Raw genomic sequence first — 144,179 nt, forward strand, 5'->3', positions numbered from 1 at the left:
ATGCATATACATCCAAACAGTCTAGTAGCATATGATCATGATTTGGAGAGACAGCAAATGCAAATAAAGATAATGATAATAAAAAGTGAAACCGACAAAAGAAACAGTAACAATACAAAATATTTATGTCTTTTATTGAACTTTTACACGACACTATTCCGACAACATTTATGCATAAGTGGATAGTTAAAGCCTCTCTGGCGTTTTGTCTATTTATATAAAAACAATTGTAGGGGTCTACCCCTGTATATAATTTATTTTCTTACAATCCTCTAGTACGATTTTAAGCAATAAAATAAAGTAAGGCTTTTTGTCTCAAATTATCGCAAAATAAATATTTTAAATAAAATGAAGCAAATTATATAAATTTCAGTGGCATTTTGAACAGCTATCTTATGACTTTTTATTTTTTACAAACATTAGGTTTTGAGGCTTTTGTCGTCGTCACTCATCCTTTTCTTGTGTTTAGATGTGGTGACTTAGTCTTAGTTTTTTTAGCCTTCCTCTTATAATAAAAAAAAAGTTGTACGTTTTGAGCTGAGATCCAACCACATGGCTGAAAGCCACCGGGTCGACACCAAAGGATGGTCAAACTCAACTCTACAATCAAGTCAGATGTCAGACAAATAGAAGAGAAAACTTTTATTGTTTTAACCAGTTGGCTTAACCATAAATGTTAAGTTATTAAAACCATAGTCAAGTAGTTATAACTAGGGTTAAGCCGTTATATATACCACGTGTTACTCAGTTATATCATGTAGAGAAACAGTTAACTCCTAAAAGTTGAACGTACAGACGTGGATAAAAATGCATAAAAGGATTGCACACACTATAAACTAATAAACTACATTATTCTTTTGTTCTCTTAATGTTCTTTTTTAACTAAAATTCTGTCTTATTTTGGTATAATTTAAACGTTAGAGAGTGTCTTTTGTATATACATCGCCTATCGTGCCCCTCGCGCCAATAACTTTCATCACACCATCATAGTATCATACATCCAATCGAGCACCACTCAACCAGTTCGTAGATCGTCATGTTGATTAAATCTCAGGCCCAAAGGAGATCAAAGTAGTTAAGTAAACATAAGTAAACATGCTCGAATCAACTTTTAAAATTTCTAGAATCACTTTTCTTCCATGAAAATTACTTTTAATGGTTTCTTTTAGAATAATTTCTATCCAAGCATGAATAGCTAACAATTTTTCAAATTGTTTCGTATTCTTGCCTAATTGTCTTTTCAATTAAAGTAGCATATGTGATTTTCACATTCTTTTTAATTATCTCATTTCAATTAGTTGGGGCGATTGTAGAAAGAGTTGCTATTGATGTCTATGTTGTGACAACACCATTGACACATGTAACGGTTGTGAAAAATCGCCACAAACCACCGTTGTCAATGAGTGACTTGTTTTATATTAAATATAGTTACAAGAATTTTTGTACTTTTTTATATTGATCAATTAAATTTTATATTCCTGTGCCATGTGATCATCTTAAAAAGTAAGTGATTTGTTTTGGTAAATACTCTCAATGGTACTAAAACCCTCCAAAGTAAAATAGTGGAGAAATGCCCTTATAAATGTCCATATCAATAAGAAATAATTTGTCAAAATTTAATTTATTCTTGCTTATTTATTAACAAGAGGAAAATTCCTTTTTCTTTTTCATTAATTTTTTGGTGCTGATTGACTGAATAGTTGAAAAAACATAAGGATTAAACATATCTTATGTTTTGTAATGAGCTAATGATATGATCCCAATCTTAATTAGGCTCTAATTAGAGTTTTGGCAGACATGAGTTTGGCTCCATATATAGCATGAAAGAAAGTCATAATTATGCTTAGACCCATCAAACCTTTCCACCCACAACCTTCTATTTCACGTCGAGTGTAATAAAAAAAGCTTCATGTATATATTCTCAAGATGTGGCTTTTGTTGACCAGTCATGTCCTTTTACTTTTGTACTTATGTTGATAATGATATTTGTCAGCTTCCTTTATACGTGTCACAAGTGGATGTTTTCATCTTATACATGAAAGCAGAACAAGTTTGACTTGGACAAAGGTTAAGACAAACGTGAATACTATTTTATAAAGAATTTGCATAATAGTGAAGAGTGACAAACAATGAAACCGTTGATTCACATGGGCACGGGAGTGAGAAGTACTACATGAACAGCATCATAGTGTTTGGGAACATAATTAACATTCAATAGAACTTCCAAGAACTAGCTAGCTAGACAAAACTAGGTAGTTGTTTACTCACAAATTTACGTAACTACAATTTCGGGTCGAATAATTATTTATTCACACCTCATTTTTAAGGTGTGGAGAGGTGGAAGAAGAGAAAGATAGGAAAAAAGGAGAGAGAAAGTAAAGATGTGATAAATGATTTGATTAACAGAGAAAAGAGAAATAAAGGAGAGAGAGAAGATGAAAAAGGAGTGAATATGTGTGTATATATCATAACTCTTTAGGGTCCTCTTAGAATTAATTAAGTTTAATAACATTCTCTTCGCGAGTAGCAACCATCACATTGAAAGAGATAAAGATTTTGCAGGGCTACCATCACATACATTGGAATTGGAAGAGACAAGGGTTATTTTGTTAAGGTAGCTCCTGTTTTAAACCCTATTGAGATATGTGACAAAGGGAATTGAAGCCGGAGTAAGAAGAAAGTTTAATAGCTATAAAGTGTTCATAAGCTATAGATGATGCAATCCATGATGAGTAAAAATTAAGTGTAGCGTGAGGTTTTTTGTATACTGGTTGTTAAAGTTTGTATTTTCTGCAAATGCATTTGAGATCACTTTTCAGGAGTATTTTCTCTATTATCATACGTCTAGAGCATTTTTGATAACCTCTTCAATGGTTAGTTTGACATCCATATTGTGCGTTTATTTGATTTTCTTTTACATGATATCAGTTCTATGACCGAAGCCTTTTATAGTAAATTCGTTTTGGTTGATATGGTTAGAATTTTTGGTAATTGTCTTGTATCTCGATCGATTATGTTAATTGAGCAGGTGAGATCCCTATCACAAAGAGAATAATGAACATTAATGATGCTGAAATGTGATGAAGATAATGTTGAGCATTGCAATCAGACTTTCACGAGCATACTAGGACCATTTAAAAAAAAAAGGCAAAAAAATATGTTTAGTTACATCATGTTCGGATTATAAATTACAATTATGTTCCTTTAGTTGAAAGAACTGATCTTGAATCTCCTTGCTTAATAGCTAATTCGTGTGAGATTAGAGATAAAAATATCGTCCAGGCAATTGCTAACCAAATTGAACTAGTGAAATGCGCTCCACCAAGCAAATATCTTATTATGCTTGGTAAATTAATTTTTATAGTATACAAGAATCTGATAGTCATGAACTTCTCCCTACTCATTGAGTAAAGAATTGAAGGATTAAGAAGCGGTAGGAGCGTCTAGTTTTGACAAGAGTGATATGTTTGTCACTGCAACGTAACTAAGGTGGAGAAGATTTGTTTTAAGTTTGAAACAATCATGAGTTCTATTCCAAATACATATGTAGGTTATTGATGGTTACAATGCTAACCCACTGAATGGTAGCTTCTTCAGGGCGTTATTTTGTGTAAAAAAAATGCAGAAAATAAGCCTTATTTTGGGGTAATGTTTCATCCACACCTCTCTTTTGAGGTGAAGAGGTGGAATGATGAGAGAGATATGAAGAAAAGAAAAAGTAAGAGAGAGAAAATATGAGATGTGATAGATGATAAGATGAGAGAGATAGAAATAAAAAGAGGTAAAAATTAAGTGTTTAAAAAATGAGGTGTGTATATATCATTACTCGGACTCCTTATTTTGTTGTCAAAGGGACAACATTGTAAAAAGGCATATGTCCCACAGGCTCAAAGAAATGGTGAGTACCAACTCCACATAAAAAGGAGAGCACGCTACACGAGGAAAAACTCCATAAGCGGCACAGTACCGCCATCTCAGACCATGAGCAATGGTTCAACAAAAAATGTTTTGTTTACCCCTTTCCTACCCCACTTTTTCTCTTCCCAACACTCCACATCATCTTCTCTCTCCAATTGAACACTCTCTCAACAATTACACACTCCAATGATTTTACTTAACTCTCAACACCCTACCCCACCACTCACCACTCACCCTACCCCACCACTTTTTTATTTCACGTTTTTATTTAATTTTATATTTTTGTTTTTATGATTACATAAAATTACAATGTTGAATTAAATTAAATTAAAACAATAAACACTTAACAATTTTTTTTTAAATATAGACTATAATTTATTTATTTTTCTTAACTTAAAATGCAAGACAACAAACTAAACATACAAGAATTTATTTTATTTTCTTAAAATAAAATGCAAGACAACAAACAAAGCACACAATAACTTAAAATGCAAGACAACAAACTAAGCACACAACACACAAATAACGTAATTAGTACGATACAAATCATCTTCAATCCTGAGACATTCCAAACTTTGGCCAGATGTGCTTCACTAGAACTGCTTGCAGTTCGTGATGAACATTTGAATCACGCAACTCGGATCTAGCACGCACATGATTTGCAAAAGCGGGAAACACCTCGGTCGAGTATGGTTGCTATGTACTAGATCCACCTTCCCTAGATTGCTCAAAATCGGTCCAACGTTGAGCATATGAATCTCGTTCATCCTCAATAATCATATTATGTAATATGATGCATGACCTCATAATGATACTCAAATTATCTATGCCCCACAAGCGAGCTGGTTCACGGATGATTTTAAAACGAGCTTGAAGAACTCCAAATGCACGTTCGATGTCCTTCCGACATCCCTCCTGAACTTTTGCAAATAACTTATCGGGTTCACTTTGAGGAAGTCTAATCGTTTTGACGAAAGTTGGATAAGAAGGATAGATACCATCGGCTAGATAGTATGTCATATTATAGAGACGTTGATTCACAAAGAAATTCACAGCTGGAGCCTTTCCCTGTTCCACGTCATCAAACACTGGTGACCGATCTAGAACGCTTATGTCGTTCAACGTTCCAGGACATCCAAAAAAGGCATGCCAGATCCATAGATCATGAGATGCAACTGCTTCAAGAATAGCTGTTGTGGTTCCCTTATCCTCTCTAGTAAATTGACCTTCCCATGCTTTAGGACAATTTTTCCACTCCCAATGCATGCAGTCAATACTCCCGATCATGCCTGGGAACCCCCGCATGTCACTAGCATGTAGTATTCTTTGCAGGTCTTCTTGGGTTGGTGCTCTCAGGTACTGTTGCTCATACAATCGTATGATTCCTTTACAGAATCTACGTAAACACTCCAATGCTGTAGTACCTCCAATTTTGATGTACTCATCGACCGCATCTGCTGCCACGCCATAAGCTAACATTCGCATTGCTGTGGTACATTTTGCTAAGGGTGATATACCTTGTTTATTGGCTGCATCAACGCGTTGGGTGAAGTAGTTATCACTACTTGAAAGGTCATCAACGATTCGAAGGAAAATATGTTTTTGCATCCGGTACCAACGACGAAACATTGCATCGTCATATGTAGGCTCATTGGCAAAGTAGTCGCCAATTAGCCTCTGGTTTGCCGCTGTATGATCTCTACCGAGATATTTTCTACTACGAGGTGCAGTATCTTCTCGAATTTTTCTTCGATGCTCTCTAAATTGGTTGAGTACATAAGCTTCTTCAATTTGACTATTTTGAATGTATGCTGCAAGATCAAAAGGACAATCAGATGGATCCATTTTTTGTGAAATTTGAAGTAGATTGGAAGAGATTTGGGATATTGGTACATCAATGGATCTATGAGTCCATATATATAAGTACATTGAATGGTGGTTGAGTGCCGGATTTGAAATAAGTTATCAACCAGAGTTAATTATCGGAAAAGGACAAGATTCGAATTGAGTGGTACATATTCAAACCCAGTTACCCGAGAATTATTAAAGCCAAACACTACTGACTTGACACCACGGGCAAATTATTAAAGCAAACACTACAGACTTGACACCACTGGTGGATTTGAAATAAGTTATCAACCAGAGTTAATTATCGGAAAAGAACAAGATTCGAATTGAGTGGTACATATTCAAACCCAGTTACCCGAGAATTATTGAAGCCAAACACTACTGACTTGACACCACGGGCAAATTATTAAAGCAAACACTACAGACTTGACACCACTGGTGGATTTGAAATAAGTTATCAACCAGAGTTAATTATCGGAAAAGGACAAGATTCGAATTGAGTGGTACATATTCAAACACAGTTACCCGAAAATTATTAAAGCCAAACACTACTGACTTGACACCACTGGCAAATTATTAAAGCAAACACTACAGACTTGACACCACTGGAGGATTTGAAATAAGTTATCAACCAGAGTTAATTATCGGAAAAGGACAAGATTCGAATTGAGTGGTACATATTCAAACACAGTTACCCATACATTAAAGCAAACATTACATACTTGTCACCACTTGAAAATTATTAAAGCAAACATTAAAGCAAACACTACAGACTTCACACCACTGACAAATTTGACCGAGTACAGACAAAGACTCGTTTGAAATTAATTTCCAAATAGCTCTTTGGACAACTGCTCTAACAGCTCTTTCTTACGGTCATTGAGATGCTCTTCCGAAGTTAGCCTTAGATACATACTAATTTTCTTAGCATTAGTCTTCTCTTTCATCGCATTAGTCTTCTCTTTAATCAATTCGTTAGTCTCTGCTTGCACCGATGCTATCTTGTCCAATCGTTCAAGCTCTTTCTCCTTGAATTGGATGTAAGAATCCCACTCTTTCTCCACCTCCTCGTAGGCATCTTCTCTAATTTTCTTTTTACTCTTTTTTTTAGCTGCCTCCCTACCCATTGGACGAGGAATTGATCCTATAGAGTTTGAGCCACTTGCATCACTGTCATGTGATCTTAGATCCACTACTTCTCGAGCCAGTATTTCCTCCTACCTGACTACAAAAACGTGGTTGATCACGGAGAGCGCGCCATTCTTCCATCAAAGTAAATTGACCAATCTTCCCACTTGCGAATAATTCCTGCGCTCTTGCGATAACATCATCCTCCGACCAACCGCTTCGTTGCTCACGCTTAGCGCTATCATAAGCGCCAATCCATTTACCCAATCTTGTGTTCATATAATTCCAACGGTTTCGGCAGGCAACCCAATCGCGCGGAGGATCGAATGAGCAATGCTCATTACAATACTCAGCAATATCTCTCCAAAATGTTTCTCCTTTCTGGTTTCTTCCAACAACACTGCTTGTTCCACAATTAATCCACCCACTAATTAGCACTAGATTTTGTGCAGTGTTCAATGCGGGTGAAGGGGCTTTTTTGCTCTTAGAAGTGACTTCATTGACTTCATTATCAGCTGACCCGCCACCAAGATTGACTTGTGTTGAAAATTCCGGAAATTCCGGTACAACAACACTCGGAAAAATTTCAGGAACCACTTGGATTTCGAGGACGTTGGTTGGAGATTTGAGGTGAGACTTGATAATAGTTTGGATTTTGAGGACGTTGGTTGAAGAATTGATGTGAGACTTGATAATTGGTGGAATTTTGAGGACGTTGGTAAGAAATTTGATTTGGATCTTCATAGTTGTTGTGATTTTGGTTGTAAAATGAGTTGTTTGAAGAATTCTGGGTGTTGAAATGGTGATTGTTGGGATCCATTTCAAAACAAATGCTAATAGATAGATAAATAAGATGGTGAGAGAGATAATAAGAGAGTGAAAAAACTTGGTTTTTTTTTCTGTGTTCAAATCAAACGAACCAAGTCTCTATTTATAGAGAAAAAAAATCATGAATTTTGGTATAAATTTTTTTTCCAGAAAATATTTTTTTTGATAAAATAATTGAGTTCAAAAGATAAGGGAAAACGAAATCCGAAGCCACCAATCAGAGGACGCCACGTGGCAGGGGAGGAGAAAAAACAGTTTCTCTCTCCTGAGACAAGGCGCGTCACGCGCCTTGTTTGCGCGTGTAGTGCACGCGCCTGTTTTGGCCTTTCAGAGGGCGCCACGTGGCGTCCCTCTCTCCTCTCAACAATCCTCAACAACCATTAAACTCTCTCAACAATTCTCAACATCATTTTCCAACAACCATTGTATATGGTCTCACAATGGAGAATCAACAACGAACTAACGAAGTACAGTATCACACTCTATCCAAATAAAGCTCGCAAAAATACAAAATAAGAAATGAAAACTCTACAGTGACTATCCATGATCAAATCCATATATCACAAGTCTATTGCGACGACTCTTCTCTTCCAGTGACTAGTGGCGATGGCTGAATTCAAGTATTCATGCCAGACCGTTTCCGAGACTCTGACATGGATCAACGACATCCTCGATTTTCTCAAACCTTACTCTTTCTTAATCAACGCTCACGTTGTCAATTTCTTCAAGGTTCTCCATTCTTCTCAAATTAATTTGCATTTGCTTCATTGTTCCTCAGAAAACTGATTCCTTTCCTTTCGAAATGGTTATGATTGAATTTCAGGACAGACTATGGGAGAATGTTAACGCGGAATGGATCGATTGCCTGCGCCGGGAACCTGTTCAAAATCTTCTCTTGATACCTTCTGGAGTTGTGCAGGTTACTTTGCTCTAACTGTCTTATTGGATTTCAATAGTTTAACTTCTTTGGAGTATGCAGTTAGTGTTTAGTTAGTCACTTTACTGTCATTTTAATCAGGCAGGCTTGTTAATAGCGCGCCATAGCGTAGAGCCCTGGGAGTTAACTGCTACTCCACTATTCACCGTCATTTGCCGCAATAGCGCTCGAAATAGCGTTTTTTGGGCTTGCTGCTACGATGCGCTATCCGCCATTAACAACCCTGATTTTAAAAGGATGAAATGTGAATTGATCAATGGGATATATGGGGCATTTGTTTTATATCCTTGCTTTTACTATCTTCTGAAGAGCTAGGGTTTTGTTGTATCGGTTTAGCGATCCCATGTGCTGCAAGAGCTAAATAAAAAGACTTTTTGATGGGATTTTGTGATTTCATAGTTGGAGTGGCAAAAAAGAGTGTAGGGGCTTGCATTTTTCATTGTCATACATGATGGCAGAAAATTTTCTGATTGGTTAGTGAGTGGGTGATGATGACCTTATGAAATGCTGGCACCATTTATATGACATTCTTGGACACAGTCGTACTTCACTATGGTGAACATGGGTTTTTGTTATTGTTGATTTGTTGTATGATTTCCCCCCTTAATGGTATGATCATCTCATGGGGTGTGCTTCCTTTTATCATTTGGCTTTTTGCAATCAGCCTTGCGAGGATTTTGTTCCAATTTACTTAATTGGATTATTACTTGTTATTTGTGTGTTCTGTGTTTTTTAGTTCTGAGAGTGGCTGTCATTTATTGTTAAACTGCTTAGTAGCTTGGACTTGTGTGTTTTGATGTAATCTCTTGCAATCTTTCAGTCAATCTAGGTTGTTTCTTGCAACTTTGAATTAGGTTTTGGTCCTGCCAAGGTGGGAAAAGGCTCCATTTTGGATGTCATAAATTGTTAAATTGCTTACTAGCTTGGTCTTGGTGTCTTTTGATGTAACCTCTTGCGTTCTTTCAGTCATTCTTGGTTGTTTCTTTCAACTTTGAAATAGGTTCTGGTCTTGCCAAGCTGGAAAAAAAAAGGCTCCATTTTGTTGTGCTTTTGTTGTTTCTTTTGGTGTATTTAAATTTTAAGCTGAAGTTCTTTACTTTGTCACTGATTGGGGACAGAATAATTTATTTGGCCTTTATGCTGTCAGTCGACCGTTATTTCTCAGGGTTTTCTTATTACCATATGAATCAGAATTCGAAGCATTTTCTATATTAAAGTTTTCCTCTTTAATCTTTATGTTTGTCCTATATCTCCGCTTTGCTTTTTTCAGACTTTGGGGATACCTTAATGTCTTCTTGTATATGCTTATGTTCTGATTTGTATATAACAATATATTTTCTCCTTACTTTTCAAAAACTTGGTTGCAGGATCAGTGGCCAGCTTCTCTGAAGGAGTTCATCCAAAAATTAAGGTCTATGGTATTTTCTCAAGAACAAGCAGATGTTAACATGGTACATAATCTTTGCCTAGTGAAATCTGTGCAAGATCTTGTTCACTGAAATTTAAATATTTAATGAATATTTAGCGTAGTTTATTGATAGTGAGATAAAAAAGGCTTTTTCTCAGAATTTTTGAAGAATATGAGAGAAATGAGACTCATTTCACTCTGAATGAATGGTGCAACGAATGGGATGTATAAATTCCTCTAAGAGATAAATGCAAACCTACATTTTAAAAAAATCAGTTAAGATAATTCCTTGCAGAAATAATGTGAGCTATTTCCTAATAGAGGAATTCCAATACACATGAATACATTTTCTGTTTCCAGTACACTATTTCCTAGGGTAATTAATTGAAGACAATCTCCCAACTTTTAAATTTGGTATGTTCTTTCTAATTTCCTGGGTGATACATTGTTTTTTTGGGTTCTATTACTCGGGCAATGGAATCCAACGATGACAGTTTAGGGTGTATACTGTATCTGACAGGGCATATTGTCCATTTATCTTGTCCATTGATCTAACTTGGAATAGCTTGCTCTGAATTTTCTTGCCCTTTCTTTTGGGCTAACAAAAACTTGATGACAACCAAATATTCTTAATCTTTCATTTGGTGGGATATATCAATCCCTGATATGCATGCAATCCTTCATGATATTAATCTCCTGATATTTTTCTTTGGTTAACTGATTTAATACGACTAGTGTTTGGCCTTTATTTTTGCTATATGGCAATTTATGCTAGTTCAAAAATAAATTAGAAGATTTTTTCTGAACTTGTGATTTGAAGACTCAATATACTTTTTGTTTTCAAGCTATATTTATCTGAAACTTCTTTTGAGAGGGTTTTGGATTGGACAGACTTGATTAATTTATATGTTTTGTACTTGCAGGCATTACCTGGCCTGCATATAACCTCGCTTAACAGTGTTCTTTCCCAGGGCATGAATGTAAAGAAAAAACATGAAGTGAGTTCTTCATTATGAAATTTTTGTAATTGCCTTCTTTATAAAATTACAACATGTCATCTTGGACCTGTTGTTTTAGACAAGAAAATTTTGAGCCCAAGATTTCAGTCTCTTTTGTATCAAGAAATTTATTGGTCTTCAATATCTCAAATAAAAACAATTTCATGTTTGCAGGTAGAAGTTCTTTCTGCTGTTGTGAATACAGTTGCAGAGAGTGTGAGAGCTCAGGGCATTGTTGATGTTGGTGCTGGTCAGGTATAGCTTCCTTTTCTTTTTGCTTAAAGGTCTTTAGGCATGCTGAGTATATTGCATAGTCTTTAGTAATTGTCTTCTTTTGATTCCTAAGGGTGTAGTGGTAGTTGCCTCGTTGTCCAAAATTAAGAACTTAATATTGGTTGGACATGAGCACAAGTTATGCGATCACTTAGAGGCTCCTTTACTTGATGCATTTACTTCTTTATTATTTGGATTTGATACCTAAGTGTCATAAATGAAAGTCTTTATGTTGACTGAGCAACAAACTTAATTTGGCATTTGGGTGCGCTTTACTGCTTTGTTGTTTCTTTTATGTCCATCAATGTAAGAGAGGAAATTTTACATATTGGTTAAGAAGTGAACATGAAGTTTTCCTTCATTAGTGAAAATGTTATGGTCTGAATTTACTTCTTTTTGTTTGCTTGATTCAAGTAATGTATTTTGTCTATTTTTATCTCTATATGTTAAGTATCATTTTATGCTATATTTTTAGGGTTATCTTGCACAAGTACTTGCCTTTCAATACCAGCATCCTGTCATTGCAATCGATGCATGTTCTCATCATGGGAGTGTTACCGATGCACGGGCAGGACGAATTAAAAAGCACTATGCATCAAAGATGGTAAAATCTGGGTATGTTCTTTAATCTTTATCTTAGGGATTAACGTGTTATCTTCTTAATGGCGTGTTTGGATTTCCATTCCCATGGCTTAAAAGTTCTTTGAATGGAAATCCATCTCTCACAGAAGATTGAAAAAAAGCTGGTTTTGGTCACTCGAAATAAAAAACACACAGATCATATAAGGCAAAAGTGAACATTGTGCAGGTTAGGAATTCCAAGCACACTATTTATTATTTAAAATAAAAACAATTAATGTAAGGATCTAATCGGTATTTGTTTCAAAGAATAATTGCAATTCAAATATCAAGGTATTCAGTAATTGTTCAAAGTTGACCTTATTGTGATTTTGATCTCTACAGTTTCTTATATGAGAATTCATATGCGTTCATTTAATTTGCTCTAGATCAGGTATGCAGAGTTTGAACGTTCCAAAGACAATCACATGTTGTGTGTTGTCCATTGACGCATTAAAAACCTTGGTTGAAACGTCTTTGCCAGGAGATGTTGAGCAATCTATGTTGAACGGGGAAAAACAAGAAGGTCAAGGAAAGCTACATTGGCCTAGTGTTGCAAACAAAAGACCTTCGACTGTTCTTGCTGGGCTTCATGCTTGTGGTGATCTTTCTGTGATTATGCTGAAGTGAGTTTCAGAATATGGTTGAGCCACTTCTTCTCTCATGTGCTTTTCAATTCATATATCAATTGTTTTTAATTTCTTTAAATCTGGTTGAGATTGTGCTGGGAGTCTGGGACATGTGTCCAAATAAGGTATAGGTATTACGCCTCAATCACTTAAAAAAATCAAAGGGTTGAGGCATATTCAACTCAGTTCTATGGTATTATGCCTCACCTAATAAATTTCTTTCGAAATGAACAAACAATTGACCAAGTTGAGAGCCGTGATTTGAAATCTTACATCTGTACAATTATAAATATGATGTCATAGTTAAAGGACATCTGATTCATGACATTGTTCCTTACTTCAAAGCATCATCTTTTCAGCGCAGTTAATTACACTACTAACTCTATTGGTGGTTTTTCAGTGTATGCTACTTTGTTATATATAGTCTACCTTCTATAGACTTGTAATTCTTATAATCCTTTTCTTTTAGGACTTTCTTAGACTGCAAAGATGTTAAAGCTATTGTTAGCATTGGTTGTTGTTACAATCTACTATCTGAAGAAAGCATTAGGGGTGGTGACTCTCAATGTGGATTTCCAATGAGTCATGCTTTAAGGTCCACTGGCTTATCACTTGGAAAAAGTGCACGCGATCTTGCTTGCCAGGTACATATTTTTGGGGTCCCTCCCCGCTCCCCACTGTACTAACTGGCATGCGAAAGGGAGGGTAATTTATTTTGATAATATATCAGCTATTTTATCCATCGAGTGTTCATTGTTCAGGTTTTAAGATTAAATTCTTGGGAGAGAAATTTACTGCATTATGTGCATTTATGTTGTTAGAGTGCAGAGAGATGGAGGAGCCTGGATATGCATGCTGCCATTCAGAACTTTGAATTGCATGCTTTTCGTGCTGCTTTTCAAATGGTACCGATTACCAAATTATATCTTAGTTTTATTGGATGATATTTGTAACTTCCTTTGTCTCCTTGTTATATTTTGCTTTTCTTTCCTGTCCTCCTTTACACAAGAAGATAAATTAATGGACCTCACACTCACACACACACACACGCATATATCATAGTTTCTATTTGGTTAGACATCAATGTTCCAGTTTGAACAATTGGATTCAATGAACTTTCATATCATAATTTGGCTTTTATGAATTAACACTCAGACACATACAACTATACAAACTTGCTGATAAGGGCTAAGCCATCTTGATAAAAGTGTTTATGTTTGTATCCCACGTCGTTCATTATTTTCATGTGAAAGAACATGTCTGTTCCATTTTATTTATAAATGGGGCTATCTTGTGACAAACTGACAATATATGGTTATCAACTTGGCAAATGGGAGAATAACAAATCATGAAAATGAAGTTTGATAACACAAGGAGAAAGAATGATAGTGTTATACTTATTGACCAGGCTAGCCCTGGCTACACTACACTTGTATTATGCTTAACACCATCCTGGTCAAGGAACAAATCTTTATTGATCTGTAGTACTGAACACTGAGCACTCCCCCTCTAAAAATTTGACAATTATTTTTCTTTTCTGTTAAAAGTTAACAAAAATTAAAATATGAAATAACAATCACACAAAAATTGGTGGCAAAAAATTTCGTTGGTCAATGGGCATTTTGTGTTATATTTGCAAAACTAGACCACCAGGCTTCTTTGATTTTAGAATAGACAAATACAAGGCACACATTACAAAAGATACTCATTTTACTATTGCTCTCTGCTCTAGTAATATATATTGTTTGCACCTGCAGGTTCTTTTTAAGTATTATCCGAAAATTGCGATGCGTACTCCTTCAATTGGGCGTAAAGGGAAGGCTTTGCGTAGGCGACACCAACAGAGATCTGCAGAGTCCCAGCTGCATCTTAAAGGAAATTCTTCTGATATCAGACAGAATTTCCCTCCTGTAGTGTCTGCCGAATCAGAAACAGGTATTGTAATTCCCTTTTCTGTTTATCTTCTTTCCAACACCCAAAAAAGTGTTGAAGCAATACTGTTAACCTCTTTAGTGCTAACTAATGGCTCTTTCAATGTCGTTTCTTCAATGGATATGCAGAGTGTGGCAATCTTTGCTTACATTATTAGTTTGTCACGATTGTCTTGTTCTTATATTTTTTTTCTTTCTCTTTAGGTGTGTACCTTTTGATTTGTACTTGTGTATCTCATATCGATTAATGTCCTATCCTTTAGCCCAAAAATGTTTGGTAAAACATTTCTGTAGCTACAAAAGCAGACTGAAAAGGTTGATAGATGTGATACCCAATAGGGTATTCTTATAAATAACTTTTGATCTGGTGCCAGGTGGTAGCATTTGAATTACCTTTGTCAATGTGTTACGCAAGGGACTTTCAGCTCTGCATCATTATTATGGACCTTACCTAATGATATTCTGTTTAATGAAGGTGTTGGGTGTAAAGGGACTAAATTTGATGACAAATTTTCACATTTTGAGAACTTCTGCCAATCTGGATTGTCTTCTCTTGGAATCGAACATTCACATGATATAAACCTTCAAGGCATATGGAAGGAAGCAGAACAATTTGCTGTATGTCATTTTCAATTTATTGTATTTTTTTTTGAACTAATGTCATTATAATGCTCGTAGGTCTTATTTTTACTTTGTCTAGGACATTAATTCCTGTGATTACTTGGTTGGAAATGCCTACCTGTTGATGAGAGACAACAATTGATTTTGAATAAATTGCCTAATTTAATGACTTATTTTTTACTTATTCTACATGTTATGCATCAGTATTAAGTTGTTGAAGCTTCAAATACAATGTTTTTTTGAAAATCAAGAATTCAACTTTCATGTGTTTGATGGGATGTAGCATTGTTAGATAGAGTGGCTGGATGCATCATTATATCTTCGGCCAGATTATGTCGGATGAGTTTTCTTCTTGAAACCAATATAATTTAGTCCAAAAAATCCCACCCAATAATACTTTATATTCAGCTTTTAAAAAGTAGCATATATTTATGCTGTATAGATGGAACTATCAAAGTACTTATTATTTGTGTGACAATTTTATACAGGACTTCATAGGACCGTATTGGTCTCTAAGAGCTGCTTTAGGGCCACTTTTGGAAACTCTTATTCTGCTGGATAGGTTACTGTTTCTTCAAGAGCAAGGTAGTGAGTTGGAAGCCAAGTTGGTGCCAATATTTGACCCAAGCATATCCCCAAGAAATGTGGCCATAATTGCAAAAAAGATTGACAATGATTTATGATCCTCCTGTTACTGAAAGGTAAATAGTTTGGCTGCTCGTGTCACTTTATGTGTATTTCTTTGTCATTAATCCCCTTGCTTAATCTCATCTCCTTTAGTATCCTCTTGTTTTATGACTCTATTGTTGCCTTTATCTATAGCAGGATACATCGCAGCGTTTCCTGTTTCTGAAAACGGGTGTGAAGCATCTACTTTTATGCATAAATGGTTCCGCATGAAAAGGATTGTTATGTCTCTCACATGTTGATACCTTATGTTATTAAATCTGCTAAACCATAATAAAGCACCGGTACTGCTTCTCCCCGCTTGGTTTGATGATCAGTTGATTCTCAAGTATCAAGATTCAAGATCATCTCTGTTGAAGAGAGTAAATTCAGATGGGACAAGGCCACATTGCTGCATCATTCAATCCTACTGCTTATGTCTCTTGTTGGAAAAATGGTGTTAGTAAGTGTTACAAATTAATCTTGGACAGGCTAGAAGAGTGCAAACTTCTAGTTGAATTTGAGTTCAGAAAACCATAACCGGTTCACACATGCTTCAAAGTTCAAACAGCTCGGTTTGGTTTTATTGAACTGTTTTTTGGGTCAGTTCGGTTCAACTTGCTTGAGAACCTGAAGCATGAACTGTCCTTAAGGCTTAAACAACGATATTAATTTTCCCAGGCATGATTTATGTTGGGTACAAAAGTAACAGCAGATTTTGCAATTTCATTATTTTGTTTTTTTCCTACACGTATGCCATTTAATCTTTACTTCAATCAACAAGAATTTCAAACTAATAAAAAGATAAGCACTATTGGACATATAAACATCAGCAATATAAAAGTTATCTCCTCGATTTCTCTATAATTCTTAGACCTATCATTGTCTAAGTGGTCCTGAGACGATTGATTCAATAACCAACCTCCATTTAGCAAAAACAATGAATCTAAAAACTATACCCTTTCAAATCACTAATGTTTTATTTTAAATTTCTCTCTTTGTCGTTAGTGTTTTTTTTCTGATTCATGACCCCAAACCAAAGTAATGAGAACAAAGATTTTTCCCGAAAAAAACTCATTTTCAGAAAAAGCAAGAGTGATACCAAAAAGAAGGCTTTGGAAGATATGGTTACAAAGACTATGGTAACTTATGTTGTGCTTAGGAACTATTCTCACATTTACTTCAGTTTGGTATTGGAAGTCCTCTCATTTGCCACCTTGATGTGAGAGATTACTTATGAAGCTCCATTTTTCAGTCTGAGAGATTACTTGTGCTGTTTTAAGTCTTTGTTTGAAGGCAAACATTATTAGAAGTATTTCTAAAAAAAATTGTACAGTAGTTAAACCCTTAAAGATAGATTGTCTTTCACTAAAAGTAACATTACTTGCAGTATTCTGGTATGATCATATATTGGTCAATAAATAGTTCAGACACTTTCTACGAATTCTCTAATGATGTGCTGTTATTTATCATGTTCTGTTATTTTCACTCTTATCTAAATTTGCAGCACGCTTCCATAGCTTGTTTGTTGATATCAGAAATATTATATGTAGAGTAGTTTTACATGGAGAAATAATCTCTTCCAACCTCATTTTCACCTCTCACCTAGAGAGATATAGGAATATAAGAGAGAGAATTTAGAGATATGATGGTTGATAAAAATATGAAAAGAAGAGATAATGAGGGTGAGAGTATCAAAATACAAACAAGCCCTAACTCTTAGAAATGAACTAACTTATCAAACTTCAAAGAAAAATTCTTTACCCAAACATGAGAAAGTTTGAATGAGATATTTCAAGACTAAGTGGAACTATCAACAATTTTGTCATGTAATAATAATGATGAGATTATATGACTGCATAATGCTTATAAGACGTGGCCAAGTAGATTAGTACATTCTGCATATTCAAGATTGGGTTGGCTCTATGCCACGGGGTATATTCCCCTTAAACTGGATCTCTTAATCTGATTTGATAGTTGATAGTTAAAGTGAACAAATCCACAATTGGCTATTATAATTACTAAATATATCCTTTACAAAGTCTTAAGAATCCTAATGAATATTTGACTCATCAGTTTATGTTTTTTCATTCCACCAAGTAGTTGTCTTCATCACTTCTTTAACAACGATGCTGCAATAGACAGTCAAATTTGTTTGTGTTCGCGTGTTCATTAACTCGCGTAGTAGAATTTTAAATTGAGATTGCAATTATTGCGGAATTGTAGACAAATGCAAATTGATGTGACAGTAATCGCGGTCGTGATGCAGTTGCGAGAAGTCTAAATTCATTTACGTTGCGCCCTGCACGCTAGTTCTTCTTAATATTGATGTTTTAAGTTCTACAAACAAATTAGAAAATATTAATAACATATAATACCCGTTTTGGTTTATTGTGTGATACTCTGTCAAAAGCCGTATTTGCTAAGTTGATAAGGGATGATAACCTTTTACTTTGTCCAAAATGGTTGTAATGTTGGAAAGGCAGTTGAAGACTTAGAGTAAGAAAGCAGTGTGTTTTGTCGACATTGCACAACTCTAGCTAATTTTGATGAACTGAATCTTTGTTGCCTTTTGAATGAGTTTGGCTTTTGTTACACATGTCAATGCGATAAGGCATGCCCATGTGTTCTTTTGAAAGAAATTTGTCGTTTACGGCTTGTGGTAGTTCTCGCTTGAATTTTGATGGTGATGTACCAAGCAAAATGACATGAAAGGTTGCAATCAACAAAAAGAAGAAGGACTAAAACTAGAGTTTGGATGAGAAGCACATCTTGGTGAGAACACTATATAGAAAGGCTCCTTAGTGGTTTTCAGATAGGCACTACATCATTCTCATGAATTTGGTCAAAATTTCATCGTTTAAGTTTGAATGGAACTACAGAAAGTAACCGTATTTGCATGATGCAGACAATCTTGGGTTTAGAGCTGCATTAAGTGCATTGGACTGTTCAAAATTCATGGGAAATCACTCAAAGATTGGTTTTGGACACTTCACCATTTAATAAAATATTCTGTCTTATTCTTATTCAGTGTCCTATTTTCTTGTCCACGAACAAATTTTTGCTATGTAAATTAAAAAAGTTCGGCATATGATCGCGCAAGAGGCTTTAGACAATTTATCTTATTGTCAAAATCGTTAAGATGCTTTTGAGGGTTATCCTTGTGTAGGGCTCGATCGCAGGTGCCTTCCGGAGTTCGTCTAGTGGTCCAAATGGGACAAATAATATGTCATTAAAAGTATAAATGAAATATCTACAACTTAAAAAAAAATGTTGAGATCAACTTCTGGATCTGTCTCTAGCTTGGTCAAAACCTCTGTGCAACCATGATGCCGCTGGAACTTGTGAATCTGAGCAGCCTAGACTAAAACAATAATATATTAAGCTACAGAACTTGGAATTGAACATGGCTTTAAGCCACTCGAATCTGATTTAAAGGGATACATCTTTCATGAGGAACAAAAGTGAAGATTCTTACATTAAGATGGTCTCACACTGATCCAAAGTGAGGGACTCTATTGCGCGATATTTGGTCATCAAAATCAAGCACAATCATAGGCTACTTACTCCTATTGGGATTGGGCTCATAAGACACTAGAAAAAAGGCAGACATGTCTCAGAAGCTGAGGCTGATTATCAATATAAATATTAGTAGAATATATTAGGTTTCTTACTTTGGCTATACTTTTACTTTATTGCACTTCAACTTTTGCAATCCTTTTTTATTTTCTTAGTTTTTCTTAGTTTATATTGCTTTTTACTTTTTTTCATTATTTTCTTAGTTTTCACCCAAATCCATGAATTGCTAAACTCCTTAGTCGATCCTAAGGTGTAACCTTCTTTGTATGCAGACTTGAGATTTCTTACTTAATGAAATATTATTTCTTACTTTAGCTTTGGTTTATCCTTCTTCTCTCGTGCGTTTATGGTTTTTTATTTATCTAAGAGAGAATCAAGTGAGAGGCGATTATAATCACTAGAGATTTCATTTAAGGGAGACTTTAAAGGATGAGTGGTTGGAGGTTGAGGGCGGGCGGTTGGAGGTGGTGGTGATGGTGACACAAGCGGTGGATTGTTGGTTTGATATCAAGTATCTCCTTTGATAATTCACTTCAAGGTATAATCACTGAATTTTTTTTGAGAGAAGAAACAACGAGTGAAGAGCAAACTTGTACAATACTATAGATATATAAGTCATAAAAATTAACTAACAGTTATGAGTAATCACAAATTATTTTTTCAATGTTGGGAATGTAAAAATAACAATATATTTTATTTATCAGTTTTTTGGAAATGTAATTTTTTTAATGCAAAACACAATACGAATAACCAAAGTTGCACTTCTCATATTGCACTTTCTAATTTTCACATTGCATTGCCCATGTTACCTTTCTCATTTTTTTTGGGTCTTAGGCAATACACGGCCCTGGGTGGCATAACATGAGACTTTTTTCTTGGTGACTCTTGTTATGCAACACCAAATTAACTATAAGGGCTCATTTTGTACGACGTATTAGGATGATAGTATAAGTTTATTCATTGTTTGGTGCTAAAATTTCATTATACACTTTTATCCATCAATCAACTCTTATACATCAAATGTTAGATTATTTAATCCAACATATAGAGGTAAAATAATGCCTGATAAGATAGTAACGTATAAGTTACTTGAAAATATTTAATGCTCTTCCATAACCACCATCACCACCACTACGCTCACTACTATCATCACCACCACCCACTGTCACTACCACCCTTACCACCGCCACCACCAGATCTGCCACTGCAACTACCACCAGCACACCCATACAACACTGTCGCCGCCAACACCTGCCACTACTACTGCCACCGCCACCACCTCAACCAACTCCACCACCCTGACCACCGCCTCTGCCACCACCGCTATCGTGCCAGAACCATCACTACTACCGCCACCTCTATCACCACCACCACCCCCACCATCATCATCACCACTACCGCCACCCACCACCTATGCCGCCATCACCACTACCAGCACTTTCCACTGTCGTCATCACTGCTACCACCATTATCATTCAATTTTGTTTTGAGAGCTTATACACATTCACAATTCATTTTCTTCTTCCACTCATCTTTCTTAATCTCTATGTATTTTCTATGAGATCACATATCATATCATTCATTTATCCGTATTCTCGTTATATATCTGGATCGTTGAAGATTTAGACAGGGCGTTTGATTAGCTACTCACTAGTGGATTGGGCGGTTAAGCTCTTAACTAGTGGACTAGGCGGTTGAGCTACTCACTAGCCGACTGAGCATTTTAGCTCCTCAATAGTGGACTGGGCAGTTGTGCTCCTCAAATTGGGCCAGTCGGATGAGAATTGGGTTGTGGGCTTGGAAGACTAATGCTCGGGGCTCATTACACTTTGAGGTAAGCTGACCATCGACAAGATGGTTGGGAATCCCTCAATCACGGGCGCAACTAAGGAAAGAAATTAAGACTCCACCACTGACACATTGTGTCTCTAAGTCAACCAACTGTGTAATGAGACACTCTCATAATTGACGCGATCTTCTTGTAAGTCAACCAACAACGTAATAACGCCTCACTTAGATTTGGGGATTCACCCGCTATAAAATAGGGACTCCACCCCACCATGTATCTCCTGGTCTGCCTACTGAAATAATACTCCAAATCTTTTACTCATTCATCTTGCTCTTAAGGTTTTACTATATCAGAACAATATATCATTAAAGTGGAATTGTTTTAGGAGTGTGTGGACAATTTTTCCCTTTTGTTTTCCTGGTTTAAGTCAAGTTTTGATTAGATGTTTGACGATGGATTGAACTTGCCAACAGCTCTGGCATCCTTCTTCTAAAGACCACAATGGCCACCTCCTCGATCCCTTTCCATGAAGACATTTATGACACACACGTGAGTCCCTCACCAAATTTCAATACCTAAAACTGGAGAACCTGCATTTACCTAACCAGAAAAGGAAATATGAAATTGACAATTTTTCCACCAATTGCCTCGTCTGCCAAACCCAGTCATAAATTCCCTAATCCTCACTGTTCATTATTTTTGTATGATAATGATAGCACACACGGTTATATAAGTCCACCTCTTGCATTGCATGTGTGCCTCTTTTCAACCATTTTTATTGTATTGCGCGCTCCACCATCAATACCCCTATTTATTCCATGACTTTTTTCTATGACTTCAATCATATACCTAAACACAATTAATGGATTGAATTGGAGAGGTAGCATGAAATTGACAATGTATGAAGTTGACTTGGAGGAAAAACAGAACATCTCATTGACAATCAAATACACGTGTGCCTGTGTCCACTTGGCCTATGTGTTTATCATAATTAACTCTGAAAGTCTGAGCACATACATGAATCAAGTTATGGTTTAGTTTGAAAGATGTCACTTCTGATAGATTATAACTAAGCCCTCAGTGGTGGTATGGCCTTTTCTTTCTTGTTAACTATTCACGTACAGCTTTTGCACAACTGGAGTAACATTGGTAGGACCGAATTTATATTGAACTATATATATTGAGAAAATATAGATATTTATGTAAACTATTAAGTTTTGGATATCCCACCGTATAGCAAAGGATGATGGGGTATTTAGCATGTACGAAGGGTTAAAATAAAATAGTTGCATTTTATTTTTATTCATATTTATCCTGATCTCTTTTAATTTTTTATACAGAAGAATCTTCTTAGTTTAAATTTCTGTAACTGCACTTTGAGAGGTATTTTTGTATATGCAGAATATTCAAAGTGGAAGAAGTTTTTATCCATATATGACTAATAAATATTTTAATATTATTTGGAAGAATTTTTGTACAATTTTTTTAAATGAATAATCCCACTTCGCCTTTTATGTTTTAAATGAAAATCATGAGTTTTTTTTTTATTGAAGCAACAGTGGGTCACTATGATGTTTTTTTTTTGAACAACACTATGATGTTAATAGCATATGCAAGATTAATTGAGTAGTCAAAAATATTATTTTACATAAAACTAGAACTTCAATAAAAAATTGAGAGCAAAATATCCAAGCGAATACAAGAATAAAACAATTTGAAACATCAATAGACCAACTAAATCTGGATGGGAAACAGTAGATTTTGCCAAAGTATGAGCTACCATATTGACCTCTCTACAAATGTGGCTTACAGAAATGGAGGAAAATGAGGGTGCTAAGACCTTGATCTCATACTAGGGACAAATAAGAAGACAGATGATCGTTCCCATTGATTGCACTTACAACTTGCTAACAGTCAAGCATGTTTTTTAGTGGTAATTGACTGCAACGAAATAAGAGTTCTTTATATGAGATATCGATGGAGGTGCACAACCATGTTTTAAATTTCATTTAAAAAAAAAACTTGCAAGAGGGAATAAGGATTAACTCTTGAACACGTGAGCAACAAAGCAATAACAGCTTCGTCTCTACAGAAGTCCACATGAACACTTCCACAAGAAACCCTTGTGGCTCGAGGCAAGAGTTTAAGAGAAAACTGTCTTACTATAGGGTTTGAACATTTTAATGCTCTATTTATAAGCCCTCAATGGATTAACTCCTAATGTGGCTAACCTTAATTCAGTTCATGTCTAACCGGCTCATCCAATGAACTTGGACTAGTTCATCTCATGATTCATGAACTAGGTCTAATAGGACAATGTAATACATTCTGGCGGGTTAATATTTAGGCAGTAATAATTAAATATAATTAATATTAAGCTGCTAAATGTATAAACCAATAATCTCCTACTTATACTTGAGATTAATAAAGTATATCTAATATCACATATAGTGAGCAATATCTAGCAATACATAATTATGACCTTACAACTAAATTTCCATGCCTTGGAGGTATTGTCAATGCATTTAGAAGCACCACATACTTCAAAGAAGTTGTTCATCAAGATTAGGTGCAGTGGTTAATGGTGGTTGTGAGATGAGTGGTGGCTCGCTAGAAACAATGGTGAGGAGAGACGGTGGTGGGTGGGAGAAGGAAGAGGAAGAAGAGGAGAAATGGGAGAATGAGTAAATTTGATGAAAGAAATTTTTATGGGGACTAAAACATATATGAAAATCCACATGGACGCCTATGTGGATTGTTGCTAGGGATTTTTTTTGCCGCATAAGCTTTATGACATCATAGGAACTATTTTGTATCAAACAAAAAATTTCAAAGACAAATAAATATAATTTTTTTTAAGGAGCGTGTTAAATTCTTGTGTATAAGTCAGAGACCATAAATATATATTTAACTCAAAATAAAATATACAAATTATATTTTCAAGATATTTTGTTCTCAATAATGAGTTATTAATCCTATTATTGTATGATAATTATTTTATTAGTTGAATGTAAATATAAAAATAAATTTATATAAATATTTAATTAGACATGTGCCCATGTATCATATCTTTTTTTTTTGTTACAGGAGGAAAAGTAACTAAAAGACAGAAAAACTAGCTAATTGCATCTAGATACAAACTATCATAGACAAAAGACGGCGGTCGCGCCCAAACTTGGATCGGTGTATCACTCTTCCCCGCCTCACGAGCTAAACAATCAGCAGTATTATTCTTCTCCCGCTGGAAATGCAAGACACTGACGCTCTGAAACCTGGCCATCATGCTCCTAATACGAGTAATGTTATCCCTCGCCCAATAAGTACTAGTGTCGCTACCAGATTGTAACATCGTCACCATGTGCAGGCAATCACTATAACACTCTAAAATGCTGATTTTTAAATCCAGGGCATGTTTCAAGCCCAACTCCAACGCTGCAATTTCTGCCAAAAAAGCACTCCCAGGCCCCACGCTCGTAGAAATAGCAGATTGCCAGTCCCCATTACCAGCCCAAAGAACCGCCGCACATCCCATTTGATTAAGCAGAGGATCCCAGCTTCCATCCGCCGTAAGGCGTACAGTACCAGTAGTAATGCTAGGAGTGGAAGACGTAGCAGGGATGGAATGGTGAGCAGGTTGATGCAACATTACCTTCTTCCAAAGAGCAACATCTCGAAGGATGTTTCGCAGAATCTGATTTAGTGTCCAGTGGTTACCATCAAAGGCTCGATGATTCCGCCACCTCCACATCCACCAAAGAACAGCCACGCCCAATGTGCACTCACGGTGACGCAGCAGACCAAGAAACCAAGCATCAAACGAGATGTGATTATCCAGAGATGGTAAGGATCGGTGAAAGTGTAACCATAGGCTGCGTGAATCCGGGCACTGTCTGAAGATATGATCAACATCTTCCAGGTCCGCATCACACCTAGTACAACTAGCGTTAGCTGCTAGGTGACAATGGTTCCTCTTTGCATTCGTTGCCAGGTCCTCTTTCCCAACCAGCCATAGGAAGAAGCGGATACGTTCAGGAACTTTAAGTTTCCATATCAATCTCCAGGGTCCATGGGAATCATCAGTATGAGGGGTAAGACTATGGTACGCGAAACTAGGTGTATACCACCCATCTGCTGTGTGAATCCAACGCAGGGTATCCGCTTCTAACCTTGATGACGGAACTGAGACAGCTCGAATCTCTTCCATTACTTGTGATGGTAGAACAGTGAACAAGGAGTCCAATTGCCAAGCCCCATCTCTCCATAAATCTGAAACTTGTAGCTTAGTGTCTGTAATGTGGACAAAGGGTACTCGATCACATATTCTTCCTGTCCCAAGCCAGTTGTCATACCAAACAGAGGAGTGTCCATTCCCCAGCAGTGGTTTGAAACTTCCTCCAACACACTCTTTGGCTCTAATAATACTCCTCTAGATATACGATTCACCATTCTTACGGGTGCTGTTAAGAATGAGTTCTGATTTCAAGTATTTCTGAGCAAGAGCTTGCACCCAAGGCTTATCATGATCATGCAGCAAATTATCCACTAATTTTCCAAGCATTGCCACATTATTTTGTCGAGCACCCCTAAGACCCAAGCCTCCGTGCTCCTTCGGTTGAGTAACCTCTTGCCAAGGCACCAAATTCCAACCTCTAGAGCTGCCTTCTTTGGCCTAAATACAGCTACGAACTCTTTTATCCACCGCATCACACACTGATTGCGGAAGCCAAAGAGTTTGCATAGAGTAAATAGGAATGGACGTTAACACAGATTTTGCTAAACAGAGCCTCCTCGCTCTATTTAACAATCTCGTTTTCCACGAAGCTAAGCGAGCATTGATCCTCTCGAGCATAGGTAAGAAATGATCCCTGGTAACTCTTCCTCTCAAGAGAGGGATCCCAAGATATTTTCCAAGGTTGCTGGCCCTTTGAATATCCAAAATGGTGGACAGCTTTTGTTGGACAGTGTGAGTAACAGTTTTAGAGCAACACATCCTAGACTTCTCCAAATTAACCCTCATTCCAGATGCCTCACAAAAATCTCTGAGAGTATCAGCCACAACAAGCATTTGTTCCTCATTCGCTTGACAAAATAACAACACATCATCAGCAAAGAAAAGGTGAGAGATACCTATGCCCTCCTTGGCAATGTGAATGGGATGCCAAGCCTTCTCATTAACCCTCTTCTGGATTAGAAGCGCCAATCGTTCCATACAAAGGACGAAGAGATAAGGGGAAAGAGGGTCCCCTTGTCGAAGTCCTCGTTGGGGTGCAAAATACTCAAGCTTGGAGCCATTCCATAAGACAGACAAGGATGCTGACTGGACGCCCCACATGATTAGATCCACAATGGGTGGTGGAAAACCAAAGTCATGTAAAGTTGCTCGGAGGAAATCCCAACTCACACGATCATATGCTTTCTCTAAGTCCACTTTTAAAGCCACCAATCCACCCTTCCTCTTGTAGGAATGAATTGTATGCATTACTTCTTGAGCTAGAATGATGTTATCCTTGGTGCCCCGACCTGGAATGAAGCTCCCCTGAAGAGGGCCCACGAGATCATGAAGGAGGGGTCTAAACCTGTTGACTAACACCTTGGAGATGACCTTGTACGCGACGTTACACAAGCTGATCGGACGAAGATCTTTAAACCGGAGGGGATTCTCTATCTTGGGAATAGGTACAATAAGAGTTTCTAGGAGAGAGGCATCTCCTTTCCCTTGTCGGAAAGCATCAGCCACCAAACTATGAAGGTCTTGGCCCACAATGCTCCAATATTGTTTGTAGAAAAAGGCCTGAAACCCATCCGCTCCTGGAGCTTTGAAGGAATTCATACACATGATGGCTTGGCGAACCTCCTCCAAGGACACCGGACGGATGAGATCCTCTCTGTCATTCACAGAGATGGAGGGCGGTCTAATATCCATGATGTGATTCTTGCAAACCTGTGTATCAACAAAAAAAAGGTTAGTGAAAAAAGCTTGGGCTCCCTCCTTCAAAGTCTCTGGATCAGTGCACCACACGTCCCCAACAAACATGCCATGGATCTTGTTCCTCTTCCGTCGTATCACTGTTTGAGTATGGAAAAATTTTGTATTGCGATCCCCAAACTTTATCTATATTAATTAAGTTTACTAAATAATATATTATTTTAAGAATTAATTAATTTTTTGTTCCCTAACCTTTGCATAATGCTTGGTTTAGTCCCTCGTCGGCGTATGTGTGGGAAGTGGTCCCTAACGTTTGCATTAATGTATGATTTTAGTCATTCCGACCGTCTGGGTCAACGTCGGAGCTCTGGCGATCCCATGTGTGCATGCCACATCATTTATTGAGCCCACATGGATTTTTTTCATTTAAATTCTAAAAAAATAACTATTTCTTAACAGTATAATTAAATCCCTTAATGACTATTATGTTTTAGAATTTATTTAAATGAAAAGAAAACTCAGAAGAGGATTTAACCCTGTGCATCGAATCCCTCTTTGCTTACGCCGCCACCACCCAACAACGTTGTCCCCCACCCTCAACAAAACCGAATCCACATGGAAACAAATGTGGACCAAAAAATCAGAAGTTGAGTACCCCAAAGGGGCATGAGAATTTCAGATTTGTAGCTTATTTTTTATTTTGTGGGTCGTGTTCATAGGTCAATTGAGTTTCTTCCCTCAATCATGAAAAACCCTTGTGATGATTCAATTCTCCCATTCGAACTCCTCATGGAAATCTTGTCACGGCTACCCGTGAAGACCCTCATGCAATTCGTGAGAGTTTGCAAGTCATGGAAATCACTGATCATTAATGATCCATCCTTCGCAAAACTACACCTCAATATATCTCCCAAAAACACACACATTCTCCTCACCAAAGAAGACAACCCCTACGAATTTGAAAATCAGGACAGTTGGGTTGTTCCATGCTCTATGCGTTGCTTGATGGAGGATCCGTCGTCCATTATCGATGTTGAAGGGTGCTACCATCTGAAGGGAAATCATTTGGTGATTGGCTCTTGTAATGGATTGGTTTGTTTGGGAAACTTTTATGATGTTGGCCCAATTGAAGAATTTTGGGTTCAGCTTTGGAACCCGGCCACACACTTGATGTCTAAGAAGTCACCAACCTTTCACCTGAGCATGCGAACTTCAGTGGATGCTCCGCGGGGTAAGGTGAATTTGGGGTTCGGCTATGATAATTCACATGATACTTATAAGGTGAGTATTTTTTTTTTGAAACAACAAGGTGAGTAAAATTCAAAGTCCAATCCTTTTGAAGATAATTATTTCAGAATTCATAATAGTATATGATATCTTAATTTTAAATTAACTTGTTCTAGAGATATGTAATTAAATACAACCAATGTTTTAAGTTGTTGTTGTTCATTAGTTGTCGTATGAAGATTCTTCATATTTTGAAAAAATTGATGATATATAAGTAATTACCGCCATGATGCCCTTTAAATGATCAAGATCTTATGTTCCACAATAGTCTCTGTGGTTGAATTTCATCAATGTGACAAAAAGTGAGACATCATTTGAAAACTTAAGATCTGGCATGAAAACCTTAACATTAGTAGAAAACAAATTAAAGGATAATTAGATCGTGAACAGATTAACTTACTCAAGCAATCAGATTTACTATCCCTAACATCAAGGATAAATTTACCAGTTAAGTTAGTATTTATTGAGAAAATGACGTATTTTTGGGGTCAAGTGAATCCCTACTTTAATTTGCTTGAAGATAATTAGATGATGAACAATGAAGATGAATTTAAAGTACAAACTAGTCAATTTAATTTGGCTATTGTAAAATAAAAGACTGCACAATTTTTAAAATACATATCAATAGTATGATCATTTTGGGTTAAATTTATTTTTACTCTTTGCTAGGTGGCGGTGGTGCACTGGGATTGTACAGAGAAGAAAATGATGGCAAGAGTTTATTGCATGAACAATATTTGTTGCAGAAAGATTTTGAGTGACTCTTCTTCCCCTATTTTGCTACGTCAAATCGTGGGAAACTTTGTGGGTGGTTGTGTTAACTGGTTAGCACTTAAAAATATGAACGATCCCGAATATCAATGGGACAATGTTACTCTCGAGCAACTGGTTATTGCTTCCCTTGACATGAGTAAGGAGGTGTATACATATATGTTACTTCCTGAGGGTGTTAATGAGGTGCTTCATTTTGAGCCAGATCTCGAGGTTCTAGGAAATCACATGTGTCTTTTTCATGACCGTAGTAAAACTCATTTTGTTGTGTGGAAAATGAGAGAATTTGGAAAACGAGAGTCTTGGACTCGATGGATGAGTTTTAGTTATGAGAATCTTGGATGTGAAGGATTTTTGTATAGTCACGTGCCAATGTTCTTGTCTGAAGATGATAACATCCTTTTGCTTGCACAAACTGAGGACTTGGAGTTTGTCAAGTATATATAATATAAGAGATAATAATATAGAGTATATTGAAAATATTAACAAAGAATTTTGGCTGAAGGCTATTGGTTATGTTTAGAGTCTGGTTTCTCCTTGTCAAGACTAAGAAGATGGACAAGAATGAGAGAGAAAATGAGCTCTTAGATGCTAATTCCAAAGACCCCATAGATTTTCAGTCAATATTTTTTTCGTACCTTATTGACATTATGAAGTTCTTAAATTTGGTTAATGTTTTAAGTATCTTACATGGTGCAATGCTGATGAATGTTATATTTGTGATGAAATAGATGTTATCGTAATACTTATAAATTCTAATATTTAAATTCGTATTTTTGATTTTTTTGCATGGAATGAAGTAGATAATGTAGTTGATGGGGTAGAACTTAATGAGAAATTATTGCAAATAAGCTACTTCTAATTCAAAAAGTTGTTGTAAGTAGCATCTCGGATGCAGATAATTTTAATTTCACGAGTTCATCATTTATAGATGAACCTTTTTTGAAACCTTTTTCCAGACTTCCAGAGCTAGATTTCCATACATTACTTTTTTCAGCTGTATATATGAATTATCATCATAAAGAAATATTATTCTAGATACACTACAAAAAAAACGTTATTTAGCGGGGGTTTTTTTTTGCATTTAGTGGGGGTTTTCAACCCCCGCGAGTTATTTAGCGGGGGTTTTGAAAAATCCCGAAGTTACACTCGCCACAAATTATTAACGGCGATTTTCAGCAAACCCTGGTACCTGTATATGCATTTAGTGGCGGTTTTTAGCGGGGGTTTTAAACCTCCGTTATCTGCAAGCTTTTTTTAACGGGAGTTTTCAACCTCCCTTAAATGCAAGAGATTATTTACGGCTTTAAACCTCCCTTGGCTACTAGAATTTATTCTAGGGACATTTTAAAACTATTACATGTTTGAAAACCTAAATTTAGGGAATACATCATGAAATAAACTAATTCAAACACACAAAATTCACCACAAAAGTAATTAAACAGCCTTATTTATCCTTCAATTTTCAGAAAATGTCCTTCTAGTAGAGAGCATATAAACAAGAAATTAGAAAACATAAATACCAGAATACACATTCTCCCAAACTAGCAGCAAGGAATTATTTACGCAAACTAAATGCAGCTAAGTTTAAGCTTACACTGATTGGACCCAATGAAGAAGTTCTTTGTCTGGAGTTTATTGTATTTGATGAAGTTCACAAAGTGGCTCAATTCACTGGGATTGGCTTTCATTCCTTCTTGTTCAGCGCACTGCTAGCATCCAACAGCCCAAGTGATAAATCCAATATTTCTAGAAATAACAAAAACAAACGTCCAAATACACAACAGTAATGATTTAACAAAGCCAGCATGAAACTTAGCAGGCAACATGTAAAAAAAATTCAAAAACCTCCTCTCATATTTGTTTTTATGTACCAAATGTCCTTTCTTTCCTTCTAGAATAAACTCTCCATACTTTTAGTACATGGCTTAATTGATCCAACAAATGGTCTAGATCTTCTTCGGACATGCCTTCTTGGGCTCTATCATTTTCAAAAGCTATATCATGGAATCCCATGAGAGTGACACACATACCAAAATAATAATATATGGCATGTTACAGTGAAGAGCTTGATCTTGTCCAGGAGCTAACTGGCATAAAAATGTGAAATGCATGCTAGCTCTTTCAGCATTTGACATCTTAATGCTGTTGGTTTTATCTTGATATATGTTAAGAATCTTTTGTCTTTACACCCTCAATCAAGATATCAAAAAAGCAATAGTAATATAAGTGATTAAGTGTATCTGTATGCCTCAGTGTGGCTTCTTTATGAAAGATGGTAGAGTATAGTATATAGATATATGAGGCAATGAAACCTGAAGATCCCTTTGCTGAGCAAGAAGCTTCATTTCAACCAACTTGTACTGCTGAAGTCTGCAACAAATATATGCCCGGTTCATCATTCACACAAAAAATTATGCATAAAAGTTAAATTCCCCTGAAAGCGTGATATATATTCACACATAAGTGCATCTTAATCCTTAAAAGTAAGAATGAAATTTTGGTTTCTCAATGTCAATGCAACACAGTAAATTGTGAAACCTAGTTTCTCTGTAAAATTAACACATGATTACAATGCAAGGGGTTCCGTACGCATAAAATTACATATTAAGAATATAAACAAGAAATGACTTAATTATACATATATAGTACAACTAATGAGTCTAAAGAAGGACAACTAAAGCATGAAACTTTCCAGAGACTTAACAAAGGAATCACATCAATGGTGATCTAATAGTCACACTCAAAGCTACCCCATTCATTAATAGTTTAGGCTTATTTGCCCCTTGCTGTTCGAACAATCATAGAACAACGTCAAAGATATCAGGCATCGAAATCAAATGTACTGAAGGTTGAATTGAAAGTTCTTATTACATAATGATAAATAGAATTTTATGAGGCTGGACAATACCTTCCCTAAAGTCCAATCAGCAGAATCAAAATAAGCACGTTCATGATCCTGCCAAAAGTTAAAACTTAAAATTATTCATAAAGGAAAATCAGTTTCGGAAGAACATTTCACATTAACATATAAACAATTAGAGAATGGAGGAAATGAAGCAACAGAGCATCGAAGAAGCAAGATCAGATAGGGAAATGACCTTGGATATTAGTGGAGGCTTCTTTGGCAACATCCCTCCATACTTCTTCATCACAGCTTCTTCCTATAGAAACACATTTACAGCAAATGATACCACAACCATAACATAGTATTATATCAAGGATAGCCATAAAATTTGCAAAAATTTAAGAAACCCCCCCCCCCCCAAACCATGATGTGAATGCCTTCAAAATATGCTCAAGTGATTTCAGTAATATCTAAGCCCACTTAAAAACAACTCATTTTCACATGTAAATGAAATAGTAATGTCATGAACTGATACATGAACTTACAACTTATACTTTTCATATCAATCATACTTTTATGTAAATCAGAATATAAAGCACTCAGATTTTATTCATAAACTAGGTTTGGTGATATTCTACACCAATCACGCTAAATTAACATTCCCAAACTGCAAACTCATTCTTCTAAATGCAATTTTTCTTGTTCAAAAGCAATTCCTATTCTTACAAAATACATTCTAAATGGAGAATCAGAAAAAGCAGTTACCTCCTGCTGAGGTGAGGGCATGGGGCTTTCATCATTTTGATCTTTATCTGATTCTTTCGGATCATCCCCAGAATCATGAGAGATAGCTTCACCTTCAGGGGAATTCTTCAAATCCACAACATCTTTAGCCTCTGACATTGCTCTACACAGCAAACCAATTGCAAGGTTGAAGCAACAAAAAATAATGATACATGATCATAAGAATCTTGTTGATTTCAATCTTCATAACATGGATCAATTCAATCGCAATTCAGTATGAAATCAAACCTATTTTGTTGATGAGCGGAATCAAGAGAACAAGATATGGAATGAATCGTACCGTAACGCAAGAAGAATGAACCAACCTTTGAGCAGTGAAGCCATGAAACAGGTGAGTAGTGAATCGAACTCAATCGCTCTTCAAGAATCGATTCTGCACTCAAAAACAAAAATCCGTGAGAGAAGAGAGTGAACGATCGGTGAGAGATGAGAGTGGAGAAACAATGATCGGTTGCTAGATCTAGGGTTCCATGGAGAGATAGAGAGATGTGAGAGTGGTGAGTTGCAGAGAGATGAGAGGTGTGAGTCGTGAGAGAATTTACCAGGAAAAGGGATCTGAAATTAGAAAAATTCCGCGAGTTAATTAGGGGGTTTAGTAAAACCCCGTTAACGAGTAAAAATTAAAGACATTTGCGGGGGTTACAAAAACCCCCGCTAAAAAACCCCCACTAAATGACAGTTTTTTTGTAGTGATATTAATTTTACTTAGAAAAATAATCTATTTGTCACGTAAATGAGGAACTTAATCAAATATGTGCTAAGACAATCACCAAATATACCTTTTAGAAAGCTAACAAGGATTATGACTTGATAAACTCATTTTTGAAATCAGTAATCATTAAAGCTGAAATTTTTTAAAACATAGAGAGCAACAAAAGATGATCAGTAGGTCACTTCCATGATCAGTAGAATCGAAGTGAGAGGATGATGGGGATATTGTGGGTTTCGTGGAACGTAAGGGGAATGTGAGGCTCGAAGAAAAAGGCAGGTGGTGAAAAATGCCATTTAGAATCTCCAACTAGACATTGTTTTTTTTAGGAAACAAAACTGGAGAACCACTATTTGAAGGTGTTGTGAGGATTTGGAGAAGGATGTTGGATTAAATACTTTGGAGGTCTTTGAAATTGTATGCCGTACGAAAATAAGTCCCTGAATTTTTTTTTTTCCGATTATGAATTCCTGAAAAAAAAAATTAATCAGAATAAGTCCCTACTCGTGTTTCCAGCTTATGTGACTCAATTTTTGCTGAGTCATTTATTACACGTGACTTTTCAATTTTTTAAAATACACATAAATTAAAAAAATAAAATTAAACGTTTAAAATTAAAATTAAAATCTTATTAACCTAATAAACCTTAAATCTAATTAACCACCATTTGGGTTAATTAGAAAAGAAAGTCGTGTTTGGGTTGGGAAAACACGATTTCAGGAGCGAAGAGCGTAGTGAACACTGAAGAAGAGAAGAGCGTAGTGAACGTTGAAAGGAAGAGAGTTTTGGTTTCAGGTGAAACTTAACGATTTTCTTTCACACTTTTCTTTCGTTTCCCTCACTTTCTCAGTCGAGAATCTTTAGCGGAAAAAACAGAGCATCGCTATTCAGTTGCTCACTCGCGACAATTGCCACGGTCTCCGTCTTCTTCGCCACCACCAGCACCGGCCTCGCTCTCGTGTTGGGTGTGTCATTGTGTTCTGCTCATTTACAGAGATTTTGCACCCTAGGGTTAATTAGATTTAGGGTTAATTAGATTTAGGGTTAATTAGGTTAATAAGATTTTAATTTTAAATTTAAATGTTTAATTTTATTTTTTTAATCCATGTGTATTTAAAAAAATTAGAAAAGTCACGTGGAATAAATAACAGCAAAAATTGAGCTACATAAGCTGGAAACACGAGTAGGGACTTATTCTGATTAATTTTTTTTTCCAGGGATTCGGAAAAAAAATTTTAGGGACTTATTTTCGTACGGCAGACAATTTCAGAGACCTCCAAAGTATTTAATCCAAGGATGTTATCTCATTCTCCCCAATGTTTAAGTTAAACCAGAACATTGAGGATGTTATCTCATTCTCCCCAAAACCTCTGAAAATCTTGAGCCAAAATCTATTACTTCCTTTGACTCTTCCAATATCCAATATCTAGTGTAAAAACCTTACTCTAGGGCTATTAAATGGACTCATACCCTTCAAAGATGATGTACATGTGATAAGCTTTTTGCATGATGTGAAGGTACATGATGAAATTAAGTTCTACATTGAGAATTTGGTGGAGACATTGGTGAATATTGTTAAAGAAGAGACTTAAGTTGGGGGAGAATGGGAGACTTCAATTGAAATTGTTGGGGAAAATATAGTTTATAAAGTAGATCATCGAGTACTTAAGATTGTAAGCTCTGAGTGTTCTGGGAACCCGGAACGGACGATCTACTATTCTGGGAACCCGGAAAGAACGGTCACCTCTCTTAGCCCAAGCTCCACTCTCTGAGTGGATCAGGACTAGGGGACTACTGTTCTGGGAACCCAGAAAGGACGGTCACCTCTCTTAGTCCAAGCTCCACTCTCCGAGTGGACCAGGACTAGGGGACTACTGTTCTGGGAACCCGTAACAACGAGCACCCTTTAGGAACGGTCACCCATATAAGACAGGTCACCCATGGGGAAGGTCACCTTTATAAGAACGGTCACCCCTGGGGAATGGTCACCCATATAAGAACGACCACCCATTGGGAAGCAGTCACCGGTCGAAGGATGGTTGCTCATACTCATTGCGGAGCATCATTACCGACCGGTTGGTACGAGCAGATACCAGACCGGGCTTGTAGGAATGGGGCCAGCTAGAGGAAAGATGCTATTCACCTCTGCCATCCCATCGCTGACTCTGTTACTTAAGCCTAGGGCCAGCACTCTAGAGGTAGCCTTCACCGTAGGATGCCTGCGCCTTCCTGGAGCATCAGAGAGATCCAACGGTGGGGAAGATTCTAGATCTTAGGCACTCATGAGCCCCCTAGGGGATACCTCTGACTTTGGACTAGTATAAAAGGAAGAAGACACCCCACTACAAAGGTAACTTAAACACTTCACACTACATTGTTACATTACTCTTCTCTTGAAACCACTTCTGACTTTGGCATCAGAGTGCTTCTGCAGGACCCCCTCCTGGGACCTCGGCGACCAGACGTGTCCACTTCTCTCTGAGTCCCCTCCGCTTCCGTTCCTTGTTGATCCCCTGATCACTGAGGCTGTGAATGAGGGAGTTAAAGAATGTGACAATGTTGGTCAGGAGTTAAAGAGAGCGAGGTTTTTGGTGTGGGAGTTACTCAAGGTGAGAGAGTTGGGGAGAGAGGATTTAAGGAAAGTGAGGTAGTTGCTGAAAGTTAGGCTCTTGAGGGTAGTATAGATGAAGACTATGTGATTGATAGAGGTAAAAAGAAGAGATTGCAGTAATGTTAGTTGAGATGATAGTGGCTATGATGAAATGAGGGATCGGACCGAAGTTCTTCAAGATGCAACAAACATTGGAGATCCTTCTTCAAATACAGGACATAAGTGTGATGATGTGTAATGTTATGGAACTAGTTAATTATGATATGTTACAAGGTTATGTTTCAATTTTATCTTCTGATGCAATATGATGTGTAGTGAGCTTAAGTTTTACTCCATTTGAGGAACAAGATATGGAATGTGTAAAATTTGGGGTACATCAAACAATTTGGGGAACAATTTGTTTAGTCACATACGCAAATCAAATAGTACTTAAAACAAAATTTTGAAAATTTCAATTAAACAAATCATCTTCCATTCATTAAATATACTCGTATATTGAACATTACATTTCTTCCAGACTAAAAACCAACTAAGAAACCCAAACTTAAATGTGTTTCAACTACATATAAATCAACACTAATGAACTCATTAATTGAATCACCAATAAAAGCACCAACAGAACACAAATTCCCCAAGCAAGTAAAGAAACACTTGGTCAAAAAAATATCCTTCTTCTTCATCCCTTCAATTTTGTGGAGTAGACCAAAAATGAATTTCTTATCACGTGGATTGCCTTCCTCATCGTACCACACCAAGAAATTGCATTGCCTTCTCCCATTAACCTGGAAAAAAATTGCATGATGACAAATAATGTTTTAATTAGTATCACAATTTGGGGATTTATTTTCAATTAGTATCATGATTTCTGAAATTAGGGTGAAAAATAATGTTTTAATCATTTTAATCTCCATGACATGATGACACAATGTGTCACGTCAATTGATGAAACACACATTAACTTCTCTTATTAGTCAACTGGCGAACTAAGATAGAGTGATATTTTCTCCCATAGCAACAAGTTCTGAGATGTTGACCACACATTTTAAAAATCATGAACCACTTTTACACAATCATGTTAAATCAGAACCAAAACTGCAATTAAATATTTTTCCTCATATCATTTACCATTTCTCTCACTTTTGTTTTCTTTCTCTCTCATGCGTAGTGAATGATATATCTGTGATCAATTAATCAAACCTTCAAGTGTGTATTATTTTTCCCATTATTTAAATCTTATGACGAAATTGATCACCTAACGCCCTAACTCCCCTGCCCTCCTATCAGATCTCAGTACAAAATAATCTTTGGGCTACGTGTTTCCTTAGTTTGTCTGCATTAGAGATAAATTATTCACAATGACCCTTTTACAAAATTAATAAAATGGCTCGTGAAGTTTTGTTCTCAATAAAGGTCATTCAAGAAAATTCCTGTGCATGCCAGCTTATCAACAACCAATATGAATTCCATATGAAAAAAAAACAGAGATGTTTGTCACTAGGTTTGGGCCAAGCATTTGTACAAATTTATTAATTAATTCATGATGATAAATAATAAACAAAACAAAATTAATCAATAGAGTGGAGAGTGCTTGCACAAGTAGAGGAAAATAAAACAAATAAATTATTATATTTCAAAAGGGATTATTCTCATATTCTCAAAATGGACAAAAATAAAACTAATGACTATGTCTAATGTCATCACTTATCACCCATTGAGCCCTACTTCTGTTATTTGATTTGAGATGGCTGCTTCATGTGCCAACTCTCTGATTATTATTATTTTTCGTGGATTTTTCTCTGATTTTCTTTATCCAAATTAATGTAGTGCATATAATTAAGTATTGAACATGGAAATAAGGTCTTAAATCAAGGTCCAAGATCGTAATCACATCCGCAACGTTATGATTTTACAAATTTCGGTGACTGCATAATAATTGGGCCCATATCAGCTCAATTTAATTATCATAACACAATTTCAAAGAAGAGATACACCACCAATAGAAATAATTAATCAACATCGTATAAATCATCTAATTTTACCTCACAAACTAAAAACTAGTTTAGTCATGTAATTGTTAGTACAAGAAAACACACAATTATCGATGACTTTTAACTGACCTGAAAATCGTCGCAAAATCTAACTGATAGCAACATTAGATCATCAGTCATTTAATGGTAAATAGTGTTTTGGCAGGATTAGCTACCACTAATTTCACGGGCAGATATGTCTTTCGGTTATTTAAGAAAACTTGAATAGCCACTAGCCCATAATTTGGCGAACTTAGAAAAATTCAAATATTTATTACCGACTACTTTACCAACCGCCAAAGTCATCAGTAATTTCAAAAATTGAAATTGATGTTAGCCAATAACTTGTGGGCTTTAGCAAATTTTATTTTGGGCTACCTCTAGTCTCAAAATTGTCGGTAGGCTACAAGTTGCATGAAAAATGTTGTTAGAAACTTATGAATAGACGTTTGTGGAACCTTTACTCACACTTCCTTCTTCTTCTCACGTTCGTATAATTTGCAAATACTTATAGTTTTAAAGGTCGCAAAATGTTCATTTCCTACGAATGAGAATTCTATTTTTATGGATGAAACTCTAATAAAACTAACATTTGTATTCGCAGCAAAATGAGTTTTTTTGGGCATACCAAATTAGTTATCCATAGAAATAGTCGTAAGTATGTTGCCAATGAAAAAAGCGTAGATAAGTTACAACGAAAAAATGTATTAGTAAGTTACTAAGCCCTAGGCTGTCCGTCGGTAATTACGACGGTTTTCGAAGCCATCGGTAAAAATTACTGACAAGGCCAATACCCATGGTTTCAACTTTCGGCAAATAAGTATTACCGACAAGTTTTTTTGACTATGGACTAGGCCAGTAATTAATTTTTTTAGTGCATTTGGTTATATCTTCGGCGAATATGAAACTTCCCAACACCAACACACGCTCAAACTGCATATTTAGAACATAAAATTTGTAGGACTAAATATTTATAGAGTGACCAATATAAATAGCTCAATAAATAAAATTTATGATAAACTGTAATATCATATTATAACTTGAGTTAAACTCAACTTTACTTCAAAAGCTAATTTTTGGTTGATGGATATATATTGTTATTAATTTCATCATTTATCTCATTAATTTAAGATTTCTTAACTCAGGGATTTTTAGAAATAGAGATACCTAAGTGGCAGTGATTGGTATGTACACGTAATCAGACACATATATACAATTAAGTTAATTACATGATTACCCTCCTTCCACACAAGTAATTACACATGTTGACTTCACCCCACTTGTATTCCCTCTCCCCTTTAATATATATATACACCTTTCACCTCTTTCCTCTCTAATCTAACTCTCAAAATTTCTCACCTGGGAGTTGGGAGCTTCAACTAATTCTCTCTCCATTATTCTCTTCCTCTTAATTCTCATTTACACAAAATCTCTCAAGATGAGCAACATAAGCATGGTAGAGGCAAAACTCCCACCTGGATTCAGGTTCCATCCCAGAGATGAAGAGCTTGTGTGTGATTACTTGATGAAGAAGGTGACACACAGTGATTCCCTTCTCATGATTGATGTTGACCTTAACAAGTGTGAGCCATGGGATATTCCTGGTGAGTTTCATGTTAATCTCCCCTTCTTAATTTATCCTGCATTTTCTACTTCATAATTTCCTCCTCTGCATATTCATATGAGTAATTAAGTTGACTGTGATCAGCTCTTATGTTCTATCTTAAATTTCATATGAGTAATTAAATTGACTGTGTGGATGAGGTGATGATATCCAATGGCTATAATAGATCCCCATTCAATGTATGCACTTGCGTGTGCTTTGATAGGGAAATGATGATATATACCTCTCAACTCTGATGGATGATACATCATAAAATATCTTAAAACTTTCATGTTGAAATTAATTCATCAGAAAACTACTTGTGAGTTAAATTAATTGGTAGGCCAGAAAACCTAAAACTGATTAATAATGTCTTAGAAATATTATGTCATGTAGATCACTCCATGAAGGTTTTTGATGATTTTTTTGGTACATCAGAAATAAAGTTTTTTTTTATGATTTGATCTTGAACCCAAAGGTTAATTGCTAGCTATGATTCTGCTGTATATATGCCAATTAATGTAAAAACAAGATGGAGAACTGATTTGTTAATTCTTGCATCAAATGTTAATTTGAATATTTTTTTTTCCCTTGTGGAGTAATTAGAGAGCATATATCATTATTTCCAATCTGCATTTTCATGTGGGTCATAAGTTGACATAAGCCTATTTTCATGTGGGTCATGAGTTTTATTCCAATCCCAGCTATGCTCTCAAAAGATAGGTACAGGTGGCTGCTCCCAACCAACTACTATATAATAGAGACTAAATATATTAGAAAACATTATTATTTTTATATGAAAAAATAATTCATATTCATCCGTACTTTATATGTCATTGCTATAAAATGTTTATACACTTCCTTTATTCTAAAAATGGTTCTTGTTTTAGTATTTTACCAATTTTCTAAAACTCTTTTGTTTTTAGAAATTCGACACTATTTAGCACATATTTTTTCATATTTACCTTTATTTAATATTATATATCTCTCCTATAATTTCTGATTTTTACTTAGTATAATTTTGTTTAATTACTCAACCGATACTTATCATTCTCATTTTTCCATATAATACAACTTTAAATAAGAGTATTTTAATTAAATTATATTTTCAATTAATGCAATAATCTAATATAATAACCGTTTTGGAAGGGAGGTACACACAAGTAAGTACGCCTAAGGAAAGGATCTTGACAGTTAAGGTTAGATGCTCTGAATGGGAAGCTCTAAAAATCATGTATGGTTGAGGTTATCGTAAGATGCATATTTCACTCTCAGAGCTTTTTTTTTTGAGTTTCAATAAATTGACAAATTGAAGTTGTCCTATTATAAAGTGTATGAAAGTGATTTGTGCGCGCAATTCTTGATTTTCATTGTGACATCACGCCTACACATGTTTCATGATCGATGAACTTATAAGTTATAAGTACAACATCTCAATCTAAAGTGATTGAATTCTGAGTCCTTACCATTCATCCAACTATTTCATGTCAAAAGAAAAGATACAACGTACTGAGGGACTTATCATAACTCATGAGTCATGATCATGAGTGTGAGACCGTTAAATTTGCATCTTTTCTTTTTTAGCCTTTTTCTGCTTTCAAGCTCAATTGCTTATAGTTGTCCACAATTGGATATTTTGAAGAGATAATTTACTAAATAAAAAATATTAAATTACTAATCCCTACTATAACTTTTTGATATAGAAGACTATTTTTGTAAGTTGAAATATTTTTTAATTTATTTTTAAAGTTTAATTTGAATTTTAAAATTACTTTCACAAAAAATTAAACTTAAAATGTCCTTACATTATAATTATAATTATAATACTCAAATCGTTATTGAATTTTTTTTTTATCATCGAGAGGACCACAAAGATTCTAGGCATGATAAGATGGGTAAACATGTGTTTGATGTACGCGTGGCGTGGTAAGGTGATTTCAGATTCACAGGTGCAGAATCTGGGGAATGAATCATAGAATATCACATATAATAACTTTTTTTTACAAGAGGGAAGAATATATCACATTATAACCTTATGCTTTCTTGTATGGTTATTTTTCCATTTTCAAAAAATAAAAAATAACAATCTTTATATATGTGAGAGAGAAGTGCATGTACAGTAACACAGTATTTTTAAAAAGATTGCTAATGAACAAGTAAAAAAAATATCACTATATACGTATACATATACTATATATAATATATGCTTTGGTGTGAAGGCCATGTGTTCGATCGGAGTTTACATTAATTTGGAAAAAATTCAACTGTTTGATTGTGAAGTCTCCATAATTAGTTTTGGATTTTATACAAGCATGTCATACATGGAAAGAAACTGATAAGGATAGGCAAAGTCAGAAGAAACGAACAATTCATAGAAGAAGCTAGAACTTATAAATATATATAGGACCTACATAATAAAACCTTCAGTATTTAGTATAATTTGCATTCAAATAATAATAATACTAATCTAATCTTTCTTTCATGTGCTCTTCTCTACCACAATCAAAATTATCAATTCCGCCGACAAGAACCAGCACAGTTAGTAGATAGGAGTATATGAAAAATAGTTTATTATTAAAAATATATTCATTTAATATGATTTTTGAATCACAAAAAGATTAGTATTACGATTGTTGGATGTGGTGTTACTTAAAAAAAATATTCAATAGTTTTAGTAACTAGTAAGACAAGAAAAAAAAAAGTCATGAACATGTAATTTTAGGATTATAGTATAATCAAAAGATAATATTGTTAATATGGACAGTTGTTCTTAACTGGTGATGGTTGACTTGTAACACAATTCATTCACACCCTCATTGACTAACAGCACATGTTCCTCATCTTACTGAAATCGAGAGATTATATGCATAATTAAAAAAAAAAACTTGTTTCTATTTGATATTTGACTTTCCTCAATATACATAGCTGAATTTCGGGGGTTTGATTTTAAGAAGCCACAAACATTCGGCATTAACCAAACTGAGTTGGAACTGCAAGATTAATACAGTATTAAAGAAAAAGTTTGATATTATTGTAAAATTTCAGTAATGATACTTAGACATATAAAAAGATGAGACTACAACATATTTTTATTGCATCAATTATATATCGGTCATTCACTATTTCTTTTTTATCTTCTTTTCCTTTCATACTTTTATATTCTGGATGTCTGCACGGTACAAATGTCTATGAATCATTTTCTATTAATTGTAATAATGAATGAAATGTTTTGGTGCAGCAACAGCGTGTGTGGGAGGGAAGGAGTGGTATTTCTACACACAGAGAGATCGCAAGTATGCAACAGGGCTTCGAACAAATCGTGCCACTAGTTCAGGGTATTGGAAGGCCACTGGGAAAGACAGGGCAATACATCGCAGGGGCACTCTTGTTGGGATGAGGAAGACTTTGGTGTTCTATCAAGGAAGGGCACCCAAAGGAAGAAAAACAGAGTGGGTCATGCATGAGTTTCGCATTGAAGGACCCCATGGCCCTCCTAAAATTCCTTCTTCCAAGGTATATATGCATCATCATAATGACATTGATTTGATTTTTATGCTTCCTACTCAATTGTGTGCATTTGAAATGAAACTTAAATAAACGTTTCTCGCGAACATACAATTGATATACACTTTAGCCGTAATTTTTTACTCTCACAAACATTTACGGCTAAAAATGGTCGTTAAAGTATGTTGATTGTACATTCATCAGAAACGTATATTTAGCTATAAATAATTAGACCATAAAGTGTAGCATAGGAGTTACTTACATCATCCCTTAAACTCCATGAGGTTGGAATTTCAATTATCGTTCATGAGAATGGATCACATTTCTTAGTTAGCCATTAAATACTTAGTACGAGCATCCGGGACAAGACGATTAGTTACCTAACCTCAATAAAAATACTTCAACACTAGATGAACTAAATGTTGTTCAAGATAATTGAGTTGGGAATTGACATTTTTTAACTTGATTTTTTATAAATAACATTATTGGTCCATTTGGATAGAGCGGATAACCTCATGAGTTAAGTTAAATAACTCTTGTACAAAATCGTTTCAAAATTACAATTTGAACATAAAAAAATAAGATAGTAAAATATGGTTGGATATCCTCACACGGTTCTTTGTTTTCTTGGTTTTCTAATTTTCTCTGTTTTCTTTAATTAGTGAGGGTGAGGGTATGAATATCAAACTTTTGTTTCAATTTATGTTGGACAGAAATGGGTGGTGGGATATTTGTTTGTCCCTTTACCAGAATTGGACAAGTGTTTACAATGATCCAATATTATTTGGTAATAACCTTGGTGTTATTCTTGCACCGATGAGGGAGGCAACTTGTGATAAGCAAATGAAAATGTAAAAGCTTTTGACTTTTGGCAAAATGCTTTAGTCTGTACCAAACCAAATTTGTCCCACCTGGCTATTGGCTAGAATGTGACTACAAATGATTTTGGGTAGCTTACCTAAACAGATCCTCTTTTGATTTTTTTATCAATCACTTATGTAAACAGACCCCCCATCTGCAAAGGTTTGTTTCTATTATGTGTTGGACTTAGGTGGAAGACTTTTCTTTCACTTTTTGCTTCATCTATTGATTGAATACCTTTGATTGTAAAAATAAAATTGTCCCATGTATTAAAGCTATTATTACATTGGCAGGTCTGGAAAATGGTCCAACCACATTGTTTAATATAGGCTGTCTTACATTATTTTTAATATAATAGATTATTTTTAGCATTTGAACATGTGATTTCAGTCATGTGGCAACAATTTGTTACCGTTGTCTCAAGACTTAGATAATGACATTGAATTGTACTAACTCAAAATAATTAACATTTCAGGAAGACTGGGTTTTATGTAGGGTGTTCTACAAAAGCAGAGAGGTAGCAACCAAACCTAGCATGGGTAGCTGCTATGAAGACACAGGATCTTCATCTCTTCCTGCACTAATGGACTCTTACATCAGTTTTGACCAAGCTCCGATCCACACAGATGAACATGATGAGCAAGTGCCCTGCTTCTCCATTTTTTCTCAAAACCAAACCAACCCCATTTTCAACCACATAACCAACAACATGGACCTAAAATTACCAGCTGCCAACAACAACACAACTACTACATATGGAGGAGGAGCACCCAATTTGGGTTATAGCTTAGACCCTTTGTCCTGTGAGAGTAAAGTGTTAAAAGCTGTTTTAAGTGAGCTCACAAAGATGGAAAGAAACCCACTTAACCCAAGTCTTGGCTCACCAAGTTTAGGAGAAGGAAGTTCAGAGAGTTACTTATCTGAAGTGGGCATGCCCCACTTGTGGAATAATTATTAATGTGGGACATCACTCCTCTTAAGCTTTCTTGGTGTGGTTTTCTCCAAATTCTACTCTCTTACCCTATGTCAACAAGGGGGTAAAATCACTAAAAAATAATATGAGGGGAAGAGAGTGATGGTATTTTACTCTTGGTGTTAACTGTTAAGTACTAAAATGTATCTATCCATGATATGTCCCAATATATTAGGAGAATGGGACTTGTAATTGGAATTTATAAATGTTTGTAGTTAATTTAGTTAGTGGATCAGTGGATGATTTATTTTACTTTTGTTAAATTAGTTGGTGAACTGAGATGTGATGAGAGTTCAAATTAGATATACATGACGATGTCTTCAGTGGGACACTAGGTTTAGTGACACACCGTGTACCTGTGAAAAAATATATGTGAAAGTCCAAAATACCCTGTAATAATATTGATTTTCCATATCTATCATTTTGATTCCCTAACCTCTTCTCTTATATCCTGGACGTTCTTGGACCAGATCCGATGGCACTTTGATTCTTGTTGACTCTCTCTGCATCCTCCTCACCGGATCCAATATCCCAACGATGCTCGCCGGCCAGTCACTGACAGTCACCACCTTCTCTCCGACCGCGCTACCTCCTTCAACAACGTCAGGATCACAGGGACGCCAAAACCCCCTTACATCTCTAGTTTTAGAATTGAGGAATTTTGAAAAGACAACACCAATCAAAATTAATCTATAAATCATGCTCCCCGGCCCTTCCTCCCAAAAAAAAAATTGCAAATCTTGTTGAAGAGTAGCTCTCATCAATCAGATAAGCCACATTAATGGACAAAAAGTCCACATTCTTTAAAATCTTCTCCTCAACAAACACAATAATTGACTAATAAAATCAATACTAAAGAGTAGGCTTAATATTCAATGTATATACTAAATCTTTGATCTAATTATCTATACATAACAGTACTAAGAAAACTAATAAATAGCAGATTAGGTTGTCCTGATGACTTTCATAAAATGGTCTTCATCAGTATAACAATGTGATTCAATAGACAAATGATTTTGTTCCGGGCCAATCTGATGCATTACAATTAGGTTTTAAATATACTTTATTAATTTGGATAAAAAAGGAAAGATCAAATTTGAATAATGAATTTTAGGGTTGCCCATATAATAATAAATTAACATACTATATGGCTATATGCTTGAACCATGAACTCAACGTCAATTTACATTTGAGTTAACATAGTAAAATCTTTTCTTCTTTCATAAATATGCTAAGATGTGTGATTTTCTGTTTGCTTAAATTCAAGCTGGGAACCAAACCGATGTATCTCTAACAAATGCATATCCTTTGAATGCAATAATTATATTTTATTTTGGTGAAAATTTTGTATAAAGTCCAATAGCAAGAACTTTATTTAATTTTTAAAGAAAAATGAAAATTTTATCATCTTGAAACTGTCACATTCGTGGGGGTAGAATAACTGGAAGAGACAAATTCACTGAGATGAGACTAAATCTGTATGACCTCATCCTAAGGATTCGCTGACTTGTTTGGTATTTTCCCTCTTTAATTTTTCTCTTTGCTCTATTTATTAGGTAACTCAAACATATAATCTCACTTGTGATACCATCGGTACTCTCTTTACCTGCTTAGCAGGTCTCTGTTTATATGATTTTTAAATGTTATTATAACAATCTCTCCATTCATTTTAGTGTTCTTCATTCATCCATTCATCTTGGATATATTCTTCACAAGAATGTATATATTCTCTCTATTTCTATTTATGTTTCTTCATCTATTTTTCTCAAAAAATGTTGCAGTGGGAGGTAACTCAAACATATCCCCTCTCTTATGATACTGCTCGTTAATTCTTTTAACTACTTAGCAGGTTTCCGTTGTATCCTGACAGTCATGCGATTAATCTTTACGATTCTCGAAGATCACATTAAGTGAGTAGGCCTGACCCAACAAATCCTTTCGAGTCTTTATTCTCATATGAACTGGGCGTTGTCGATTTTGAGCCAAAACATGGGCTATCATTTTATTCCATAATAGTTCCCTCCCCTCCCCCCTCCCCCCCAATCCAAGTATCAAGGACATTAGGATGCTTGGAGTGTGTCAAGATTCGAGATAGACTCTGGCTCAAAGCAACAACATGATTAAGAGCTTCAAGGTGTGTTTGGGGTGATGTGAGCCAAACTCATGCATCCATAAGGTTTTACCTTTTGTATCAACGCCTTTTTTTATGTCCCCAAAATTGGGAGAGATGTGTTTTGTCACGGTTTGACAGTTGATGGAGTGAGTAAACATGTTCGGCCTTTGGATTGGTGATGATTGCTTCGATGTGATTCTTTAAAGGTGTCATGATGATGGGGTGCAAAGTGCGAAAGCTCGTCTTAGCCCTCGCTTGGGAAGTGAAAGATCGCATTTCCCTGTATTTATTTGCTTCTAAACTTAAAATATGGGTGCCATTTAACCTTATCCTATCAAGCTTCTACCTTTAGAGACCTCTTATGCAAGACAAGTCAGTCACTTCTTGTTGAAATCTTCAACTCTCCTTTGTTTTGGTAAGTTCTTCCCTCTTCTCATTTTTTTCTTTTTCCATTGTGCAGTTTCATGTTAGGAGTCTGATGGCTTAGAACAATGACTATGAGTACTCCTCCTGCTAAAGCTAGGTCTAGCTCGCTCTTTCGACGGTTTTGCTGAACGATGAGGAGCTCTTGTATTCTATTTTGCTTTCTCCTCACCAAAGTCTGCACTTAAACCAGATATTCATGTGATGGAATCTCCAAAATGGAAAAGAGGTTAGACACGTGAAAACTTAGGAACTTAAAGTTATGCCTCTTGAGTTGTTTCACTATTGCACCGATGGTAGACAATTGTTGTCTCCTTTTCTTCTGTTGTTGTGTACTGTTTAGGTTGTTGGAGACATCCAATCATTGAGTGTTGCCGCAATGATCACTTGGAAAAAGTGTCACTTTTGACATCCATTGTGTCTAGAGTCTTTTCAGGTTGGGAGTTGTACTCTTAATTGGTTTGAAGATTCTATATTGTTGACAAGTTTCACTTTCTTCTTACCTGATTCGGGTATCACTCCTTCAGGGGTCCCAAACGTTCCTCGGCAACGTCTTCTCAAATCCATTCAACAGCTCATGACCCCCCTCTCATGGGTCACCCTCTTACTTCATCATGGGTGAAGCCATAAGTTTTGTCAATTGTGTGGGCGGAGATTCGATGACCTTGAGGAAGTTCTTTGAACTAACAGAAGGAGGGTGGAGGGAAAATAAAGGTTTCCTTGAGGGACAATACCCCAAAAATCCAGGTTATCTCCCCTTATACTAATCTTTTTAAGATAAAGGGTAAGTCCTTTAAGTATGAGTTCTTCATAGTCGTAGAAATCAAGTGAAATTTCCATTATGGTAAAACCTATCAAGTGATCAGCCACCTGCCCCAATTTATTGGGTTAAGGTCCGCTACAGATCGAGGATCCAGGTCTCATTGTGGAGGACAAAGAACTCCAAGACATCCTGATTGCAATTTTTGCGAGATAGATGGTAGTTTCTTAGAAAAGGGATATTATTAGCATCCCTTCTTTTGATGTTATGATTCTTATCAGCAGAGGTTCCTTTTATTTGACTCTGTTTTGGTCCATTTACCTTTGATGCCTATAACCTTACTTTTATGAAAATGTGCAACGAGTATGTCGAGCTCTATGTTAAGGAGCTTATGTCTTCGACAACTAGAAAGGAACAGTTCATCCCTCATCCTTGACTCTTCTATTATTGAGATTCCTCCGACTATTGTGCCCAGCCTTCCCAAAAAGGAGGAAGCGAGATGTAGCTCGTGGGCCTATTTTCAAGAGGAGTCGGATGTTGTTTGGGGTATAAGAGACTCTGCCCCAATTGGTGATTATGGATATGCGTAGACTCTATGGGACCCTAAGCTTGAAACCCTTTCCATCGATCTTGTTGACTTCCCGTGGACTCAGGTTGATGAGGAACGCCTTAGGGGTATGTCCACCAAAGCTGCTCATGCTTGAGGGGGCTAGTGGGTGTTGGTACCTTCATGACCACACAGAGTAAAGGGTCTTCCTTAAGAGGCCAAACCTCTTGAGGGCCTTATTGACTCTTGGGTGTTACTAATGAGTAACTCCGAGGGGAGAAGCATCGAATCAAAGGGTTGATAGAGTCTGAGGAAGCCGACTTCAAGAAAGAATTTGAGTCTTTGAATTCAACCATCTCCCAATTTGAAGCCCATTTGAAACCACTTGAGCTTGACATTTCTTCGACCATGGATAAGGAAAATGGGGATATCGATTTGGAGGCTCAAGCAATGGTTAAGGAGGGTAAGGCAACAACTTAGAAAAACTTGGAGGACTTGAACTGCTCTCAACAAGCGAAGTTGATCACACTCTAAAAGAAGTTGGATGTAGCAGGCAAGTGTAAGATCTGAATAATTATTAATATCTAGGTATTTTCACAATGAAAAAAAATTAATTAAAATTAAAGTTTTTAAAGCTCAAGTGATAGGAGCTAGGGGACATATGGGTTGGGTAGGGGAGGTCCATGGAACGATTCATGTCTTTCTGATGTATAAAAAAAATTGATTTTTTTAGAGTAAAATATGTAGCACCGCAAAAAAAAAAAAAAAAAGAAGAAAATGCAGGACGGCGAGAATGATAATACCACAACAACAATATTCAACCATATTTTAACCCATAAATATATTATATATGTGCATGCGCATGCGTGCGTGCATTTGCGGATGTTATGGGGACCTTGGTTGGTTGAGATTGCCAAGTCAGTGGCGGACGCTGAATTGGCCTCTTATTTGAGTGGCGTAGTGGCATTGAGCGGGCACCAAATTAAGATCAAGGATCAAGGTTCAAGTGACTCACCTTTCAAGTTGTAGTTCTGGATCTTTTCCTCTGTTTTTCTGTTTGCAGCTTCGTTGTGCTTTCTTCCTTTTCTTTCTGTTTATGTTTTCTCTTTGATCCTTACTTGTAATCTATGGGATGGCACCCTTGTGCCTATTTAATATATCATTGGCTTACCCAAAAGAAAATAATGTAATTAATAAAAGAACAAATTCAGAAAGATTAATAATTTTTAAGTGATTTTCATTGTTTTATTATTTTTATTAAGAGAGGAGAAGTAAGATATATTATTTTATTTTATTTTAAAAAAGAAATAATCAACCAATTGCACAATTACACATTCTGCATAATTACATTTTTTTTTTTATCAATTTTGGATTTTAATACGCTTCATGACGAAAACCAAAAGGGAAAGAGATAAAAACTACTTCCTTCGTTTCAGAATAAGTGTTCACTTAGAGAAGATGCACACATATTAAGAAGTGCAATAAATTTTGTTAACTTTTAAAAATAGGGTTTATTTAGTGTACACAAGAAAATTCTTGTGTAAGGTTGCACCACCCTAGATTTATCTGTTGTAGTAGGTTACTTTCCAGGTAAATCTTTTTTTTAATTTTTTAAAATTAATTATCTAAACCTGATTAATAAACTAATCCCTAAATTAACCCTTCACCCATCTTCATCATCCACGTTCACCCATGTTCATAACCCAGAAAAATGCACCCACCATCTTCCACGTGAAGGCAAACGACGACGACGCCCAGGTGCAGATGACAGGGGAGGAGACGAAGGCATCAGATCTGACGACGGCATGGTTGGTAGGCTCTGTTCAGGTCGTCGGATCATGGGTTGCGGTGGTGACTTCGATATTGAGTCCTGGGTCGAGATGAATGCTCCTCCTGCGTTGGCGGCAGAATAGCGTGTACTCCTCCTCCGCCGTCAGCAGACTCCGATGACAACGGTGACGATGTGACACCGGTGGAGGCCATTCATAAGTTCGCGGTGGTGGCTGCAGATCCAGCAACGGGGCCACCAGTTCCAGATCCCCAACTTCATCTTCAACCAAAAGCAGCATCAGATCTTAATCCTATTCTTATTCCTCTCCTTCCATATCCGGTGAAGTCGCGCATCTCCATCGCGAACTCCATTGTCTTCCATGGCGAGAAAGATGACTTCGGTTGGGGGCGAGTTTGGTGGAGGGATGGTTTGAATCTTATTCAAGTGGCTATGGGTATGGAATTGAGGTCAGAGTTATTTAAGTGGTGCTTCTCGATCTCTCTGATTTGGAGGTTGTGTAGGAGTTAGGTTTCAAATTTGTCCCCAACTAATTTTCTATTTTGTTTACATCAACAGATTTCAAGTCTAAGATGCTCATTATTGTGAAACAATGAATATCTCTTTTCCTCTTTTGTTCACTTTGATTTATTAAGATTATTGATATTGGGATGGTGATTTGAAGCTTGTTTGATGAAATTTCTTTCCGTCTTACCAGTTTCAAAATGTTTTCTGAGATGAGGTTGATGTGGGATTGATGGTGCTAGATTCTGGGTGAATGGGTCCTTTGTGTTTTAGGAAAGGATGACTAGTGTGGGTTTTTGGGTTGTTCTATTTTGTTGGATTGTTCATTGTTGTTCTGGATTTCTGGGTTGATTTGGATTGTTGTTCTGATTCAGTTTAAGTTGGATGGACTGGGAAGATGAAGAAGATGGAGGGACGAGAGTGAAGAAGATGGTGGTGGGTTAAACCAGGTTTAGATAATTATTTAAAAAAAGATTTACTTGAAAGTAACCTACTATTACAAGTAAATCTAGGGTGGTGCAACCTTACACAAGGATTTTCTTGTGTACACTAAATGAACCCCAAAAATATATTATTTATTTTTCTAATTTGCCCCTTAAGGTGTATTTCTAGCTCCCCTCATTTATTGTTCTCATAGGGGTATTATATGGAAAAACATTAATTAATGCAACATGAAAATTCTAATTAGTGAACAGTTATTATGAAGAAAATATTTTTGCTATAAGTGGACACTTATGTTATTTTCAAAAAAAATGGACACGTATATTGAAACGGAAGGAGTAGTTAGTAAGAAAGGTTTTTTCACCTGAGTCCCTATTTTTATTATTCCTAGCTTAGTAGTACTCGTACGGTCTGGGCCGCGTGCCTTTGGCCCACTGAGTGGCCTGTTTGTACCTTGCATGTTATAGCCTCTGTCTTTGGACTAATTGAAACTTTGGAACTGTTGAAAAAAACAAAGAGGCTTTTTCAATATAATGTAAAAGATGTTGAAGTGAGACATGAGAAGAAATTGAAGGATTTAACCCTGTAGTTTGTTGTTTCTTTGGGGTGCCCACTAGGGTGGACACTTATTTTCTTGATCCACTTATGCACCATAATCATATGCTATTAGATCTGAGAATCTTGGAATATTCTTTTATTGAATGATTAGGATTAAATGATGATCAAAAGGATAAAAATGGAAATTTATGACCCATCTTCATCTTCCCAACCCACCATGCTCTTCATCTTCCCTAACTCCCAAACCATTGTCGCCCACCTGAACAGTGTCGGCGATGTCACCGTCGTCACCCCTTGACATTTAGCTTCGGCAAGTTCCAGTTTCAGAACCTCTCCCCTCACTCCCACACCACCACCACCAAAAATCCCGAAATCAGAAACTCAAAAATCCCATGTTCCAAATACCCATAACCCAGTGTAAGGGTTTGGAAAGAGCCAACCTAAAGGGTCAGCTGAAACGTCATGGGAACAGAGCTCATAACACAAGGATACAAAGGGTGGACGAGAGAGTAAGGGTCTGGAAAGAGCCAACCTAAAAGATGACATGCAAGGTGGAAAGTTCTCTATTTCCATGATTTGACTTCGGAATCGAAAAGAGGGAGGAAAGTTCATCGAGAAAACACCTTCCTTTATAGAAAAGGAGATCGTCGGAGCCAACGGTGGTGGCGATGGCGGTGGTGCAGCCGAAGACAAACTGCTCAGTGAAACCTCTTTTTCTCGTGACGAGGATCGTCATGGTGGTGTTTGTTTTCCCAAACACCCTCGGATCTGACTGGAAAATCCAGTTACAGGAAGGGGTGGTGGTTGTTGGTGGGGTTTCGCCGGAAAATAGAGGAGAATACCCAAAACGATGCCGCACCGGCTAGAAAGCAGGAGTGAAGAGTAAGAGCGTGCCAGATCTGCTTGAAAGAGCACTGAGTCGCGGAGGTGCTACCAGTGTTGACGTTCCAAAACTTGGAATAGTTCATGTGCTTTCCCCTAATCTTTCAGAACCCTGAGTTCCCTAGTGCAACGAAGCTTATCACCGACATGGTCGTGACAAAAGAAGAAGATGGTGGTGGGTATGGTTGCTCTTGGAGATGAAGAAGGAAGGCCATGGTGGTGGTGCTGCCAGAAGAAGAAGAGGAAACGTGAAATCTGAGAGAGAGGCGTGACTGAGAGAACTTCTTTTTAGGGTTTCATTTATTTATTTATTTATTTAGCTTTTGTAAATTACAAATATAACCTTGGTGCACCGGTGGATCAAAATATAAATGGTCCACCCTAGTGGGCACCTTTCTTTCGGGCTTTGATCCCCCTTTGTCAATAAAAAAAAATGGAAATGTTTATCAAAGTTTAAAGCTCAGAGTTTAAGTGGGTGGTGCAATATATGTTTTTATATGGGTATTGGTAAAGAAAAGTAGAACTGTGGGTTGGCTATGGCATGGCCTAGTCCTCTTAAGTTCGCTACTGCCAGGGCCGGAGGCACACAATCACGGCATGGAGTGGCCAAGACCTCTGTGACATTTAAGAATATTTAAATTTTCACACATATATATTCAACAACCAAAATTGATACATCTAATAAGTAATTTTTCTTAAATTTAAGTGAACTTAAAGAGTGGCGTATGGAGTTGTGAAATTTATAAAATGCTTCATTATGTGTTTTTTCAACCACAAATATTCTTTATTAAGACAATCTTGTTTGACTCGGATGTGGTGAAAGATCAAAGGTCTCCTCAAGAGTGCGACTCCTCTCATTATGTGTTATATAATTTATTGAATATCAAATTATCTCTATTTTTATTTTCAAATTTATAGTATGCTTAAAATATATAATAATTAAATTTATTTTAATAGATGTAAAAATAGAAAAGGTTGGTTGAATACTTTTTCCATAAAGAGACTTACAAAATACTCAAAAATAATATTAATAATAGTGAGTTAAAGTCTGAGATTAAAGATAGAAAAATAAAAAGAAGCAAAGTGTCAAGTAAAATGAAATCGATCTTTCCTCACACATGTCTCTGCAACTCATACACATTAATATTTTTGTCCATTCTAGAGCAATAGTGAAATGACAACTTCCCAACACATAGTTTATGATAGCAAAAGAAAGACTTACTAATACTGATACCAACAGGGGCGGATGCATGTTATACCATATGAGGGCATTTGACCGCACTTGATTCTCAATATTTCTTTGGCAAAATATACTGGAACTATAATACTAGTTGGTTAATTGCCCACACACATATTTAATTGCACCCATGACAATGTATTCCTTTTTTCTTTCATGGACTAATACACGTGATTCTCTGTTTTTTAACTTATGCTTAATGGCTTTACTTCTAGTTACTTTTATTGAATGTTAGGTTTTCAAAGTTGTCCTACAAGTTTACTACTATGATTGCCTTTTTTTTTCTTGCAAAGTTATTCTGTTATCTAAGAGAAAGAGACTATGAAGTTATCCGACAAGTGTTGGTGGCAATGGTAAAAAGTGGTTGTTTAAACCCTTAGAATGAGAGTTTAAATCCTATAAGTTGCATTTTTTGGGGAGACTTTGACCTTCACCACACCCGAGTTAGAATTGCAAGAGCAATTTTTTTAAGAATTTAAAAACTTGTAAAGAATAATTCTAAAATTTATTTAAATTTTTGTTATTTTTGTTATGATTTTAATATTACAAATTTATATTTATATATTGCCCCCACAACGTAAAATTTATGGATCCGTCACTGGATACCAATGTTTGGAAAGCAAATACTTATTGCTAATTTAGCATTTGTTGGGTTAATGTTTTGCTCTAATTGTAGGAGTTTATAAGCTAGTTTCATTTCTTGTCTGTCCTTGTTTCTATCCCTTTCTGTTGCTGTTCTACTTGTATTGGGTTGTTGCACTCCTAGTGCTTTTTTTTAATACATATTCTTTGCATTTCAAAACAAAACTGATACCAATGGGAAATGCATCGAAAGAATGTGAAAAATAAGGAAAATTTAGAGCACTCAAACAGTCATAGACTTTTATGTCAAAACGTGAGGGACTTCGAAAATACAGTAATATAGGTTAAAAATCACTTTTGCTAGCTCCCCCACTTAATGTTATTGTGCAAAATGGTCCCCCACTTATCATTTATCTTCCTTTCTCTTCTGTTTCTCCACGTTAGGATTTTCGGATCCTAACATGGTGTCTCTGCCTCCTCTAGGACCCGGCGTTCCGACTGCACCTACAACTGTTATTTTTTGTTAGAGCATGTAGCACACACGAACATGCACGTGCGCCACACACCACATGCACATTGCACGCACGTCCAAGCGCTCATAGAGAAAGATGAATTTTGCATATGATACTTAAAAACGCTAGACACCGCTTGTTATTTTGTTCAGGGAAGCGCAATCAATGGTGGAGCTTCTTTATGACAGGGGTGGCCACTGCCCCCAAACCTTTTTCACTTATGTTTCACATATATATGTTCCTGCGGCTTTTTTTTCTGAATAATGCGAAAAATAAATTTAATTTGAAAAAGGGAGTGAAAAAAAATTTATTTAGCTGTCTGGGGTAGTTTTGAACTTGGACTTTATGGCATTCGGGAGATTCCTTGCGAATGGTAATAGGACAAATGAGAATCCAGTTGCTTTTTCAGTGTTCAGAAGTGAGTTGACAGAGAATAGTAGTCATTCACAATAAATATTGCGAATGCTAATAAGACGAAAATGAATCTCAAAGCTTTTCTGACGTGCATGTGGGAATAGGACAACCAGATTGTTTTTTGTCCTATACCCATTCGCAAGATTTCTTGTGAATGACTACTGTTCATGTCATTCAGCACTGAAAAAGCAACCAGATTCTTTTTTGTCTTATACCCATTCGCGAGATTCCTTGTGAATGCCTGAAAGTCCAACGCCACCTGTCCAAAACTACCCCAGACAGCTAAATAATTTTTTTTTCACTCCCTTTTTCAAATTAAATTTATTTTTCGCACCCTTCAGAAAAAAAGCCCTGTTCCTGCACTTGCAACAATAATATTTAACCAATAAATATATTACATATGTATGTGTGCGTAACCGTGTGCATATTCAACACAAAAGTATTGTTGCTAAAGATTAAGTTTAATGGTGCATTAAATTCAAATATATAGATTGATAAAGGAACAAATCCATAAAGATTAATAATTTTTAAGTCCTTTTCATAGTTTAATTACTTTTAAGCAAGGGTGAAACTTACGTACAGTTCCCTAGGTGTCGGTGGTACTTTTATCCAGTAAAAAAGTGACAAATCACAAATGTATTTTAGATATGGATTAAAACCAGTTTTAAAACTGGTTATGGTTTAAAATCGGATATATTTAAAAGAAACTTGAAAATAGTTATATATATAAGGGTTAAGCATCATATTAGTCCCTGTTTTTGAGTCGTCGTCTGATCTAGGTCCCTCGCCGGAAAAATTATTGTATATGGTCCTCGTCTTTGAAATATTTTTGGAGCGGATCCTCGCCGGAGGTCGGAGCTCCGGCGAGTGCTTAAATGACATGCTGACTAGGATAAAAATACTCACGTGGATTATAAAAAAATTAAAAATTAAAAATAAATTACACATCAAAAAATTAATTAACTTAATTAAATTTGAAACTCAAATTACACCAAATAAATTAAGGGTTTAAGTCACCATAACCATCCTGGGTACCCACCACTTAAATAATCCAAAAAAATAAGATCAGCTCCTTCATCTTCTCATAGTTGAACCCAGAATTTTTTTCCAGAAACTCATCACATCATATCCAACCCCTTCATCTCCTCCTCCTTCATCTTCTTCTTATACTCCAACCAGAACCCCAAGGCCTAACCCCACCACCATCTGCAACTGAAACCTCCACCCCCACCTGCAATCGGAACCCTAACCCCACCCCCAACCGAAAACGCTTATGCCAGTGCAGATCCATCAAATCCACCCAGAAACGAAAACGCCAGTGCAGATCCATCAAACACCAAACATCAATTCCACCCCCAAATCCATCAGATCCATCGAACACCAAACATCAAACCAACCCCCAAATCCATCAAATCCGAGTCACAACCCAGTGCAGATCCCCGCCGATGAAAACGCGTCCTCGCGCAGCAGAGAGCATAGGGGAAGATGCAGAGGAGGCCGTTGAATCAAAATCAAAACTTTGAAACAGAGGAACTGAAAGAGTCATCGTTTGGGGTGGAGGGATTTGTGGAGAAGAGGACTGAAAGGGTGGCTATGAAAAGGGAAAACATAGCATAGATGAACTTAGCACCCAAGAAAACTATTAATTTGGCCAATTGTGAGGAGAAGTGTCAGATCCAAGAATGAAGAATCGTGTGTGCGTTAATCAATTGAGTTCAATATTGGAAAGTGGAATTGGCATGGTATTTTTGGCAACGAAATGGATAGGTGAGTGAGTGGAAGGAGGATGGGGACAAGATGACGGTGAAGATCATGCAATGAAGACGTGCCTTGGTGAACATCAATCCAGGAATCTCAGAGGAATAACGAAACTCACAAGGAGGTGGAAAGCGCGGTGTTTGGCGGCGGCGGTTGTGGCGTTTGTGGACGCTGGAGGAGGAAGTGGTTGGCGGCGGTGGTTGTCGCTTTGAAGAACACATCTGGTGGGTGAGGTGCAGCAAGAGAGAAGAAGGGATTTGTTTAATGTTTTTAGGTTAATTTGGGATTTTGGGTTGATTTGGTATATTTAAATGTAAATGTTATTTAAATTATTGATTTAATAATTATTTATAAAAAAAATTACCTGGAGATGACCTGTTACTTATTTTTTCTTTTTTTTAAATCCACGTCAGCTGACTCGACACAGTCAGCTTGCCATTTCAGCACTCGCCGGAGCTCCGGGCTCCGGCGAGGATCCGCTCCAAAAAAATTTCAAAGACGAGGACCATTTACAATAATTTTTCCGACGAGGGACCTAGATCAGACGGCGACTCAAAGACAAGGACTAATATGATGCTTAACCCTATATATAAATTAAAATATATTAGTTGAATGATTCTTCACACTCACTTTATTCTGATTATTCATTCAGATGGGCAAGTTCTTAGTGTTTCTCCTGACGCTACCTCTCTTTTATGTTTCTTCTGCGATTGCAGCAAGGTAATTTCAGTTCATACTTCTTCTTGCCTAGAATTCCTCAATTTATTAATATTAGTTCATTCTTTCTTTGACAGATATGTCGTTGTGATCCAGCTCACCCAGCCTTCGCTACCTATATTTCCTCTACATCTTGTTGCGGACCATCTGCACGATTATACACCTGTTATGGGTCATACTGTCCATTTTCCCAATCCACACCGCGCCTCCAACTCGATTAACCCGAACATGATCAGTCTAAACAAGGTCAGCCCGAACGGGACATGCCCAAACCACCTGAGTCACTGAGTTAGAGAAGCCTGATTGCACTAGTCCTAGACCGTGCGATTGCATTGGTCCTAGGTCGTGCACAATAGGGGCACTTACCAACTGGGGGCACAATAGGGGGCACTTGCCAATAGGGGGCACAACATCAATGGGGGCACTTGCCAACTGGTGCACAATAGGGGGCACTTGCCAACTGATTCTTCATTCCGATGGGCAATTCTCAATGTTTCTTCTGTTGTTGCTACCTCTCTTTCATGCTTCTTCCGCAGTCGCAGCAAGGTAATTTCAGTTCATACTTCTTTTTGCCTAGAATTTCCCAATTTATTATTATTATTATTATTATTATTATTATTATTAGTTCATTCTTTCTCTTTCTTTGACATATATGATGTTGTGATCCAGCCTACCCTGCCTCTGCTACCTAGATTCCCTCCACCCCTTCCTGCAGATCATCTCCGCGGTTATACACTTGTTACGGGTCATACTGTCCATTTTTCAGATCCACTACCCCGCCTAAACTCAATCGACCCAAACATGACCTGTCTAAACAACGTCGACCTAAACGGGACCGGGTCATAGAGCTGGAGAAGCCCAATGATGACCATCAGGTTCATCCTGATTGCACTGATCCTAGATCGTGCATTATGTATTATTATGGGATGCTTCTCTCCTTCTCCACCACCACCTCCACCACCACCACCGTCGTTGTCGCATCTTGTGCATGTTGCGGAGCGACCACCACCAGAGAGTACACTTACCTCATTAGTAATTATTCAGATGATACCACCACCGATGCACCTACCACACATGTCTGCTATAGAGCGGCCACCACCTACAATGTCGCTTGTGCCAGAAGGTTGCACTGAACAGTGGGTTGTAGCAGCTTGACTTTAGACCCGGTTCCCATAATCTATATTTGTATTTTGTAAAGAAAATTTATATTTAATAGATAAATTTCTTGAGTCTTTCAAAGCAGAAAAAAATAAAGATGCTAAAGAAGAAGAATATGATATTAAGTGTGAGGGCATGTCGTAGGGCAGGATAAATAAAGACTATTATGTAGAGATTGTTTTTACTAATGGAGGGTAAGAGGTGCATCCAATGGTGTCGTACTGACTATTGGTTGAGCTATGAGAGACCCAAGTCGAATCATTATTCAAATATATGTTTTCTCTTATAATTTAGAATTAATACTCACACGCCTAAAAATATTATTAATACTCACACTATGAAGTAATTAAATTTTGTTTATTTTCTACTCTCTCATATTTACTTTTAAAATTTTCAATATATAACACACATATATAATTAAGAATCTCAAAATCAATTACATTCAAAATAATTATTTATTTTATAAATAAATTGTGACTATCACAATTTCAAATTAAAATTATCAAAAACACTTTAGTAAATAAATATTTTTTTCGAAAGTAAAAAGATGTATTAATCATAGCTTTGAGAACAAAGCTTAAACAGAGTCAAAGAAGACATGAGCGATTAGTAGCAACAAAAAGCTAACCACTCGACGCTAAAGGACGGTCCCCAAACATAAAATCCAAACCAATAAGCTATACAACACCAATAATCTAAAGTCATCCAAAAACAAAAGAAGCCCCACATAACCAAATCCAACCCAAGAGCTTAAAACAATAGCTAGAGTACAAATAAGAGAATTGAAGATTATGTGTGACTACCAATTAAGGAGTGCTTCTTGCACTTATACTAGGCATGACTACAAAATATAAAATTGTTCATGCTATCATTTATACTTTGATTACTTGTTAGCACCTATAAATTCATGTCCTCTATGAGTAAAAACTACTAAAGAGAAATACATAAACATAGGAGAAAGAAGAGAGCTTTTTAAAAAGAAACTCATGTCGCCACCACCTGCCACTCCTTCTCTTCAAGACTCAACGTGGAACAAACATTTGTTATGGATTCGGCCTTCACCTACGCCATATTGTTTATCCTCTTCATCAACACGGCTATTTTTAATTATTCTTGCAGTATTGGTTGGGGTTTCACTTATTTTAAACATCGCCACATTATATGCCACATTATATGCGTATACTAAGAAGAAAAAGAAGAGTAATGAGGTTCTTCCATGAAAATAGCGGATCTAGGGTCATAAAGGTTCAAGAAAATAAACTTGCAATTCTCTATGCATCATCTAATGTTTCTATTCAATAATTAATTATTTTAGAGTGTGTTGGATGAAGAATTCTAGAATTTTTGAGGATTTGAAATGATAAAGAATTCAATTGAATTTCTTTAATTTATTTGTAATATCACTTGTTTGGGTGAAATGCTTGAATTTCTTTTAATTTCAAATTTCTTGTTTGTTTGAATTTTTTACATTTCCTTTATTAATACCATTTTTCTTTAGAAAAAAAATTAAATTTAAAATGTAGAGCTTATTTTTTTTTACTTCATTAATATCATTTTATTTTAATAATATTTAAAAAAAAATTATATTGATGTATTGAGAAGAATACACAAGCAATGTCCCAAAGAGGCAAGACCATGTAAAAAGGAGGACAGCCCACAAACAAACGACCTAGGCAAATACCAATAAAATGATTTAATAGAAACAAACTCTAAGCTACATCATACAACCACAACGTAAAACCTACAACACCCACAAACTGACATAACCCAAGACCCAAGAAGAAGCCAAAAAGAACAACACCATAAAAGTGCAACATCCCCAAAAACCCAAAAATCACCAACAAGACAGGTTTCATCTTTAGTCTCTACTACTCAACTCTCACTCAATCTTTGAAAACTAATCTCAACTACTAGACCTTGAAGGTCAATCTCATCCCCATGAAAAGAGCACGCCAATGTAAGTTTTGATGCTAGCAAAACTTCCTTTTGGAGGAAAGGAAAATGAAGACCTTATTTTTTACTTTTATATTAAAAATATATAATATTAGGATGATAGATAAATTGTTAGTGTATTATACTTATAATAAAGAGGGATGAGACTAAGCTCAAGAATAGGAGAGTAGAGATAACAAAAACAAAAACAAAATATAAGCTCTAATCCGCAAGAATGCACAAGCTCTAATCCACAAAAAATTATGAACTTAACGGTGTCTTTTTTAAACTATTTAGTTAAGTGCTTATGGTAATAAGCTTTGTTATATAAGTTCTTATTCATAAGTGAATTTGAGAATCTTATTGAAATAAGTTGAAATTATGTTATGGATCAGGATAAGAAAAAATGGAGAGACCTCCTACTTCGCCTACCCCGAAGTTAAAGTGTAACACCCCAAAATTAAACACGTCGTTGATCAACTTTCGAAACATAAAGAAGCAGATATATTATTTTTTTTAGACATCTTTCTTTCGTTTCCACCCAATAATAAATAACCTCACCTCCATAAATATATGTACAACCAGAGACTCCAGAAAGAAATATCAAAAGACCACCTACGTTGGACAAACTCCTTGTAATCTCCACGTTGGGTAGACCACGCATCAGCTAGACACCGGAGCCTACCCTTAAGTGAAACAGACTCATAAGATCACTCTGCATGCTTCAACCAACAACGGTAAGTTTCCTACCCCAAAGGTTCTAGCCTTACACAAGACTTTACTCCTCCTCCGAAGATCTCTTCTCGTCGGTCAAAACGTCGTTCTCTGATAACTCTCGCAACAGGTCTCTGAAAACAGCGCGGTCTCACGAACAGCCAATACTTACTTCAAGGTGGTAGATGAAGTAACCAGCCTTTTACAAGTAGTTTTCGGGGGAAAGTTCCAACGTAGCATCTCTTGGTCGGGCATGCAATCAATCCATTTCCCCAGCAACGTCTTCTCGTAATCCGATCGTCTGAAACTTATACCTCAAACACCGTCCACAACGATCTATCAACCACATTAATGGATCCTCCTCGTCGGGCATGCAAGGGTAAACTTCTAAAATATAGGTGTATAGGTAGTATATATTATACTTACACACTTGTGATTATATAGACAACACAAACACATATATTGTACGATAAGGTATATTCGCAAGTTCGTCCTACTCACACTTACTCACGTCAGTCCATCGATCACGTGGCTTATGTCACAGCACGAGAGTTGCTCATGACAACCTCCCAACCACACATAACAATCAAACCAATCCACACAAGACAAAGCCTCAATCTCATAATACACAAGGAATCAAGTCACATGAACATATATCATAGGTTACCCGTTCACAACTTAAGAGCATATAATTATCATATATCTCATTAACCGTAGGCATGCAATCATCATCAAACATCAAGTCATTCATAACTTGGTTACTTATCTCCACCACTAAGAGTCTTATCTATTGAGACCTTCTACTCCACCTACTCCACGTTGAAAGATCCTAAACTACTACCAATGCTTTGCCCGCTTTTCATAAAGGTTTAAGTAATATTTTAACGGAAGTCTTGACTCTTGAGTGACCACGGTTAAGTATAAATTTTTCCTTTTATTTTCAAAAAAAATTAAATATGATACCATGCATTGATTTGAAACCCTCTGAAAACTTTCGTAAATAAGTCACATCTTTTCGTTTACTTTTCTTTTTTGAAAACTCCAATAAGGTTTACCAAAATGTTTACGACATAAAACTATCGGAGTACAAAACTACTAAATATCACGCGCAAAACATATATATACATATTTATCAACAAAAGATCAAGTCACAGACAGATAATGTTCTCCCGTATGTTTGTAGAGTGTCAAAGTCATAGAATAAGTATCCATTGTGTTAAGTTCAAACGTATATCCATATTGTTTTCCTTTATTTTGAATGATAATAATTTTAAGGTGCCGCAACCAGGATTGCGGCGGGACGACGATAAAATATTTTGAGATTCAGAAGAGTCGCCACCAATGTTTTAAAATGGGAAAACATTAGAAAACCCATGAACTTTTGATCTTCACAATCAGAGCTGGATCCGGGAGTCAATTACGCGTAGGGAAGGTACTAGCACCCTACGACATCTGTTTACCTCTAATTAATTGTGTACAATTTATTAGCTTTTAAAATATTTATCTCACCCTAAGAGAATTATGTATATTTATTATGAAATTTAATTAAGAAAAGAAAAATGGGTTATTTACATATTTGGCCTGACAAGCCTTTGAGGCTTGCGCCTACGCATCCCCCCTTGTGCAATGGGGTCTTCAAGGCCACGTAGTTCTTAGGGTTTAAATAGATTTTTAATTTGGGGTGTTTGACGGGAATCGCTTCCCGGCCTACGTATTCTCTTTAGAGAGAGATTAAGGCAACGTAATTTTGAGGGAAAAGCTTGAAAAAGTTTGGTTTGAAGTAATTGGAGAAAGCTTGAAGAAACTTGATTTTGAAAGGCTTAAAAAAGCCAGGATTAGGAAATAATTTGAAAGTTCTGAAAAGTTAATATGAGTTACTGGAAGAGATCTTTATGATATTTTAGGTTCTTAATAATATGAAGGAATCTTGATATTCGTTTATTATTGTTTAAGTATTTTGATACTAATGTTTTTATGAATTTATGCGTTTTATACACTTCTGAAATTTCACCATTTAGTAATTTTGGGTAAGTAACAAATTAATTAATAAAATATTTGACCCAGTTACCTTTCTTATATTGTTTCAAGTAAATAACTAATTAATTGAATGATTCAAAAGGATTGAATAAAAAAGGAAAAAAAAAACCTAGTCTAGATGGAAGAGGGCAGCGCCGCTGCAAATCTTCATTTTCAATTAACTCTTATTTTAATATTATTATTTAATCCAATAAATTAGTTAATGCCTAACGACAAAACCTAGTCTGCAATGCAATAGCAAGAGCAGTGCTTCCATTCCAATCAGTTGACAAATTAAAGGATGGATGGAAAATATGATGAAGCTAATAGGTGTGTGTACTGCAATGTGATTCTGCGTTATAAAGTTTTGAGAATGTTGTTAACAATTATGGTATAAAATTGATACTGAAATTGTGCAGCATGATGTAGCTTTATTTTATTGATTTAAAAGCCATTTGTTAAACTTATAATTGATTTACTTGCATAATATTCAAACCCACTGGCAGTTAAATAAAAGAGGGACCGTCCAGTATTTGCACGCGATTACATAAACTAGAGAAAGGGAGAAGGTTACCTTGTTGGAGCACCGTACAGGTCCTTCCCTTCGACAATCTTTTGGGTTGTGCTTGGTGGTTCCTTTGTTACATTCCTCTATTGGTATTTTGATTGTCCCTCTTCTTCTTGCCACTCTCACATTTTATGAATTACTTTTAGAACTATGGCTCAAAGATGGAACCACAGTTCACAAAAATCACTCAATTGTTTTTTTTTTCTCTCTCTCTGCCTCTCTCTAAACATGCCTCTACCACAAAGAGGTTCATCTATTTATAACCTAGGATTTCTTGCTCACTACTCCTCATATGATCTTGATTTACCTTTGATTTGCTACCGCATTTCCTAAATTAACTAGAATATTCTTTGGAACCAATCTTGGAGAGAAAGAAATACTTGACCTAGAATCACCTAATTCATTATTGGTATTTTATTATTATTTTCGTATTTAATTAATTAATAATTATTATAAATTATGAAAATTTTAATTAATTATTATTATAATTTTGAATGCTAATTTTTACATTAAATTAATATTATTAAGGTAAGACAAAATTATGTGTTCACATAAGGATATAAGCTTAATAGTTAAAAATTTCATATGATTTGAATTTTAAGATATATCACTTATTGTCTATATCCACTACTGTCTTGTCATAAATGCAAGTCAAAGTCACAAGATAGTCTGCACAAGAGAAGAATGATAGATGCAAGTCAAAACCACAAGACAGTCTGCACAAGAGAATAATGATAAATACAAGTTAAAGCTACAAGACAGTCTGCCCAAGAAAAGAACCTACTGACTGAATGCATTCATCATCTAGCTCAAGCTGACCAGTGAGAAACTTCGTCTAGAGAATGAGCGTCATTTTTCAACTGACAAAATATCTCTGACAAGCTTAGAGAGGAAGTCATGTGCAAAACTCACGTGATACTCTATAAAGCACATTGTCCAAGGGAATGAGTACAATATTATCACGATCAAGTTTCCATATTCTCTCTTCTGAAGAAAGGAACAAAGTTAAAGCGCTACCAACCAGCTGACAAGATACATCTTTATGGTAACAAGCCTCAGTCAAGCAGTACCATGCATTAAATGAACCTGACAAAAGGATTGTTTGATCCAACAGCTAGAACTTGTTGTGCTCTACATACTCCAACGGCTATAATCATCCAAAGAAGCTTTTGAAGTATAAAAAGGAGGACTTGAAGATTTTCATAATAGAGATTCATCAACGCAAAAACTTATTTTATGACCTAGGAATTTCCTTCAAGCAAAAAGTGAGAAATTCCCCACATCGTCTGAGAGAGGAAATCTTAAGAGTCAAATCTATACTTCTCACTCTCTCTAGATCCAGAACTAAAAGTATTTCTTAGAGTCAAATCAACTTCAGTACTTTGTAGTTCCTGAGCCCCGAAACTTTCTACTACCACTCTTGCGAGAATAGAACTTTGTAGAAGGAAATAGGGGTGAGCATCGGGCCTATTTCGACCCGGACCGAAAAAAACCGAGCCCAAAAAAATGAATTCGGGCAGACCGGTTCGGATGGCCAGACCCGCGGGTGGGAAAAGAAGGGTCCACACGGGTATATACGGTCGGGCCCGGGTGGGAAAATAAAATCCCTCGGAACCCGGCCCAACCCGAAGTGTTTTTTTTTTGTTTTTTTATTTAGTCAGAACCTGAAGTAAGGCCCAATATTTGCTTCTTTTTGTTTTATTAAGGCCTAATATTAACAACCCAAGCAATAACAGATGACCCAATAAAAAAAATCTGATCTCAACTAGTATAAAGCCTTATTATTAACCCTAATTCTAAAAACCCTAGCTTTCACCTTCTTCCTCACCAGGTGCACGGCCGCCGCCGCCACCACTAAAACCTACTCTCATCAGGCCACCTCCGCCACACCACGCCGTCGCCGTCCATGCCTGTTCATCTTTATCATCAATCGTCCCTTGTCGTTCCAGATTCGAGGCCAACTTCGTCGATCCCGCGCTGTTCCATGCCAACAGGCCACCTCCGCACCACCACGCCACCGCCGTTCCATGGCTGTTCATCTTTATCATCAGTCATCCTTCGTCGTTCCATATTCGAGGCCAGCTTCGTCGATCTCGTGCCGCCACCGCGCCGTTCCATGCCAGCATGTCTGTTCATCTTTGATTTTCTCTTTCTGGTTAACCACCCGCTCCAACCCACCCGAACCGCCCTTTTACCCGCGCCACCCGAACCCGCGCCACCCGATCATGACCACGGTCGGAATCGGTTCAGGAAAATGGTCTTTTAAACCCGAGCAAACCCGGTACTGTTCACCCGAACCCGATCCGACCCACCCGATGCTCACCCCTAGAAGGAAATAATCTTGAGAAAGATTGTAGGAGAAGTCCTTGATAATTCTTAGTTTAGGAGAAGTCATTGCGAATACTTGGTTAGCCGTTTAGGAGAACTTCTTGATAATACTTGTAAATGACAAGTTCTTGAAACTCGGTGGCTAGTGAAATCTTGGTAAAGTGAAGGACTAGATATAGCCCCCTATCATTTAGGGGTGAAGCATAATAAAAAGATTGTATCTCTATGTTTACTTTTCTACTCTTTTATATGTTGCACCAAACGATTGCGAAAAAGATTTTGAAACTAATACTCTTTTAAAAAACCAAGTTTTAGAATAACACAATTCAAATCCCCCTTTTTATATTATTTTATTACATCTCACATTGTACAGTTATCCAAGATTAGTTGTAATCAAAGTCAAGAGTCATCATAAAAAGTACAAACACCAACACCAGAGACAAATATATCACGAGCAGTCATATAAAGCCAATAGTGGTTGAATAATTGGGTTTGTAACATAAAATTATTTTCATCTACAATAGTGAATTGATGAATCAACTTTTCTTTTGTAAACAAAAATGGGTTTGGCTTTTGTCACATGGTGTTTGCATTTTTATGGGTTAGAATCTCAAGAATATTCATTCTGGACTCAAACGGATAAAGGTGGATGATGAAGATGAAGATGATGAAGGTGGATCAGTGGATGATGAAGGGTTTAATTTATTGATGAAGGTTTTTGTGATTTTTATTTTTTAATTAATTATTAATTATAAATGTAGAAAATTAAAAAAATTAAAAATGACACGTGGCGTGCCACTCGGCACCCTCACCGGAGCAGTGAAGACTAAAGACAAATTTGATGCTATCAAAGGGACAAGGATTAAAATAATTTTTGAGGATGGACTAAACACGAATGACCTTATAAAGACAGTATCCAATTTGATGATTAACTCTTTAGAATTGAATTAAATTGATTAAAATTGATATGATATTTAGAATTGAATTCACTTTTGTATAAAAGTAGTAAAGAACAAAAAAAACTCTATCATCTTGTTGTGTATAAAATTCAAAATATTATACATAAAAATGATAATGTATTGAAATATTTATTTTTAAAACAACGATTTATTTTTATATACAAACCCTTTGATCCAAAATCGGTTCAATTTAGTTCGAAATTGTTGAAAAAGTAGTAAATTTCTTTGGTGCTTATAAATACCTCCATATGAGACAATTATTTTTGAGCTGAGAGCATCTACATCATGGTGAGACTAACTTTTTCAATTGCGGTTTTTTCGATCCACAAAACTTAAGCCCAAGACTTTACTTAAGAAGAATTAAATATGTTCAAGTTGAAGTTAGCACTCTAAATCAAATATTCTTTTCTTACACCGTTGCCCGGGCAAAGATAACACCGTGGCGATGTCCACTAAGCCAATCCTTCCCACTTATGAACAAGCTTCACGTCAAGTCATCAACCTTGACAAGTCTATGCTCTCTTGTAGCCGATATGTGCCTGTAAGTTGCTTCCATGAGCTTAAACAGTTGTTAAATATAAAGGCGGTGGAGTGTTATGACAAATATCTGGGTCTTCATACCATAATTGGTAAGTCCAAAACCCAGATTTTTTAATTTTGTCAAGAACTGGTTTTGGAAGAAGCTTAAAGGTTGGAAGAAGAAGTCTCTCTCTCTCTAGCCGGGAAAGAAATCCTAGTTAAGGCGGTTGCCCAAGCTATCCCTTCCTACGTTATGTCTTGCTTCTTATTGTCGGGTGGTATTTGGTCACAGATTGAAGGAATGATTAGCCGCTTCTATTGGGGAGGCGATGACACCGAGAGGAATGCATTGGCTAAGTTGGAATTCTTTGCGTAAGCCTAAGGATCATGGTGGACTTGGTTTCCGAGATTTCAAAAGGTTCAATATGGCTTTTGTTACCAAAAATTGGTGGCGCATTATGTCCCACCTAAACTCTTTGCTTGGGAAGGTTTATAAGTCTGTTTATTTCCCATGTAGCACAATTCATGACGCAAAGAGGGGGTTTCGACCCATTTATGCGAGGACTAGCATCCGTTATGGGGTGGTCTTTGAGAAGGGAGGGAAGTGGAATGTTGGAGATGGCAGAACTATCAAGGCATGGACTAAAAAAATGGGTGCCTGGAGATGCCTCTTTGGTGTATAGTGAAGAGCTGGTTCATCAATTGGGTATTAACCATGTCTGTGATCTTATGCTCCCTGGAACTGTGGTTTGGAATAAAAGCTTTAATTGAGTTCATTTGTTGCCCACCTACGATTCATGCTATCTTGGCGATCTGTTTATCTGTTGTGCCACATGTTGATTGTTTTTATTGGCCCTTGTCTGCTGATGGACGATATACTTCAAAATCGGGCTATCAATTCCTCTGTATGTCCTCCAACAGTGATGCATGTTTGATTTCAGGTGTGACATCCTTATCGCGTGCTAGTTGGAAGAAGTTGTGGAAGGCTGAAGCTCTCCCTAGGTGTCGTGAAACTTGGTGGAGAGCTTGTCGTGGTGTGCTCCTTGTTCGTGAAAAGCTTCATGCTCGTGGCCTGACAGCGGACCTGACCTTCCCTTCGTGTTTAGGAACGCCTGAAATCGTGCAGCATGCGCGTCCTGTTGTGCGATCAATTTGGTTTGCGAGTCCCCTGGGCTCCGTTTGCAGCAAGAACGACCTTTCCATGATTTTCTGCAAGATTTTATGCAGGTGGCCGACGCTGAGGTTCTGGTGACTTTTCTTGGGCTTCTCTATGCGGTCCGAAAAACTCGCAATGAGCTGATGATCCAGTTAGCTACGTCGACGGTGGACAAGATCCTTCAGCGCGCGAGCTCTTTACGTTCGTTGTCGGAGGTCCCTTTAGCTTAACCTCGTGAACTCCCTGCTGTATGGTCGAGACCTCAGCTTTGTTCTTTCAAGATCAATTTTGATGCTGGTGTGACACATTCAGGAGAGGCTGGGTTTGATTTTATTGCTCGTGACTGTCATGGTGAAGTGCTTGCATCCACATTGAAATTCTGGTTCACGCACATGACAGATGTCGAACCAAATGTCTAAAACATCTGGCACAACGTACAACAGATAACAGCAGAAGTGCAACACAGTATTAAACCAGCAAAATAATAAGGAAGAACACAGAAAATTGGTAACCCAGTTCGGTGCAACATCACCTACATCTAGAGGGCTTCGGCCCGAGAAAGATAATCCACTATTATAGAGAATCAAGTACAAAAAGGTCTTAATTGAACTGCCTCAGTTCACTGCCTTTCTACCTATTCCTACCCGTGGTTTATTACTTAGGTCTCCCCCTAAGTATGAGAACCCCGTCTCACTTTCTCACACACAATCACTACCACAGTGATTGAAACAATAAACAACAAAATAAAGATGAAGAGATTACAACTCAACTAAACAAACCAACTCTATGCCATATGATTATCAATGGAGGCAGTAGAGTGGTGTACAAATAACACAATAAGGACTCACAACCACAAACCCTATAAACACCACCAAACGGTGCCAAACGCACACTTAGCAACTAGGGCTAACACTCCTTAAATAGCCGTTCTTCAGCAGGCCTTGATCTTCAATGGGCTTGCACAAAAATAGAGTCCTCAAACAGATCTGGAACAAATCTTTTTAAAACAGTAACAAATCTTATCAAATAAGATTTGAACAAAAGATAACAACTTTCACAATTTAAACAAATCAAATCCTCTTCAACAGATTTGATTCCACTATAATATATTCTAGATAGCACACAGAAACTTCTTCAACAACCCTAGGTTGAATACCACGTAATCAAAGCACAGCTTCACATATAACTTAGCCAACTCATATGAGATTCGTAGGGACACATGTCATAGTCAAGATGTTACAACATCGTGTCTGACATGTTGGCACACACATACATTAGCTAAGATGCAGACAACCATAACAAAGGAACAACACACTTGTTGCTGGTTTGGTCCGGTGCACTCTCCTACGGTGGCTAGGCGCTTTGCTTTCGGTGGGCTCTCGGTTTGGCTAGGAACCTTGGTTTCCGCCGGGTTGTGTTCGAGATGGATTGCATGGCTTTGCTCGAAGCTTGGAACCGTGAGGATGATTTTTCTATTTTAGATTCTCTTATAGTGGATTGTCGTTGTCTTCGTTTTTTGATGTTTTTAATCTCCTTTTTGTTAGCCGATCAGGAAACTGTGTTGCTGATGACTTGGCTAGTTTGTCTCTTAGTTAGGTGAGGTTGTTTCATGTTTGGATTAAGAAGGTTCTTCAACAACTTATTAGCATTGTCCAATCTAATGTAGTGGCAGGTGCCACCTGTTTCTTCATTATTGAATGAAGTCATTTAAAAAAAAAACTTTTACCTTAAATCAACTCAACATGTGAACATCCCCACAAGAGGTGTGCATCTTGTGCAGCTTTGATGCAAAACTGCATCACACCACTCAACTCAGATCATTAGATTTGACACCCCAATCATTAGAAATGTCACCCCACTTACGGAAACTCAGTTTCCGAAATATTTCGGAAATAAGGTTTCCGAAGCACTTTTTTACTCAAAAGTGTGGTTTTTTACTCAAAAGTGTGGTGCTAGATGTATTTTGAACTAAAAATCACGAATTAATTTCGGAATCTAAGATTCCGAAATAATTCGGAACTTGAAAATCCGAAAATTAGGGGTGTGAAATCTAATGGTTGGGGTGGCAAATCCAGCTCTCCTCAACTCATAGTAAAATTACACACACCACCTATAGTTATGATTTATTTTCCCTCATGCCACTCATCACTCAACCCTAAATACCAATCAATCCAACCCCCCATTTCGCAGTCTCTCTTGTGTGCGCCGCCAGCTCCCAACCCACAGTCTCTCCCCCATCTCCCTTTTTGTTCTCTAGGTTCATCGCAAATCTGGGTACGTCTCTTTGGTCATTGCTCGATCTCTCTTTGGTAGCTGCAACCATTGCTTTATTTCTAATAATATGCAACCTGAGTCACTAAAAATAGTAATTTGAATGAATCTGTAGGATTTGATTTGTGCAATCATGAAATTAAATGTTATTTGTTTAGATCTAATCATAAGATGTTGATCAGAACCAGATCCTTGTTATCTGAGCCTTTTTTTATTGTCTTTTCATGCCCTTTGTGTAAGAGACAAGAAGGACTAGTCTACTTAGAAAGTTAGATGCAGTAGCTTTGTGGTGTTTAATATTGATATCATCAAGTGATTAAGTCCTAAATAATCTGAGCAAACTTGAGTCTTAGTAATTAGGAAATTTCCTTGTATATATGTAATGCTATATTTTTAAATTTTCTCTTTTAATTCACCTGTTTTGTTACTTTTGTGATAACTCGCGTGCTTTCTTGGTTGCTGTCAAAGCTTTTGGGTGAATTATTTACCTTCTTATCTTAGATTGGAAGCAAGTGTTTTTAATATTAGGCTATTGGTTATCGTAATTAAAATTAGTTTTGTGTGTTACTATGCTTATGGTAGTTATATGGATGTTGTCAGACTTTTTGGGTGAATTATTACTTAGTCTTTCATCATGGTTGGGCTGCAAGGTGTTTAATGTTGTTGGGTATTGGTTGCCTTAATTAAGCTTACTAGCTTAGCTTTATGTGTTGGTATGCTGATGGAAGTTTTATATGGCTTCTATAAGAATCTTTTTGGGTGAATTATCTAGCCATTCGATATCCTTTGTTGAAATCTTTGCGAGCTAGACATTAAGTTGTATGTTTTTTTTCCCCATGTCATGTCTTGTTTTGTTATTTTGAATTTACTAATGTAATGCCCTTGACAATGCCTTTTTTCAGTTGGATTCTATGACGTCAAATGCTGGATGACCCTTCCTCTCTCAAGCCTTGCATCAGTAGACAAACAAAATTGCACAGTTAATTGTGGATGGGTTTGAAGAATTTTTTGAAGGTCTTATTTGCAATACTATGCTGACTGCAACGAGTCTTATCAGAAAGTCCGATAATGTGGTTTTTGCTAGAGGCAAGTAACATAACACAAAGCTGATTTCCATTTCTTCACTCTATCAGATTCCTTTCCATTCTTTCTTTCATGTGCAACCATAACATCATCATAACTATTTATTTGATATATTATCTTCAATAGTTCCATGTTTTGAAATATTGGTCTAATTATATTATTTTTCTTCTTCTTGCACTCAAGAATCTTGACAAGTTCATCAAGACACCACAAAAAATATGCAAAAGTTTTTTGAATTTTTAATTACAATGATTAAATTTTAGACAATATTACTAAAGGATTGAAAATTCAAAGCGCTAAATTACTATTTCTTATGAAAATTATGAATATTCTTGGTGGTGCTTGATGAACTTGTCAAGATTCTTGAATGTTAGAAGAAGAAAAATCATCTAATTTGACCAATATGTCCCAACCTGAAACTATTAAAGGTAAGATATCTAATAAATAACTATTATGAAGCTATGATTACACATGAAAGAAGAAATGGAAGAGACTTTGATGAAGAAATGAAAACCAGTTTTGTGTGATGTTTCTTACCGGGAATACATGGTCTGAGTTGCAAATCGGCTCACATCGGAAGCATCCCAAGGATCATAGAGTAATCTTACTCCTTAGTATCCCAAAGTATCCAATGACCTTTAAACAAGTCCACTGTAAGCGCTCCTTGCACACACTATTTTAATCTCATTCTCTCAATATTCTACGCAATCACTAACTAACTCGAGTGTCAGCGTCTCTTGTAGGTGGCACCGCTAGAGCTTGAAGTCTTTCATCACCTGTTTGGAATCATGATTTAATTTATGAGTTGTGTTGCATGATGACATTAAGAATAAGATGGCTTTCTGGGTAAATTTTGTACTTGTTGAAGATTCCAAGATGTCAAACTAAATGCTAAACTGAGCTCATGTGTTGCTGTTCTCCCTTTTCCTCTTGGAATTTTGGGCATTCCAACCGGTGATATCTTCTTTAAGAGTCCATCTTATCTCCATATCCAGTATTCATTCCCATCATTCCTCCAATAACAAACACTTGGTCCCCTCAATGGCCAGTCAAGGGGAGGCAATGCACCAAGTTTACCACCAAAACCAGATGCTGTCTACATGTGATATATGTCTATGTTTATGTTTATGGACCATCTTGATTAGGGATGGCAACGGGTAGGATCGGGCACGGGTTTTACAATTACCAAACTCAAACCCAAATCCCAGAACCCAAACCCAAACACAAACCCTTATGGGCGATAAAATGAAATCCATGCCCAAATTCATTGGGTTTCGGATTTACCCGAAACTCAAACCCAAACCCAAACCCATGAGTTACGTAGCAACTCAATCCAGAACTTACTTTCATATAAAAAAAAAGTGAAATTCATATAAAGAAAAAAAAAACAAATACTATTCATCATCCTCATCCATCACTAAAGTGAAACAACAATAGTTTAAAATTTACTTTCTCAAACAAACAAAAGTACAATTAATCATCAAACACTAGGAACAAAGTTTATAAATATATATATATATATGTATGAGGGTTTTTTTGTAATTTTATGTTTCAGGTATCTTTGGGTTCGGGTTTGGGCACGGATTTAACTAATACCAATTCCAAACCCATAAATGGCTACAGTAACGGGCAAAACCCAAACCCAAATCCAGTCAACTTGGATTTTGCCCGTCAAATTGGATCGGGTTCGGGCGGGTACCCATGGGTTTGGGCAAAATTGCCATCCCTAATCTTGATGTTAGAGCATCTCTAATGCATAGTTGCTAGTTGGGTTGCTTAAAAACTATTTCGGTGGGTTCAGACTGACACATAGGATTTAAGCAACCCAAGCAGAATTCGCTCCAACCACGGTTGCTTAGTTTACTTTTAGTTGGGTCTCATTATACTTCTTATATTTATATTATTTGAAGGTAATGACACTATACAAGGTACATGAATGAAGAGAAAATATGACTTTTTAGTCAAAAAGTAAGGAGAGAGAAAATAAGCAACCGTTGCTTAAATAAGCAACCGTTGCTTAAATTTAAGCAACCCAACTGTCACGTCATGTTGCTCTAGTGGTGCTCCAAAATAAGTAACGTTGCTTAAGTTGCCAACTGGATTTAAGCAACCCCATTAGAGATGAGATGCTCTTAGAAATAAGAATGTCACTAGTTTAATAGGTAAGAAGATGTAAGAGATGTTCGGGGTTTGAGCTTATTAGTACTATATACCTCAACTGGGAAAGATGGATCAGATAAATTTTGTTGGGCTCTCTTTATTTTACCATGGTCTATTTGGCTGATGGGAATTTTTTATTTTGGTTATAATTTTCATGGGCTGCCATTCGACCAAAAAAAAACCCCACTGATAAACATTGGAATTGTTTTATACTTTGTAGCATTTGCAAATGAATGTATAAGGAGTGATCTACTGAAAAAAGAATGTAGAAGGAGTGCATTGATGTGACGCAATTTTTGAAAATAAAAAAGGGGAGAAAGTGTATATATATGCTTGAGTGGAAGGCATAATATTGAGGGGGAGCAATTGTGAAATATATTAAGTTTTGTCATCATAAAAATGGGGAGAATGTTAAAGCAAAACTTATGAGGTATCCCCTTAGGTTTTAATGTCTCCAAAACTTAATGGTACATTTGTATATTTGACAAGGTGTGTTGAGTATTTCAGGCTATAAGTGTTAAACATAGGTACAAACATGTAACTAAGCATCCACAAGAAAAGTGTATATAAAGAGATAGTCATATGAGCATTAGAACCGAAGCTAAGTGTCTATCATATCGAGTATTAAGAAAAAAGTATTCAAGTGAAGAAGAGAAAGAATGAAGTTGTGGAGCGATAGGTCTAGCATACAGAACATGAGTAGTTCCTACCGCGAAGTAGTAGCGTCTAGAGCATGTTAAGAGTGTGGGGCTAAGGAGAAACATCTAAGTCTTAAGCTGAGTGTATGAAGTGTACTAAAGCGTCTGAAGCATACCACATGTCTTTCAAACGTATAAAAAGACCATCATCAATTCCACATCATTATCCACCCAAAGGGTGTGGATGTGTGATAAGTCATTAGAGATCAAATTCGAAATAGATTATTTTGATATCTTTATCATGATGCATCATTTAACCTGACGAATACTCAAGAAGAAATTCAAAACTAAGAAAGCTTGAGAGTACCCCTTTAGCCGAACGTATCCACATATAGGATGATGAAGATCTTCTCTCTCATTTAAGATCTTTCATTTGGGCAGATATAGCTCACCGCTCACCATTTGGGCAGATATGGTATGGCCATGGTTTCCTTTGATACTTGATTTTGCACACGACTTTGATGCAAACTTGTAGATATGGGCATTGGGAAGTCGTGCAGACACCTATACTTTACAAATGCAATGTGAGTGCTATCAACATGCAATGCCAAATTATGATAACAATAAGAACGTTGAAAAGTCACGTAAGCCAAATTATAAACAAGATAAATGCCTTGTGAACTTATTATGATTTTGTAAAGTAGAACAGACTCTGAACCCCCATTCCCACACCAAGCCACCACTAGTTGAAAATATTGAAAATATACTTATTACATTTTAACATCTATACTAGATACAAAGCACAAGCCCTTTAGAACGACAAAAATCCGACGTGTCTTTCTCTCAGCAGTCCTCCACGCGTCAGCATTCCAGGCAATGTGGATTTCTTATGTTTGTCCCACTTTTCAAATCGATCTGAACTCCAAAGTCACTAGCTGTGTGAAGAACCACTTTCCTTCCCCGTTTTTTCCCAGTTTGTCAGTAAAGTCAAGGAGCACGAATTCGACAAATTGGGAGAATCGAAACTCTTTTGAAATTCAAATTAAATCTCTTCTATCTCTCTATCTCTCTCTCCATATTTGTTTTCAAATTCTGGATCTCTCTCAAAATTCTTTCCTCTTCCTTATCACATCAGCGACGAGGCCGATGTGAGATCAGAACAAATTCAGCGAAACGATCCTCAAGACAGCGGCGTGCTGGTGCGAGATTCAGCGAACTCTTCTCGGAACTCTCCCTGACAGCGGCGTGCTGGTGCGAGACGTCGTCGACCTCCAAGACGGTGGCTTCCAGCGCTGACTGAAGCTTTGTCTTTATCCTGTTGGCCCGCGAGAGCACCGCGCTCCCTCCCCTCCAACTCATTGAACTGCGAAAGCGGAAAAACACTCTCTTGCTCGCTTGGCTACTCATCTGCCGTCCTCACTCGCAGTCTCCTCCATCCTCGAGTAAGTACTAGATTCTTTCCCTTCCTTTCTTTCTGTCTCCCCTTCTCTCTCAATGTGCATAATTTTGTATTGCTTTCCTTCTTTTCATTTCAATGTTTACCTATTTCACCCACTTCATTTGTTTATTTTCCCCCTCAGATTTTTTGTTCATAGGTCAACTTCAAGATCGAAAAAGAAATTAGTGATTAATGCTACCTATATCGTTCACAGAGCTTTATCATTTTATTCTCTTATGACTATGAATGAGAACCATGACATAGATTGTTATCTTAAACCTTCCCATGAACTCCAATGTCCTCTTTGTTCTTGAACAATGCATTTTTCTCATTTTTTTGTTTTGTTCTCAAACTTGCTAATTTCTTTGTTCTCATTTTTGCAGGGTTTTCCAGAGGAGATGGGCAGATTGAAAGCAATGTAATAGAAAATTGCAGATCAATGAACTGTGATAAGGAGGGATCTCGAAAATGGCACTATGGACTCCATCAGATATGGTCACTTCATGCTTTCTCAAACTGAACTTTTGTTGAAATTAGGGGTTTGTTTGTTTTATTTAATCTGCTGATATTCATATCTGCTATATTCTTTTGCTAATCATCTTGCATTTGCTTGGGCAGCCTGAGGATTTGTATATTTCAAGACTGAGAGATCAACGATGGTATGTTTTATTTCGAAGATGAGTATATTTTGTTGTTTTACGGGTCTTCATTAGTAAGTATAACTGCAGTGTTCTTCATTACTTTATATTTTTCTTTCTGCTACTTTACTTTTGCTCCTCTTATGCTTCATCTTTGTTGATTTGGGTTCTGATCAACTGTAGTGTTTATTTCAATTATTTTATCTTAATTCAAAGATTTTGGTTTGCCTTTATGGAGGGGAGTATGTGTCATCGAATCGAAGTATAATTTTGTTGTTCTTCCTCTTTGTTTTCATAGAACTAGGAGCTTGGAATAGAGGAGGCTAAAAGCTTCCGTGATCTTAACATCTTCATACTTTTGGTTCCAAATAAAACTGCAATACAGAAAACTCAGGAACCACCTAAGAAAAAAGACAAGACAGCAGCAGATGAAGTCTCTGTCAATGTCCAATCATATCTGGAAACTTCCACGCGAGAGATAACAGATGGCTAACACAGGATTTCCTTTACTATTGCTGTTACAGCTTCAAAATCAAAATAAAACTTGAAATGACATTTTATTCTTTTGATAATTATGTGTTCTTCCCTAATTGTCTAACAGATTCAAGGCTATTGGTTGTATTAACACTTTCGTTGATCGCTGCGGGAGATAACAGATGGCTAACACAGGATTTCCAGATTTTATGAGGTATGAAACGAATTTGGGGATTGGAAAATTCCTGCAAACGCTGGATTCCAAAATCTTGAATTTTAGGAGCTTTGAGTAGTATGATATGCTGTTAATTTCAGCAAAGGTAGAGATTTATCAAATGGATGAGGCACGGTTTGATTTTTTTTTTTAGTATTGCTAAACGAATTGCTGCTTCTTGGTGCAGGGATTATGCTATGGACTTTCCAGGGTTTGAACTTTCTCTCTCTATTTCTGTTTTATTTTTCATTATCTCACTGCCCAATCTGACTATTTTCTTTTTATATCAAGGATTTCAAATTCATGCTTCTGTTAGAGAATCTCTGATAAGAAAGTTTTAAAGTTTTACTTCATTTTCATGTTATTCTTGATCTGATGTGGAATGGGGTTAGTATAGTAAACAGGGGTTAATATATTAGATTGGTGGCTGAATGAACAGTTCTGGGTTCATATAATGAGGATAGGGACTTTGCTGAGTTCAATGGTATAGATGAAGCCATGCAACAACAGTTGTTATCAGGCCTCCGTACCTTCTTGAAAGTGTACTCAGCAATCTCCCTTGCAAAACTTGCAAGTTACATGGAAGTGGATGAACCCACCTTAAGGACTATCTTGACGACATATAAGCATAAGACACATGCTGTTGATAGCGATGGAAAAATTACATCAACTGCAGATGTGGATTTCTATATTGATGATGACTTGATTCATGTTGTGCAGTCTAAACCTGCCAAATGCAATGGTGATTACTTCTTGCGGCAGATTGTCAAGCTTGAAGGGGTGATCAATGAGATGGACGCAATAAAGCTGGAGTGAGTTGTTGCCTATTAGCACTTAAATTGACTTCATAAGTTATCCTTTTTGCTTCCCTGTTTTACTTTGATTATCAGGCTGAATTTTTCCTGAGGAGTCAGTGTGTTGTTTGGATGTGGAGGATGTAGTTAGCATTCTAAATGTAATTCTAATTTTTCTTAAGTTGTTTTATCTTAAGAAATAACCCATCCATTTATTGTTCCAAAAAAAAAATGCCCGAGTTAATGTTAAAACAGTTTTTTTAGATGTTCTCTTTATTTAACCACATGTAGAACTCTGTGTAGAAAAGCCGTGAGGAAATGGAAAGGAGAGACAATCAGACCTTAGGAGCTACAAGGACTTGATGGTCACTGAAAATATGACATCCAAGTTCCAACAAAGACATTGCATCAGGAAGCAAATCATTGCAGGAACTGGAGGAGGATTTCATGTAAGCATTGATCATTGGATTACAAGCAGATGACTGAGGTCAGCTTGCTGCCATGCAGATTTATGATGATGAAACTGCATTCTCTTGGTTAAGGATGAAGGAGTGTGTGCACCACTGTGATTTAGGGATGAAGGAGAAGGGAAGAAAATCTTGGGGGGTATAACATTGTTTTTTGTACCTTATGATAGAAGTACACCTGGCTTGAGACCATGAGTTTTACATTAATGTTCTCACTGTTGAGTGTTGAGCCAAAATCTCAAGTTTCTTGCTATGATTATCACAAAAATCTTGCAAGGCACAAGTGTTTTGCAATTTCCTCGGGCCTTTCTTCCTCCTCCTTATTTTTACTACTGCTCTCACTATTTGTGTTGACTGGCCAAGATGTTTTGTTTAATGTATGGAAGAGGTTCATTTTCATTTCAATTATTTTGTCTTAATTCAAAGATTTTGGTCTGCAATGACAGATACAAATATATGTATTACTTCTGTTCATCAACACTTATTTGTAGTTGCTTCAATCTGGAAACAAGAAACTTTATCAACGCGTCATTTTTGTGTTATATTCTTTCAAGATATAAATATGTTGTAAATGCCACCCAATTGACTGTGTAGAGAAAGGCTTTCGATATCAGCTGGCTTTTGCCTTTCCTCATCATCCCTTTTTTAGCCTACTGTTCTGGTTATTCTTTTTGTCTCATGTCCTTCGTGTCTGTAAATTTATTGGCGTCAATTTACTTCACTTCACCCATGTAAATTTACCGAACAAGTTTCACCAATGAAGTTGCTGAGGTAATATTTTCCTGCATAAGAATGGCGGCCAAATTAAATAAATGCATGTTTGGGTTAATCTGAAATTTTGACTCTTGACAGGTAATGAACAAGAAACCTGTTTCCTCCCAATTTAGTCAAGGTGTTCGAAATGTCAGAATAGGTTTTCAACGGACAAACTTTAAAACATTAATTGTTCCATCGAGACATACCCGTTTATATGATATCACAAGTCTGACAACACGTTTACTCATATTTTCAGCAAGGGAAAAGTAGAAAAGATGTGCAAAGCCTATGGATAAACAACCAAATCAATTATAGGATGGCTAAGGGCACTGCAAACCTTTATTCACGTGTTTCGAGTAGGTTGCTTCAACTGTGCCATTATAACTGGTGGGTGACTTTCAACTACTTATAATCCGATATAGACACACCCGAATGCACTGAAGTTGTTTGCTGTGAATAAAATTCTGCTGTGTAGATGGAGATGAATATTTGAGATGATCTTCTAGGTTTTGTAGAGATGCCATTGCCATTGTTTCATTACCTCTGCAGGTGATAAGCATGATTTCAAGTTAAAATTGTGCTCATATGATTCCTATAGATTTTGTAATTACAATGACTTATGTGGAATGTGCAAGAAGTAGCGTTGGTGTCACGCCAATTTGCAGTTGAATATGATCATGAACTTAGCTAGGAGTGGAAGTTGTTTAATCCCCTTGGAAAGGTTCATTTGGTATCATATGAAAGAAATTTCGAAAAGCCATTTTTGTTTAAAGGGTTGATGGAGATCCGCAAGTATTATTCGTTGGATGGGTTGAACTAATGCACTTTGATTTGCATCTCTTGGTTTTTATCATGCATTGGACACTGGTTACTGTGTTAATTAAAATGCAATGACATGTGTTGGAAAATTCCTTTTATGTGTCATATTATATACAGTATTATATATGTAGGAAACCTGTTGTTTTAAAAAAATTCTGGTCATATACTCACCGTGCAAAGCACGGGTTATATACTAGTTAAACAACAACCACAAGCAATCCATATTTTTTTGTTTAATGTGGCCAGGAAACTTTAATTTGGGCATAGAGACATGATACCAAATCTAACAGAAAAATAGAAGAACTCACTCCCATGGTCATAGTTGAGCAAATTATTTCTCAATTTTTAGTAATTTCGAAAATCAATGTTTACCTCATAACTAATTCTGATTTTCCATATATTATTTACACTCATAATTAATAATGAAAGAAATTGTTACAACTAATAAATAATTGATCTAAATCTAAATCTTTACTATTATATAAAATTATTAATTTTCCACCCAAAATATGGACATTATAATTATTAACTTTAATACCAATTAAATGAAAAAAATTAAAAAATCAAAGGTTATGTTATAATAAATGTCACACGTATGTAGTCTAATTTAAATTTTAATGGTTAGTTTTTAGATCAAAATGAATAAAAAAAATAATACCTTATTTGCTTTGGTATTAAATGTCAAAAACATATAAAAAAAGTCAAATGTTAAATTTCCATGAATGGCAAATGCATGGAATGCTATTTGGTTCAGTTTTTTATTTCTTAAAACGTATTGGAGAAAATATATTAAGATGATATTTGTTCATTAAAATTTAAGTCTTTATTTTTGACACATAAAATGTCAAACTTTGAAATTATAGATACACATTTAACTAGAGTAGTCATTTAACAAGTTTTCTTTCACGTGTTTACTTTCTCTATCGTTCTTTGAAACTTGCTTTTCCAAAAAGCACTAATTCAATGACTCTTTTTGTGTGAAAATATCAAAAGCATCATACTTAAGAAGGATGTGAAACTCATAGCTAGAATCATTCAGCTTTGGCCTATTCCAAGTTTTAAGGATTTCAATGTCACATATATTATGGAGATGGTTCTACTTGATGCAAATGTTGTTTTGTCACTCTCTTTTATTTTATCAAAATTGTCTTTACGGTCTTCTCAGTCTTCTTATAATTTTTTTTTTTCATAGTGATAAAATTCAAGCTTCTATTGACAATACCATTCGAAAGGTTTTTACAAAAATCTACAAGAAGAGTTAGTTTATCAATTTAATCATTTTAATTCTAATTACCGAATAGGTTTGTCAGTAAATTAAGAATAATATCCAAACTATTTACAATATATACTTATAAAAATACGAGAGACACAAGAAATGAAGTTTGAATTATATCTCAAAGAAAACGATCTTTTTCAAAAGTTTTGCTTACGAAAATATAAGTTTTTAAATCGTTTTGAAAGAGTTTTGTGCGACGAATTCTTTAGAATGATTTTAACTGATAAAGAAAAACAATAAGCAAAAACAACACATGAGATTTTTATCATGGTTCACCAAATATCGGCAGGCTACGTCCAAGCCTTGACTTTTCCCCGTATTAGATAAGACTTTTCTCAACAAGTTAGACACTGAAGCCCGTTCTCAGTTTCTCTTTCCAATTTAAAAAAAATGTTTATTAAAGATTTAAAAAAAATTGTTTTTACAAAATTAGGTCTATATTTTCCAAAATGATGAAAATTTAATTTTTTTATCAATGAGTCGGTTGAAATTTCTTAGCACCGCCTTCTACTCCATATTCTCAGATTCATTTCCAACTTTTCACTTTTCACAACACCAAACATATCTATCCATACCATCGTAACAACAGGGTTGTGATTCTTCTTCACTCCCCTCAACCCTACCCTAGGGTTTTCTTTCCCTTCATTTCCCTCGTTCAGAATTAGGGTTTCGAGGTTTCGAAAATGTCGCATCTCGGCGGTGGCGCGGAGGCGCACGCGCGGTTCAAGCAGTACGAGTACCGCGCCAACTCCAGCCTCGTCCTCACCACCGACTCTCGCCCCCGCGACACCCACGAACCCACCGGGGAGCCCGAGTCCCTCTGGGGCAAAATCGACCCCAAAAGCTTCGGAGATCGCGCCTTCCGCGGCCGCCCCCCTGAGCTCGACGAGAAGGCCGCCGCCGCCGCTCTCAAGAAGAGTAAGAAGAAGAAGGACCGCGACCCTGACGCCGCCGCGTCTTCCCGCCGCGCGAAGCGCCGGCGCTTACAGGAGGAGAGTGTTCTCACTGCCTCTGATGAGGGGGTTTACCAGCCCAAGACTAAGGAGACCCGTGCCGCGTACGAGGCCATGTTGAGCGTTATTCAGCAGCAGCTTGGCGGGCAGCCGCTGAGTATAGTCAGCGGCGCCGCCGATGAGATCCTTGCTGTGTTGAAGAACGATGTGTTTAAGAATTCGGAGAAGAAGAAGGAGATTGAGAAGCTGCTTAATCATATCCCTGACAATGTTTTTGACCAGATGGTGTCTATTGGTAAGCTGATTACTGATTTTCAGGAGGCCGGGGATGCGCCCGCGGCGGCTGATGGGGATGGGGGGCTTGATGATGATGTTGGTGTGGCGGTTGAGTTTGAAGAGAATGAGGAGGATGATGATGAGAGTGATCTTGATGTGGTGCAGGAAGAGGAAGAGGATGAGGATGATCTTGCTGAACCGAACGCGTCGTCGGGTATGCAAATGGGTGGTGGGATTGATGATGAGGATATGGAGGAAGCTAATGAAGGGATGAACCTCAATGTGCAGGATATTGATGCTTATTGGCTTCAGAGGAAAATCTCTCAGGCGTTTGAGCAGCAGATTGACCCGCAGCAATGCCAGAAGCTTGCTGAGGAAGTGCTTAAGATTCTGGCTGTGGCTGATGACAGGGAAGTGGAGAACAAGTTGTTGTTTCACCTGGAGTTTGACAAGTTCAGCCTGATTAAGTTTCTGTTGCGGAATAGGCTGAAGATTGTGTGGTGTACCCGGTTAGCGAGGGCGCAGGATCAGGAAGAGAGGGAGAAGATTGAGGAGGAGATGAAGGGTACGGAGTTGCAGCCAATTTTGGAGCAGCTGCATGCTACTAGGGCCTCTGCTAAGGAGAGGCAGAAGAACTTGGAGAAGAGTATAAGGGAAGAGGCTCGTAGGTTGAAGGATGATACTACTGGTACTGGTAATGGAGATGGGGATAGGGACAGGGAGAAGGATAGAAGTAGGAGTAGGGGAGTTTCTGAGAGAGATGCAGAGAGTGGGTGGTTGAAGGGTCAGCGCCAGATGCTTGATTTTGATAGCCTTGCATTTCATCAAGGTGGGTTCTTGATGGCTAACAGGTGTGATCTGCCTGATGGGTCTTATAGGCATCTAAGCAAGGGTTATGAAGAAATCCACGTGCCCGCCTTGAAGGCTAAACCCCTTGATTCTAATGAGAAGCTTGTAAAAATATCTTCTATACCTGATTGGGCACAACCCGCCTTTAAAGGAATGACGCAGCTGAATAGGGTTCAGAGCAAGGTCTATGAGACGGCACTCTTCAGGCCTGATAATCTTCTGCTTTGTGCTCCAACTGGGGCTGGAAAAACTAATGTTGCAGTTCTCACGATGCTTCAGCAAATTGCGAGGCACAGGAATCCTGAGGATGGTTCCATTGACCACAGTGCTTATAAGATTGTTTATGTTGCGCCTATGAAAGCTCTCGTGGCTGAGGTTGTAGGGAATTTGTCCAATCGTTTGCAGGAATATGGTGTTACAGTTAGGGAGCTCAGTGGAGACCAGTCTCTGACCCGTCGGCAAATAGAAGAGACTCAAATTATTGTGACAACTCCTGAGAAGTGGGATATTATCACTCGAAAGTCAGGAGATCGAACTTACACGCAGCTTGTGAAGCTTCTTATCATTGATGAGATTCATCTTCTTCACGATAACAGAGGGCCTGTTCTTGAAAGTATTGTTGCTAGAACAGTTAGGCAGATAGAAACCACGAAGGACTATATTCGGTTGGTGGGGTTGTCTGCTACCCTTCCTAATTATGAAGATGTGGCACTGTTTTTGCGTGTTGATCTTAACAAGGGGTTGTTTTATTTTGATAATAGTTATAGGCCTGTTCCTCTTTCTCAACAGTATATTGGAATCACAGTTAAGAAGCCGCTTCAGAGGTTCCAGTTGATGAATGATATCTGTTACGAGAAAGTTTTAGGTGTAGCTGGAAAGCATCAGGTTCTTATCTTTGTACATTCAAGGAAAGAAACTGCTAAAACTGCTAGAGCCATCAGAGATACTGCACTTGCAAATGATACTCTTGGTAGGTTCCTTAAAGAAGATAGTGCTAGTCGCGAGATTCTTCACTCTCATACTGAACTTGTGAGGAGCAATGATCTTAAAGATCTTCTGCCCTATGGTTTTGCAATTCATCATGCTGGTATGAACAGGGCAGATCGCAATCTTGTTGAGGATCTCTTTGCTGATGGTCATGTGCAAGTTTTGGTATCCACTGCGACCCTTGCTTGGGGTGTGAATCTCCCAGCTCATACAGTGATAATAAAAGGGACACAGATATACAATCCTGAAAAGGGTGCCTGGACTGAACTTAGTCCTCTTGATGTGATGCAGATGTTGGGTCGTGCTGGAAGGCCCCAGTATGACTCATATGGTGAAGGAATAATTCTTACTGGCCATAGTGAGTTGCAGTATTACCTCTCTCTTATGAACCAACAACTTCCTATTGAGAGCCAGTTTGTGTCCAAGCTGGCCGATCAGCTGAATGCAGAAATTGTTCTTGGTACTGTTCAAAATGCCAGGGAAGCCTGTAATTGGATTGGATACACTTACTTGTATGTCCGTATGTTAAGGAATCCTTCTCTATATGGTTTAGCACCAGATGTCCTGAAGAGAGATATAACATTGGAGGAGAGAAGAGCTGATTTGGTAAGCATTTCTATCACCTAGTTTATCATCCTGTTATTACCTGAACTAAACTGATATCTGTTAGGTTTATTTCCTTTCTGTCTTCCTGGTTGCATTTGTGCTTGTCGTTGCTATGGTTTTTTGTACAATTGCATGAGAAGGGAGCTGAAGCTGTCACTGTAAAAATTACCCATCCTAGTTGGAGGAGATAGGCTCTTGTTCCTTTTTCTTCAGTTTGATTTTCTCCTATGTGTATCTTCTTTCAAATAATATTCGATGTAGAAATTTCTGGATATACATTGTCCGTGCGCTTTAACGATTTTATGGCTAATACTGATCTCATTGAAATCTTGCAGATTCATACAGCAGCAACCATATTAGATAAAAATAATTTGGTGAAGTATGATAGGAAGAGCGGATATTTTCAGGTCACCGACTTGGGTCGAATTGCAAGCTACTACTACATAACGCATGGAACCATATCCACATATAATGAGCACTTAAAGCCTACAATGGGGGATATAGAGCTTTGTCGATTGTTCTCATTGAGTGAAGAATTCAAGTATGTGACAGTAAGACAGGATGAGAAGATGGAGCTAGCAAAGCTTTTGGAACGAGTTCCCATTCCCATCAAGGAAAGTCTGGAAGAGCCAAGTGCCAAGATCAATGTTTTGCTGCAAGCATACATTTCACAATTAAAGCTTGAAGGGCTATCACTGACATCTGATATGGTCTTTATAACTCAGGTTAGACTTCATTCCTTACCATTGTTAGAAAATGAATGGAAATGGTGCCTTTCATATATTGTGTTTCTACTGATTCATGTGCTTTATTTCTCTCATGTAGAGTGCTGGACGCCTTTTGCGGGCTCTTTTTGAGATTGTCCTGAAACGTGGCTGGGCACAGTTGGCTGAAAAGGCTTTGAATTTATGCAAGATGGTGACCAAGAGGATGTGGAGTGTCCAAACACCTCTTCGTCAGTTCAATGGAATCCCAAGTGATGTATTAACGAAGTTGGAAAAGAAAGATTTGGCCTGGGAAAGGTATTATGACCTATCACCACAAGAGATAAGTGAACTCATTCGTGCAACCAAGATGGGAAGGACACTTCATAAATTTATCCACCAATTTCCAAAACTGAACCTTGCAGCACATGTGCAGCCAATTACTCGCACGGTTTTGGGGGTTGAACTCACAATAACTCCGGATTTTGCATGGGATGACAATATCCATGGATATGTTGAGCCATTCTGGGTGATTGTGGAGGATAATGATGGTGAATATATTCTTCATCATGAGTATTTTTTGCTGAAAAAGCAATATATTGATGAGGATCATACTCTGAATTTCACAGTGCCAATATACGAGCCTCTTCCTCCTCAATACTTTATCTGTGTTGTTTCAGATAAATGGCTTGGATCACAAACTGTTTTACCTGTTTCATTCAGGCATCTAATCTTACCTGAAAAGTATCCTCCACCAACTGAGCTATTGGATCTGCAGCCACTGCCCGTAACTGCCTTACGAAATCCATCATATGAAGCTCTTTATCAGGTCTTTAAGCATTTTAATCCTGTTCAGACACAAGTCTTCACAGTTCTGTATAATTCTGATGACAATGTCTTAGTTGCTGCTCCAACAGGGAGTGGTAAGACTATATGTGCAGAATTTGCTATATTGAGGAATCATCAAAAAGTGCCTGATAGTGTTATGCGTGTTGTTTATATTGCTCCCATTGAAGCTCTTGCCAAGGAACGGTATCGTGACTGGGAGAGGAAATTTGGTGGTGGTCTTAAATTAAGGGTAGTTGAATTGACTGGAGAAACAGCGACAGACTTGAAACTACTTGAGAAGAGTCAGATTATTATTAGCACTCCGGAGAAATGGGATGCTCTATCCCGCCGCTGGAAACAGAGGAAACAAGTTCAACAAGTTAGTCTTTTTATCATTGATGAGCTCCACTTAATTGGGGGTCAAGGAGGTCCTGTTTTAGAGGTTATTGTTTCCAGGATGAGATATATTGCTAGTCAGGTTGAGAACAAAATTCGTATTGTGGCTCTGTCAACCTCACTTGCGAATGCAAAGGATCTGGGAGAATGGATTGGAGCTACCTCCCATGGCCTTTTCAATTTCCCCCCTGGTGTTCGTCCTGTGCCTTTGGAAATACACATTCAGGGTATAGATATTGCCAATTTTGAGGCAAGGATGCAGGCAATGACAAAACCAACTTACACTGCAATTGTTCAACATGCGAAGAATGGTAAACCTGCTCTTGTGTTTGTACCTACAAGGAAACATGTTCGGCTGACGGCTGTGGATCTGATAACTTACTCAGGTGCTGACAGTGGAGAGAAACCGTTTTTATTGCGGTCCATTGAAGAAATTGATCCTTTTCTTAACAAGATTAGTGATGAAATGTTGAAAGTCACTTTACGTGAAGGCGTGGGTTACTTGCATGAGGGCTTGAACAGTCTTGATCAAGACATTGTAACACAGCTATTTGAAGCTGGCTGGATTCAGGTCTGTGTTTTAAGCAGTTCCATGTGTTGGGGATTGGCATTATCTGCTCATTTGGTAGTCGTGATGGGCACACAATACTATGATGGGCGGGAGAATGCACAGTCAGATTACCCTGTTACTGATCTTCTGCAGATGATGGGTCATGCCAGCCGACCTCTGGTGGATAATTCTGGAAAATGTGTCATCTTGTGCCATGCACCTCGTAAGGAGTACTACAAGAAGTTCTTGTATGAAGCATTCCCGGTTGAAAGTCATCTTCATCACTTCCTACATGATAACTTGAATGCTGAAATTGTTGCTGGAATTGTTGAAAACAAGCAAGATGCTGTAGATTATCTTACATGGACATTTATGTACAGGCGGCTAACCCAGAATCCCAACTACTATAATTTACAAGGAGTTAGTCACAGGCATCTATCTGATCACCTCTCAGAGATGGTGGAGAATACATTGAGTGATTTAGAAGCGAGCAAGTGTGTTGCTATTGAGGATGATATGGACCTTTCTCCTCTCAATCTAGGAATGATAGCATCATATTATTACATCAGTTACACAACGATTGAAAGGTTTTCATCATCTTTGACCTCAAAAACAAAAATGAAGGGTCTTTTGGAGGTTCTATCCTCAGCTTCAGAGTATGCTCAGCTTCCCATACGACCTGGGGAGGAAGAGGTGGTTCGTAGGTTAATTAATCACCAGAGGTTTTCCTTTGAAAATCCCAAAGTTACAGACCCACATGTTAAAGCTAATGCTTTGCTTCAGGCCCATTTCTCTAGGCAATCTGTTGGTGGGAACCTTTCATTGGACCAGAGAGAGGTGCTTCTTTCTTCAAGTAGACTTCTTCAGGCAATGGTTGATGTTATATCGAGCAGTGGTTGGCTCAGCCTGGCTCTTCTTGCTATGGAAGTTAGTCAAATGGTGACACAAGGGATGTGGGAACGTGACTCAATGCTACTGCAGCTTCCTCATTTTACGAAGGATTTGGCTAAGAGATGCCAGGAGAACCCCGGGAAGAGTGTTGAAACTGTGTTTGATTTATTAGAGATGGAGGATGATGAGAGGCGTGAATTGTTGGGCATGTCAGATTCACAGTTGTTGGATATTGCTCGATTTTGCAACCGTTTTCCTAATATTGATTTGTCATATGACGTCCTGGACAGTGACAATGTGCGGGCTGGGGAGGATATCACAATACAGGTCACTCTTGAGCGGGATCTCGAGGGTAAGACAGAAGTAGGACCTGTTGATGCTCCCAGGTATCCAAAAGCAAAGGAGGAAGGATGGTGGCTTGTTGTTGGTGATACCAGAAACAACTTGTTGCTTGCCATTAAACGTGTTTCCCTGCAACGGAAGTTGAAAGCCAAACTAGAGTTTGCTGCTCCAGCTGATGCTGGAAAGAAATCCTACGTGCTTTATTTCATGTGTGATTCATACATGGGGTGTGATCAGGAATATGGTTTCACTGTTGATGTTAAGGAAGCTGATGAAGATAGTGGCAAAGATTGAAAAGGTAGTTTTCCGGATTTTTTAGCATATTCTGCTTAGCTACTAGCTAGATCTAACAATATGTTATGAGTTTGGGCTTTTGGTAGCCTATAATATGTTAAAAATTCGTTCAATGTGCATAGGGATGGGGACCGACTTTGTTAGTGATTAAGTGGGCATATGGATGAGATATAATTGATTGGCGTGTTACATGGGAAATCATAAGATGTTTATGCTAATGCAATACCAGTCTTTAATTTTGCACCACACCAGCATGCTTTGGTCCATTCTTCAATTTGGTGCATTGGAAGATAAACTAAACTTCCATGAATTAATTTAAAACTTGGATGTTTAACAAGTGTTTATGCACAGATTTCCTGTTGATTGATAATTACATGTTTACAATTGCCCTTGTGCTCTCTTTCTTTAATCGTCATCCTGATGGCATATATTATGAAAGTAGCATTGCCAACTCTTCCAAAATGTGATCTTTGATATTTAATCTCATGATTACCCTGCTGTTTGGCATTACGGTGTTTGACTTGATCAAATTTGTATGTTTTTCAGTTTCTTGAAGCTGCAAATGGGAAGGATAATACTTAAATGCTGAAGATTATGTCTTGTTGTGGTATGCACACTATACTTATTTACAATTTTCGTGTTGATTGATAATTACATGCTTACAATTGTACGTTGGGGCAGGCAAGGAAGTATGTACAGCAATATGAAGTCAGGTAGCATTAGGAGGTGATCCCGGAGGTTGCTTACTGAGACGCGGTAGCCGGCGGCGTACTAATTACTGCATTGGGAGGTGGATGGGTTGCTAATTGGGACACTTGGTCTTTTTTGTTCTTTTGCTTTTGCATTAACGGTGTCTGATTATTCCATGGCATTTACCAAAGCCTACTTATCCAGTTTGACGCCGTCCTGGTGATGTTGGAGAGAGAACTTGTTATGCTTATAGTTTTGGAGACCGGGCTTTATGGCTCTGTTTTGTATTGCTGTTTAGTGAAAGTTTATGCTCTCCCATTTAAATTTCAGCTAGTTGATATCAGTGGCTATTCATGTTTTCTCAACGATCTTGATGTGTTAAATAACTATCTTTTTAACTCATTGAAACTTTAGCCACACTACCACTTATAAAGACGACTTTTTGGATTTTGTGAAGGGCAGGTTATGTCATTTTCTGACTTCGAAAGAAGAAAGTACTCTATGTTTTCACTTAACAGTTGATTTAGCAATTTTTTCTCGTAAAATTAGCTGTTTGATCATCAACAACAAAGTTTTAGCTTATGTATCTTAAGATAAAACCAAAGACCTTTTGTCGGTAATTAATGTTTGTCTAAATGTTTGGCTTGTGAATTTTTATTTCATAATTTTCACCAAGTATTTATAAGTCCTTTGATATCGACCATTTTCGTTAGAACTCCTTCATTCTGAATGATAAACGTATGTTGAGTATAGTATGTCCTAATACACGCACACACCCAGCTCTATCTGGTTTGGAAAGAGCATAATTTTTTTGAGACTTGTAAAAAATTGTTGGTTTGATTTAGTTCTTGCTCCACCTATTCCTACATGACATAATAAATTTGGCATGCCATTAAATTAACTTATACTAAATCAACAGGGCAAACATTATATTTTTTGAAAAATATCTTCCACCTCTAATATAAAGTTATATGTACTATCCATTATCTATATTTTATATCTAGTGTACTATTATATACTATTATTGGGAAGTTGACCCTCGCACGCGCATTGTCTGTATGTTGGCGTTTGGGCAGATGACAACCGTCATATGATGTGATCATGTGCTATACTTTTGGGAGAACACCATTTTGCTAACCGACGAGGACAGTTCCTCACGAAAGGAGTAGGGATTTCAAGAGTCCAATGGAGAATTAGTGAAAAACTCGCAGGTGTAGACTTGAGCGTAAGGCTAGAGCCTTTCGGATTGAGTGCTTGTCGTGTTAGGGCACGATGCCTAGGGTTTTGACCAACTGAGTCTGTAATTGTGGGATAGTATAGGTCCCGATATATTGCTTTTCTGCGATTCTCCTATGTGGGGATCGTAGTGAGTATACCAAAATTATGGAGCCTTTTGCATACTGGGTTTTATAGTCGAGTCTAATCGTCATTACACGAGTACTTGTCTTGGTCAAGATTGGAGATATATTTATTTATTGTTGGGAGTATGTAAGCATTGAAAACAAAACAAAAAAAATTTACCTGCATATTATTATGCTACTTATAGAAAATAACATATTTATAATTGGAAGGTTACTATTATGATCCCAAAAAGTAGAGATGTTACATTATCTGTCCTAATATAGCAAAAACTCGAATTAACCCCATCTCAAAACCCTAACTTAAACCAATTTTTCAGTTGTGCAAGAATTAGATAGTTAAACCACATGCATTTGGGTACAATAAATCAAAGGAAAATAGATTTATGAAGAGAAAAGGAAAACCCATATATAGAATCAACAAAACCACCCCCTAGCACATGAGTTTAATTACACATAGATACAATGGAGGAAGAAGGAGAAGAAGAAACCAAGGAAGACATCGCCATGATTTGGGAAGACATCCAAAGTCCTAGCAAAGCTCCATAGCCTCCATTCCATCTCCCAAGAGTCTCCAATGAGTAAGCCCTAGCATAGGAAGTGGGAAAATAGAAGAAGAGAGTGAAAAGTGGCTCAAAGCTCGTTTCTAGTCTTTAAAGACGTGTAATCTTTCACATTGTGCGCCTTTGTAAATTGTTTCTTGGTCGTACCTTTTCAGCAATTAGTTACTTTTAATATCATTTAAAAAAACCCCCAAAAAACACATAGATAAAGAAAAGCCAATTCATGTAACGATTAATATTTTTAAATATTGTTGTTGACACACTACACAAAAAATATAATGAATATTAAATAGGAATGACAAAAACACTTGAAATCAGTAAATGACCCCTGTTAGTGGTAATAGAAGAATTATATTAGGCAATACGATTAAAATGATGAGATTAAGATTTATTATTGAGTAGACATTTGACCTTCACAACACCTGATTCGGAATTGCGAGAGCAATTTAATACAAAAAAAATTAATTTTTTTTAAATTATCTTTTAATTCCCAGACAATCAAAGGCACTCTCTTGAGGAAAATCCGACCCGAGAACCCACCAAGTCAAACGCGACCCGGATCCCTAGCGAATGCACAGTAATTACCCAATAATATATAACTTTATATCCAAAAGTATGGGTACAATTGAGTCTTTAAAGAGAAATATCAAAAGACTTCTTATGCCCAACAAGCTCCTTGTGATCTCCATACAGGGTAGACCACAAAATAGCAAAACATCAGAACCTACCATTTCTCCGAACCCAATAGAATACAAATTCATATGATCATCCTACAAGCTTCAACCAACGACGGTAAGCTTTCTACCCAAAGGGCTCAAGCCCTACCCAAAACTCTACTTATCCTCTGAGCGAGTCTCCTCAATGGTTGAACAATCAATCTATGATAAGATCTGCAATAGGGTTCTAACATCAGCAGATGTGTAGTCAAATCCACGAACGACTCACGATACACTTCACAGAACTCTGATACAAAGCCATGTTACTTCATCAGATCACCATGGATCCTCCTCATCCGCAGCATCACTGCGCCTTCCCCAAAGCATGGTACTTGATCATGTTGTCGCCCATCACCTGGCAGTCGCCGGCTGCCCAAACACAAGCAATACATACAATGGCGTGCGAGGGTCAACTTCCAGAATATAGGTATTGTTCCGGGAATGAACATTGAGGAAAGGTATAGTACCTAAGGGTAGAGAGATTGTGCTAGAGAGAGAATCAGAATGAGAGAGAGTGTGCTGAATTTCGAGTGTTATTTCATCCAATGAGCCAAAAGTCCCCTACACTTGATAACTACCTCCTATTTATAGAGCTTGGGTACTACCTATTGGGCCAATTGGGCCTCCGAGGTCAAGGCCCATCTGAAGGCCAGGGCCCCGCCTCAGGGCGGGATACATGCTGGGCGTTGCCCCTCTAGGGACTCGCCCAGTCCACTAGTCCACAAGACACCGAGCTCGAGGTACGAGAGCTAAGGGTGTCTTTTAAATGCTTTTACATATGTCTTACAGTACACCAGAATCTGCACTGCCAACATGGCTTGAGAAAAGAGAAGTAAACTATATCGCCAACATGGCGTGAGCAAAAGGAAACTTGCATTTTCAGTTACCCAGTCCACTGACTTGACGAGCAACCCGAGCTGGCAAGTCCACTAGTCCACAAGCGGCGAGAACGATTACTTCGTATTGGCGATAAGTTGGAGCAGGTGTATGATCGTTCGCCGGCGGAAAAGGTGGCAGGCATGGGTCATGTGCTGATCATTCAATCACCGACTGGCGGTAACCCCGGCGAGCGACTGAACTTTGTTGTTGGTGTCACCTGCCAGGCGATGGTGTTTGATCTTTATAATGGCGAGGCTTTTCGCGCTTTCCCACAAACAATAACAATTGGGTTTGACAGCCAAAAGATGAAGGGCGAGCGCCCTTGGTCCGCAAGTCCACAAGCTCGAAGCAGGAGAGCGAAGTGTGTCTCCAAACTGTGACCGTCAATCTCTGTCCCCTTGTGATTCCCTTAGCAAGTCGCCCGTTGCCACTTTCCACTTGGTACGGCGTTCCTCGGCTGGCGGTTTCGACCAACGCGCAGGAACTATTCCCAAGTTTCTAGTTGCAATAGCTTCCCCGCCTAGAAGATCACCTAGCCACGCTACTTGGCGGGATCAACAAAGGATGTATAAAGCGTGTAGGTCGCCGACATGGCGCAAATGAAACACAAACCGCCAATAGCGCAAGGAAATACGCAAATACATGAATCTCCGATTGACGCGGGACCTAGAAAGATGGTGTACAAACGCCTACAAGATTAAGGAGTCGTGGTGGCCCGCCTTATATGACGTGACTCGCTGAATAGAAGCTGGCTCGCCTGATGACATGGTCTCCCGCCAATCTCCCCCGCATCCGCCCCTCGTAGCATCTTCATGGATCAAGTTGCTTCCTGGGCGAGCCCCCTAATATGGCGAAGGGACTCAACCAGTCCACAAGACACCGAGCTCGAAGCATGAGAGCACAATGTGTCTTCAAGCTGAAGTCGCCGCCGCATCGTCCCTAGGAGAAGATCCGCCCAGCACGCATGCTCCTTCACTCGCCATAGTCTACAAGTCCACCAGACTCTGTGTCCAAGCCATGAGGAGTAGGAGTGTCCTCACTTGCCGCATCGCCATCACCATCTTGCTTTAGCCTTATAAGAAATTAGTTTGACTTGCTCGCCACTCTCAGCGTAAGGCCGCCACCATTTTGCGGTAGGTCGCTACCCTCATTTTTGGCGGTAGGTCGCAACCCTCTTGCGGTAGGTCGCGACCCTCTTGCGGTAGGTCGCCACCATTTTGCGGTAGGTCGCTACCCTCATTTTTGGCAGTAGGTCGCGACCCTTTAGCGGTAGGTCGCCATCCTCTTGCGGTAGGTCGCGACCCTCTTGCGGTAGGTCGCCACCCTTAGCGTGAGGTCGCCACCCTTTTGGCGACTTTTGTGTGTCTAAAAACTGAGTCTTACAGGTCGCCACCCATAGCGTTTGGTCGCCACCCTTTGGCATGAGGTCACCACCCTAGCGGTAGGTCGCCACCCTTGGTGTGATCGTCCCATTTCGGGACTCAAAGTGCTTTGGGTTCCAATGGCCAGTTGGATTACCAAAGCGGTGCTCAGTAGAATGGGCAATTTGTACCCCACACATCGCCAATGAATCCGGTGGTTACGTGGGCTTTTCCGGGGCTAATTTAGTTCATCGTGAAACTTGTTTCACTTTGTAACTAAATCGCGCCATCAGGAGCTTGTCCCACCCAATAACAAACCGCTTATGGAAGAGTCTTCCAAGTTTCATAAAACTTTAATGGTGTGCCTCAATTCACCCACTCCTTCTCTTTGATCCGATTTGCTCCTCTCTGTCTGAATTAAAACCAGTGAAGACAATATAACTTCTAATATCAACTTCAAAATACGAAAATTAGGAAATACAACAACTGAGAAGGGAATCAAATGAAAGATGGAGGAAAAGTTTGAAGGAATTGGAAAATTTGTTGCCAGCGACCTTAACCATAGCAACGCTTTACTCGCCAAACTTCCACGGCCAAAACAAAACGTGCCCGGCAGAATTCCGCCGCCGGAGTAAAACGTGCTTGCCAGATTCCAACGCCAGCGACGTTCTCGCGCCGCCGAACTCCATCGCCAACAACACTTGCTCGCCGCCTAACCTCAAAACGTGCTCGCCAAAGCCAACGCGTGCTCGCCAAAGCAAACGTGCTCGCCAAAGCAAACGTGATCGCCAGAATTCCAACGCCTCATAAAAAAAACGTCTCGGGATTGGCTCTGCTCTTCATGTATTGTGCTCTGGACAGATTCCTCGCCTTCGTTCTTTTCTTCGTCATTACCAATCTGCTCTCCCTCGCCTACATGCTTCCTCGATCTGAAGCTTCACCTCTGTTGACGCTCTTCATTGTCGGTCTGAACCGTGTTGCTCTGATCTGCCATCGCTGGATGCGCCTTGAAGAATCTCGATCTGTCATTCTCTCGTGAACGCACCTTGTTCTTTCCCCTCCGCCTTGCCATCATCGAACAAAACGATGAACCGAATCTCGATTTCCCTCCCTCTGTTGCTCCTCCCACCGTCCTCATCAACCTGTGAGTATCTCGTTCTTTCTTTCTTCTCCGCCTTGCCACCGATCTGAAACTCCTCCTTTTATCGCTGCTTGGGCGACGTGTCGCCCTTTTCCAACTTCGCGCGCTTTCTTTTGAAAGCGTCGTCCTCCTCATCAAGAATATAAGTGCTGGCGCGAGCACGCATCTCCTCCATCGAACGCGCCGGCTTACGTGTCAATTTGCTGTTCAACCCTCCCGGTAGCAAACCGTTTTTAAATGCTAAAGCACAAGCTCGAGGCTCCTCGTCCTCAACCTTGACCGACGCTGCGCTGTACCTTGCCATGTACTCTTTCAGTGATTCTCCTTCTTGCTGGCGAATATTATATAGGTCGTTGATCGTCACCGGCTGATTCTTATTCGCCGAGAATTGCACTAGAAACTTGGATGAGAAGTCTCTGAAATTTGAAATCGATCCGCGCGGCAAAGTTGTGAACCACGCCATCGCCGTCGATTTGAACGTCGATGGAAACATCCTGCACTTCACCGCATCTGACGCCGCAATTATCACCATCTTCGTATTAAAATACAGAAGATGATCCTTCGGATCGGAATCTCCGCTGTAAGAATCCAGAACTAACGTTTTCATGTTATCCAGAATCGCCACACTCTCGACATCTTCCGAGAACGGACGGAACTCAGCCACGGAATCTGCTTCTCTGCTTCCATCACCTCGCTGCTCGCGGCGGTAGAAATCTAACTGAGCCTGTAGATGCTCATTCCGCTGCTGGATGTTGCCAATGCTGCGCATCAAATGGCGCCATTGCTCCTGCGTCACCGCCGGTTGTTGTTCCGGAGCAGGTGAATTCTCTGGTGAGCGCTCCAGAGATCCCACCTGTGAAGGCGATGGAGGAGGTGGTGGTACAGGAGGTGATGGAGGAGGAGAAGGCGATTGTACTCCTGTCGTTCGTACCGGAGAATCCAGGACCACACGATGAGGCCGCCGAGGCGGCGAAATCCGCTGTCGCATTGGTGAATGATGTTGCCTCCTGCGTCGAGTCTCCATCCAAACCAGAAACGATGCAAACTCGATCGGAAAACCAATCACTAATCACAGAATCAAAATCAGAAAACCAGAGAATTGCCTAATCAACAATCAGAGGTAACTTCATGCACAATCAATCCACGTGAATGGGAGTAGAGAGTTTACAGTCCCCACAGACGGCGCCAAATGTTCCGGGAATGAACATTGAGGAAAGGTATAGTACCTAAGGGTAGAGAGATTGTGCTAGAGAGAGAATCAGAATGAGAGAGAGTGTGCTGAATTTCGAGTGTTATTTCATCCAATGAGCCAAAAGTCCCCTACACTTGATAACTACCTCCTATTTATAGAGCTTGGGTACTACCTATTGGGCCAATTGGGCCTCCGAGGTCAAGGCCCATCTGAAGGCCAGGGCCCCGCCTCAGGGCGGGATACATGCTGGGCGTTGCCCCTCTAGGGACTCGCCCAGTCCAGGTATATATATAATAGTAGGTCACACAGAATACACATAATCACATACTTATACGTTTCACGCTCACTCACGCAGATCTATCGATCACGTGACTTACGTAAAATATGAGGGTTGCCCATGACAAACCTCTCCCACACACATAACAATTAAATAACATTTAGCTTATCTCAAGCATATCAAAACTCACATCACATATCAAGCTCAATCGACAACCCTAAGGTTAGTCTATATGCTCGTGCAAATGCAATGCCACAGAGGCACATCAAATGATCCGGATATAAACGCCATTTCCATATCAGGTAGGCGGGACAACACTTAGTCGGTCTGATACCCACTCCAGTATCAACCTCTGACTAGTGAATGCCACTTAGTTGATACCAACTCCAGTATCAACATAGTTGATACCCACTCCAGTATCAACATGGTTGATAACCTCTCCATTATCAACATCAGAAGGTACGACCACTCCATCGTCCTCAGAAGACAGGCATGGCCACTCCACCATCCTGACAAAATGAATGCATGCATGATATGAATCATGGTTAGCCAAACAAACGGGAACACCCTCTCCAGTGTTCACGTCTATCTCTAAGAAAACAGTCATACTAAAAAACCAAATCTAGATTCAACATTAACGGTTGCACTCCGCTCCAAGTGACCGAAGTTTACATTACGACAGGTCACTCCACTCCAAGTAACCGTGTCGTCGAGTCTCGTCTTTCTTTCATCTAAGCCATCAAATAAGGTCCCCCTTTGAAATTCTCTTTTCTAAAAAAGGATTGAAGTCTCATTTAAAAATATCTTTCTCATTCTTTAGAAGCTTTGCGTTGCAGTAAACTTTCTTTTAATTTTCAAAATATGTGTACACTTTGATTATTTATTTTAGATGAAGTTTATAAGTAAATCATGAATACGTTTGTTCTTTTACGAAAACTTTAGTAGGTTAAAATAAAAGTTCCCACCCTGTGTAACCCTTTTTGAGAAAACCTCAGTAGATCAGAGACATCGTTAGAATCTCCTCTAACCGACACTCAGAAAAACCCTTCGGTTACAAAAACAATATGCGGTCAACAGATAATCAAATTCACAATAGAAGTATAGACATCATCACAACAAGCCATTATATCAAGTAGCTAGCATCAAAGTGCTCTCACAACACTCATATAGCATATATTCAATAATATAAATAGTCTAAGCGAATAGCTCATAACAATCACACAGAATATATTCAATAATATAAATAGCCGAAGCGAAGTGCCCTCACCTTAGCCACTTTCTTTCCTAGACTTTGATCCAATCACGTCATCGCGCCTCGTACTGGCTCTTTTCCATTCCATGCTTCAGCTCCGACACGTACGCATTCTCGCTCTTCGTATCCTTAGAAAATTAATTGCTTTCGAAAATGCTAAGCTTCAAGATCCTAGCTTCCACTCCAAAACTCAAGAATCTCCTCACACTCAAGACAAACACTCAAGAGTTTTCACTAAAAACTCAACAACTCACAACCAGTGTTATTGTGAGTAATACATGTCTCCTAATGCTTTGTTTGTGTGTAGCATCCTCGAGCCATTTTGTTGCATCTATTTATAGGCATGAATGTCTCAAGGCTATGGAGTGAATAAATCTTCAGCATGTGCCACGCCTAAAATGTGTAAGGAGGAGGTGGAAAGTTCATTTGTGGTGGCAGCTAAGAAGTTTGGACACGTATCTTTTTTGTATCCTTGTCATGCTATCTCAATTACACCTCATGCTGAACAATCCTCGTTCAAGACACCTCCAGCTTCAATTCGGTTTTCTAATCCTTATAGAATGGTTTTAGTAGTGTAAGATTTAACTCATAGAGTTGTAGAAAAATGATTAGGAAGATAAATCATTCTCCTAAAAATAATGAGAACTCCTATAATATAATCTAAGATCACTTTGAGCAAGTTTAAGTGATCAAGTGTACAAGTGCTAACAAAGTGTTTTTCATTTACATATATATATATATATATATATTAATCTCGTTACCCTTTTTTCTTTCTTTCTCAACGTAAACTTTCCTTTTTCTTTTTACTTTGTTTTCTTCTTTTTTTTTTTTTTCAAGAAAATAATAATAATATCATAATACATTCATTTATATACACACAAAGTATAAAGAACACATCAACTTAAGCTTAATAGCTCTTATCGCTCTTAAGTCGATAAATAACTAGTTTATTAAACGTCTAATCTTACCTGGGTCTTACATTACTACCCCCTAAAAGGGAGTTTCGCCCTCGAAACTCGGAGTCCGAGAAAGCTCAGAGATACCATCCCCTCACATTTTCTTTCAACCCACTAGTAGCGTCAGCGCGCATTCCAAAACATTAAGTAAGTTCACCTCAAAAGTGACATACAAGACAAAAATAACACTTAGATATCTTTCAATCATCCTCAAATTGACCTAGATATTATGCTCATGCTAATGCTATAGGCTCCATGATCCACAACCTATCTCAATCGCCTGGACCTCGTAGGTCTCGTCATACTCTAATATCAACAACTCAACCATGACTTACCCCATGTGGAGAAAAGAAGAAGGACAAGGCAGAGGAACACAAACATGGTGTAGAATGCACGAGTAGAGGAAGCCATGCTTGCTTGTTAAATTAATATATGTTGTAGATATGACAATGAGAACGTAATTGGTACGAAAAACATGGCAACAACTTGTGTGTATATATATTGCAAGTTTCGTCATTAACAATGCGATTGACAGCGCGATAATTTTTCATGAAATATGCTTCATGGCCGTTCCTGTCTTGTTTCGTTTTATATGGTGGAAAAATAAATTCCAATTGATAGTTTGATACCCCCATTCGGTACAATAATGTATGCTGGATTAATGCATTATTATAAATGTCTGAGTGAGAGGAAAGTGTTGGGGTGATTGTACGTAATCACAGTGTAAGTCTCACATCATCTAAATGAAGAAAGATGTCAAAAAAATAGTTGTTCGATAAGTCTCATATTGCCTAGCATTGTAAAGCAAGAGAGGGACTAAGATTATATATTCTACTCAAGTTCTTTGTTTTTAAAAATATGAGTGAGTACCACTTTAAGCTTATATCTTATTAGTTTAAATATTTGTTTTATGTGAGTGTAGGTTTATAGAGTTGGAGTATCTACTCTACATGAATAGAGAGTGTGAGAGAATACTGTTCATAAGAGAAGTTGCAATCCTGGCCATCCATTTCTTTCTGTTGTGGGCCCACTCTCATTCATTTAATCGTGGCCATTGATATATCCTGTATAGAGGTGGGCCGACCCAAAGAGAAAAGGCTGACCCGAAAAGCCTCAGCCCATTACTTCCTCTGGCATGGGTCATCTGGTGCGTTGACGATGGAGATGGCGTATGGGAATAGTGCCTGGTGCGTCTTCCCTTCTTGTCATGACGTTCTCTTCCGCATTGCTTCATGGGTTAGTTTGATAGTAGGTGATGTGTGTAAGTGAAGTGGGTCGAATTTTGAAGGAAGCGTGTTGAATTTGAATGGGGTAAGGGCAGTCTGAAGGAGAAGAGAAGCCTGTCGAGTCTTTCTTTGATCAGGAGTGATGCATAATTTCATCAAAGTGCATCACAATGACCTATGTTTCTTGCTTGGGTTAGGTGATAGTGAGATGGATCAGGCTGAAAATCAGAAAGAGTTGTTGTTCCTTCGTCAGATGAAGCTTCCCCAGATGTCAGGTTAGTACAAGGGAGTTGGTATCCAGTTTGATTCAGCCTGTATGTATGTTTTATTCATTTCAATTTCAATTGTTGCTGGTTCTCCTTTCCAGTTGTCTATAAATACTCCCTTTGTTAGGTGTATATTTGTCCTTGCTTATTCATTCTCCCTGTTGCTCTTTGGCATTCTATCTGAGAATCCAAAAGGGCGATGGTGAAATAGAATAGATTGTTGAAGGAGATAGTGGAAGTGGTCACTATTTGTTGTCAAGATATCATTCAAGTCCAAGAGATATTTGAACCTGTGTTTTAATTTACTTAGCGTGTATATTTGAACCTGTGTTTTAATTCGCTAGCCTGTGCTTTAATTCACTTAGGTTTGTTCTTTAGGCTATTGAATGCAGATTTTCAAGTGGCACTTTAAACTTGAAGCTACGATTGGAGCTGTTACTTATTGTGAAAATGTAGTTGTTTACTATTTGTGCATATTCAAGTGAACAGATGCTCATTACTATAGGTGTTAACAAATTCCATGCTATGAACTATGAAGACCTGATTTGAATCATTTTGTTTTCAGGAGAAAGAATAAGAAGCAACCATCTTCTTTGTGGGTTCAAATCATTAACTTAGAGTTGCAAATGTTAGTTTAGCAGGTGCTGCATTGATATCTCTGGTTTTTCATGTCTAAAAAGTTAATTATCTTGATTTAGTTTTGCTTTTCTTTCCTTAACAAAGCTAAATTGTTCTTATCTTCATGGAAGAACCATTCTCCACCAGTCTGCAAGAATTCTGTTTTGGTTTTGATTTTGTTCTTTAGTTGCTCACTTGCTTTATAACGATTTGCATTTTGTTTTGGTTTTGGTTTTTTGAACTTATCCTTGCTCTGTTTGATCCTTTCAATTTTCTGCATGCCTAAATGATTTTGCACATGCCAAGGTTGCAAGCGAAAAGACTGCCAGCTAAGAACATAGAGATGCATGCACTATTGTTGGACAAATTCAAGATGTTGATGAGTGGAAGAAATCTGGATAGTTGTTCTTATAGATAGATAAAAAAATTGATGCCTTTTTCATTTAGGCATTTCAACTTTAAGATAACATATAAATTGTAGTGACATAAAATACATGTAAATGCAACTACCTTTTCATCTTTAACAGTTACTATTTTACTACTGCAGGTGGTAAATTACTTCTGGAGCTGAATAGAGTATTGCGACCTGGAGGTTTTTTTGTGTGGTCTACCACTCCTGTTTATCATAAGCTTCCTGAAGATGTTGAAATATGTAATGGTATGTCTTCTCTTTTATGCATCTTAATAATTGGGGGAGTGAGAGAGATTCATGTGATTTGTGTCTAAGAGTTTGCCTCATGTTATTCTGCATGTTTGTTTAGGTGTTTGGATGTATAGATAAATAATCACATCCTAATTGAGATTCTGAAAATTCAGTGTGTTTTGATTTCCATTGTACTCAACCCAGCCAAGTTGACTTCAATGTGGCATTATCTTGCTTCTCTATTTGTGCCTTGGCATCTTTGTTTTCCCTTTTTCATTGTGGTGAAAGGGAAACCAAACATACAATTAGTAAATGTTATAGTGGCTGGTTACTTTTGACTTTAGAGGAATGATATGGCTTCTCTTGATTACTTATGATCCATGCCTGAATGAATTTCTAATGACGAGGAAGGTTGTATGTTAAGTGTTTCATGTAGTTCGTGTGTAAGAGTTGGCCTCATTTTGCTGATGTTAAATTGTTTTTAAGTTGTTGTCATTCTGTCAATTTTTATTGAGATTTTTTTTTTATCTTAAGGGTGCCCAATGCAAAGCCTGGCAGAGAGAGTACATATATTGAAATATGTGGGATGCAAGGAATTCTACAAGATGAGTTGGCTGCTCATTATGGAGAGGAAGGTCATACCTTGTGTTCTGCAACATTCTGTTCTTAGTTTTAAATTTTTAATGACAGAAAGTGTCTTTATTCGATTAAGATAAATGCTTCTTACAAATATTGTTAGTATTGATAAAGATGTTGAACCAGACATGAAATGTTTAATCTTCTTATGATTTCTTGGTTAATGCAGAGGATGATGTTCCATCAAAGGCAGCCAAGGTGGATGTCCCATCAGCCCAGCTTGTAGGTGGAATGGTGCCGCCTCCTTTGGGTCCAGGATGTCCTCCTCGATCAACCTTGGGCCCTATGCCACGAATGTATGTTTGTTAAAATTGTTGTTATTTTAATTGTCCTATTATTCATGTTTTATATAGCATATAGTGCAAGTGTTAAACTGTTGTATATTTTATTTATTAAACATTATATGAGTGGCACAAAATCTGCTCACTTACACACGTGATATGCTGCTACAGGTATAATCACGTTGTACCTGTGCCTCCTAAGCATGGCCTGTTACACCTCAGCCATGATTTCCACAACCTCCAGCTGTTTCCATGCCTCCTCCTATTCGTTATCCACAACAACCATTATTTCCGATGCAGAATATGAGGCCACCACTGCCATCAACTACTTCTCCTATAGTTCAAACTCAGATTACTCCTCCTGGATTGCCTACATCTACACCTTCTTCTTGAGGATCAGAAGAAGCAGAGAAGACGATGGGCGATTTCGTCATTGAATTCTGGCCAAGCGTCAGATCACGTTAGGTAGCAGGTTCGTTTTGTATTTACAATTCATCACTTTTCCAATTAAAACCTACATTTGATTGATCTTGCAAATAGTTATCTATTCATTCATGCCCAACTACTATTAGAGTAATAGCTTTCTTCCTCTCATATCTCTATAAATACTGCTATTGTTTGTCTTTTCTTCACATTCTGCAACTTCCTTTGTTCTTGAATTCATGATTCAGGATTCGTGATCCACTTTGTTGAGTTTTACCTTTGCCTTATCTTTGATAGTTTTACTCATGTTTGTCATTGCTGACCCTGTGAATACCCTCTGTAGTTTATGTCCTGACAAAGATACATGGAAGATCAAGGTTCGTTTTCTTCATCGATGCAGAGGTTAAATTTTTTTCCTGTTATTACTTTATAGTTATTGTTCTGCAATTTCTACATTTACTTATTCATTTATTGGAAAATTGTTTTAGTTGTAATAAGGTGTGAAAAATGAGGCTTCCATCTTTAAGGTGACCCCTGGGATCTTTCTTCTCATTTTTTTTCTTTTTTGAGTATTATTTGTAGCCTTCATTGCTCTTCTTTACTCTGATCATAGTAATGATGCACTCCATGTGTTCACTCAAATGCTTAAACTGAATTTTGACTTTCCATCATATGACTTTACGGTGGAATTTCTATTGGGGAGTTTGTGAATGAAAATATAAAGGCACTGTTCTTGATTGTGTTTTTCATCTTAAAGAAAAATATTTCCTTTAGTCAAATCCTTCATTTCTGAATGAAATTTTTTAGATAGTAGCTGAGGGTTTTCCTTCGTATTTCCTCTCCTTTGATTTTTGGTTATGGGTTGCCGCTGAATTTCTTACCTTTCTATTTCTATTTTCTCTTTTTTTTCTTAGTTTTGTTTACTGGGATTTGGTTTATATGAAGTTATTAGTTTAAGAAAAAAGATTATTCCCAAATTGTATCATCGAGTAGGTTTTATTTGTGAGTTGTGACTGATAAGAGCCAAGTGGAGAAAATAACTATTACTTTTTTGTTACTTAAGTTAAAACGATGGTGCCTAAAAAGTATTCCTGTTTGTAACTCTACCTGATTAGTTTCCCCTCAGGGACATTCACCACTGAGCTCATTAGGAGTTCTCAATAGTGACACCCTTAAGACTCCTTTGACAATGATCTAAGAAGTTGCAGAGAAAATTGAGGGTGATACTAGCCCAAGTCGCTCTCTGGTCGGGCCTGCAAGTAAGACACAGCTAGCTGCCTAAGAGCACAAATGAGTCCAGGATCAAGCGAAATTTTGATGTATTTCAGTTGTCTTTTCCTAAAGGCCTGATGGCCAAGTTCTCTGGTGTTAAGCAAGCAAGTAGAGAGTTACTTAGTTTAATTTAGTTTTTCTTTTAATATTTATTTGCTCTACATTATTTCTTGAGGCCTGACCATATAATTGTGAAAATGTGATATTAATGCTAGAGATATTAAAAAAACTTCATTAATGCTAGAGATACTTGAAGCTCGCATGTTTTATGATATTTGGTTCTGCTCCCCTATCTATCTACTACTTCTTATTGGTCTGTTTTCAAATTACTATTCATAAGAGACCATTTTTTCCCAGGACTCATTTCTGGGCTCCGCCAGTTCTAGACAACTACAGCCCATTCACTTTAGTACTTTACCTCATTTTTAGGGTGGCCAATCACTTTACTACTTCACCCCATTTTTAGGGAACTTCCTGGATCTCTGGTACGAACGTGAGCTCCAGCCAACACTGCAAAGCTATTCTGAATCTCTCATTATTTTTCTCTCACTTTCCTTCCTCTGTCATTCTTGCAGGGAAAATATATGAGACTATGGACAAGGCATCCACAGTTGTGGCAGTGAACTGCTGAAAGAGGATGAGGTTATATAGCGTCATGGTCACTTGTGTGGGGAGGTTGGGTCACTATGCTTGCAGAGAATGAATTAGAGGGAGAAAGGGAGAGTGCGAGAGGTAGTGAACTCCCCTGAGGGAAAAAGATGGGGAGGAAAATCCCAATATAGTGAGACAGTGGGAAACAACTTTATATCAGGCTATTTTAGATTTTATGAGGTATTCTCTTTTTCCTTTTATTCATTAACAACTTTTCTCTTGATTTAGACTATTTTAGAAGGCGTTTTTAATTTCACTGGTTCTAATTCTTGTGTTATCTATAAGATTTCCCTATCCTTTCCCTTTTATCCATCTATATTGGAGAAAAATGAATTTGCAGCTGTTTGTTAATATATATTGGGTAATGTATCCATGTAGTAATTTTAACTTGCTATTGCTATTATTGCAACCAGTTTCAATTATCTGCTGGCATCTCCAATTAACAGTTTGGTTGAGTGGATCTGTTTTGCTTTTTCCTCACTTATGCTTGATGGCAAGTGAATTTGATTTGTAACCTTTCATGTTATATGTTTGTTTGAGGGTTGTTTTTAGTCAAATTAGTAATTAAAATATATATAACATCATTTATTTTAGTTCATGAAAAATGTAAACCATGTTAAAGGTTGTGTTTTGTCCATCAAATCAGTTCCTGAATTTGAACTTCACCGGTCTAATTAGTCCTGGAGTAATTGACACTTGGACTAACATAATATGATTTTTATTGTTTAGCCTTAATTTTAATTGTTCAGGAATTATTACAACTGATGCTATAGTTTTGCAGTGATTGGGGAAGTACCTACCATCTATCGTGTCGTCACAATGAGAGCACGATCAGAAAGAAGTGTTGTTTGGGTATTATTTTGGATGATCAGTGATGCAGAATTTCATGACCATGTCATGTGCTTCTCCAATCGATTTTCGTAGTGCTTGAACTTTCATCACAGAGGTGTACGATGCTGTAGTTGGTTGTTCAGTAGTTTATGTTTCAGTTTGAACTTGAAGTTGATTGCCAACTTTTTTTTGTCATGTCTAGCGGGCAATGTTTAGATGAAGTTATTTTTGTTGTTCACTTTTATGATATCATGTTTATGTTGGATCTTTTTTAGTTTACTAATTAGCATTTGTGGGTGATATCTTTTTAAATTATTATGTATCCAGTGTTATGTAATGTTCTTATCATCACTGTGATGAATGAGGTTAATTTTCATTATACGTAGTTGTGTTATTTATTTATTCATTGTGGTGCTTATTGTATAAATAATTTGTTATTGCTTTGTAGTTCTAGAATTGTTTATTGGTACGGATAGCCTAAATGGTACTTGATGGATTAGAAGTCTCTAAGTCCAGGGTTCAAATCCTACTGGTATCTAGATATCAAACAAAAGTTCTAGAATTGTTTTAAATACTGTCTTTATTTGGAAGCTCATTTTAGTTGTCTCCATGATGGTCGAATAAACTGGTAATGATAATAAATGTGTTTATGATGGAGTTTTATTAACCAGGTTGTTATAGATAAATATATGTTATTATTTATAGTTTTTCTCTTCTTCCATTGGACGAAGTTATCTTTCTAAAAGCATTATCGTAATTCACCTCATTCAGTAGATTTTCAATTTAATCCTTTTGTATTAATTTAATCTCTTAAGATGAGATTAATTTGAGCAATTTTGTAAAATAATCTGATGTGATAAGGTTTCATGTAACTTATTCATATTTATAAAATTTGATATAGATATGTGAAATTGTTGAAAGGTATAGTACTGTTAGCAAAAAGTTAAAGTGATATATTTTTGAAAGGTTGGAGTATTATACTGTTACAAGTAGATTTATTAAGAGTATATTTTTGATTCACTTTGAAGATTGGAATATACTTTTTATTTTATGTCATGGTATTTTCGAGTTGATGTTATTTAGCTTTGGAATTGAATATGAAGTGAAAGTTAGTTTTTTCTTCGAATGTTAGCCGAAGTGGTAGGACTAATTTGACGTAGGGGATCGAAAGGGTTAAGTGTGAATGATACAGGGTTCGAAGCTTGTGGATGAAACAATATTACAAATAGATCTATTAAGAGTATATTTTTGATTCACTTTGAAGATTGGAATATATTTCTTATTATATGTCAAAATATTTTAGAGTTGATATTATTTAGCTTTGGAGTTCAATATGAAGTGAAAGTTAGGATTTTCTTCGAATGTTAGTTGAAGTGATAGGACTAATTTGACGTAGGGGATCGAAAGGGTTAAGTGTGAATGATACATGGTTCGAAGCTTGTGGATGAATTAGGTATTAACTTTATTTGATAACTAGGATATTTCTAAAAAAAAAAGTTAGACAGTTGTTTTACTTGAATGTTGTGATGGTCCACTTATTTCATGTGGATTGAGTGGGGCATGATTTTTTTCATTTGTCCTAATTGTGTAGAGTTTTTTTTTTATGAAACTTATGTTATTTTTCTTTTTTTGGGTAAATATGTTAATTTTTTTTGGTTAACTAGACATTAGCTCTGTGGGCCAATTAATTTTCTGAAACTCTGGGCGGCCTAATATTTTTTGTTGAATGAGGAAGTTTAATTTTTTGTTAAATGTTAGGGCAGGTCTATGATCTTTGTTTTTCTTTTCCCAGAGACGTGAATTTATCATAATAAAATTAATTTTCTTATTCTCTCCCTTTTAGTTTGCATTCACATTATCTCCTTCCCTTTTCAGCCTTCCATTGTTTGTGATCTGAGCTTTGTTTTGTTCCCTGTTCAACAATGGACAAACTTGTATTCGTCCCACTTTGTGCAACTGTTAGGCTTTGCGTCAGGGTCGTTGTTGCTGCTAATTGCCGAAATGGAGAAGAGACGTTCAGCTCTATCTCTTTGTAAATCTTCTATCATGTGACAAGTAGGTATTTGACAGATTTTACTTTCTAATTTTTTCTTCTTTGTGCATTCAGGTAAGATATTTACTTATTTGACTTATCAGTGCATATAATGTACTAATTAGTAGTACAAAAATAACAGTAATCATGATTTTCATGTACGCATCCCCAACTGCTCTCAGAGGTAATCATACTTGAAAGTTGATTAAAATAATTTTTTTTACTCGATCATCATTTGTTTACATGACTAGCGTGGGGCAATTTTCTTGTGTAAGTAGGTCAATTGCTTTTGTACAATAAGAAAATTAGTACTTTTTGTGTTTTTTTATGTGTATTTGACACTGAAATTTCTTTCCGAATATATGTGTATTGTAGACCATACCCTTTGTGAAGAGATTTTCATCATTTTCACTTTGAGGCTTCGTTTATTTATAATAGAAATGTTAACATTGTAATTGTGTTCAAGTTATTTTGACAAAGATAAATGAAAATACAATTTTTGTTATACATATTAATGTTTATAATTAGTCATTGATGTTTATGTTTCGGTTAAGTCATATTTTGTGTTGTGATTTGTAAATTGATTGAATAATTCGTATGTGATTTAAGTAGATGAAGTTAAATAAATTGATTGAATAAATATGATAAATTGAAGAACTGCTCGTCCGTGCATCGCACGGAGACGGGCTAAAATCCTAGTTGGGGTGAAACTTAGAGAATTCAATGTTTTGAGTTATTTCCAACAATTGCATTATTAGTCACTGGTAAATAAGAATTATCTACTGCTAGTATGTCTGGATTTAGTTATACTAGGATTTTGTGAGTTATTCGTTTGTTTGTTTGTTTATCTTTTAATTTAAGTGAGAGTTGCTCTATTATATTGATGAACTTGCACAAGTACTTGAAGTATTTATGGAATGTTCCTAGTTGCAATCTCTGATTTATGACTTTTTTTTCCGTTGAGGAGGCTTTCAGCAAAGCAATCGCTACAAGTAATTCAAGAGGAAAAGTGAGATGGGAAGGTACGTGGGGCTGAAAGTATACTTGTTCTTCATCTTGTTGAGGGAGACAGGGGAGGCCATGACCTGAGGAGAAAGACACTAAAAGATATGGGTCACATCTTAACCCAAAAACTTTAAGGGCCCGTTTGGTACGATGTATAGTATAATGTCTGATAGTATAAGAGCTGATTGTATTAGGCCTGATAGGATGAGGCCTGATAAAATTTTAATACTATACAGCGTTTGGTCATACACAGTATAATTTGATGGTAACACGGGTGGTGTGGTAGTGGTGGTATTAGAAGGTGATGATGGGGCAGTGGTGGTGGATGGTGGTGGGGCGCCGGTAGTGGCAGTGACAGTGGTGGTGTTGGTGGCGGTGGAGGGTGGGGGCGGGGATAGTGGTGGTATGAAGGTATAAACGATGGTGGCAGTGGTGGAGCATGGTGGTGGCAGCGGCGGCAGTGGTGGTGGTGGCGGCAACAGTGGTGGTAGTGGTGGCAGTAGTGGCCGCGGTGATGGTGGAGGGTGGTGGCAGTAGCGATAACGATGATGGTGGTGGTGGTGGAGGGTGGTTGTGGTGGCGGCGACGATGGTGGCGGTGGTGGTGGTGGCGATGGTGGTGGGTGGAGGCGGTGGTGGTGGATGGTGATTGTGGTGGCAGTTGATTAAATATATTAAAGTAGTTTATACATTGCACTCTTATCATGCCTTATCTATCATCTATAGGGTGGATTAAATAATCCATCATTTTGATGTATAAGAGGAGATTGATGTATAAGCTTATACAATACAATGTGAGCACCAAACAATGGATAAGCCCATAATGTATTGTATAAGCTTATACTATCATGCTTAATACGGTGTACCAAACGAGCCCTAAGGCATTAAGTTTATGAGTCACATCTCTTATAAAGTCTTCTCCTCACCCATACTTAACCAATGTGAGACTTGAACTTACATTTGAATTTTCAACAATTTCTCCCTCAAGTGCCCTCCGCGTAAGATTGCTTTCGACACAAGGAGTCGTAACTATGGTCCCACAAACCATCAACTTTGATACCATTTGTTGGGGAGACATGAGAGTTCATGGGCCAAAGAGCTAGACACCAAGAGATATCGATGTCACATCTTAACCCAAAATCTTAAAGCATTAAGGCCCCGTATGGAAGATGTTATTTGAGCTTAATTTGTTGAGAATTCAAGTGCGTAGTTGGAGTCCTATATTGGTTAAGTATGAGTCAGAATACGACTATATAAGAGATGTGACCTATAAACCTAATGCATTAAGGTTTTTGGTTAAGATGTAGCGTCGATATCTTTTGGTGTTTTGCTTCTCAACCCAAGGACTGCCTTGTCTCCCTCTACATATTTAACTAATATGTGACTCCAATTCACATTTAAATTCTCAATCATTCTATTAACAGGAGAAGATCTGAAGACCGTGAAATTTAAATTTCCATGTGTGTTACTAATATCATGTACGTTTGAGCTATATCTTCTTTTGTGATGGGATGATAATGCCCTGCATTTCTACTTATTGTAGATATAGAGTCCAAAGTTGTTTGAATAGGCTGAGTACAAGAGTTTAAAACTGTACACTTGCCGTTAGATGGATGTTCAACTTTTAAATAGTAAATTCTGTGGTACTCATAAATTTTTCTGGGTGTGATACCCACAATAAGTTATTTAATAGATTATTACTATGTTGTTCAACGTAAATTTTACATTTTCAAATTTTATTTTACTTTTCAATTAACTTCATTCCATAGAATTCACTTTTTAATGAAAAATGAACGAGTAGTGAAGATGAACAATGGTGGTACCGATGCGCGTCAAATGACCATATTTGACGGAATAACAAAGGTTAAAAAACACAACAAACAAATTTCACGTCTTTAACAATGGAATACTACATTACTATGATATAATAAAATCGAACTTTTAACGGATATATAATTTTTTACTACTAATTTAACTCATTTTGGCTACGGCGGCTACTCCATAGCTCATCCATCTCACCGCCGTCGCCCCTTGACCTTTCAACTCCGGCGAGTTCCAATTTCAGAACCTGTCCCCAACTTCCTCCCCCCTCACTCCCACGCCACCACCTCCAAAACAATTTCCTCCACCCTCACTTTGCCCATTGTGTTCTCGTGTAGTCGAAAATACATCCCATCTATTCCTTAATTGCGAGTTTGCTTGGAAAATTTGGATGCTTGTCTACAACTGGTGTGGTTTGTTCGGTGTGCTTCCTAGTTCCCCTAGCCCTCATTTTTCGTCGCATCTTCAAATTTGTGGCTTGCTGAGAAGGAAGAGAGGGCGTGGTTAATTTTGATCGCTGTTGTTTGGTGCCTTTGGAATGAAAGGGTGTTTTGAGATGAGTCTCTTGATTCGGTCAAATTTAAGTCTTGGAGTTGGTTGAGAGTGAAGGAGAAGAGATTCACCTACTCTTTCAATGTTTGATGGTTCTGGTCAATAGCTACACCAGCATAGCTACTGATTTATGTTGGGCTGCCTTTGGACGTAGTAGGCTTATGCTTTCTTGTTTTGCTCTTGTATCTGTGTTTCTGATTTCTTTTATAACTGCACTAAGACTTGCCTTTCTTCATGTATTCTGGGTTGACACTGAACAGCGTCGTCTATGAACACAAAATCAGTGTGAGTAGAGATTAAGACATCGAAGACGAGAATGGATTGTTGGGTGGGCATGGTTTGGAGAATGGAAGCGAAGAAGAAAGAAACAGAGCACTGAACCCCTTCCGGGAAACGAGGAAACAGAGGAGGGAGTGTGCTTCAGGGAGGATTCTGTGGTTGCAGAGGAAATGGAGAGCACTGATCCACTTGCGCCGGAGGCAGAGCCAGCCACATCGGCGTCGGGGCTCGCGGGGAGAGGCGGAGTATGGGCTGAGACTCCGGCGGAAGGGGGTGGTTGTGGCAGAGAGCAGAACCAGTGAGATAGGGAGAAGAAGGGGGTCTATTTACCTTATTGCCCTTTTATCATCCATTAAATCCTAACCATCCAATAAAAGAATATTCTAAGATTCTCAGATCCAACGGTATATGATGATGGTCCACCGGTGGACCAGTTTCAAACTTGCCCACCCTAGTGGGCACCGGATAAGCGTCGCACTGCGAAGCTCTTCTACATGGGTTTTCTGTTATATTTGCTCTTGTGCTTCATATCTATCTAATACTTTTCTCCAAACAAAGAGAAGATCTGAACATTTCATAACTCGTTGATATGGGCATTTCCGTCATGAAATGCTTTCAATCTTCTCCTCTTATTGAATAACAAACATGATTTGGATTCTTTACACTGTTACCGGTGGACTCTGTAACAAAATCATGGTGGGCCATTAATTTCATGAAAAAGTTGGGGTTTTCTCTCCTCAACGAGGACATAGCAAGCATATCTGTGTCATGACCCAATTTCCAACGCAGGGTGAAGATCATGATCACTGAGATCACATTGGCCACAGTGGTGGGTGCAAAGGGATAATGGACGAAGGGGGAGGTTGAGGAGAATCTAAGATGTGCCATAATTTATTTTGGATCCTTGTATTTTTTTTTTCCCATACATCAGAAGACAAATATTTTTTTTTGAAAGTATACATCGGAAGACCAATAGAAAATTAGCAAATTTGGACAAAGTTGAATAAAAAAAAATAAAAAACAAATTAACCAGGGTAGTAGGTCATAAGGTGTTTGTGCACCCTTGCACAAATTTTTTGTTATGCATGCTAGAGGCCTCCCACTCTCTTTTTAACGTTATCTCACTCTCTCTTAATAAATGCAATTGATAACTATAAAAGATAATACTCCCTTTTCGTTCCTATTTATATAAGACCAAAAGTAAAAAATTTAATGTTCCTTTATATAAGATCTCTTACAACGTTTGAGAAACATTTATTATTATTTTCCATTCATACCCCTCGCATTTATTGAGTTTTCATAGTTTCAAGATGTTGATTAACACTATCATTTAACTATCTATGATGCTACCGAATACAAATCAAGGGTAAAAATAAAGATTATTTAACTTTTTATAAAATAAATACGATAATTAATACATTTATATATTTTCTTAATAAACGTAATTTTTTGGAATATATTTTATATTTAGGAACATAGGGAGTAATAACTTTTTCTTGTACTCCCTCCATTCCAAAACTATTGTAGTTTAAGGTTTTTGCACAAAGTTTAAGAGTTCATAATTGATGTTATAATTTGACTGAAACACCATTATTTAATATGAGTTATTTGAAAGAGAGAGAATGAAAATCATTGGTCAACTAATTGGTGAAAATTGTGATTGGTGGAAATAAGAGGTGATACTTGTGAGATACAATATTAAATGAGGACATGAATGAAAGATAATAATATAAAGTGTTTTGGATATGTAAAACAACAATGGTTTTGAAACAAAATAAAAAAGCTAAAACTACAATAATTTTGGAACGGAGGAAGTAATTAGTAGGAATTCTATATTAAGTGACACCAAAATTATACTGAAGAATCTTATAATTAAGAATGGAGGGAATCTCCTGTTTGGTTTTTAATTAAGTGTGTGTTCATTCCTATAACATTTTTTTGCGATTTGAGTACAAAAAGTGGTTGTCCCTCTAAAATTCTTAATAGAAAGTGAGAAATTTTTACTTTTTCATTATTCATTTTTTGATTATGCATTACATTACTACAAACAACATTCTTTTTTTTTATAAAACTTACTTCTACACATCATTTTCACATTGTATCAAATTTCATTATATTTAAAAAAAAAACGTAATTCTACTCAATGTAATTTTTTTTTTTTAAAGATAAAGGATTATATATTAATATCAACAAAAACCCTAAAGACAGCACCTTTAGGGAGCGAAGATAACCCCAATAATAGCGAGGCAACTCGACGATCAAAAGAAACTACTCTAAGTCGAAAAAATACCCCCAACCAGGAACTAGGAACAAAACTAGGCTAACAAACAAACCGGTCACCAAGGGTACAAGCAAAAAAGAAACCCTAAGATTACCCAAATCTAGCCCGAGATATACCAAAAATCAAGTCGTGAAATGATCCTTGTATACCTTTTTCAAACCTCGAATAACCTCTACGTCGCTTAGGTACATTTTATCCAAGGAGATACCAAACAAAACTTAGGCACATTCTTTTTAAAATATTATTAAAATAATTCGATAAATGGCTGAATTTAGATACCTTGTAGCGATATGCAATCAATAAATTATGATAAGAACTTTAATTTGGATCAATCATAACCATTAATTACAAAAATCAAGTATCTATAACTGTGCAAACTGTGCAAGAGAGTTGTAGATAACCTCTGCACCAGCATATATGATCCAAATTTCACTTGGCAGAAACAATCTCGCCTTTGTAAATTGTTTCTTAATCGTATAGTATCGGTAATTAGTTGTTTTTAATATCATTTAAAAAATCCCTAAATACACATGAATAAAGAAAAACCAATTTATGTAACGATAAATACTTTTAAAAATACTGTTGTTTACACACAACACAACAAATATTATGAAAATTAAATAAGAATAAAAAATACACTTGAAATTAGTAAATGACCGTGTTAGTAGTAATAGAAGAATTTAGTTCGATAATACAATGACCGTGCCTGAATCGATGAAGACACCTCCATCTCCATCTTGTTTAAGTCGGAAGAGAGAAGGAGAAATACCATGAACCGGGATTCCACCCACACTGATACCGAGGAGCTCAACGTAATAGAACACATCATACATAGGGATGTTCTTGAGTAAAGGAGTGAACCGTGTGGTTCGCGGGATAGCCGAACTGCCAAAAATGATGGAAGATGGTTTGCGGGAATGGTATGCGTCCTCTAAACAATATGAGAATTTTTTGTTAAACTGGATTCCAATTTGACTCGGAAACGATAGGCTTCCACCACCCATACCTATTAAACCGTCGCCGCCGAAAGAGCTATCCTCATGATAGCAACCGAACGCTACACGCTCCAAGCGGGTTTTTCCAAATGTTAGCGTTTCAGTGCAGAAGTCGCCAGATGTGCTGGAACCGTCGCCATAGGTGACTTTGTACTGGCATTGATTTTTCTGGTTGCATCCTGCAGAATCTTCCAACTGCATGCAGCTGACAGAATTACACGGGATTCCGGTGAAGGAGGTAGATTTTTTCGGATCAAAAATTGGGTCAGTTTGATTGTAACAATTCTTGCAAGGCTTGCATTGGAGCCAAGTTACATCACTTCCAGTGTCAAGCGATAGCGACACGTACCTCGGGGGAGTGCCAATGCCAATGCGCATGTAATACTCTCCACTTCTCTGTGGGAAACCCGAGATAACTGGGCTGCTAAAATTCAACCCAGATCCGGGAACTGTAGGTCGGGACTTGTTGAATGCTTTGACCCTAGAAGCGTCTCTTTGAAGTCTGAGGTGGAAGAGTTGCTCTGGAGTTTTGTTGAAGATGAGACTGTCTACATGGTGGAGGGGAAGAGAAAGGGTGTTGAAGGATTCTAGATCAGACTCTATTGCTTCAAATTCTTGGTGATATGGGTCTAATGAAGCAACGGACACAGAGAGGAATGCAACCAATAAGGAAAAGAGAAAGGCGTTTTGAACTTTCTCTTCCATTTTAGTGAATAGGGAGTGAAGTAGAAACTGAGAAGAATGAGACAATTATCCATAGAGGATGGCAGAGAATATATAGCGGACTTTGGTTTTAACTTCATGTGATATAGAATTAATATAGTGGTTGTCTAAATGGGTGACCTCTTCGGTATTGTCTCAATTGAGACAGTTTTAAAACAGTCCCAAATGCAACCAATAAACTCATGACACTTGTTAATTATGTTTTTTATTTTTATTTTTTTAACAGTCACCAAATATTTGATTTTTCAACATCAACATTTTACTAAACTAAATTTTAGTCTCAATTAATCTACATCATTATACTTTCTTCTCAAGACTACAATTTAACCCATAACATTTAACACATTTTATTTTTTAATCTTCATCATTTAATATTTTATATTCTATTCCAAAAACTATCACAAATTATTATTTAAATCCAAACTCATAAATCTTAATCAACATTTAACTTTATCACCGTATAAATTTAGTGGTTCATTTATCATTTTTATGGAATTTATGAAATAAAATATAAGGATGCAGATTAACTAGGATTAAAATATATATTTTGAAAAATATTAACTTCAAAATATCTAATAACACGTGTCATATTTGTATTGGTTAAGTATGAGACTGTTTTGAAACTGTCTCAATTGGAACAATACTAAAAAATTACCCGTCTAAATGACCCATGGTAATATTTGGGTTAAATAACTCATGATCTAGGTGGACCAATCACATTCAAGATAATGAATTAAAATTTTTATATTTTATTAATCAATTTATTTATATTTAAATATGTTTTTGGTTCCTAACTTATTCACATAAATATAAAATGGTACCTGAAAAAATATAAAGATTGTAGCCCTTGGAATTTTTTTTATTTTTGATCTATAATGGTCCCTATGGATTTTTTTACTTCTAGTTCGGTCCCTCAAATATTTATTCCATCAAAAGTCCTTCTGCCCTCATAATTATTTCAAAACCTAGAAATTCATATCTTCATCTCCAAAACCCAGAAATTTCATTCATCTTCCTCCTCCTCCTCCTTCCTCTCCCACCAAAACCATCATCACCACCCAACCCCCCAGAACCATCACAACCGAAAACTCCTTCAACTGGGCCTTGGTATTGATGATGTCCCAATGGGTCATAGTGGCAACCTTGGTGAAGGTGATTCTCACCCAAATTCATCAGAGACACTTGTTTGTACCACCGTCTGGTTATTATGATAGAGTCCCTGCTTATGAGGGTCATGGTATGTAGCACTACTATCAAACATCTTATCCACAATAGATCAAGAGATTGCTTTCTCTAACTTTTTTTTTTTGATAATTAAGCCAATCACTTATATTCAAATAGCACAAGGGGTGCATCCCAAATACAAGTGTGAAGAGTACAAAATAAAGAGATGAGATAAAACAGAAAAGCAAATGAGAGGATAAGATCAAGATGGAGTCATGGAGGGGATAATAACAGAATAGAAAAAAAATCAGCACTTGCTTTCTCTATCTAACATTGAACTTCTGCTTTTGGTATTATAGTCTCTCTAGAACTTTGCACTTCTTGCTTTTGTTACTGAACGATGGCTCGCTTTAGCGGCTGCCATGAGTATAGGACAGGAACTAGATTCGATAATTACAGGTTGTGAGGGAATGTTTCGTTTTGCAATTTAAATTACTTGAATCATCTCGCATTTACAAGATTACTTTTAGGTTAATCATGGTCTTCTTCAAACCTCCTTGCTGTTGCTCTTCTTCACTGCCTAGCCTCCAGGTTTTTTTGAGGCAATGAAACTTGGACAGGGTTTGGAAATTAAAATCCTCTTGGCGGGAACTCTTCATATTTATTTTAGGTATATTTTCCTCAAGAATTACTTACCATTTTGCCCAATTTCTCATTTGGAGATTTCGTTTGTGATGGTTCTGTGTGGGGGTTTGGGTGGTGATGATGGTTTTGGTGGGAGAGGAAGGAGGAGAAGGAAGATGAATGAAATTCTGGGTTTTGAAGATGAAGAAGAGGGAGGGGTTTTAGAGATGAAGATATGAATTTCTAGATTTTGAAATAATTATAAGGGAAGAAGGACTTAATTTGATGGAATAAATTTTTGAGGGACCGAACTAGAAGTAAAAAACCCACATGGAACCATTTTAGATAAAAATAAAAAAAATTCCAAGGGCTAAAATCTTTATATTTTTTCAGGTACCATTTTATATTTATGTGTATAAGTTAGGGACTAAAAACATATTTAACCATAAATAAATTGATTAATAAAACATAAAAAATTTAATTCATTATCTTGAATGTGATTGGTCCACCTAGATCATGGGTTACTTAACCCAAATATTACCATGGGTTATTTAGACAACCCCTAATATAAATACTTAAAAGTATAAACTCATACGCATATAATTTTCTCTTTCATCCCATTTTCACTCATTTATTCATATTTATCTTTTCTTTTTCTATCACACCACACATTATATCATTTATTTCTTTCTTATCTTCCCATATCTCACTAGGTGAGTCAGATTTTAGTGTCAACACATCTTTATCTTTTCTTTTGACTTATTTCATTTATGATCTTAAATGTTAGTTTTTTGGTAAAAATTTAAGATTTATTATTTAATTTTTTTTACTGACTTATCATCTTTCATCTTGACCAACCATCATTATTTCTTGTTTACTTACATCTATTTATGAGTGCTATTAATGTGAGAGTTGTCTAACTTACCTTAGGAGGCTAGGTTATTTAACTTCTTCCTAATAGACCGATTGAATTACTTTTTACTCAAACTAATGAAAAGATAACCATCTATGGACCATCTGGGATAATGTTGAAGAACCTTATGAAATATGAATTGAGTTAGACAACTCATTTAGTATGAGTTTTTTTTGGTGCCCATTAATATGAGATAGTGGTGAAAATTTGATCAAATAAACAATATGATTACATACTAGTGTTTTTTACCCGTGCGTTGCACGGAGAATATGTATGTTATATTTGATACATCAATTAATACGTTTACTATTAAAAATAGAATAATCTGAAATGATTTTTTTTTTGAAAAACAAATGTTAGTGGTTAGTTGTTAGTAAATTAGAAAATTCCTTCAAATTTCCCTTCCAGGATTCGAACCCTCGACCTTCCCCTCCCCAACCCTTATGTCCCCTAGCTCTACCGTGAAAAAAAGAAAAAAGTTTCTAAATGAACGTGATTATGCGAGTTCATTTTCACACATAAAATTAAGCTAAGTTTGATCCAGATCAATAGTAACTTGTAACACAAATCATAGATATAAGGAATCACCAATAGAGCATATGATAAACACATATTAATGTTGGAAAAAAAGAATATGATAGTTTGGAAGGTACAAACTCACATGAGAAAGGGATTGACCTTGATTATTGTTTATAGTCATTGCAAAACATAAAGTTACCAGAAATTGCCTTCGAGAGAATTTGAAGGGAAGACCAGAGTCAGAAGATGTTAAGCTTATCCTTGGAATGTATGCTGTTTTACCCAACTTGTTTCCTGGAAAAACAGTTGCAACAATCATCTATTGAGTAAGATGAGTGACTCTCATTGGGTTCTATTACACAAACCAGCTGCTTAGTCTATATTTCGAAGAAGCATGGTCGAAACTTCAACTTTTAATATTAGTCTACGGTTTGGAATTCCTAAGCAATATTGCATATCGTTTAAGAACTCAGAGGTGAACCATTCTGCATCAAAACATGAAGTATTTTTATTGAAATAAATCGAAAATAAGTTATATATAAGCATAAGCTCTCCCAAACATTGGCGTAAGAACTTATGATATCAGATAAGCTCAAATAAGCTCTTCCAAAGATTTCATTACTCATTTTTAATTTTCTTCATAGACAACCCTTTATCTTGCCCTTTACCTTGCTGTGTAAGTATTTAATAAAAATGATTTGGTAGGCATTCAGTCGGGAGTTGGACAACTTATAAATGCTATAATCACTTACGTTGAACCACCAAATTAATCCCAGGAAGAAAGCGTGCTTTTCTCGAGCTCCAAGTTTCATTTTCTTAGAATTTTTAAATAAACAAAACTCAAGAATACTCCACTATGTAAACGATAAAAGGGAAGCACAACTAACAAATATAAGAAAAAAAGCTTACCATTTCTTAGCTAATAAAATGTTATTAAACAATATTTGTAAGAATAAGAACACAACAATAAAAGCTATTATGAGGAAGCTATGAAGAAGTTGAAATCTAGAGATTGAAACACAAAATAAAACAATAGTACAAACAAACACAGGGCCTAATAAATTGAGAAAACATAAGCTCAATAAACAATTTCTGAAATAAAATTCCTAAAAACACTAATTTAGGAATTATGCCCCAGCCTTCTTGGTCGTCTTCAACAACATTGGACTGCTAATTTCGGCTACCCTGTATGCATTCATCAAACATTCTTTTTTCTAGGGTAACTTTAGAAACATAAATATAGACAACATTCGCTAGATCATCAATTTCAACATCTTGTTTATGAAAAGGGTGATTCTGCATAATCTTCACCGTCTCCACCATTTCCAATCTCATGGCACATGGGAATTAAATGCAACTCAAGAGATCCTACATATCAATAAGATACATAACTACATTATAATTTGCGATAGAGTAACAGACAAACAATGCTGCAATTTCACACCCTCTGCATTGTCCAACATTGGACTGCTAATTCCAGCTACACTGTATGCATTCATCAAACATTCTTTTTTATGGGGTAACTTTAGAAACATAAATATAGACAACATTCGCTAGATCATCAACTTCAATATCTTGTTTATGAAAAGGGTGATTCTGCATAATCTTCACCGTCTCCACCATTTCCAATCTCATGGCACATGGGAATTAAATGCAACTCAAGAGATCCTACATATCAATAAGATACACAATTACATTATAATTTGCGATAGAGTAACAGACAAACAATGCTGCAATTTCACACACTCTGCATTGTCCAATGTCTTCACCAAATACATGTAGGGAGTCTTTATTAAAAACAAAAGCAAGTTTAACACAATTTCTTGAAACCATCATCTTGAGGAATAGAAGTTCACAAGATAGAAACTTATCTACACATATACCTTGCCATATTAACTTCATTCAATTTTTTATCTTATCATAACAACCCTTCAATGAGCTACCAGGCTCAAAAAAGGGTTAATGAAATTTATTTACTAAACCCCCCAACTTTCTTAATATGTATAAGTATCTTAAGCTTCAATAAGACCTTTAGTTAACATGAAAATTTGAGTCAATGTATATAAGTATCTTTATATATCAGAAACACCCCAAAGTACTAAATAACCATTGATCATGAATAGTTAAAGTCAAATAACCATTAAACTTCAGGCCTCAAAGAGGATGTCAAGGAGGAACACAAATCAGAAATAAGAGACATATCACTATATAAGGTAGAAGCAAGTAAAAAATCATACATACTTTCAGCATTGTGCAGCGAAGCATAGGTCATAGAGAACCCCATAACCCAATATATATATATGTGGGTTTTAGAGAAGAAAAAAATAAAAGCAGAGAGAGAAGAGGAAAGAAAGCCGGTCATTATAATGGGAGATTACCTGATAGAGATGTTGGCAGTGACCAAGTGCAGGAGAAGGAAACCAGGACGGAGTGAAGGTATGACCCAGGATCAGAGGAAAAATGGAATAGGTATATTGGGGATATAATAAGATATAATTGAAAATTTGAAAATGGAGACAGTCTAGAGTCATCGGTGAGACAAAAATTTAAAATAAGAGCAATAGTAACTTCTAGGTAATCAACCCATTGAAAGAAGGAGGGGCGGGCTCTCACCTGTGTACAGTTGTGTTACTTAACCAAAAATATTGTCTCGTCTTTAGCAGTTTAAAATCAATTTATTTAATCAATGAGTGCAATGTCATGGAGAAGGAAGACAGACCTCTATAAAGAAAGCCAGGAAGTTTGAATCACGAATCAAAATCCATTCAATATAACAAACAAATTCAAATTAAAACCTGAATCAAAGTCCATTCAATCAAACAGAAAATTAATATAAAATTAAACATAACAAAAACTATGAATGAAAATATATACCTTTCCCCGAAGAGAAAAAAGGATGATGCTTTAAATGGAAATTTAGGAGATTGGATATGACTATATGAGAGGGAAGAAACTAAACCTACCGTAACTAATATATTCAGATTATATTATTTTTAAAAGAATCTAATCCTCCCTATTTAAAAAATAAACGAATCCTTATGCTGGGAAGAAAGAAAAAGACCTAAACAAAATCCTCTAGCACTACAGGGAACAGCGAAGAAAGCCAAGGGAAATATAAAAAAAAAAAATAGAGCAGACACCGAAGAGTAATTACCATAGGTGATATTCATTACCTTCCAAAACTCAGGGAGTTTACGACTGAGAATAAGAAAAAATAGTTTTCCTTTCCATCACAAAGACATTCAGGTTAGATTAGGATAAACAGATAACAACAACATAACACATATTAACAAAGAACAAACCTTTTCAATCACCACTTGATAATCTTGCTACTGGAAATTAAACTCTTCCCTGAATGATTCCCTACACCAAGATATTTGGGTTGGTTCTGTAACAGAAAATATAGCCATGATCAGTACCCAACATCATATTAGTGCATGGATGAACCATATAAAATAAGCAATACAAAGTATTTTACCAAAGGTTCACGCACCTAAAAGGGGTAGAATTGGATGAGAGGGATGTTAATAACAACTACCTTTATCAAATTGCATTTTAGTTCCTCAATACCATCAGAGTTAAAAAAGAAATCTATTTTGATCTTCCCATTAGGCATGGATCTCTAAAAATCTCAATGCCCTTCTCCTGCATAAAACATAATCGCATATTGATATAAAGATTAGGTCTTTTTCACCACAATCACACACTGACAAAAAAAATCATAAAGATTATTAGCTACAACCTTAATATACAACAGCCTTTATCAAGCAAAGAATATCTCCAACTTCAAACTAACTAAATCCATAAGATTATCTTATGAAAAACACTTCCATGTGGACTATATTTAAAAGTAAATATTGAAAACTGACCCTATCCATGACCAAAGGGCTATCCAATAACCATGACCTAAGGGCTACGAAACCAATTTTTATATCTAAAATTATATAGTTACCCCAGAATGTATATCCATGATTATATTGCCTTTTTATTGAACTAAACAAAGATTCAAATTAAATAGAGACTATAATGCATTGCTTTAATTGTAAACAGAGATATGTGCAGCTAAATACCAACATAAGGTTTTGAACTATGTCGAGGGAGATGGGAATTCTGAGAGGTTCAAATGTTAGGGTTTTCAGAGCAAAAGAGGAAGAGATGATTTAGGATTGAGGGTTTGACGGGTAAATATAGGGGAGGAGATGACTGATGCAGTATCTCAGATAAATAGGGAAAATCTTTTAAAATAATATCAATCAATTAGTTTAGAATATAATGATTGTTTAAAAAAATATAAACTGAATGCATTCGGTTGTTATCCCATTTGATTTTATTTGAAATTTAAAATAATATCAATACATGTGATTTTTTTTATGAGCAGTGCTATATGGTACGATAGGATGTGGTACGAAAGTACACGAGCAGCAGTTAGTAGCGGTTTTAAACCGCCACTAAGTTGTGGTGCTAGGAAAAAACCCAAGGTTTACACATTTATGGCGGTTCTAAACCGCCACTAAGTTTGTTGTGCCAGGGAAAACAGCAAGCGTTACACATTTCTGGCGGTTTAAAACCGCCAGAAATGGGCTCGTGCTCCAATCGTGCTTAGATCCTCGTGCTCTCCATCATTATCCTTTTTTTATGAACCTGAGAACGACACGTGATATTTTTTTAGAGTATTAATTAATTTAAGATAAAAATAAACAACCTAAATCCTAATTAATTTATACTCTAAAAATAACTCTAACATAAAATAAAATATTTCCTGAAATTAAAAATAAATAAATAATAATATAAATTAAGATAAAATCAAGAAATATACAACCTAATTCCTAATCAAATCTAAAATTTTAAAAGATAATAAATAAAGATAGATAAAAACTACAAAAATCTAGCAAATCACAATAAAAACTCATAAAATCTTGAATTAAATAAAAATCCGAAAATTCAATAAAAATACCATAAAAATTAATTAATACTCTAAAAATAAATAATAAGAGAAATTAAGATAAAATCATGAAATAAACAACCTAAATCCTAATCAAATCTAAAATTTAAAAAGGTACTAAATAATTATAGATAAAAACTATCAAAATCTAGCAAATCACAATAAAAACTCATAAAATCCTGAATTAATTAAAAATCCGAAAATTCAATAAAAATACCATAAAAATTAATTAATACTCTAAAAATAAATAATAAGATAAATTAAGATAAAATCCTTAAATAAACAACCTAAATCCTAATCAAATCTAAAATTTAAAAATGTATTTATTTTATGAGAATTAACCCGAGAATGACACGTGAAATTTTTTATTATGAGAATTAACGTGAGAATGACACGTCACTAAGAATTAACGTGAGAATGACACGTCACTAAATCAGCCTGATGGAAGTTCTTCTTTTCTAATATATATTGATATTGATATTGATTGATTGATTGCTATTAATATTGATATTGATGATAAATAATGGTATTTCAGTCAAGTTTGATAATAACAAATCACAACTTACTCATTTTATATAAGTATAACCTTGTAAGAAAAACATTTTGGAATAGAGATAATATTTGATTGGTAGAAACATATTGTTCTGTGTTAAAAAAAAAATCCTTATTAAAATGGTTGGATATGTATATTAGTAAAACTATCATTAGAATGTATTAATTACAATATTAATTAACTAACATTTCAGTTAAAAACTTTAAATTTTTATGATTTATTAAAATTCTACTAATGATAATATTAATTAATTGTTATTTCAGTTTAAAAATTAATAAAGAGCACTAAGATTAATATATATATATATATATATATTATATAATACATTGAAATATTATATATATATATATATATATATATATATATATATATAAGATCGATAAATCTGACTTTAGGAAAAATAATGATAGATAAAATATCAATTTCAATATTAATTAATTAACATTATTTCACTTAACAACATTTTAAAAATATTTAATAATTATTAAAATATACTTATATAAATTAAAAATATCAAACTTGTTTTTGACAGGCTAAATACCAAACTTAACGTTAATGTGTATTGTTATAATTAACTTTATGTTCCGGAATGAACACTCAAAAAAGATATAGACCTCAAACCCTAGTAGAGCAATGGTGAGGTAATAGCCTAATTCTTTTAGATAAAATGTAAAACAATCCTTTACAATGATGTTAAAGTTCCTTTTTATAGGGGTAGTACATTGAACCCTAAATCCTACGCTAATTGGGCTAGTTGGGCCCTAACACTCTCGGCCCAACTCCTGTATATAAAGTGACCGCCCTCGGTGATCATTTCTATATGAGTTTCCCATCTCGCTAGGTCTTCTCCCTCGCCATTGGCAAGCTTTATTGTGTATGGTCCTGATTATCCCTCAACGAGCCCCTTTAAGGAATAGGAGTCCCGCCCAGTCCACGAGTTCCCAATACACTGAGTTCAAAGTTTGAGAACGCAATGTGTCTTTAAAAAACTAAATGCTAGAATAGCCCATTTCCTTCAAGCCTTCACCAACATCCACTGAGTTAACACTTTTTTCCCATACCACTTTATAATTTTTATGATAATATAAATAAATTATTATTTCACTTTGAAATCTTATTTATATTTACTGATTCGCTTACATAAAATATAGTAAGATTAATATATGTATTACAATTATTATATTATAATATTAAAAAGGTTGAGTTTAAGAAATATAGCTGTTTTAGTAAAATCACTTCTTGTGAAAGTATTAATTAAAATATTAAGTAACCAACTTCTTGGTTATAAAAATTAATTTTAAATAAGTATTAATTACTTCAAAATTATTAATATTAATATTAATATCAATACATTTCTCTTTCGCTAGACGCGTACCCTTGAGAGGATGTTCCATTGTTTGGCGATGCATATCTTCGAGGTTGAGACGATCGGAAGATTGAGCCTCAGTGAAGTTGAGAAGATTGAAAGATCGGGCCTCAGTGAAGTTGAGATGGTCGAAAGATCGGGCTTCACGAAAGTTGAGACGATCTCAAATCAAGCCTTTACGAAAGCGTACCAACGAATATTGTCTTCCATACACAAGTCAGTATGATCAACTAGTGGGTTGGATCGACATGACGATGCCTAGGTAAGTAAGTGACAATCGAGTCTGTAATTCTGTATGATCAACACTAGGCCTTGTTGGATTGATTGTGCGGTGCCTAACCTATTAAGTGGCAAGTCTTTAGTGGCGTTGCTTGTGCTGTTTACCGGAGCATAACCGTTTATCTGGATCATCTTTTTAGCATGCATTGCACGAGCATACCATGCAACTACCTTGAAGTATTGATATGCCTATCTTTTGATTGTGTGGAATTATAAAATGACTTGGCTGAATAACATGATATGATTATATGCATTCTGTTGCATGTGTTTAGCAATATTATGTATTGTTGTTATGAAGTTACAATATTTTACTCTTATAAACTATTATTGAGGAGTCAACCCTCGGTCGGGCGAACAAAAAACCTTTCCTCCAGACGATGGACTTGGGCGAATCCATGATTTTCTTGTTAGGGGGGCGAAATAAAAGACTAAAGAAATTTTCATTGAATATTATATAAACTTTTAGTAATAAAAAATTATTTAAATTCAATTTTTCGTTAATTTATAGTATTAAATTTATCTATTATTGTATCAACAGAGATTTTTATCATATTAAGATAATATTTTTTTTTCAGTTCTTAAAATTTAAAAGAAAAGATAAATATAATAAATCATGAATTACTTCTTATTTTGAATTGATTTTGTTTTCAAAAATGAAGTTTTGTGATAACTGAGGGACTCGACTAAAATTCTACAACAGCAATTTGGGGGGGGGGACGAGACTATGGCTACAAAAAAATCTATATAAAAAATACCTAGTCGGTGAGAATTTCAAAATTCTTTGGGGGTGGTGGCCCCTGTCAGCCCCTCCCTAGATACGCCCTTGATGATGGACGATGTCTAGATGGAAATTCGCTATTCATGGCGAATCCAACTTGAGTTCATGGATCGTGACGATCCCGCTGCTTAGGTGACAGACAACGCCACCAGGCGAGCGACGTATACCGAAGGTGTGGTCGAGGACGTTCGTGATGTACACGGGTACTTGCTGGAGAGTACGCTACACCTGAACACTGTGAGCACTAACCTTCCACTCTTCTTTGGAGCCGGAGGTGCTGAACCTCCTGTCACGGAGACTACCACCATCGAGTACGAGCCTTCTAAAGCGTCTTCTTCCTTCGCTGTTGTACCAATTCCAGGAAATTGACCTTGGTGAAAGGTTTCCTAAATTTTTTTTATGGTAGACATGATTTTTGCTATTTAATTTGACAAGTTTGGCTATCATCTTGCTAGGGTGACCAAGGTTTTCAAGTAGTTCTCTTAAGTACATTGATACAAAAGATGTATATGGATGATTTCTCCTTCTTTCATCATTTTTTTATTATCGATCAAACTTAGTTTTTCAAAGGTTATATGTTAACCACTATTTTAATATGGTTTAAATACTCTGGAGGTCCCTGAAATTGTCTGCCGTACGAAAATAAGTCCCAGCAAACCCACCAGTCACTACCGCCTCCCTCCATTGCCCCAGTGAGAACCCCAACCGCCAACATCAAAACACCCCAAACAGAAGCACTGCTACCAATAACCGCCAATAGCTCCTTCTTCCATGCCGCAATCACCGCAACAACGGCTGGCACAATTACCGAAGATAGCAGGCACGTGAGTTCGAGTAAAGAGAGAAATGAGTCGAATCTGGAATCGCCGGCGACGGAACCTTCGGATCGGCGACGGAGGGAGTCGGCATGGGTCGTTAAGGAGCTGAACCTGTGCGGTAGTGTGGATGATTTGACGGTGTTGTTGAGATGCAAAGGGCGTAAGGGGATGATGGAGAGGGAGAGGTTGTTGCAGATTCTGTTTGTGGTGAAGAGTGAATGTGGAACGAAAGGGTGATGAGAAGTGAAAGTGAGTAACATCGTAACGTTGAAAATTGAAAGTGTTAGATTAATTAGATTTAGGGATTTAGGTTAATTAGGTTATTAAGATTTTAATTTTAATTTTAAATATTTAATTTTATCTTTTTAATCCATGTGTATTTAAAAAAAATATATAAAAGTCACGTTGAATAAATGACTTAGCAAAAATTGAGTCACAGCTGGTAACACAAGTAGGGACCTATTCTGATTAAAAAAAATTCAGGGATTTAGAATCGGAAAAAAACAATTTCAGGGACTTATTTTCGTACGGCAGACAATTTTAGGGACCTTAAGAGTATTTAAGCCTTTTAATATCAATATTTCATTGTAAACTGTAGCATTACGGATCAAGAATTTGGAGAGGATGGACTATTCTATTTGTTAGTTCACTTGTAAAACAGAGTTTCAGAGTCTTGAGTCTGAGGTAAATAGTTACCAGTAATTTCTAGTAAATATATGTGTCTCATAAATATTAAATTTATAAACTTTGGTCGTCGTTTTAGTCTGACGATTCCTATCTTAATAGCTTGGAAATAGAATAGAAATTTTGTAAATAAAATCAAATGGTGCCAAACAAATACCGGTGCTCTAATTTTCCTATCTACCATAGAAAAAAGTTGACAAAATGAAATTGTTTAGTTTGACTATCACAAAATCTCTATAATCTACTACAGTTCCTTAATATAGATCTCCTGAATTAATTGATCTTTGATTGAATGAATAACTTGAATATCAAATACAGAAACTCATCTAGATTATGGTCCTTCACTTGTAGTTTAACTGGCTTGGAATGATTAAACTATCCTTGTGTTCTAGAATCGTGAACAACAGTCTCCGGCTTTTTTGGTTAATTATTTTCTCCTTTTTCCTTCTTAACACCTAGCAAGTTATCTCATGCAATGCTTCTCTAGTACATATTTTGACCAAAGGCTTAGTTATTCAAACATGATGATAGAATTTGCATACGAGTTTGCTTCATTATATATCTCAATATTGGAATGTTTCTTCAAAAAGATGTTGTGGACATATTCAAAAATAATTTTTTAAATTTGATCGAGGTTTGTTTCCCTCTATGAGTCTCTGCATATCTGTGTTGTTCTTTTGAGTTGGATAAAATGTACTTGGAGCCTGCAATATGAAAAATTTAACGAATATGAAAATATCAGAGATAGTAAAGGATCATATGTTGCTTCTATTTATTTGACCTTGCTTCTATGGTACTCTCTCATCAAGCATAGGATACTAAAAAAACCTTCAAACTGTATATGAGTAACTATCTTTGGTATAAGAAATCATGGTAAGAAGTATTTCTTATGGTTATACTTGAAACTAGGAAATATTTTCTGTATATTTCATCAATAGACTTGTATAATTAATAAATATAACAAAGAGATCCACCACAGTTCAGACATCATTCAAGGAATAACACCATTTATTAACTTATGGTTATACTTTAGGTGTAATTTCTTTATCAAAATAAAATGAAAATTTGCTTAGAGGCACAAATGGCGCAGATTTAGTAGCAGCACCCTTGGTCAAGGACAAATCTGTGATTAGTTAAAGACACTTTAGAACTCTCTCCCAAATCACTAGGGAAATTGCCACTGCTGCAGCAATTTCAGGAGGACTAAATGTTCAAACAGGGCAATGAGGATACCTTTGATTATGCTAAGGATGAGCTGCTATGATCTTGAATTGGATGACGCAGGTTACTGGATGCTTCTGACAACTGATCTTACGAGGAAGTATTCAATCAAAGAATAGGCTGTAGGGAGTTAAAGCTTTGCATTTTCCATCTCAGTGGTGCTTATTACCATTAGTTCCATTTTAGAATGGTTAACGCTTATAGCCAACCGGGGGAGAGGTGATGATGATGATGATGATGATGATGATGATAAGTATTATAATGGTACAAATAGGGATAGCTTGGTTTGATGTAGGAAAATTGGTGCTAGTTGTCAGTTGAATGAAAAGCTCTAAGGATGAGCATTTTGGGTCTTGAATTTTTGTTCTAGTTTCCTAATTCCTACTTTACTTTTGTATCCTCCCAACTGAGCTATGGAGGAAGGATGGTAGCCAGCCAATCTATGTGCTTTATTTCATGTGATTCATACATGGGATATATGATCAGGAATGCAGTTTCACTTTTGATGTTAAGGAAGCTGATGAAGATTGTGGCAAAGATGGAAAAGGTAGTTTTCTGGTTTTTTCAAGCAGATTTTGATGGCTAGAGCATATTTCGATCTAACAAACCTTTAGGAATTTTGGCTTTTAACACTTGTAGATTTGTAGTGAATGGTTTTTGAATTTTTATAGGCTAGGTGATGTGAATTTCTAACTTTGAAAGATGAAAGTACTCGAACCGAGATGCTTGTATGAGCTGGCACTTGAGTGTTTACTCTTAACAGTTGATTTAGCAATCATTTCTCTTGAAGATTAGTTGTTTGATTATTTACACAACAAAGATATGCTCTTAGTAAGCTGTGTTCTGTAAAAATTTAAATATTTTGGCTAGATAGCTAGGTATCAAGTAGCTTCACTTTCCATCTCTCACCATAGCGAATGGTGAGAAAACACACTATCCCCACAGGCCACACCCATGAAGGAAAAGTGCCCCAATGGCACAAAGCATACAATTTAACCCATAATGAGATTAACATAAACATGAATATGCACGGTTATACAAACATAAGGACATTTCACAGTTCACATATTTATAGAAGTGAAGGAAAACGTTCTCCAGAAAGTACTTCATGAGTATTTCCTTCATTTTTACAGATACATGGAATGTTTTAACTAGAATATCAATTTAGCACAGTCTATTGTGACAAAGCACTTGTGTTGTAGACAAGAAGAGCTCCCCCAGCCAGAAGACCAAGTAGAGTTACAGCCCAGATAGCCAAGCCAGTCGTACCTGCATTTATAAAATTTGTTGTCATCATAGGAAAATAAAATCACATTTTATTCCAATCAAGTGAAATCTGTCTAATTTTCATTTAATTATTTATAGTCATAACATTAGAAAGATTGACAATGATAAACAACATTTTTAATGATGTTGAAAGTTGAAACACAAATGGATAGGAGAAAGGCTCCTTTAAGCACAAGGATTCTCCAAATGAACAAACAATATAATTAGCTCGCCAAATAATTTAAGAGAAATCCTAAGATAGATATCCCATTATTCACTCACTTTCAGTATTTTACACTATAGGAGCATATTCAAAATTAGTCTTAAGTCTTAGAATTGGGGTTTGGTCTAACTCTATCCAGAAGTGAGGGTTGCTCTACCCTTTATGAGGATTATTTTGGTCATATGCCGAGTCAATAAGGGACCTTCCAGGGTTGGACAACTGGAGTGTGAAATTTACAGGAATGAATAACTGTGGGAGGCCAGTACATGGGTGGTCTCAATAAACAGATTTAGGATAGATTCAGATACTCTAGAGGAACATATTCTAATTAGTAATAAAACTCAAAATAATTTTACAAATAGATTAAAGCTCAAAACTCCTTTCTATATCTACCATGCTAGTATTTATTGAATGTAAGGTATTTAAGTAACAAATATTACCTCCAGCGTAGACATCACCGGTTGGAGACCAGTCCTTGGTATCGTAGATAGGACTGCATAATAAATCAGACAAATGCAATATGAATAAGCAGGTTAGATTTGTATATCAGATAAAAATGAATCAAAACTGAACATCAATATCCAAAATTGTAACTTGTATGAACTTAATCTCTCATTCGAATTTCTTATGAATACTTATGGTGCAACAGTCATTTTTTTTCACTTGGATCCTTAGTTATTCAGAAGCCACATTAGAACTCAATTGATCAGTCAAATGAATCCTTTTAAGGGAACATAGGCATAGAATAAGAAAGATGTAATTTACCTGTATCCATCAACATTAGCACCGTACTTGTCCACATACTGGTAAACACCCTTTCCCTGAATTGAAGTTTCAGTAGTTAATAATGTGGTGGAAGCTCTTAAGCAAATAATCCAGTAAGCACTAATACATCACCCATGTTTAATTAATCATAAACATGATGACAATTAACATTAATAGTTTCTTTTTCTTTCATGTATTCACTCCTTGAAAAAATTAATTAGTAATCAATAGAAGAACCAATGACTACATTATCAAATAAATCTATTACCACAAATTGGTCGCTATGAAGAAGCTGAAGTTTAAACTTAAGAAACCTATCAAGTTGACAGAATTGTATATCTAAGAGTGCAGGTGTACAACTTATCTAAACGCTTGGGTCAATAATCCTGCACTTATTAGAAAGCTTATTAAATAAGTACAGACTTACAGGCTACAGCTATGCGTTTTACTCATAAGTTAATATCATAAGTTTATCAAAATAAAAGCAAAAAGCTTTCCATGGATGTTATAAACTATTTTCAAAAGTTTAACTAAACATCAATTCATGCATTTATGCCACGAGATAATATTAAACAAGCTCTTCCAAAGACACTATATGTAATTATGTATAATAATTTTGTTGTAAGGCATGTATCTTCAACCAGATGCAATTCTATTTTCTTACATATAAGACTCGAACTTGAGATCTTACTTAAAGCGAATCAAACATGTATCTTTATGAAAAATATTGGTTTTTGTAGAGTAAGTAGTGTTGTGAAATTTAATTTTGAAACCTTAGAATTGATTATGTTCAACGCAGAAACAACTGTTTGTGAGGACTCAATTCTTCACTCATGAAATCAATTTTACCGGTACACTCAAATATCATTTCAACTTGTCACAATTTATTTTAACTATAAAATTGATTCTATATATTCATCCGGCTTTCCATACATGTTCAAGATACTGCTTTTCAAAAAAAAAAGATACTGGTAATAAAAAACTTATATGTATAACTAAACAAGTTAAATCACAAACCCTTGGCTTCCTGCCAGATGCATCAACTCCATTCCTCAAGTTCATGCCACCACCAGTTCCTAAAATAATTCACATAAAAACAACAAAGTTAAAAAGAGTAGTGAATTAATATTGTCTACTATATATGCATGTTGAATTGTTGATTGAAGAAAAATGGATACAAATTAACTAACCATAAGGAGTGTCAGTTTTAATCTTCTTGCCACCAGATGCAACAACTCTGAAGGAGGCAGAAGATCTTGAAAGGGAAGGAAGTCCTCTCACTGAGGATTTCTCAAGACTGAAACCAGCTGGTTTGAGACTCACAGATGCCATCACTGAAGACGCCATTTGCTTCACAACTGAAACTAGTAGCTGGTGTGTGCCACAAAATGAGTTCCTTTATCATAATAATAATGATAACAGTGACCATGGATTAGTGATCATTTTTTATCCACGTGGCGTGGAATTTGTGGTAGAGTGTAGGATATGGTATTGCTAACATTATCTGAAAAATTAAAATATGAGCAAAAAATTTCACCTGGTTTTTCCAGAACATACAAACAAACGAAATCCTCAGCTCAAATCCGTCTAGGTGCAAGAAACGTGGATATTCTCCCTTCTTTAAGATTATCCCAAAAAAAACAAAACCACATATTTTCTTTTAGGCTCAACTCCATTTTCGAAAACAACCTTCAACATTTTTCTTGGCTTAAATATGTTTTGGTCGGATTTGGATCTCTGCAGCAGTTAATTCCCTCAATCTCTCTGCTGCAGAGTTTCTAGCCTTTAAATTGATCCAATGATTCACAATTTTCACGCATTAAAAAGAAGAGTAATGCTAGTGCACGAGTGTAATTTAGTGGCGGTTTTAAACCGCCACAAATTTACAACTGTTCAAAAAAAAGCAAAGATACGGTTTCTGGCGGTTTAAAACCGCCACAAAATTACAATTGTCAAAATAAAAAGAAAAGCTACGGTTTCTGGCGGTTTTGAAATTGCTTCGTGCGTGGTGCCCCACAGCATTTTCCTAAAAAGAATTTAAAATACCCACGTGACCATCAGAAGCATTGCAGGAAGCGTGGTAACCATATTCTCTTCCTTTACCGCTGCGCCGCTCCACGCCGGTCACCGTCCGCCACCGTCCATCAATATAGTCTCCGGCGAAACCGATTCTTCATCGATCTTCCGAAACAAACTCCACCAGTTTTTGATTCCCGTCAATTCCTTTGCTTACTCTACGTCTTCTCATCATTGTTGCAGAAAAACCCATAAGATTCAACCTTTGCACAAATTGCGATATGATGATATAGAGAAAGTGGAGAGGAGAGCAATTTGATGAAAGCATTCAATTTTGATGGGCAACATATGTGGAGGACTCAACCTCGGCGGTTCAATCGTTACAACAGCGCTGGACGACAGACTTTTGCCGCTGAACGTCAACGACACAACAATTTTCCGGCCGCCGGCGAATGTTGCTGCCACCCATTCTTCCAATATGGGTTGCGTACCGCCTACTGGCAATGGTTCCCTTGCTTCTAAACATCCTGTCAGTTCCAATGGCGTTGTTCTACACTTTGCATCACTTTGATGGTCACGTGCGTGTTTTCACTTAATTAAAACATTTTTTTAATGCTTGAAAATTGTGAATTGTTGGATCAATCAAATGGCTGAAAACTCTGCAGCAGAGAGATTGAGGGAATTAACTGCTGCAGAGGATCCATTCTCGTTTTGGTCGCTATAGAGTCATTTGGTTTAGGCTCTCCTAAATATTTCTTTTTGGTATGCACCCTAAAAGTAATTTTTTTTTATAAGCCAAGAAAGCCAAATGTAAAATAATACTGAAGTTTCAGTCTCTAACGTCACCTTACGTCGTTTAGAGTGACTTAAGACATAATAAAAATTGAGTTTTAAATCCCTCTAAAATTATGGTTCTTTAGTTTAGATCTCTTTAAGACTATGGTTCTTTGGTTTAGGTCCTACTAAAATATGTCACGTCAGCGTCTGCTAGGTAAATGTAACGACAGAGACTTATCTCTCCATATTATTTTCAAAATAAGGGTGTATACAAAAATAAATATTTAGAGGGCCTAAATCAAAAGATTCAAATTTTAGAGGGACCAAAAACATATTTAAGACTTTTTTCTTTATTTGCTATGTCACCACTCGTTCAGAAAATAGTTGCATATCTCTTCTATTCAGTGACGGATCCAAAAATTTGATGTTGTGAGAGCAATATATACATATAAATTCGAAACAAAAAAAAAATATATACTATTAAAAGTGAGGACACCTTTTACCAAATGAACACAAGTGATGTCATTTTTTACCAAAAAAAACATATATGAGGACATTTTTTATCAAATGAACAATAAAAAAGCACATACTTTTACTACTCAAGTAAGGGCATTTAGCGTGAGACACAAGTGAAGGCATTTAACATTGTGGAACCTAAGTGATGACATTATTTATCAAATAGGCCATAAAAAAACACATACTTTTACTACTAAATTTTTTTTTTCTAATGTTTTTTCCAAAATTAAGTGAGGACACTTGCCCTCATACCCTTGCACTTAAATCCGTCCCTGCTCCTAATAAATATTTTTCTCGGTATTTAAACTTGTACTCTAATCCTTTAAGGTCTAACTTGCTTTCCTCTATCCATTCAGGAAACAATTGAATATTCCTCCTAATAAATGTTTCTTCCAATATTTGAGCTTAAACTACCATCTTTTACACTGTGTTTGGTAGCACCGAGATGGAGAAGAAATTGAGGGAAGAGAGAAAGAGATAGGAGAGAGGTGGATTGTGTATCATTATTTAATTGTGCTTTAATGTAGGTGAGAGAGAGATAGAGGGTGAGTTCTTCCCACTTTTTAATGTGACTCACCTTTTTTTTTAATTTAAGTGCAATTAGTACAGTTTCAAACCGCCACTATTATTTTATTTTCATTTTCTTAGCAGTGGCGGTTTAGAATCGCCACTAATTTGCATTCACATTTTTGTTTTAAAAAATGTTCTTTTAATCAAAAGTTAATTTTTTCTCTCTTCTACCTTATTATTTTTCATCTCTCTCATTTATCTTTACTATACCAAATAACCTATAAATCTACTATATTTCTCTCTACTCAACTTCTCTCTTCTCTACCAAACAAAATGTTAAAGTTCTAACTTTGTTACTACTAAACTAACATATTATTGGTACTCAAAACCTTCAATATTGACACTTCGTTTGGTAGAGAAAGGAGACATAGATAAGAGAGAAGTTGAGGAGAGAGAAATATGAGAGAAATAGAGTATATTTATAGGTTATTTGGTATGATAGAAATAAAGGAGAGGGAGAAGAGAAATAATGAGGTGAAAGAAAGAGAAAAAAAATTAACTTTTGATTAAAAAAATTATTTTTAAATAAAATGAAAATAAAGCTGGCTTACATAATATATATAGTGGTGGTTGCCTATAAAAAAAAAGATAATGGTGGTTCTAAACCGCCACTAACTACAAGAAATATAAAAATGATATAAAAATGGGTCTAGTGTGTCGCATGCATCTCTTCGCAAGTAGCGAAGTGATTGAAAAGTGAAAAAAGCACACCCTTGTTCCTTCATCTTTTCTTTTTTATCCAAAAGTTATCTTTTTTAAAAGAGAAGATTTATTAATGGAACAACTTATCATGGGATAAGGTCATAATTTTGTAAGGTCAATATTTTATTTATTCTCATTTAATTTCTGGAATAATATAAAATATCTCTCAATTTTTAGTATAAATCTAATGTTTATACTATATTATAATTATATTGTAATTTTCTATTATAATTTTAGTATTTATTAATAACTATTTTATTTACTTATATCTAATTTGAATGGAGCCATTAAGCGGTCAACTTATTTATATTATTGTTTTTATAATTTCATAAAAATATGTTAATCACTCAGAAATAAAAATAAAATAATATCTTACTCAAAAAAAAAAAATAATATCAACATATTGTCCTAATATGTTAATAATATAAAATGTATATAGTAAAGATATAACACCAAGGTTACAAGGAGAAAATGGTAAAAGGTTCTTGCTATTAACAGAAAGGAAATATATTCCACCACGAAGGATTGTTGATAAGGATATTCTTAACAAAATTTTTAACTATTGATAATATATTTAATTATTTGTATATAGTATTTTTTTTATTTACATGTACCTTTATATTCTAGCTATGACAGGTTCAATACTAGTATTTAATTAAATATAAATTATTAATGATGTAATACACGCATGCACATACATACATATAATATATAGGGGCGTATACAGGATATTCTTATTAAAGGGCGAGAGAGGCGAGATATAAGACTAAAAAAATCTTCATACTATATAAACTTTATATAATAAAAAAATTATTTAAATACAACTCTTTATTCTTTCATAGTACAAAAGTTATCTATTATTGTATCAGTAGAGATTATTTCAACAATTTCTCTCTTGAAATATACAGCTAATAAATTTCTGACAAGATTATCTTCAATTTTGTTGCGAAGCCGAGTCTTAACAACTTTCATTGCAGAACAAGATTGCTCTGTAGATGCTGTTGAAACAGAGAATGTCAAAACAAGACGTATCAATATATCAACAAGTGGAAATATTGTTGTTTTTTCAATTTCAACTAACTTCTAGTAAAACTCTGATAAACTCGAAATTTTTCCTAAATTAGGATCTCTGGAAACATCTTAATGATAATGTCTTAGTTGGAACGAAAAATTCTTTTTTTCTTTACAAAAATATCTATAGTCGGTGAAAATTTTAAAATTCTTAGGGGGCGGTGGCCTGCCAGCCCCTCCTAGATACACCCCGGTGTATATATATATAGAGAGAGACATTGTTAAAGATGTATATATATTCTTATATGATAATTGTATGAATAAATCATAACTGTTAGATCTAAATCACTAATGGTCATGTTTAAAATATTAAGTGTCATGTGACCACTTATAATCCTTTAATCATGTTCATTAATGATTAGATCTAATGGTATTTCAGTTATGATTTAATCATGTCCATTTATTATCTTTTAAGATACATGTAGGAGTATCTTACGAAATAGACTTTTTGCTAGTATTTATCTCGCACCATATACGAATAAAATAAGAGTACTTCATCAGCATAAATGATAAATCAGACGTTTTTTGTAATGCTCCGAATTTCGGGTGTCACTTTAGTAACATATTAAAGTAAATATGCAATGTTTTCCAAAATAATACATAAACACGAGTATATTTTTTTTCTTTTCAAATGTATTTCCAAAACATGCCATGCATACTCCCAACTACAAAACCTAACCAATAGAAACAACTCAACAAAAACCTATTATGCAATGACACCATGAATCCGACATACTCCCTACGATCTCCACATCGGGGAACCGCAGGAAAGCAATGTATTGGAACCTACCCGAAACCTCAAATATAAATTCCTAAAATCTTTATGCAAGCTTAAACCAATAACGGTAAGCTCTCTAACCCAAGGCTCTAGCCCTACACCCGACTCTATTCTTCGAGTCATCCACAGTTCTTCAAGTTCTTCTCTCCGACTCGTACGAAGATCAAGCTCCATCGAAGATTCTCCATCGCCTAATAGCGTTAAGAGCCCAAACAACAAGTGGCAAATAGAAAGGGTTAACTTCATACAACTACCACATATAAAAGAGAAAAGCATGTTATTCAAATCTAATACATGCCATGGTAAGTAAGCTACCAATTTAATCCAGGATAGATGACATCGTATATCTACCAACATGAAATCAAATCATATATCAGCATATTAGCAAAATCAACGATGTGGTTTTAACTCAGATATCAACAACTTAACAGCATATATTTATTCAGATATCCACAACTTAACACCCTAGGTTTAAATCAGATAACAATAAAATCAACAATATAACATCAAATCAGATATCAACAACCTCAACAATATCAATCAAACAATAACGTCTCGCAAGACGGGACAATCACGTGGGACAAACCCACCTCATCGCCACTTTATTGCGCCACACAAGGCGGGACAACCAGGTGAACACAATCACCTGACCACCACTTATACGTCACACAAGACGGGACAACCAGGTGAACACAATCACCTGACCACCACTTATACGTCACACAAGACGGGACAACCAGGTGAACACAATCACCTGACCGCCACTTATACGCCTCACAAGGAGGGATAATGATAGGACCACACCTCCTCATCGCCACTTAGCATCTCACAAAACGGGACAATCATAGGACCACACCTCCTGATTGCCACTTAGCGTCACAATGGACGGGACAATGATAGGACCACACCTCCTCATCGCCACTTAGCGTCTCACAAGACGAGACAATCATAGGACCACACCTCCTGATTGCCACTTAGCGTCACAATGGACGGGACAATGATAGGACCACACCTTCTCATCGCCACTTATAGCGTCACACAAGACGGGACAATGATAGGACCACACCTCCTCATTGCCACTTGGGTAATTCAAACCACATGTTATTCATATTTCCAACAAGCATACATCAATTCAATTATGCATACTAGCTCAGTTCACTATTCCCACATAACAATAATCGAAGAACCAACAATAACCAATGGCTGAAGCCCCAGAAAACGGAAACACACGTCTCAATCAGTTCACACGGCCGAAGCCTCCAGAAAATATTTTCCCAGTTCAGTACAACAGTCATAATCAAATGTCAATCAAATTTAAACATCTTCATCTCAAACACATGCAGTGCGATAAAAGCATGCAAGACTCAAAGACGCGCTAAAACCGAGTTACCCTTACCTTAGCCAATTTTCTTCCTAAACGGTGACTTCATTTCGATCACATCTTTGTTTTCCTGTGTCGTCTTGCTTCCTTTTATTATTTGGCTTCGTCGCCAAGCGCTCCCGTTATTCGTACCCTTCATAAGTACACTTAACGAAATCACTAACTAAGTTAACCCACTAACTCAAGGTCTTAACTACGACTTTAGACAATTGACTCGAAGCATACGCAATTTAAACGACTCTTTCTCAGTCAACAGTTACAACAAAATAGTAGAGTACATATCTCTTTTGAAATTTACATCATTTTGTAAAGCAAATCGCAACTCCTCCCTAATCAACTGTTAAACTTCAATTTTCACAATAACAACGAAAATATTTATTTTTCTTTAAAACTTGCTTACTCGAGGCTAAAACATATACAAGAGTTGAAGGCTTACGAAAATAAAGTTTCGGAAACTTGTCGGCGAAGGGTCGTTAGAGAAAGTTGCGGCTCACGGGGTTGACGGAGGGATTGTCGCCGGAGACACGAAGGAAGGTTGTTCCTTCACCCTTTCGCGGCCAGGAACTCAACGGCGCCGTCCGTTTCCCCAAAGAGTCGACGGTTTGCCCATAAAGTTCAGCCGAAGGTCGACGGTGGTCGTCGGGGTCGTCGAATAAAATGACCCAAATATGAAATTGAAAATAGTGGTTTGCTCTCCTCACGGCAAGGATCGTAGCAGCATCCTCCATTTTTTCATCGGTCGCCGGAGTTGACCGGAAGGAGCTCCCGAAGGCGGCAGCGGCGGTCAACGTCGACGGAACGACGATCCGGAATATGGGTTTTGTTGTGGACGTCGCAAGGGTTCCAATGGTACTAAACTCGCTGTGAACGGAGGCTCGATGACACCGGAAATGAAGGGCGAAGTTCGCGACGTCGGCGACGGCGTACTCCTCTGTTTTCACTTTGTGGTGGCTGTGGTGGCTCGCGTGTTGGGGCTGCTGGACTCGTTGGTGGCTGGCCTTGTATGGTGGTGGTCCACGGCTGAAGAGCAAGAGGATCGTGGTTGCTGCCATAGTTGTGGGTTCATGGTGTTTTCATGGTGATTGTGCGTGGGAGGAGAAAAGAAGAAGAGAGCTTGGTGCAGTGGCTTTCATGGTTGAAAGGAGAAGAAGAACGTGATTATGGTGACCTCTTGGCTGGACTGTTGCCATGGTGAGGAGGAGGGACGGTGGTGATGGTGTGGGTGCTGCACGTGAATGAAGAAGAAAGGAAAACCATGGTGGTGAGGGCTGGCTTCGTTGTGGCCATGGAGAGGATTGGTGGCGGCTTGAACATGAAGGAAGAAGCAACTCGTGATGATGGTGAGGTGCTGTACAAGAGAGAAAAGAAGAATTTGGTGTTGGTGATGAGGAGAAGGTAGAGACGTGGGTTTCTTGTTGCAGCAAAAGAAGGAAGACAAGTGATGAAAAGGAGAAAGTGAGAATGCTGCCAGGAAAAGAAAAGAAAGGCTTAATTGTAACTTTGGTCCCCGACATTTACCAATACCACAATTTTAGTCCCCCACCTAATTTAATTGCATGGATAGTCTCCGACGTTGTAGGCCGTGTGCAACGTTAGTCCTACCGTTTATTTCTTAATGGAGGAGGATTACGTGGACGTCCAATTAGAGAGAGAAAGGAGGTATGAGGATAGAGGGAAGCACGTGAGTATCACGTGATCCTTATCTGAACCCATTATACCCAAACCCCTGACCTCCCTAGAACGAAAAAGGTAATGGGTTCATATAAGGTTCACGTGAGTTCACGTGATACTCACGTGCTTCCCTCTCTCCTCATACCTCCTTTTTCTCTCCAACTAGATGTCCACGTAAGTCTCCTCCATTAAGAAATAAACGGTAGGACTAACGTTGCACACGACCTACAACGTCGGGGACCATCTATGTACTTAAATTAGGTGGGGGACCAAAATCGTGGCATTGGTAAACGTCGGGGACCAAAGTTGCAATTAAGCCGAAAAGAAATGAGAAAGAAGTGAGAGCAGGTGAGTGGTAAGAATGAGAGGGAAAGAAGTCGATTGGTGGATGGGAGGACGTGGAGGAGGGAGAGCCAAGTATGGAGAAAGATATTTTTAAAATCAGTACGAATTGATTTAGGCACCGAAAAAATTAGTTCATAAGGTTAAGAGAAAAATATAAATGTGCTATATTATTATCTTAAAAATTATGAGGAACTCTATGAAATGATAAAATATAAATTTGAATCACTTTGAGTAAAATAAAATGATTCATAAACCAAGAAATGAGTAGAAATTGAGCTAAAGAATGATTGTCAGACAATTAGAACAAATATGACGTCGTCATATTATGCGTATAAGCTAAGTATAAATTATAAGAAAAAGACAATAGTACTTATCATCATCTGAGAGAAAAGACAATGGTCAGATAGCTCACGGAGCGTTGAATTGAGTTTATTGAATAAAACAAAAGTTATGGCTTATTAAAAATAAGAAGACTAATGATATTATTTTTATTTTCAATGAAACTATAGAAAATAAAATATCTTGAAATTAATTATGATTTAAATGATTTCCTTGATTCATAGTTAAAATCGAGTTAGGAAAATAACTTAAAAATAATAGATTATAAACACTCAATTAATTAATATAATGAAATTAAATAAATAAATTAGTTATTTATTTCGGGGTCTTACATTTTCATATTTCCTCTCTTATTTTTCTCTTTTAAATACGTATATCACTTATTTAATTTTTTTTTCTAATCCTAGATACATTCTAGTTTTTTTTTTCCCTTTCTAATTTTTTATTCTTTGAATGAATATATCAAAACCATGTTAATCTTCCAGATGTATATACGAAAACATAAAATACAAAGTTTTTACGTTAATTTCCAAATCAATCCTTTAAAACTATTTGATATCAATTTTTTACGATATATTTGATATCATTTTGAA

General features: G+C 36.6%; 7 protein-coding genes and 2 long non-coding RNA genes across 17 annotated transcripts; 6 read left to right on the top strand and 3 right to left on the bottom strand.

Moving 5' to 3' along the window:
- Positions 1 to 8,152: 8,152 nt before the first annotated feature.
- On the top strand, positions 8,153 to 16,532 carry LOC130748860 (uncharacterized). Of its 2 annotated transcripts, none has more exons than XM_057602104.1 (13): positions 8,153 to 8,451; positions 8,546 to 8,641; positions 10,027 to 10,110; positions 10,991 to 11,065; positions 11,240 to 11,320; positions 11,814 to 11,953; positions 12,346 to 12,582; positions 13,055 to 13,229; positions 13,407 to 13,490; positions 14,343 to 14,520; positions 14,992 to 15,134; positions 15,626 to 15,838; positions 15,960 to 16,532. In XM_057602104.1, the coding sequence occupies exons 1-12, from the start codon at positions 8,329 to 8,331 to the stop codon at positions 15,818 to 15,820; spliced, it is 1,611 nt and encodes a 536-aa protein (XP_057458087.1). In that variant the 5' UTR covers positions 8,153 to 8,328; the 3' UTR covers positions 15,821 to 15,838; positions 15,960 to 16,532. The 2 variants fall into 2 exon arrangements, with proteins under 2 accessions (XP_057458087.1, XP_057458086.1); XM_057602103.1 differs by having other exon boundaries at positions 8,154 to 8,451; positions 15,963 to 16,532.
- An 11,309-nt stretch (positions 16,533 to 27,841) lies between these two features.
- Positions 27,842 to 29,602, top strand: LOC130743712 (F-box/kelch-repeat protein At3g23880-like). Its single transcript, XM_057595940.1, has 2 exons — positions 27,842 to 28,378; positions 29,054 to 29,602. Exons 1-2 carry the CDS (start codon positions 27,842 to 27,844, stop codon positions 29,600 to 29,602), a joined length of 1,086 nt encoding a protein of 361 aa, XP_057451923.1.
- An 845-nt stretch (positions 29,603 to 30,447) lies between these two features.
- Positions 30,448 to 33,339, bottom strand: LOC130748366 (uncharacterized). Of its 3 annotated transcripts, none has more exons than XM_057601589.1 (6): positions 33,113 to 33,339; positions 32,769 to 32,910; positions 32,257 to 32,319; positions 32,067 to 32,114; positions 31,471 to 31,528; positions 30,448 to 30,864 (listed from the first exon to the last, which is right to left on the bottom strand). In XM_057601589.1, exons 2-5 carry the CDS (start codon positions 32,904 to 32,906, stop codon positions 31,505 to 31,507), a joined length of 273 nt encoding a protein of 90 aa, XP_057457572.1. In that variant the 5' UTR covers positions 32,907 to 32,910; positions 33,113 to 33,339; the 3' UTR covers positions 30,448 to 30,864; positions 31,471 to 31,504. The 3 variants fall into 3 exon arrangements, with proteins under 3 accessions (XP_057457572.1, XP_057457570.1, XP_057457571.1); XM_057601587.1 differs by having other exon boundaries at positions 33,088 to 33,339; XM_057601588.1 differs by having other exon boundaries at positions 30,448 to 30,904; positions 33,088 to 33,339.
- A 6,137-nt stretch (positions 33,340 to 39,476) lies between these two features.
- LOC130748195 (NAC domain-containing protein 21/22-like) lies at positions 39,477 to 45,530 on the top strand. 2 transcript variants are annotated; one of them, XM_057601362.1, is made up of 3 exons: positions 39,477 to 39,758; positions 42,996 to 43,270; positions 44,598 to 45,530. In XM_057601362.1, the coding sequence occupies exons 1-3, from the start codon at positions 39,593 to 39,595 to the stop codon at positions 45,078 to 45,080; spliced, it is 924 nt and encodes a 307-aa protein (XP_057457345.1). In that variant the 5' UTR covers positions 39,477 to 39,592; the 3' UTR covers positions 45,081 to 45,530. The 2 variants fall into 2 exon arrangements, with proteins under 2 accessions (XP_057457345.1, XP_057457346.1); XM_057601363.1 differs by having other exon boundaries at positions 43,002 to 43,270.
- Positions 45,531 to 46,594: 1,064 nt separating this feature from the next.
- LOC130743116 (uncharacterized) lies at positions 46,595 to 65,004 on the top strand. Of its 5 annotated transcripts, none has more exons than XR_009021351.1 (6): positions 46,600 to 47,860; positions 47,975 to 48,067; positions 48,159 to 48,378; positions 58,268 to 58,335; positions 58,410 to 58,878; positions 59,002 to 60,906. It is a non-coding gene; the product is annotated as an uncharacterized LOC130743116 (long non-coding RNA). The 5 variants fall into 5 exon arrangements; XR_009021350.1 differs by having other exon boundaries at positions 46,600 to 47,580; positions 47,669 to 48,067; positions 59,002 to 60,903; XR_009021352.1 differs by lacking the exon at positions 59,002 to 60,906 and adding an exon at positions 63,425 to 65,004 and having other exon boundaries at positions 46,595 to 48,067.
- A 6,819-nt stretch (positions 65,005 to 71,823) lies between these two features.
- On the top strand, positions 71,824 to 80,323 carry LOC130746042 (uncharacterized). Its single transcript, XR_009021997.1, has 7 exons — positions 71,824 to 71,956; positions 72,856 to 73,689; positions 73,780 to 77,276; positions 77,656 to 77,811; positions 77,891 to 77,931; positions 78,209 to 78,598; positions 78,786 to 80,323. It is a non-coding gene; the product is annotated as an uncharacterized LOC130746042 (long non-coding RNA).
- Positions 80,324 to 83,236: 2,913 nt separating this feature from the next.
- LOC130743117 (DExH-box ATP-dependent RNA helicase DExH12-like) lies at positions 83,237 to 91,532 on the top strand. The gene is made up of 5 exons (XM_057595231.1): positions 83,237 to 86,381; positions 86,717 to 87,106; positions 87,207 to 90,390; positions 90,933 to 90,993; positions 91,068 to 91,532. The coding sequence occupies exons 1-3, from the start codon at positions 83,394 to 83,396 to the stop codon at positions 90,384 to 90,386; spliced, it is 6,558 nt and encodes a 2,185-aa protein (XP_057451214.1). The 5' UTR covers positions 83,237 to 83,393; the 3' UTR covers positions 90,387 to 90,390; positions 90,933 to 90,993; positions 91,068 to 91,532.
- Positions 91,533 to 116,267: 24,735 nt separating this feature from the next.
- Positions 116,268 to 117,624, bottom strand: LOC130743713 (aspartyl protease family protein 2-like). The gene has a single exon (XM_057595941.1). It carries the CDS (start codon positions 117,285 to 117,287, stop codon positions 116,268 to 116,270), a length of 1,020 nt encoding a protein of 339 aa, XP_057451924.1. The 5' UTR covers positions 117,288 to 117,624.
- A 14,497-nt stretch (positions 117,625 to 132,121) lies between these two features.
- LOC130748243 (photosystem II 10 kDa polypeptide, chloroplastic) lies at positions 132,122 to 134,804 on the bottom strand. The gene is made up of 5 exons (XM_057601423.1): positions 134,611 to 134,804; positions 134,438 to 134,496; positions 133,421 to 133,476; positions 133,096 to 133,148; positions 132,122 to 132,435 (listed from the first exon to the last, which is right to left on the bottom strand). Exons 1-5 carry the CDS (start codon positions 134,765 to 134,767, stop codon positions 132,341 to 132,343), a joined length of 420 nt encoding a protein of 139 aa, XP_057457406.1. The 5' UTR covers positions 134,768 to 134,804; the 3' UTR covers positions 132,122 to 132,340.
- Positions 134,805 to 144,179: the final 9,375 nt, after the last annotated feature.

Source organism: Lotus japonicus, chromosome 3, assembly GCF_012489685.1.
Source record: "Lotus japonicus ecotype B-129 chromosome 3, LjGifu_v1.2".
Taxonomy (NCBI): domain Eukaryota; kingdom Viridiplantae; phylum Streptophyta; class Magnoliopsida; order Fabales; family Fabaceae; genus Lotus; species Lotus japonicus.

Excerpts from the sequence above, each read along its gene's own strand:
- LOC130748243 (XM_057601423.1), bottom strand. The coding sequence starts at position 134,767 with ATGGCGTCTTCAGTGATGGCATCTGTGAGTCTCAAACCAGCTGGTTTC. Across the intron at positions 133,477-134,437 it reads CATCTGGCAGGAAGCCAAGG|GGAAAGGGTGTTTACCAGTA; the intron begins GTTTGTGATTTA and ends ACTTCAATTCAG. Across the intron at positions 132,436-133,095 it reads CGGTGATGTCTACGCTGGAG|GTACGACTGGCTTGGCTATC; the intron begins GTAATATTTGTT and ends TTATAAATGCAG.
- LOC130743713 (XM_057595941.1), bottom strand. The coding sequence starts at position 117,287 with ATGGAAGAGAAAGTTCAAAACGCCTTTCTCTTTTCCTTATTGGTTGCA.
- LOC130748860 (XM_057602104.1), top strand. The coding sequence starts at position 8,329 with ATGGCTGAATTCAAGTATTCATGCCAGACCGTTTCCGAGACTCTGACA. Across the intron at positions 12,583-13,054 it reads CTTTCTGTGATTATGCTGAA|GACTTTCTTAGACTGCAAAG; the intron begins GTGAGTTTCAGA and ends CTTTTCTTTTAG. Across the intron at positions 15,135-15,625 it reads AGGAAGCAGAACAATTTGCT|GACTTCATAGGACCGTATTG; the intron begins GTATGTCATTTT and ends AATTTTATACAG.
- LOC130748366 (XM_057601587.1), bottom strand. The coding sequence starts at position 33,131 with ATGGCTTCACTGCTCAAAGGTTGGTTCATTCTTCTTGCGTTACG. Across the intron at positions 32,115-32,256 it reads AGCCTCCACTAATATCCAAG|GATCATGAACGTGCTTATTT; the intron begins GTCATTTCCCTA and ends AACTTTTGGCAG. Across the intron at positions 31,529-32,066 it reads CTGATTGGACTTTAGGGAAG|ACTTCAGCAGTACAAGTTGG; the intron begins GTATTGTCCAGC and ends TATTTGTTGCAG.
- LOC130748195 (XM_057601362.1), top strand. The coding sequence starts at position 39,593 with ATGAGCAACATAAGCATGGTAGAGGCAAAACTCCCACCTGGATTCAGG. Across the intron at positions 39,759-42,995 it reads TGAGCCATGGGATATTCCTG|CAACAGCGTGTGTGGGAGGG; the intron begins GTGAGTTTCATG and ends GTTTTGGTGCAG. Across the intron at positions 43,271-44,597 it reads CTAAAATTCCTTCTTCCAAG|GAAGACTGGGTTTTATGTAG; the intron begins GTATATATGCAT and ends TTAACATTTCAG.
- LOC130743712 (XM_057595940.1), top strand. The coding sequence starts at position 27,842 with ATGAAAAACCCTTGTGATGATTCAATTCTCCCATTCGAACTCCTCATG. Across the intron at positions 28,379-29,053 it reads ATTCACATGATACTTATAAG|GTGGCGGTGGTGCACTGGGA; the intron begins GTGAGTATTTTT and ends ACTCTTTGCTAG.
- LOC130743117 (XM_057595231.1), top strand. The coding sequence starts at position 83,394 with ATGTCGCATCTCGGCGGTGGCGCGGAGGCGCACGCGCGGTTCAAGCAG. Across the intron at positions 86,382-86,716 it reads AGGAGAGAAGAGCTGATTTG|ATTCATACAGCAGCAACCAT; the intron begins GTAAGCATTTCT and ends GAAATCTTGCAG. Across the intron at positions 87,107-87,206 it reads ATATGGTCTTTATAACTCAG|AGTGCTGGACGCCTTTTGCG; the intron begins GTTAGACTTCAT and ends TCTCTCATGTAG.